General features: G+C 43.1%; 3 protein-coding genes, 1 long non-coding RNA gene, 1 other non-coding gene and 1 pseudogene across 14 annotated transcripts; 3 read left to right on the top strand and 3 right to left on the bottom strand.

Annotated features, from left to right (window-relative positions):
• Positions 1–20106: 20106 nt before the first annotated feature.
• Slc25a43 (solute carrier family 25, member 43) lies at positions 20107–53844 on the top strand. 8 transcript variants are annotated; one of them, NR_075096.1, is made up of 6 exons: positions 20169–20555; positions 28670–28911; positions 34305–34477; positions 38221–38231; positions 52019–52153; positions 53539–53844. NR_075096.1 is itself a non-coding variant. In NM_001085497.2 (5 exons), the coding sequence occupies exons 1-5, from the start codon at positions 20281–20283 to the stop codon at positions 53737–53739; spliced, it is 1026 nt and encodes a 341-aa protein (NP_001078966.1). In that variant the 5' UTR covers positions 20169–20280; the 3' UTR covers positions 53740–53844. The 8 variants fall into 8 exon arrangements, 5 of the variants coding, with proteins under 5 accessions (XP_006541441.1, XP_006541442.1, XP_006541444.1 ...); XR_391662.4 differs by lacking the exons at positions 38221–38231; positions 52019–52153; positions 53539–53844 and adding exons at positions 35392–35536; positions 36042–36376 and having other exon boundaries at positions 20108–20555; NM_001085497.2 differs by lacking the exon at positions 38221–38231.
• Gm23613 lies at positions 53156–53257 on the top strand. Its single transcript, XR_003953176.1, has one exon. It is a non-coding gene; the product is annotated as a small nucleolar RNA SNORA36 family (small nucleolar RNA).
• Positions 53845–72133: 18289 nt separating the features above from the next.
• On the top strand, positions 72134–75345 carry Slc25a5 (solute carrier family 25 (mitochondrial carrier, adenine nucleotide translocator), member 5). Its single transcript, NM_007451.4, has 4 exons — positions 72134–72378; positions 73380–73866; positions 74273–74413; positions 74924–75345. Exons 1-4 carry the CDS (start codon positions 72268–72270, stop codon positions 75079–75081), a joined length of 897 nt encoding a protein of 298 aa, NP_031477.1. The 5' UTR covers positions 72134–72267; the 3' UTR covers positions 75082–75345.
• Positions 75346–91304: 15959 nt separating this feature from the next.
• Mdrl (mitochondrial dynamic related lncRNA) lies at positions 91305–93737 on the bottom strand. Its single transcript, NR_131979.1, has 2 exons — positions 93263–93737; positions 91305–91867 (listed from the first exon to the last, which is right to left on the bottom strand). It is a non-coding gene; the product is annotated as a mitochondrial dynamic related lncRNA (long non-coding RNA).
• Positions 93738–103697: 9960 nt separating this feature from the next.
• On the bottom strand, positions 103698–140840 carry C330007P06Rik (RIKEN cDNA C330007P06 gene). 2 transcript variants are annotated; one of them, XM_006541410.4, is made up of 7 exons: positions 140546–140840; positions 140161–140278; positions 133389–133430; positions 130820–130958; positions 129867–129956; positions 129176–129268; positions 103698–104779 (listed from the first exon to the last, which is right to left on the bottom strand). In XM_006541410.4, the coding sequence occupies exons 1-7, from the start codon at positions 140667–140669 to the stop codon at positions 104687–104689; spliced, it is 699 nt and encodes a 232-aa protein (XP_006541473.1). In that variant the 5' UTR covers positions 140670–140840; the 3' UTR covers positions 103698–104686. The 2 variants fall into 2 exon arrangements, with proteins under 2 accessions (XP_006541473.1, NP_084227.1); NM_029951.1 differs by lacking the exon at positions 103698–104779 and adding an exon at positions 125080–127699 and having other exon boundaries at positions 140546–140783.
• Positions 115528–115888, bottom strand: Gm14541 (predicted gene 14541; annotated as a pseudogene). Its single transcript, NR_165298.1, has one exon. The product of NR_165298.1 is annotated as a predicted gene 14541 (transcript).
• Positions 140841–144179: the final 3339 nt, after the last annotated feature.

Genomic DNA, 144179 nt, shown 5'->3' on the forward strand with positions numbered 1-144179 from the left:
TATATATTTTAAAATGTTAGCTAAAATATCACAGTGCTGAAACACTGAATACATGTGCTTCCTACTACTTAAGTTCAACCTCCAAGACCCACATGGTGAAAGGAGGGAACCGACTCCCACAAATTGTCTTCTGGACCGTCATATGTGCACTACGGCACATGAGCACACACACACACACACACAGAGAGAGAGAGAGAGAGAGAGAGAGAGAGAGAGAGAGAGAGAGAGAGAGAGAGAGAGAGAGGAGAGAGAGAGAGAGAGAGAGAGAGAGAGAGAGAATAAGGAAGAGTATAATTAGAATTAATTGTATTAGCAGGGATATGCCAAGCATCTAAGTATCTAAGTTTGTTACTGTGAGTTTTTCAGAATCATAGTAGTATGAGAGGTGAGACTGGGGAGAATTGTAGAACAGAGCAGGAGATGCAATGCTGCTCTGTATTAACAGCTCTAGGTATTCTCATCATGGATGTCCTACTGCCCCATAGACACAAGTCTATCTTGTACTGCTGAACTATTGTTTCTAAGGGGGTTGCTTGCTTTTATATGTCCACTTCAATTAAGGAAATTTTAGATACAGCACTCTAACTTCCTATTTAGCAATTTCTTTAATAATAAACATTAATGCATGATATACCAGATATTTGGAAAATATGAATTACCAGAAGGTTAATAACATCATTCACACTAATTCATGTATCTTAGGAAAGGCCATGCATATTTATCAACTGATTAGGATTATACAATCAAAAGAATAAAGAGTACTTCATTGGAGAGTATAAAATAAATAAATAAGTACAATATTTTCATTAGTGTTATCAATGTTCCTTTGAGCCTCTTTGGATGCTAGATATGTATGCATAAGTTTAATGTTCTTAGCATTTAAGAGTTTTAGCTCATTGAAAGTATTTTCTAATCTATTATGTGGGCCAGGAGGTAAAACTAGTGCTAGATCTCATGCTAAGGATGTGTCAGGCCTAAGTTCAGTTCTCCATCTTCAGCACCAAAACTTTTAAAACACGTGTGCGTTTGGAAACCCCCCCTGTGATGTTTACAATGTTATCTGGAGAAAAGGATCCATAACTCCTTTCAAACCCTGTTTGAAAAGACTAGTCTCCAGATTCCTGTGAGACATGAAATTTCATAAAAGTCCATAGAAGGGAAGGTTTAACCAAAGAAAAACACACCAATTCTTAGCTCAGGAGTGATAAAAACTATTAGAACAACTCACAGTCTGAATCTATTTTACCACCTTTATTCAAACTGTGAGCTAAAAATAGCTTTCATATATGTAGTAGTCACAATGGTTTTCTAGAGCAACAGAACTTATAGTATCAATATTCCTCTATATATAGAAAGGGGATTTATTAGAATGACTTACAGGCTATGGTCCAGCTAATTTAACAATGGCTGCCTATAAACAGGTCCAAGAATTCGGTAATGGCTTAGTCCACGACGCCAGATGTCTCAGCTGAACTTCAGTATATGCCAGAATTCTGAAGTAGGTCCTCGTACCAGTGAAGGAATGGACTTGTCAAGAAGAGTAAGAAAGCAGGCAGAGGACAAGTTTCCTTCTTCCATGTCCTTTATATAGGTTGCCAGCAGAAGATATGGTCCATATTAAAGGTGGGTCTTCCCACCTCAAATAATCTGGATTAAAGATGGATCTTCCCACTTCAGTGATATCAACTAGAAGTGTGTCTTCCCACTTCAAAAGATTTAATTAAGAAAAACTTCCTCACAGGTGTACCCAATCATTTGGGTTTTAGTTAATTTCATATGTAGTTAAATTGACAATCAAGAATAGCCATCACAGTATATTTAATGACTCAGGGGAAAATAAAAAAATAAAAGACAGACGTTTTATGGCTCATAAACAGCATAAGAAATTCAAACATAATGTCCATATATAAATAAAGTTTTATTAGACCACAGCCTCATTCCACAGGGGCTGCACAGGTCTGTACCAGTTGGGATCCTAGAGCTGAAATGAGAAGTGGACACATGTCCTCATTAACCCAGAAGCAATCCCTCAGTGATAACCACTTAAAATGGAAATTTAGTTTCATCCAAAGTAGTCTCACTGGGGAAACAAACTACTTTTTTTTTTCATCTTTTATTTATTTATTTATTTATTTATTTATATTCTGGATTTTATTCTCCCAATCCACCCTCCGACTGTTCCACATCCCATACCTCCTCCCTGTCACCTGTGTCCACAAGGATGTCCCCACCCCCACCCCACCTGACCTCTAAACTTCCTGGGGCCTCCAGTCTCTTTAGGATTAGGTGCATCATCTCTGAATGAACACGGACCCAGAAGTCCTCTACTGTATGTGTGTTGGGGGGGCTCATACCAGCTGGTGTATGCTGTTTGTTTGGTGATCCAGTGTTTGAGAGATCTTGGGGGTCCAGATTAATTGAGACTGCTGGTCCTCCTACAGGTCACCCTACTCCTCAGCTTCTTTCAGCCTTCCCTAATTCAGCTACAGGGGTCAGCTCCTTCTGTCCATTGGTTGGGTGCAAATATCTGCATCTGACTCAGCTGCTTGTTGAGTCTTTCAAAGGGCAGTCATGCTAGGTCCCTTTTTGTGAGCACTCCATAGCCTCAGTAATAGTCTCTGGCTTTGGGACCTCCCCTTAAGCTGGATCCACTTTGGGTCTGTTGCTGGACCTTCTTTTCCTCAGGCTCCTCTCCATTTCCATCCTGCAGTTCTTTTAGACAGGAACAAAAGTCAGAGTTCTGACTGCGGGATGGCAACCCCATCCCTCATTTGATGCCCTGTCTTTCTACTGGGGGTGGACTCTATAAGTTAGTTCCTTCTCCCTACTGTAGGGCATTTCATCTAAGGTCCCTCCCTTTGAGTCCTGGGATTCTCTCACCTACCAAGTCTCTGGTGAATTCTGGAGGGTCCCCCCAACCTTCTATGTCCCAAGGTGGCCTGTTTCCATTCTTTCTGCTGGCCCTCAGGGCTTCAGTCCTTTTCCCTCACCCAATACCAGATCTGGTACCCCTCTCCCCCCCACACTCCCCCATGGGTCACGATGGACATATGGAAGTCAGAAAACATCTTTAAAGAGTATTTCTCTTTTCACCATGAAGGTACCAGGGATACAACTTAGCTCATTAGGCTTGGCAGCAGGCAACTTTACCCACTGAGCCATCTCACTGACCTATAGCATGGTTTCTGACCCTGGTTGCAAATTAAACTAGGATTTAAACTAAAGAACTGTGTGATCCCTGCTGAGAAATAACACAGATAATAGAGCAGAAAGAAGCTATCATAGGAATGGAAAAATAGCATCAAACTGTTTATGCTCTTCATTTTTATTTATTTGTTTATATACTTTCTTATATACTATGCAGGAAGACTAGGCTGGCCTCAAACTCATGATCCTCCTGACTCACTCAAACTGCCAGGTGGTGGGAGGTATACGTTACCACACCTAGCTGTATTTAGACTCTTCACAACACACACACATACACACCGCAAATATATGACACTGAACTAATGAAAACTTTTGAAATGAATCATTGCCAGTACACAATAATGAATAATAAAAGAAGTCATGTCATAAAGTTATCTACATCTTTATTGAATTGTGATATATTTGCTTCTTTGGGTTGTTTCTATTTGTTATTATTGTTTGTTTGTTTGTTTGTTTGTTTGTTCTTTTGATATGCTAGGTATTTAGCCCATACCAGAAAGACACCTTACCAGTGAAATACATCCCCAGGCCTGTTTTGAGATAAGGTCTCCCTAAGTAACCCAGGCTGACCTTGAACTAGTTATCATCCTGCATTTGCTTCCCAAGTGCTGGGTATACAGTCGTGTGCCCTGTGCAGCTTGAATATTGGCTTCTTTCGGAAGTACTAAAGGGCATGCACTTGAAGTCCTCTGTTATAGCCTCCTCTGATCTCATGGCACTCTGTCCCACTATCTTTCTACCATATGTTCCTCTACCCAGTGACATCCGCTTGCTGTTTTGATACTTTACAAAACAGAAGGTAGTATTTATTTAAATTTTTTGATCTTTTTCAATATTTTTATTGACTCTGAGAATTTCACATTATGCACCCCAGTCACACTCATTTTCCAGTCTACCTGCCACCCTTGTAACCTCTCCACTCCCTCCAAAAATAAAAAATATAGCTAACAAAAATTTAACTTGTTTTCTATGAAATTTTTATGCCCAATGTGTTTATGATTTTTCCACCTCTTTGGATATAGTTAAATAAAATGTGTTCACTTTAACTGCCATCCTACAATATGAATTTAGCATGGTTCCCATTTCTCTTCTACTGATATTGTTCATTAGGGTTATATACATCCATTTTCCAGTATAAACAATTCTACCATGAACAATCTTATGCACTGTCTTTACTCAGATATGAAAAATACCTTTATCATATTTTCCAAGAAGTATGATTTCCATTTTCTTTTATTTTGAAACTGAGTCCCTGTCATTTAAGCTAACCCAGAATTTACAGTCTAGCCTGAAATTCATGATCCTTCTGCCTCTGCCTCCATGGTGCTGAAATTAAAGGCATGTGCCACCATACACCACCTTAGAAGTAGTTCTTGTGGGTCTAAGAAGATATAAGTTCATCTTTATTATATGCCAACAAGTTCTCCTCCAAGACAGTTGTGTAAATATATGCTCTAACAGGGAACAGTTCCCTTTTCCCCCAAAGTACTTACAGATAACAAGCATTATCCAGATTTAAATTTTACCAATCTCATGGCTATGAAGTAGTCATTATTATTTAATTTTGCATTTTCCAGATTATAAGTTATATTAAGTGTTTCCATATTCTCTTGTCCCTTCAGATTTCCTCTTCTGTGAACAGCTTGCCCACAGCCCTTGACAATTTTCCTCTTAAAGCACTTGTTAGTTTTTAATTGATGTACGCTTTTTACATATTCTGAATACTAATCATCATCATTTATATTCATGTATTCATTCTCGTGGCAAGTAAGTATTTCATTAGTATATGCTATGTGCTGGACATTATTTGAGAAGCAAAGAATATGGCAGCCAGAAAAACAAAGCTTCCACTCTCAAGGGATGATTTCTAATGAAGAGACAGACAATAAATAAAAGAGCAAATAGGTTATAGACAGTCGGTATAATAAGTACTAGGGAGACAAAGAAGGGGAAGAAAGTGGTGTTATTATCAACAGGCTGTTCAAAGAAGGATTCTCTATCCAAAGTGACACTTGGATAGAGACACCAATGAATTGAAGGAGAAAGTCAAATACATACTTATATAAAGAATATTCTATTCAAGGGAAGATCAGGAGCTAAAGGTTTTGAATTTGGGATGTAACTCAATGGTATATAGTGTTGCCTGGAATGCACAAAGACCTTGGTCCCATCCACAGCACCACAAAAAGAAAGTTGTAAGTAGCAGCCAGCATTCTGCTCTTTTTCTAGTCTCTATCTTGATTTCCTCACGTAATGGTTTCTTTTCATATACACAAAAGTTTAAACTTTCTAATGTTATATAATATATCAAGATCTTATTTTATCAATTTATATTTTATGAAATTCCTAACTACACAGGGTCATAGCGATGTTTCCTTATGATTTTTATGTTTGTGTTTTCCAAAGTTTGTAAATACTTGTCCTATTTATGTAAAAAAAAAATCACTAGGAGGGGCCTGTCAGCTAGCTCAGTTAGTAAAGGCACATGCCGCCAAGGCTAATGACATCAGTTTGATCTCTGGAACCTACATAGTAGAAGGAGAGAAATGGACTCCTACAAGTTATCTTCTGACCTTTACATGTATGCTATAGCATGTTTGACTACACACAGACACCCAAGCAAACAGAAATACATGAAAACATGACTAATATTGTTAAATCACATTGAGCTTGTTTATGTAAATGGTTTGTAATTGAGATGTAATTTTTGGTTTCCTTGTGAACATTTATTAAATGTTCCAGTAACATTTATTAAATGATCCTTTATTTCTACACTACTCATGCATCATGTTCCAATTTACATGTAGATGTGTTTCTGGGTTCTATATGTTTTGCAGTTCTATTTTATTCTGTACTGTCTTAATTGCTAAAACATATAGAAAGTACTGAATCTGGCAGGCCACATTGTTGTTTTCATGCTGTCTTGACTATCCTTGGTCCTACTTGGAACATCAAGTGCAATTGCATCAAAGGTCTAAATGCATACAGAGAGTTTGATACCATTGCATTAGTAAGCATTCTCTAAACATGAACAAATTTTACACCTGCATTAACTGAGATTTTCATTTCATATTCTTACAATTTGAATATGAAGACATCCCTCGCAAGTTCATGTTTTGAACAGCTGATCTCCAGAATGTGGGGCAACTTTGAAGACATTGAAGACTTTAGGAGGTGGAATCTGGCTAATAGAAATTGGTGACTGGGGAAGACAGAAGTTACACCTGTGTCTGATTCCAACCCAGTTTCTCTGGTTCTTGCCTGCTGCAATGTAAACACGCCACTATCTTACACTCTGGTCACCATGAAGCTCCTCTTGTTCCTCATGATGGATGGAAATCCATCTGAAACCATGAGGGAAAATAACCTTTCCTCCCTTAAGTTGATTCCAGTGGGCACTTTGTCACCAAAATGAGAAAAATAACAAATATAAATATCTTTCAGAGAGCAAATTTATTGTTTCACACCTTCACATCTTTTTCTGATTATTCTTGGATATCTTTCAGGTTTTGCTACTACTCTAGACTCAAGTTGTGCAGTACTGATTATTTTATATTATTAGGTATCCTCAAGCCTTGTTAACGAGTCCTCTTTTTTTCAATAGTTAATATATGTTCTCTTGTATTTTTATGTAAACAATACATCATTTGTCATTTAAATTGATCCTTACATTTTATTTATATTCTCTTCTTTTTATAATTTTTATTACCGCCCCCCCCCCATAGTACAAGATTGAAAAAGGGTGACCCTAGCTAAGACTACTAGCAATAGGGAATATGGAATCTGAACCGGCCATTTATAATCGAGCAAGACTTCCGATGGAGGAATGGGGACACCAACACAAGCCACAAAACCTTAGATCCACACACAAATTTTCCTGCCTATAAGATGTGCAGAGATAAAGATGGAGCAGAAATGGAAGGAATGGCCAGCCAATGACTGGACCAACTTGTTAATCATACCATGAGAGAGTGCTAACCCTTGACACTATTAATGATATCTGCTATGCTTGCAAATATGAGCCTAGCATAACATCATCTGAGAGGCTTCACCCAACAGTGGGTGGAAATAGATGCAGAGACCCACAACCAAACTTTAGATGGTGCTTGGGGAATCTTGTGGAAGAGGGGAAGGATTGGAGGAGTCAGAAGGTCAAGGGCACCACAAGAAAACCTACAGAATCAACTACCCTGGGCCCATAGGGGCTCATAGAGACTGAAGTATCAACCAGAGAGCATGCATGGGACTGACCTACCTAGTCCTCCTACACATATGTGACGGATGTGTAGGTAGTCTTCATGTGGAAGCCCTAACAGTGGGAGCAGGGGTTGTCTCTGAGTTTGCTGCCTGCCTTTGGATCCCTTTCCCCTAACTGGACTGCCTAGTTTCTCTATCTGTTTCCTCGACAGATCTGCCTAGTCCTACTGCAACCTGATATGCCAAGGTGGGTTGATATCCACGGGAGACCTCCCCCTCTCTGAGAAGAGAAGTGGGGATAGGAGGAGCAGAAGTGAAAAGGAGGGACTGAGAAGAGGGAGGAAAAACTGCAATCAGAATGTAAAGTAAGCCGGGCTTGGTGGTGCACGCCTTTAATCCCAGCACTTGGGAGGCAGAGGCAGGTGGATTTCTGAGTTTGAGGCCAGCCTGGCCTACAGAGTGAGTTCCAGGACGGCCAGAGCTATACAGAGAAACCCTGTCTCGAAAAAAAACAAAAACAAAAGAACAAAACAAAAAAAAAACAGAATGTAAAGTAAATTAATTAATGAGAAAAAAGAAAATTGCTTAAGTAAATTATAGAAAGTCCACATGAAGGTACTATTATGTTGTGGAAGAATATTAATTTGCTTGAAATAGTTAAAATGAAGGCTTCAAAATACATGTAAAATATGATTCTGTCTTGGAATAAGTGTATAAATACAATTGTAAATGTAATTGTAGATACATAAGTATATTAAAATCTTAATGTTTCTCTCTGGGTGATAGAAATTATAGAAAAAAATTTTATTTACTATAGTATTTTATGTTTTAGTAAGTTTTCTGCATTTGACCTATAGTTACTTTTGTAATTAGAAAAAAATGTTTAAAAGATCAGATATGACAAACAAAGAAGGACTTTTGGTACAAAAATAGGTATTATGTTGACATTCCCTATTAAAAAATAAGGGAAACTTAAAGAAAAAGAAAAAGAAAAGAGGCGCTGGGGGGTTGAAGAGATTGCTCAGTGGTTAAGAGCATGAACTGCTTACTCTTCCAGAAAAACCTGAGTTCAATTCCCAGCACACACGCGAGGCAGCTCATGACCACTTGTGTGTAACTCTGGCTCTAAAGGATCTGATATTCTCTTCTGGCCTCTGAAAATACCTGTACTCATTTCTACATGCATTTCTACACCTACACACACACACACACACACACACACACACACACACTTAAAAATGAAAAAGATCTTTTAAATTTTATTTTCTTTTTTTTTTGGAATTATATATTATTTTCCCCTTCCCTTTCTCCCTCCAAACCCTCCAAATATTCTTCCTTATTCTCTTTTAAATTCATGGCCTCGTTTTTCATTAAAGGGGTGCTAGTTTGAGTTCCTTTGTTCTATTATCCTAGTTGATTAAGATTTTTTTGGTACTTTTCTTTTTTTAATATTTTTAATATTTTTATTACATATTTTCCTCAATCACATTTCCAATGCTATCCCAAAAGTCCCCCATACCCTCCCCCCCACTTCCCTACCCACCCATTCCCATTGTTTTGGCCCTGGCGTTCCCCTGTACTGGGGCATATACAGTTTGCGTGTCCAATGGGCCTCTCTTTCCAGTGATGGCCAACTAGGCCATCTTTTGATACATATGCAGCTAGAGTCAAGAGCTCCGGGGTACTGGTTAGTTCATAATGTTGTTCCACCTATAGGGTTGCAGATCCCTTTAGCTCCTTGGGTACTTTCTCTAGCTCCTCCATTGGGAGCCCTGTGATCCATCCATTAGCTGACTGTGAGCATCCACTTCTGTGTTTGCTAGGCCCTGGCCTAGTCTCACAAGGGACGGCTACATCTGGGTCCTTTCGATAAAATCTTGTTAGTGGATGCAATGGTGTCAGCGTTTGGAAGCTGATTATGGGGTGGATCCCTGGATATGGCGGTCTCTAGATGGTCCATCCTTTCGTCTCAGCTCCAAACTTTGTCTTTGTAACTCCTTCCATGGGTGTTTTGTTCCCACTTCTAAGGAGGGGCATAGTGTCCACACTTCAGTCTTCATCCTTCTTGAGTTTCATGTGTTTAGCAAATTATATCTTATATCTTGGGTATCCTAGGTTTTGGGCTAATATCCACTTATCAGTGAGTACATATTGTGTGAGTTCCTTTGTGAATGTGTTACCTCACTCAAGATGATGCCCTCCAGGTCCATCCATTTGGCTAGGAATTTCATAAATTCATTCTTTTTAATAGCTGAGTAGTACTCCATTGTGTAAATGTACCACATTTTCTGTATCCATTCCTCTGTTGAGGGGCATCTGGGTTCTTTCCAGCTTCTGGCTATTATAAATAAGGCTGCTATGAACATAGTGGAGCATGTGTCCTTCTTACCGGTTAGGACATCTTCTGGATATATGCCCAGGAGAGGTATTGCTGGATCCTCTGGTAGTACTATGTCCAATTTTCTGAGGAACCGCCAGACTAATTTCCAGAGTGGTTGTACAAGCCTGCAATCCCACCAACAATGGAGGAGTGTTCCTCTTTCTCCACATCCTCGCCAGCATCTGCTGTCACCTGAATTTTTGATCTTAGCCATTCTGACTGGTGTGAGGTGGAATCTCAGGGTTGTTTTGATTTGCATTTCCCTGATGATTAAGGATGCTGAACATTTTTTCAGGTGCTTCTCTGCCATTTGGTATTCCTCAGGTGAGAATTCTTTGTTCAGTTCTGAGCACCATTTTTTTAATGGGGTTATTTGATTTTCTGAAGTCCACCTTCTTGAGTTCTTTATATATATTGGATATTCGTCCCCTATCTGATTTAGGATAGGTAAAGATCCTTTCCCAATCTGTTGGTGGTCTTTTTGTCTTATTGACGGTGTCTTTTGCCTTACAGAAGCTTTGCAGTTTCATGAGGTCCCATTTGTCAATTCTCGATCTTACAGCACAAGCCATTGCTGTTCTATTCAGGAATTTTTCCCCTGTGCCCATATCTTCAAGGCTTTTCCCCACTTTCTCCTCTATAAGTTTCAGTGTCTCTGGTTTTATGTGAAGTTCCTTGATCCACTTAGATTTGACCTTAGTACAAGGAGATAGGTATGGATCGATTCGCATTCTTTTACATGATATCAACCAGTTGTGCCAGCACCATTTGTTGAAAATACTGTCTTTCTTCCACTGGATGGTTTTAGCTCCCTTGTCAAAGATCAAGTGACCATAGGTGTGTGGATTCACTTCTGGGTCTTCAATTCTATTCCATTGGTCTACTTGTCTGTCTCTATACCAGTACCATGCAGTTTTTATCACAATTGCTCTGTAGTAAAGCTTTAGGTCAGGCATGGTGATTCCACCAGAGGTTCTTTTATCCTTGAGAAGAGTTTTTGCTATCCTAGGTTTTTTGTTATTCCAGATGAATTTGCAGATTGCTCTTTCTAATTCGTTGAAGAATTGAGTTGGAATTTTGATGGGGATTGCATTGAATCTGTAGATTGCTTTTGGCAAGATAGCCATTTTTACAATGTTGATCCTGCCAATCCATGAGCATGGGAGATCTTTCCATCTTCTGAGATCTTCTTTAATTTCTTTCTTCAGAGACTTGAAGTTTTTATCATACAGATCTTTTACTTCCTTAGTTAGAGTCATGCCAAGATATTTTATATTATTTGTGACTATTGAGAAGGGTGTTGTTTCCCTAATTTCTTTCTCAGCCTGTTTATTCTTTTTGTAGAGAAAGGCCATTCATTGACTTGTTTGAGTTAATTTTATCTTTTTTCCATTTTTTATTAGGTATTTAGCTCATTTACATTTCCAATGCTATACCAAAAGTCCCCCATACCCACCCACCCCCACTCCCCTACCCACCCACTCCCCCTTTTTGGCCCTGGCGTTCCCCTGTACTGGGGCATATAAAGTTTGTGTGTCCAATGGGCCTCTCTTTGCAGTGATGGCCGACTAGGCCATCTTTTGATACATATGCAGCTAGAGTCAAGAGCTCCGGGGTACTGGTTAGTTCATAATGTTGTTCCACCTATAGGATGATGCCCGAGTTAATTTTATATCCAGCTACTTCACCGAAGCTGTTTATCAGGTTTAGGAGTTCTCTGGTGGAATTTTTAGGGTCACTTATATATACTATCATATCATCTGCAAAAAGTGATATTTTGACTTCCTCTTTTCCAATTTGTATCCCCTTGATATCCTTTTGTTGTCGAATTGCTCTGGCTAATACTTCAAGTACAATGTTGAAGAGGTAGGGAGAAAGTGGGCAGCCTTGTCTAGTCCCTGATTTTAATGGGATTGCTTCATTCATTAAAGACACCTTAGTAAAGCTCAAAGCACACATTGCACCTCACACAATAATAGTGGGAGACCTCAACACACCACTTTCATCAATAGACAGATTGTGGAAACAGAAACTAAACAGGGACACAGTGAAACTAACAGAAGTTATGAAACAAATGGACTTAGCATATATCTACAGAACATTTTATCCTAAAACAAAAGGATATACCTTCTTCTCAGCACCTCACAGGACCTTCTCCAAAATTGACCATATAATTGGTCATAAAACAGGCCTCAACAGATACAAAAATATTGAAATTGTCCCATGCATCCTATCAGACCACCATGGACTAAGGCTGATCTTCAATAACAACATAAATAATGGAAAGCCAACTTTCACGTGGAAACTGAATAACACTCTTCTCAATGATACCTTGGTCAAGGAAGGAATAAAGAAAGAAATTAAAGACTTTTTAGAGTTGAATGAAAATGAAGCCACAACATACCCAAACCTATGGGACACAATGAAAGCATTTCTAAGAGGGAAACTCATAGCTCTGAGTGCCTCCAAGAAGAAACTGGAGAGAGCACAAACTAACAGCTTGACAACACATCTAAAAGCTCTAGAAAAAAAGGAAGAAAATTCACCCAAGAGGAGTAGACGGCAGGAAATAATCAAACTCAGGGGTGAAATCAACCAAGTGGAAACAAGAAGAACTATTCAAAGAATTAACCAAACGAGGAGTTGGTTCTTTGAGAAAATCAACAAGATAGATAAACCCTTAGCTAGACTCACTAGAGGGCACAGGGACAAAATCCTAATTAACAAAATCAGAAATGAAAAGGGAGACATAACAACAGATCCTGAAGAAATCCAAAACACCATCAGATCCTTCTACAAAAGGCTATACTCAACAAAACTGGAAAACCTGGACGAAATGGACAAATTTCTGGACAGATACCAGGTACCAAAGTTAAATCAGGATCAAGTTAATGATCTAAACAGTCACATATCCCCTAAGGAAATAGAAGCAGTTATTAATAGTCTCCCAGCCAAAAAAAGCCCAGGACCAGACGGGTTTAGTGCAGAGTTCTATCAGACCTTCAAAGAAGATCTAATTCCAGTTCTGCACAAACTATTTCACAAGATAGAAGTAGAAGGTACTCTACCCAACTCATTTTATGAAGCCACAATTACTCTGATACCTAAACCACAGAAAGATCCAACAAAGATAGAGAACTTCAGACCAATTTCTCTTATGAATATCGATGCAAAAATACTCAATAAAATTCTTGCTAACCGAATCCAAGAACACATTTAAGCAATCATCCATCCTGACCAAGTAGGTTTTATTCCAGGGATGCAGGGATGGTTTAATATACGAAAATCCATCAATGTAATCCATTATATAAACAAACTCAAAGACAAAAACCACATGATCATCTTGTTAGATGCAGAAAAAGCATTTGACAAGATCCAACACCCATTCATGATAAAAGTCTTGGAAAGATCAGGAATTCAAGGCCCATACCTAAACATGATAAAAGCAATCTACAGCAAACCAGTAGCCAACATCAAAGTAAATGGAGAGAACCTAGTTGATTAAGTTAATAGTGCTTTTTTTTATTACTAAGACAAATTCAATTCGTAAATATTTTATTTTGGAATTCTCCATGTATGTTCATGGCAGAGAACAATCTGTAATTTTCTTTTTTCATAGTAGCTTTATGATACATCAAGGTTGTTCTAGCCTTATGAGTTGGGTAAATTTATTTATTTATTTATTTATCTATTGGTTTTTTGAGACAGGGTTTCTCTGTGTAGTCCTGGCTGTCCTGGAGATCGCTCTGAAGACCAGGCTAGCCTCAAACTCAGAAATCTGCCTGCCTCTGCCTCCCAAGTGCTGGGATTAAAGGCATGCACCACCATGCCCAACTGAGTTAGGTAAATATTTAACTGAACAGTACATAAACTATCACAATTATTCTCTGATAATTTCATAGAATTCAACTATAGGACCAATGATCTAGAGATAATAGTGGCTTGCTTATTTGTCAATCTACTGGCTGATGTACTTTATTTTTTACTTACATTTATTAATTGGAGGGAGCACATATAGGTGTAGGTCAGGAAACAACTCAAGGAAGTCTATTCCCTTATTCCATCCTGGGGATCAAACTCTGGTCAACAGGCTTGGTGGCAAGTGCCTTTGCCTGCTGAGCCATCTCACCAGCTCTATTGGTTGATGTATTTGGGAGCATGGCAGCAAGAAGGAAAGCATGTTGCCAGAGCAGTATCTGAGAGCTCACATCTTGAGACACAACCATGAGGCAGAGGGAGCTAACTGAGAATGGAAAAACCTGCCCTGAGTAATACACCTCCTCCAATGAGGCCACACCTCCTCATCCTTCCCAAAGAGTTTCACCACCAGGGAAACCAAATATTCAAATATATGAGCCTAAGGTGGGGGGCATCCTCATTCAAAGCACCACTGAGGGTAGTGTAAGACTTGACCTCCCCCCAGAGAGTCAAGAGCATAAATAGGATCTGGTGCCCATGGAGACAAACTAGATGAATGACAATGATGGTTAATCTTGATTGTCAACTTGACAGGATCTAGAATCAACTAAGAGAAATGCTTCTGGGTATTTATTTATTTATTTATTTATTTATTGGTTTTTCGAGACAGGGTTTCTCTGTGTAGTCCTGGCTGTCCTGGAACTCACTCTGTAGACCAGGCTGGCCTCGAACTCAGAAATCTGCCTGCCTCTGCCTCCCGAGTGCTGGGATTAAAGGCATGCACCTTTAATATTAAAATATAATAAAAGTAATATAAAAAATTAGAAAAGGTTAACCAAGGGAGGAATCTCAACAGTTTAGAGAAAGGCCATCAAGGAAGAGACACATCAAAGGCTGACTTTCCTTCTTGGTCATTGGGAGTCAATTTTGAGGGGTAACTGAATGCCCCTTATAAAAAACAAGAACAATTCATTAAAGAAACAAGGAAAGAAGCAAGGAAGCAAAGAAAGAAACAAAGGAATAGAGTGTACTAAAAGCTAGGCAGGGGAGCTAAAAGAGGAGAGCTTAGTAGAGTGAGTGGGGGTTTTATAGACTGTGGACAGGCAAGACCTCCAAAAAGAGATGATATTTAACCTGAGTTCTGAAAGAAAACAAGAAAGAACAGTCTCTGCAAACATGAGTGGTCAAAACACTCCCAGAAAATCTGGCCTCCATGGTCACTGCATTCATGTACACAGAGTCACATAGAAATACTCATATAATACATAATTAAAACAAAAAGTAATTTTTAAAAATTTAATAATATCTATTGGTTGTCTATTCATCTGTCTATGCCGTGCACCACGATACAGAGGACAACTTTTGAGAGTTGGTTCTCTCCTTCCACTGTATGGCTTCCAAAAATCAAATCCAGGCCATCAGTCTTGACTGGCAGATGCCTTTATCCACTAAACCATCTCACCTCCCCAAAAATCTTTAAAAGAAAAAGAAAGCAATTTAGAGGAGAAAGTGTTTTAGGTTATTGTCGCTCACAGATGGAAAGTCACAGAAACAGAAGCTAGAGGGACCTGATTGATTGGTCAAGCCCAGAATCAGGAACAGAGAACAAAGAAGGTCTGCAGTGGCCAGCTCACTCTCTGCTGCTCATTCAGACCATTCTCTCATGAAAAGGATTGTCTTCTCGCTGTGATTAAACCAATTAAAACCTCTCCCACACATACCCAAAGACCAACCTAATCTAGACAATTCCACTCGAGAGTGTCTTCCTAGGTGATCCTAAATTGTGTCAAGTGAATAGAAATAGCTAGCACACATGTTTATAAAAGATTGTGTGTTGTTTTATTCAGAACTTTAGGGAGAACTGTTCGATATTTAAAAATTAATCAGCTCACCCAAAGCAAGACAATGTTACAGAAAACATTGCATCTGATGGGAATGCCTCAAAGAAAACAGGTGGAGAGATTTTCTTTTTTTTCAATTCCTGCCCATGGCACAAGAAAAGCAGAATGGCAAATAGTTCACAAAGACCCGGAGTTGAAATTCTCTTATTGTCTAGAGTACAGGTTTTCTTCTCCACAGACAACCTGATTATAAGGATGATTTACTTTAAAAGATCATTTCAGAGTACTGATTTTAGGTCTATTTAAAGGGAAAGTTTCTATTTAAAGGGAAAGTTTCTATTTAAAGGGAAAGAAGGGAGGGAGAGGAAAGGGCAGGCATAGAGGGAGAGGGGGAGTGGGGATAACAAAGAAAACAACCCCACATAAGTGGATGTGTGAGCACAAAAACAAGGGAAGACACACATACACATGAGGCAGGGGGGGATGCAGGCACCCATGCACACGAGTATGTATGTATGTATGTAGGTATGTATGTATGTGCTCACACATGAATATCTCCTCAGAGCACACATCAGAGAACTTCAGTTTCCTTGATATACTTCAGTTCCATTTGTCTTAGTACAAGAGCTCTATACTACTTTTGAAATTTATGAAATAAAATTCCACAAAAGTAAAGAAGGAAAGCAAAGGGTACTGGAGAGGTAGCTCAGTGGTTAAGAGCACTGACTGCTCTTCCAGAGGTCCTGAGTTCAATTCCCAGCAACCACATGGTGGCTCACAACCATCTGTAATGGGATCTGATGCCCTCTTCTGGCAAGTAGGTGAACACACAGATATAGCACTCATTTACATCCAATAAATAAATAAATAAATAAATAAAATTTTAAAGATTTATTTATTGTTATACATAAGTACACTGAAGCTGACTTCAGACACACCAGAAGAGAGCGTGAGATTGCATTACGGGTGGTTGCTGGGATTTGAACTCAGAACCTTCAGTAGAGCAGTCGGTGCTCTTTCCTGCTGAGCCATCTCTCCAGCCCTAAGTATTTAAAAAAAATGAAAGTGAAAGTAAGGGAACATGGATCAATCAGTGTTAGGCCAAACAGCGAGATCAGCAATCATCCAAGGACTACTAGGTAGCCAAGAGAATGTGCTGAGGAAAGATTGCTTTCGTGAGAAGAGAAACCGAAAGATGACAGTTGGAGCAAGTAAGGTGGCGGGGGCTGCCTCCTGGCTGGTGTCAGCTGGCTACCTATCTATTTCCTGCCACAATATTACTTCTGCAACTTTTTACTGACTGCCTCTCTTCTTGTTCTGTATGTGCTTTGAGCACAATACCTCAGTTTCACATGCTGTACACTCCCCGAGATATGCGGGGCTCAAGGATCACTGGAGAGTTTTCTTTTCTCTTCTTTAAGTAGGTACCCCAAAAAAGGCAAATAAAGTTAGAGTCTACACATCGCAATTCAAACGCCAGACGTCATCGGGAATTGACTTAAGTCTCAAGTTGACATACTCACCAGAAGAGTGTTTGCTTAGCATGTGTGAGACCCTGGGCTCCATGCCCAGGACATGACAAGTATCACATACCCAGTGCTTAACAGATGAGCAAGACTTGGGCTCGGGAAAATGTGAGCACATCTCGTGAGCCCATTATCATGAAAACACAGAAGGTATCAAATACATACTTTACTGCTAGTCATTTTACTGCTCAATGTTAACTTCAGAAGAAAAAAAAATACCAAAAACGCATTTGAGGTTAAAATAGACTTCATTATCTTTCTTGGCCTAGAACTTCCTAGACTTAAATTGGTTCCGTGCCTGGCTCATTTGAACATCTTACTTGTGCAAAAAAACAAACAAACAAACAAACAAACAAAAAAGGCAGAGAATACAGTTCCAAGAAGGTATATTTGAAATTCCCATACAAGCTGCCTTGAAACAAAATCAAACTGAACTAGGGACATAGCTCAATGGTAGAGCACTTGCCTAGTGTGCTCAATGCTCAACTCCACATCTCCAAAGGAAAATGGTTTTGTGTTTTGAGTTGATTCAATTGAACCAACCCTCTGTACAACCCGACAGGCATCAGCAGCTGCACTCCCAGGGCGATGTTTTCCTGACAGAGCTTTAAGGCCGGCCCAGTTGTGCTAACAAAAGTGCTTAGGGCAGAGTGGTACCTGAAGGTTTCCTTACCACGGTCCAAAATTCCAATTCATGCCTTTGAAAATCCTACATCTATCGCTTCTCGGCCTTTTGGCTAAGATCAAGTGTACAAAATCCTACATCTGCAGAGTTATAAAGTTACATGCTGCCACTTTCCACAGCTAGAAAATTCCCTTACCGCTAGACACAGTAACTCACAGGACAAGACAAATAAGCCTATTCCCCAGCTGCCAAGAGCAGAGCAAGGCTTCCCTAATGCAAATAAGTGCTCCCAGCGGAAACCCTGCCCCGCCCAGTGCTTAACTGATGTGCAAGACTAGCTGCGGAAAATAAGAGCCCATCTTGTCAGCACCTTATCAAGAAAAAGCAGAAGGCATCAAATACGTGCTTTGCTGCTAGTTGCTTTAATGTTCCGTGTATCTGCCTAGAAAAAGAAAATACTCAGGTTGAAATAGACCTTGTCTTTCTTAGCCTAGAGCTTCCAAGGTTTAAAATGGTTCCTGTTTTAAAAATGGCTTCTTTGTCTCTGTGTTGGGAACACTCAAAAATCCTCTTTTGGATTATTTTGAAATCTACAATAAATTATTGCAAATGTTTAAAGTGATGGGTATGCTAATTACCTTGATTTGTTCACTCTATATTGTATCTATGTAACAGAAGCCCCAAGGATTAGAATTTCCCCCTGGGAAAATCTATGCTGGGGTGAAGATAAGCCACTCACAGGAGCCCTGGTACCAGAGGATAAACTGGTCTCTCACGAGTAAAGACTTGTCTCTCTGGCTTCTAATAGCTTGGACTCAGTGTTAAATTTACATATGCATTATTTCCAGCCTGTTGCTTCACCTTTTATAAATCATAACACTAACATGGGCAAAGCAGAGAGGATTCAGAATTTTTGTCTGCTCAGTTCTGGCCAAAATAAAATAAACCCTTCACTTATTTTGGTGCATATGTGTGCAAAGAGGGGAAGGGTGGAGACCGAGCTTGTACATGCCTGTACATACAGAGGCCAGAGGTTAAGATCAAGTGTCTACCTTGATCATTATCTCCACTCTTTTTCAATGGATTGGTTTTACTTATTTATTCTAAATTTAAAATTAGCATGCACAGTAGTTGGTTTCATTCTGTCATTTTCTCTTTCCAGTCTTCTCCCCCATCCCTCTGACACTGCCAGCTTAATTTCTGAGGCAAGTTCTCTTACCAAACCTGGAGTTCACTATTTCAGAAAGACATGGACCACTGTGCCCAACTATTACATGGATGCTAGAGGTCCTCTTGCTTGCCTATCAAGCACATTACCTACTGAGCCATCTCCCCCATTTTTTCAGTAGTGAGATGAGCCACCAAGAACCTGAAATTGCTGGGACATGTGTTCTGATATCATATTGTATCCCATGAAAATGTACAATTAGTGTGTGCCAGATTGGATGGATGTGCTTAGCTTGAAAAGGTTCCATTAGCAACATGAGAATCAATATAGAAAATAAGATGCAAATTTGGGATGTCTTATGCTAACAGTGCGTTTGCTAGCTGTCTCTTTCCTTGTAATTATCATTGTTGAGCCCTTTAAAAAAAACAGAAATAAAATTGGAAAGTTGTTAATATTTTTAAATCCTTCTTAGATTCTGGCAAAGCCACAGTTATCACCTTTTTACCTATATTGTCCTAACCCTTACCTAACAGAATCACTGAATGTATGTACTACTGCCACTATGCAATCCTTGGGTGTGGCCCTTATTAGGTCTAACATTGACCTACATAGGAACCCCGATTCTGCGAGGTAGTGAACACTCAGGCTTGAGCAAGTGTCTCCGTGTCTTAGTTTCCTCTTCTCTACGGCAGCAGCTAGTCATACCCTCATAAGCACCACATACAGACTGGTTACTTCTTCCAGCCACTATTCATTTCATCTTTATAAATTAAATTTTCATTTATTAAATTTTCATTTAATCCTCGAAAGTACCATCTTCATAGTACAGGTGAAGCAACTGGGACACAAAGTGAGCAATCGACTTCCCTACCCTCCTATGACATGTCATCTGCAGAGCTAAGGATTCTAAGGCAGGTAAGGTTCCAAAGCCTTAAGCACACCTATAGTCTCTGAAAAGGAGGCTCTAACAAGTTGTCTACTAGGTAGCAGCAGGTTGTTATTCAAGGTCTGTCTTTTCTGCACTCTGGATTTAAAATAAAAGAAGCCTATGGAAGAGAAGATAGACAGGCGAAGGGGGATGACATAGAATGTGAAAAGGGACCCAGAAGAAGCAAAGTACCTAAGGGAATACCTAAGAAAAACGTGATGCTGGCTAGGCCCAGAAAGAACAGGAAATGGAAGCCTCGGTCTTGCCTATTGCATTGCAAACACACACTAACTGAGCATGCCTCAGATACCTGAGAGAGTCGCCTTTGATCCCACCCTATCCCTGAGGCGCTGCTCGGGTGTGAGCCTGACTTCCCCAGTTCATCTCCCAAGTCCGCCCCACGCCGGGCGGGGCCTGGCCGGACTGCTCTAACTGCCCCCGCGAGCCCAGGGCACCAGCCACGAGGTGGCCGGCACGGGCCTGGGTCAGGATGGCTACGTGGAGACGGGATGGCCGGTTAACCGGCAGCCAGCGGCTCCTGTGTGCGGGGCTGGCCGGGGCGTTCAGCCTCAGCCTCACCGCGCCCCTGGAGCTTGCCACTGTGCTGGCCCAAGTCGGCAAGGTGCAAAGCCACTCCCTGGGGCTGTGGGCCACCGGACGCCGGGTGTGGCTGTCCGAGGGGCCAAGGGCCCTGTGGAAAGGGAATGGCGTGGCCTGCCTGCGCCTCTTCCCCTGCAGCATGGTACAGCTGGCCGCCTACCGAAAGTAAGAGCCCGGTGGGAGGGGTCGGGAGATCGGACTGGAATGGCAAAGCTGCCACCCTGATGAATCCTAAGAAGTCTCAGTTTCCCTTCCTCTGTAAAACCGGATGGGAGTCGGGTGGGGGTGGAGGCTGGCCTTGGGAGGGGGCTACAAGGCCATATGTGTGGCCCCTAGGGTACAGTAGCAGTTTTTCACATGCTCTTGAGATTCTTGCCCTGTGAACTGCAGTTTTGTGACCTCTTGAGTCTTTCTGGGAGGAGGCAGAATTAGCAAATGATATCTGGGGGTAAAGAAACAAAAAGGCTTCCCATGGCGATAAGGTCTATCCATTCCCAACGTCTAGTAACTTGAAAATGTTTGCTTTTCTGGCTTAGGAGAGAACGCTCTCTTTTTTTTGTTTGTTTTTTTTGTTTGTTTGTTTGTTTGTTTCTTGAGACAGGGTTTCTCTGTATAGCTCTGGCTATCCTGAAACTCACTCTGTAGACCAGGCTGGCCTCGAACTCAGAAATCCGCCTGCCTCTGCCTCCGGAGTGCTGGGATTAAAGGCGTGCGCCACCACGCCCGGCAGGAGAGAACACTCTTGATGGTGTGTAAAAAGTGAGACCAGTGTCCTAAGGAGTAAGTGGGTAGTACAGGAAGAAGGACCAGTCTCTTGCCTCAAAAAGAGTTCTGTCCACCATCCCCATCTCCAATCTCAGCCTAACTTGGCTTTAGGATCCAACAGGGTCTGCAGCATCCTTTCTCCAGCAGGGACTTGTCTCCTCAGCCTAATGTTTCCCCCACTCCCAGCTGCCATCCTGCGGCGGCGGTTTCTCACCTTCTCCCACATCAACCACTGCTGCGAGAATAAGAGCTAAAGATGCAAGGGAGTGACCTTAAAAAGAGCTCAAGGATGTTTGCATGGGAGCTAGAAAGGAAGCCTAAAAAAGGAAGTCAGTGATGACGGCTCTGAGGGGAGGGTCTGTTTCCCTATTGGGGACGATGGTCTGTAAGTTCCTCATTCGCTAGGCACAGGGCCAGCTCTAAAGACTGGCCTTAGCTCTGAATTAGACATGCAGCCTACAGGCAGGAGGTGGTCAAGACACTTTTTGTTTTGTTTTTACTTTGTTCCCAGGGCTGGAAGTAAAACCCCAGGCCTTGGAGCAGCTAGTGATGTGCTTTATTTCTTTTTTTTTTTTGGGGGGGGGGGGCGGGTTGAGACAGGGTTTCTCTGTGTAGCCCTGGCTGTCCTGGAACTCACTCTGTAGACCAGGCTGGCCTCGAACTCAGAAATCCTCCTGCCTGCCTCTGCCTCCCCAGTGCTGGGATTAAAGGCATGCGCCACCACGCCCAGCATAGTGTGCTTTATTTCCCACCATATATTCCCATCCCAGTAAACACAGTCCAGCCTTGGGAGAGTCAAGCGCTTAGTTGAAAGACCAGGGCTGGGAGGCTTGCCCGGCAATTGATGCTCTGAATGGAACCATCCTTACCTGTATAGTGTTCCCCAGTCAGCATTGTGTGTGGCTTCTGCTGTTTTCCCCCAGCAACATCTGGCCTGCAGTCTTGACTTTTTTTTTTTTTTTTTTTTTTTTTTTTTTTTTTGATTGGTTGGGTTTTCGAGACAGGGTTTCTCTGTATAGTCCTGGCTGTCCTGGAACTCACTCTGTAGATCAGGCTGGCCTCGAACTCTGAAACCCACCTGCCTCTGCCTCCCGACTGCTGGGATTAAAGGTGTGTGCCACCATGCCCAGCCAGTCTTGACTTTTAATGATTCAATTTTCCCTATTTCCCTCTCTTCTCCACAAAGTGGTAGGGAAATCTTCCCTTGGATAAAAGAGAATGTGTATGAAGGAGCAGGGGGAGGGAACAGATTTGCAAAGTCTGATTCTAATGGCATGGCTTTTCTTTTAACCATCTTTTTTAAAAAGAGAGAGAGAGATTTATTTATTATTTTATGTGAGTTCACTGTTGCTGCTTCAGACACACCTAAAGAGGGCATCAGATCCCATTACAGATGGTTGTGAGCCACCATGTGGTTGCTTGGAATTGAACTCAGGTCCTCTGGAAGAGCAGTCAGTGCTCTTAACCACTGAGCCATCTATCCAGCCCCCCTTTTAACCATCTTATATATTTACATCATTTGGCTTTCACAACTTCTGGGTCCTGCCTAGAACAATCATAGGACACAGGACAGGAAGCACTATGTCCGTATCTACTGATAGAGAACTGAGCTCACACTGGGACGCCTCAAATCAGTGACAGTATTACCACTTGGCCTTCTGATTCCAAACCTTGTACAGTTTGTAACACATCATGCCATCTTCCCTTCTGCATTCACTTGACATTAGTTAGGACACAGAAGTAACCACCATGGACATGAAGTTGGAGAAAATGCAAGAACGAAAGAAGTCGTGGTAGTGCACACCTTTAGCACGTGGGAGGCAGAGGCAGGCGGATTTCTGAGTTCCAGGACAGCCAGGGCTACACAGAGAAACCCTGTCTCAAAAAAAAAAAAAAAGAAAGAAAGAAAGAAAGAAGTATGGACCCCTACACAGTTTATAACATACTAGGTTTTGTTTCATTTTGTTTGTTTAAAAAAAAAAAAAGACCAGTATGTCTCTATCCACACACATAAAGGTAGTGTGTGATTGTTATGAATCAAATGCTATGGAAACGGACACCAGGTGAGGGATGAGATTATGGGAAGGCTTCACAGAGGAGAAGAAAATATCTGAGTTTGGCCTTGGGGGATTAAGTAGGAGTCTGATAGGCAAAGATGAGGCGTTGCAGGGAATGTCAGCACAGGCAAAGAAGAGGAAAGGCGTGCAGCACAGCCAGCTGGAAAAGCAGGTTGGAATAAGATCCTGAAAATCAGACTTGGTATGCGAGGATGGCGGTGGGAAATATTTATGCAAGGTGGGGGGAGTGCCGGGGTTTAAAAAATCAAGGGCGGAGGGTGATTGTCTCATGGTGGTAGGGTAGGATGGGAAAGGAGAAAGACTGTGGGTGGTAGCAGTAGCTAGAAGCCTGCCGCACCATGCAGCAGCTGCGAGGATCTAGGATAAGTTGGTGACAGAAGAGCAAAGAATCACATAGACTGGGTTTGCTGACTTGATTTCTTGACAGATGGTTTTCTTTCTGAAAACTGAAGAGAAACCATTCCAGGGAAAGACGAGGTATAGTAAGAAAGGTTGATTAGTCGTGAAGGCATCTGCCCTACATAAAGATGACAATCATGGGTAATCAGTATATCCATTCATTTGTCCTCTGTCCTGACCACGAAGTTGCAAAACAGGTGACTGGGAATCACAGCACACTGTCTGATTGGAACAAAACATGCAGCGTAATCAGTGACTGGAGTGGATGAAAAAAAAAATTTGTCTATAATTACAATGACTGAGCTCAAGCTTAAAAACAGATCCTGTGGCTCCTTAGTCCAGGGCTCTGCCTACTACCACACAGCTAAAATCTCTGCTTGATTGGATGGACAATGAAAGGAGATGGCTGGTTAGTAGTGGGTGCTATGCTTCCGTCACAAGCAAAGAAGAGCTGATACAATGGGTGGCTTTCTAATGCATCAAAAAGAAGGCCCTCCTCCAACTTTATTGCACAACTGCTCGTTTGTCTGAATATGCCTTGGTTTGGGTCCCTGCAGTTATGAATTGCTCAGAGCCACCACCATATCCTTATTACATAAACCAGTCATGAGCTTGGGTTGGGCTATGTTGGCTGCTAGCTTGTGTTAGCAATTACAAGTACTGATCACATATATCCAGGGGTGTGTGTAGAATCTGAGCTAGCTGACAGGAAGGGGTTCCTGCAGATCACTAGTGCATTCAGCCTCCCTGGAGAAAAAAAAAGCATCTGTGCCCCAGATACAGGCAAGAATTTTAAGATATAGGAACCATAGTGATGCCATTGGTAGCCTAACGAGGTTATCTATCTCGACTGTTTATTTTAATGTGTATGAGTGTTTGCCTGCATGTACTTATGTGTACATTCCTAGTACCCACGGAGGTCAGAATAGTGCACCAGGTCCCCTGAAACTGGAGTTACAGATGATTGTGAATTGCCATGTGGGTGGTAGGAAGCAAACCTTGGTCCTCTGGAAGAGCAGATAGTGCTCTTAACCACTGAGCCATCCATCTCTCCAGCCCCTTGACTTTGCTATTCTAAGGGAAGATTGGTGGTTAAGAGGCTAGGAAGAAAGAACTTCCTTCAATTCTTTCTTTTCATTTTCTACATTTGATAAGACCACTTCATATAACAAGCCAACATAATAAGATAGTTCAAGGACTTTAGTAAGCCAAGGGCCTGTTTCCCCCTAGATGCCTCTATCAGTCATTTCCTTGTCAGGACTACTGAGCTCTCTCCTATGTGATCTGAGCTGAGAACTGGCACATTATGGTAGGCCAACAAATGGACAATAAATTAACCTATGTCCTAGAATGGTGGAGTGATTTAGGGAATGAGAATAGGATCATGAAAAAGAATGGTGCTTTTGCGTTCCCAACTCCAAGTAGATTTTTTGGGGCTTGCTGCAGACAATATGACGATCATTTCTACTTCCTGTGTCTCCTGTCCCTCCAACTTGACTGGCCAGGGGATAAAAAGCAGTAAGCCAGCATTAACACAGAGGTCAGTGACCCATTGGTGAATGCCAGCTTTAATTGTCTGTGTATCATTTCCCTTCGACGCTGGGAGCATAGCCAGGAGTCCAATTGAGATGCACCAATAACCCCTTGAAGGAGATGTTCCGAATGAATTCCCTTTGCCTTAGGAGCAGAAACAGTACCCTGGAATCCCTCAGCTGGTTTCACTTGAATGCCCACTCATTAGTCATCAGGCCAGCTGTCACCTGAACACTGGGAAAGCTACCCCTTCCACTGGAAGTTTGAAAGCCAAAGAACTGGGAATGCTTTCAATTTGAAAAAGATAAAACTATTCTTTTAGCCCAACTCTGTCATTTATTTTTATTGCAACCCCTCAGTACCTTCTCCCTGAACCGTTCCATGGCAGAAAGAACGATTTTTCCTGGTTTCCCAGCCTCTTCACTAAGGAAAGAACTTGCTTTTTTTGTGGCCTGAAAGGGTGTGCTTGTAGAAGTACCCCTATAAATATTTCTTCTGGGGTAAGCACTCATAATTTGGGATGCCCTGCTTCTCAAAAGGCTTATAACCAGAGTGGTTTTTGGTTTGCATTTGTAAAACTCCATGCAAAGTAATTTTAAGTAAATTGTAAACCTGAGAAATACAAAGCATAGTTTGTCAAACACTCATATGCCTACCACCCACACTTCACGTACTATTTTTAGACGGTCTCTCTTTATAAACTAGGTTAGCCTTGAACGTTTCCTGTAGCCCAGACTGGTCTCAAACTCAAGTTTCTCCTTTCTTAATCTCCCAAGTGCTGGCCCACAACACCAATTCCAAAATATCTTTGTTGATGTGTGGGTGTGTGGGTGTGTTTGGCTGGGTTTTCTTTTTGGGTTTTTTGGCAGCGCTGGGCATCAAACCCAGGGCCTTGAGCATGCTAAGTTAGCATGCCACCACTAAACTCCATCCTCCACCCCCTTATTTCATTTTTGAGTTTGAGTCTGGGCCAAGCAGGGTTCAAATTACTGAACGCAAGTGATTCTTCTGCCAGAGCCTCCCTAGAAGCCATGACTTGACAAGCCCAGCTTCCACATATCTCTCATAAATATACTAAAGCCTGGATGAAGGTAGAATCCTCTTCATGTTTGCTCTCGGTCCTAGTCCCTCTCCCCTTTCATGGGTCTGCTTGTATACTCCTCCTAAGGACCTGTTTATGTTACACAATACTTATGGCTTATTGTTTATGGTTGCCATATACTACAGATCACTCTGCAGTTTGGTTTAGTCATTCATCAGTATGCTTTCACGGCTTATTTCTTGTGTTTCTATGATTTGTCTAAGCTCATTCATTTTAACCATATGGGATCCACTGCATGGCAATGCTGTCATCTATCCATCCCCTTACATTTTGACATTTAATTGTTGGAGTTTTTCATTCTTTTTTATTTATTTATTTATTTATTTATTTATTTATTTATTATACATAAGTACACTGTAGTTGTCTTCAGACACACCAGAAGAGGGCATCAGATCTCATTATGGATGGTTGTGAGCCACCATGTGGTTGCTGGGATTTGAACTCAGGACCTTTGGAAGAGCAGTCAGTGCTCTTACCCACTGAGCCATCTCTCCAGCCCCTGGAGTTTTTCATTCTTATAAGAAATGTCTGTAGTGTGTCTCCATGTGGAGAGCTGTAAGAATTCCTCTAAGCTGTGAGCCAGGAAATGGAATTACAGAGTTAAGACCTGTGCTTCTCCAACTTTACTAGATACCACAAAGTAAAGGGTGAGGGTTATCAGTTTCCACACCTTCCCCCCATCATTTGCTACAATGCCAGTCTACTGAGTGAGAAGTAGATACCTTTTCACTGTTTTTGTTTGTTGCTTTTCTGATAACTGGCAAAACAACAACTTCAATTATAATTATCATTATAAAGGAAACTAATTCTTTAGACTAAATTTAACAGAATATACAGAGTATATTTGAGCAAAACCAAACCAAAGTCCAATCAGATATCTCCCAGAGCCAAGGAGTTTCCAAGAACTCCAACCCACCACATGACAATTAGAGAGCATTTCTAGGAAAACAAAAAGCAAGGTATAGAAAACAATGTAAAGGGTGGCAGTTTGGTCATCCAACCAGCCAACTTATTATAGGTTAGCTAGTTAATCATTATAGCCTAATCAGCTAGCTGGATGTAGGGTCTTCTGCAGCTAGCCAAAGTCCAGTGGCTACAATTAAAGTTGATACTGGCTTGGTCCATTAGGCTCAAAACAATTTCTGGAATGCTGGACTTCGGATGTAGATCAGTAACAGAAATGTATACCTAATGTGTAGAGCACTCTGCCTTCCATTCCCAGTGCTGGAGGAGAAGTGAAATTTCTGTTTTCATTCAATTCAGGAAATTCTGTTCATTATTAGTGTTAAGAGGATAGACAGATTGCATTCCGGTATAGCAACTGCCAGGTGCTTTTGTTCATTTACAGCCCCCCCCCCCCCCGGCAAGTTAGATTCTTCAGATAAAAAGTAGAAAACTGCTGGAGATGAAGTGGAAAGAATTTGGAGAAGATACAGATCGGCAGCTGGACTTCCTTATAGTTAGCTAGCATTCTATGATGGTGGAATTTCAATTTACTACCCAGTAATTCCAGTATAATTCTATATTTTTCTTGTTGTATGGTGGTTTACATAAGAATGACCCCCATAGGCCAGACAGTGGTGGTGCATGCCTTTAATCCCAGCACTCGGGAGGCAGAGGCAGGCGAATTTCTGAGTTCGAGGCCAGCCTGGTCTACAGAGAGTTCCAGGACAGCTTGGGCTACACAGAGAAACCCTGTCTCAAAAAAAAAAAAAAAAAAAAAACCAACAACAAAAAATGACCCCCATAGACTCAAATGTTTGAATGCTTGGTCCATGGAGAGTGGCATTATTAGGATATGTGATTCATTGTTGAAATGGGTATGGGCAGGGCTAGAGAGATGGCTCAGTGGTTAAGAGCACTGACTCCTCTTCCAGAGGTCCTGAGTTCAATTCCCAGCAACCAAATGGTGGCTCACAAACATCTGTGATGGAGTCTGATGCCCTCTTCTGGTGTGTCTGAAGACAGCTACAGTGTACTCATGTACATAAACAATTCTTTAAAAAGGAAGAAGTGGGTGTGGTCTTGTTGGAGGAAGTACAATCACTCTGGGGGTCAGCTTTGAAGTCTCATTTGTTCAAACTATGCCCAATATGACTCACAGTCGCTTCTGTCTGCATATTAAGATGTACAACTGTCAGCAGCTCATGTGTGTGCCTGGATGCTGGCATGCTCCCTGTCCTAATGATAATAAACTAAACCTCTGACCCTACAAGCCGAGCTCAATGAAATGTTCGCCTTTATTAGTTGCCATAGTCGTGGTACCTCTTCACAGCAATAAAACCCTAAGTAAGACACATTGTAAAGGACTTCCAAATGCTCGGAAATATTTGAAGCTCTATAGAGCATGCTAGCCCAGTTCAGACCTTGCATCTGAGCTTTCTCTGTTTCCCCACCACCAGGTTCGTTGTGCTATTCATGGATGACCTGGGCCGTATTTCCCAGTGGAGTTCCATTGTGACTGGAAGTCTCGCAGGCATGGTTTCCACGATTGTCACATACCCTACAGACCTCATCAAAACCCGATTGATGGTGCAGAACGTGCTGGAACCATCATACAGGGGGCTAATCCATGCTTTTTCTACTATTTATCAACAAGAAGGGTTCCTGGCCCTTTATCGAGGGGTATCCCTCACTGTTTTAGGTAAGGTGAAATTCAACACCCAAGAAAAGGCTGTTCCTTGACACGTGTGAAGGTAGTTCAAGCCTCTATCTTCTGTGTACTAAAATTGCAGGCACATATCACCCTACCACAATTTTAGAGGCCTAAAGAATGCAGGTCAAGGGGCTGGAGAGATGGCTCAGTGGTTAAGAGCACTGACTGCTCTTCCAAAGGTCCTGAGTTCAATTCCCAGAAACCACATGGTGGCTCACAACCATCTGTAATGAGATCTGATGCCCTCTTCTGGTGTGTCTGAAGACAGCCACAGTGTACTCATATACATAAACTAAATAAATCTTTAAAAAAAAAAAAGAATGCAGGTCAAGCAATACAAGTGACTCAGAAAAGCCTGCATTCCAAGCCACCCTCAAAACTGCCCAGCCGACAGGAGACCTCAGTGTGTGTATCCATGATTTAGCACGACAGGATCTCAATGGTATTTGTAGCCTTTGACCGAGCTACATATATACAAGGCCTCTGTTTGCCAAATCCAGAAGGATGGATTGAGTCCATCTATGCAGTACTAAATGAGATTTGTCAGACTGCCCTATGGAGAGCTGACTTCTAGGGTAACTGTCCCCTGGCTATCTTCACATCTCTCCTGCAGATCTTTCTTATCCAATATACTTGGCCCTTGTTAGGTCGTCTGATACTGTCAGCTTGGTTCTGTTTGTTCCTCAGGCTCCTCCCTCAGCTTTTTTTTTTACCCTCTATGTTGGCTTTCTTTTTTGTTGGTGTTTATGTTTGTTTGTTTGTTTGTTTGAGAAAGGACCTCGCTCTGTAGCACTGGCTGGCCTGGAATTTGCTCTGTAGACCAGGCTGGACTCAAACCTGAAGTGATCCTCCTACGTCCACCTCCTTTGTACTAAGATTGCAAGCACACATCACCATACCCAGCGTTCTACATTGGCTTTCTTGCCCTGCATCCTCTCTCTAGGAGAGCCCATCTTGTAGCTTCAACAAGCATGAGTGTACTTTAACTCCTAATATGTTTAATAATAATGCTAATATTTTAGGGGTGCTCACTGGGTACTAAGTACTTTTCCAGAAGCTATGACTATAATTTCTCATTTAAAATTTTATCTTTATTTTTTAGGTTTTAATATAGTATTTTTATTAATTCTTTGAGAATTTTATATGATGTATTTTGATCATATTCATCCCCAACCATCCCCTAACTCCTTCAAGATCCACCCCCCCTTACTTCCCTACCCCCTCTCAGCTTCATGTCCTCTTTGTTACTCACCCAACCCAGTCCACTTGGTGCTGCATACACACCTATGGGTATAGGGCTATCCCGCAGCTCATGGTCAACCTACCAGAGTCACACTCTTGAAGAAGTATTAAAAATTATTTTTATTGCTTTTAAATTATATGTATATATCTATACCTGTGTGTGAAGGTATGTGCTCAGGAATGTGAGTGCCCACCAAACCCAGAAGAGGGCAATGGGTGGGTGTTCTCATATGGGTGCTGAGAACCAAACTCGTGTCCTCTATAAGAACACAGCACACTCTTAACTGCTGAGCTGTCTCTCCAGCCCTCTTTAAAAAAAAAAAGATGTATTTATTTATTATATGTAAGTACACTGTAGCTGTCTTCAGACACCCCAGACGAGGGCATCAGATCTCATTACAGATGTTGTGAGCCACCATGTGGTTGCTGGGATTTGAACTCAGACCTTCGGAAGAGCAGTCAGTGCCCTTAACCACTGAGCCATCTCTCCAGCCCCAGCCCTCTTATTTTTAATTGATATATGGTTATACATATTTATGGGCTATCATTTGATATTTTTTAAAGATTTATTTATTTTATATAAGTATACTGTAGCTGTCTTCAGACGCACCATAGAGGGCATCAGATCCCATTACAGATGATAGTGAGCCACCATGTAGTTTCTGGGAATTGAACTCAGGACCTCCAGAAGAGCAATCAGTGCTCTTAACCACTGAGCCATCTCTCCAGCCCCTCATTTGATATTTTGATACACGCATATATTCCATAATAATCAATTCCAAGTCAGAGCACTTAGCATATCCATCACCCCAAATATTTATGGCTTCTTTGTGGTGAGTTCCCCCATTCTATCAAGAATATCTTTTCTAGCTACTCTGAAATGTACAATACATTGTTCTTAACTATAGGCACCATGTATGGCAATAAAACTCCACAACTTATCTTCATATCTAACATTTTACTGTTTGTTTTATTTTCTGAGACAAGGTCTCATTAAGTAACCTAGCTGGCCTGGAACTTGCTATTTAGTCCAGACTGCCCCTTAACTCTTGATTGTCCTGCCTCAGTTTCTTGAGTGCTAGAATTACAGAGATGTGCCACCTTGCCAAGGCTGTCCGACTTACTCTTCTTTTGTTTTATTTTTTATTTTATTTATTATTATTTGGAGGGAGGTTCTGATGTTGTTTGGTATTTTTTGTTTTTCTTCTGTTTGTTTGTTTGTTTGTTTGTTTTGTTTTGTTTTGTCTTAGGGACACAGAGTCCCACTATTACAGTCTTGACTGCTCTGGAACATGCTCTATAGACGAAGCTGATCCCTAAAACTCAAAAATCTGCTTGCCTCGGCCTCGGTCTTGGCCTCTGCCCTCTGCCCTCTGCCCTCTGCTTCTGGCTCTGGCCTCTCGCCTCTGCCTCCTGCCTCCTGTTTCTGTCTCTGTCTCTGCCTTCTGCCTTCCGCCTTCCGCCTTCCGCCTTCCGCCTTCCGCCTTCCGCCTTCTGCCCTAGCTCATCCCCATCATCTTCCCTACTGACTCTAGGGACTCAGCCTCTCCTGCAGGCTCATGTTCCTATCTGTGGCCCTATGCCTGGTGTGCCTTGTATACTGCTGCCAGACTAGGATAATCTTCCCAAATGCTCTGCCTTCATTTCACTACAACCCTCCAAAAGCTAAGGGAGAAAGCCAGAATTTCCATGGCATTCCAGATCACTTAGAGCTGACCCCTGCAGGTCTGCCCTACCTCATCCTATCCTGTACTATGCCTCTCCTTGCTCTCATGTTCAAGCCATACAAAAATGTGTGTGCTTCTTAGAGATACATGCTCATTGTATTTGCCTGGACTTCCTTTCCACTCTCTTAGTGTCTGATACACTCCTACCCTTAGCTCAAGACCCACTTCAAAAGTTCTGTGTTCTAAGCCACGTGTTATGATACATGCATATAATGGAATCCCAGTACTCTAGAGGTTGAGGCAGGAGCATCATGAGATCCAAGCTAATCCTGGCTACATAATTTTCCTGTCTCAAATAACTATACACAAGCTAGGTCTGTAATCTCCCCTTAGGTTCAGGAGATGGAGGCAGAAGTGAAAGTTCAAGGCCCATCTGGGCTACAGAGTTCAAACCAACCCAGGCAATTTACTGAGGCCTGTGTGAAAAGTTTAAAAGGTGAGGGGGGTATGGGTGTTTTATATATATATATATAGTGTTCGATATGAAAATCTCCAGAAAGTAGTCGGCTCTGAGCTGTCGTCCTAGCACCTGGCATAGTACCCAACTCATAGTAAAATATTCCTAAATTCCTATTTAGAGACAACGTCTAATGAAATGTACTGTAGGCTGGGTTTGAGCTTACTATGTAGACCAGGCTAGCCTTGAACTGGTCATCCTCTCTCAGCCTCTCTAGTGCTGGGATTATAGACATGAACTACCATGCCTAGCTTCCCCAAATGTTTTTGAATGAAAATAGGAAGTTGGTGAGTCTTTTCAAATATATGTTTATTAAATATAATAATGTCTAAGGATAAACAATACCCTACTTATATTCTGCTTCTTCTTCTTTTTTTTTTTTTTTTTTTTTTGATGAACTACATCCCCAGCTCTATCCCGTCTATTAGATCTCTTTGTGTATTTTTAAATTTTTATGTATAGGGGTATTTTGCCTGCATTCATATCCATGTATAGTATGTGTGCAGTGTCCGTGGGAGCTGGAAAAAGGGTGTCAGAGCCTCTGAAACTGGAGTTACAGATAGTCCTGGGCCACAGCCTACATGCTGAGCATTGAACCTGTATTGTCTGTAAGAGTGGCCAGTGTTCTGAAGCACAAAGCCATTTTTCTAGCCCAGAGCTCATGTTTTGAGAGGCAAATTTAGCCTATGTGTAAACTTAAGATGATTCTGAAAACTTCTGGAGATGTGTGAGAGTGTCAGCTAATGCATTATTTGTTCACCATCTTAGATGTGTATGATGCTAACTGGACCTTATGCCATCTAAGCCAGGTCAGGTAGCACAGTTATCACACAATGTCCTTTCCTAGCTTCCAATACTGGATCAAGTGCTCTATGGGAGTGATTTATTTTTATCTTTATTTTTATTTTCTTTGTAAAAGAGAGCGTGTGTGTGTGTGTGTGTGTGTGTGTGTGTGTGTGTGTGTGTGTGTACATGAGTACCTGGGCCCATGGGGGCTAGAAGATAGTGTCAGACTCCCTAGAGCTGGACTTACCGGTGGTTGTGAGCCACCTGCTCCTCTACAAAAACAGTAGGTGCTCTTAAGAGCCATCTCTTCGGTATCATGGAAATGGCTTTTCTCCCTCCCATGTTTCTTTTCATTTTTCTCCTTTTTTGTGTTTCAAACACACAGTAAAGTTCTTAGAATTATAAATTATAAATAGCCGGGCGTGGTGACGCACGCCTTTAATCCCAGCACTCGGGAGGCAGAGGCAGGCGGATCTCTGAGTTTAAGGCCAGCCTGGTCTACAGAGTGAGTTCCAGGACAGCCAGGGCTACACAGAGAAACCCTGTCTCGAAAAACAAAATAAAAAATAAAAAATAAATAAATTATAAATAACCACACACTCAATAATACATCCATTTATATTCTTACTTTATCACATATCTATACATCTTTCAGAGCCATTCATAAATCCATCCTTTTCTTTGGTGATTTCAATACAAGTTATAAATACCAATATACCCCCAAACCCGTCAACATCTGTATCACAAACCCAAGTTCAGCATCTAGTTAGGGTTTATTTTCTTCTGCGTGACGCAGTGTCTCATGTACTCAAGTAGCCCTGGCTGGCCAAAAACCTTGCTATGTAGGTAAGGATGAACTTGAACTATTACTACTCCTCCTGCTTCTGCCACCCAGATGATGGAATTATTGGTGTGTGTCACCACAACTAGCTCTCCAGATCTGTTTACAATTCTTTTAGGTACCATTTATTTACAGTAAACTGTACAACCTGGAGTGACCAGCTCTTACATCTTGACCTAATGGTGCTGTCACACCAGCCCCCTTTTGCTAGTTACACAGCCCCAGACCCCCTCCTATTGCCCTTGTGTATTCCCCAGAGGCATTTTTTTATTTTGGTCCAGACAGTGGTTCCCCAAGACAGCAACCTCTCACTGTACTTGATTCGCAGGTGCTGTTCCCTTCTCTGCTGGCTCCCTTCTAGTTTACATGAACCTGGAAAAAGTCTGGAATGGACCCCGGGACCGCTTTTCTCACCTGCAGAACTTTGCCAATGTCTGTGTGGCTGCTGCTGTGAGCCAGACCCTCTCCTTTCCCTTTGACACTGTGAAGAGAAAGATGCAGGTGCGGAGCATTGGGGAGGGGTGGGGGAAGGGTGCAGTGGGAGGCAGATTACCTTAAAGCACAGTAACCACAAAGAACATTTTGACTCCACCTCCTCATCCTCCCTTACAGCCCCACCACTGAAGAAAGACATTTTTCTACAGAGCTCAGGATTGCTCATGCAAATACTATGCGAACCACTTCTGCTAACCTCTAGGCTACTAGCTTAAGCCAATGCCTAGACCTCTTTTTTAATGTATCCGTCTTCTAGAAAGCTTCCAGATAAGGCTCCCTTTTCTTTCCTGGCCCCTGGTTACATCACTTAATGGTTCTTCTTCCTACGTCACCAGAAAAGGAGGACACCGCAAAATGTAACCTGTTAACTTGCCTTCTTGATGCCACCACAGGGAAGACATAGTACTCTTTCTTGTCACTGTGCCTTTTCTGACTAAAATAAACCAAGAACCATTCAACAAGAGGCCTAAGAAAGAAACTGCATTTCAAAAGGGTGCAACTGGCCATGCACTGCCCTAACAATTGCTAGGGAAACATGTTCACTATAGAGCACAAAGGCAAAACAGAAAGAAAGAGGCTGCAAATTGAAGAATTAGCTTAGCCTGCATTCTTATCAACAAAACCAATCTGATCAGTCGATGATATAACAAGAGGGCGTTACAGCCACATGTGGGTAATCAGAATCCAAGCAAGATCCACTGTTTTGCCATCTTCCCCTAACCCTGCTCACTCGGTTGCTTGCCTACGTCCTTGGCCTCTCTGATATGACTGACATGTTCCTGAAGCTCTGCAGAAATGAATTTGAGGTCATTTGCATGCCACTTGGAATGAGTAGTCCCACTTGTTGGTTTCTCCACATGACTCTGACTTGTTTCTCTAGTTTCTCAATGCCACTCCTCACTTCCTGTTTCCCTGGTCAGTGCCAAAAAACGTGAAGGGACTTGACTCCCCAATGTTATCTTCAGACAAGATGATACTCCACTCTGCCACTCCGATCCACAAAACATCCCATCTGTCTGGGTTTCTTCTCTTCTGCCCTTGTCCAGATGAACCATTGCCACACTGGTATGACTATAGTGCAAATCACAATGAACATAACTTCTGATTTAAAAAATAATGCACATATTAAAACATGGTTTAAAGGGTTGATTTCACATTATGTATGCTTGGTCACAATAAAACAAAGTAATGTACATGTGGTTGTAGAAATTTGAGGAAATACAGCAAAGTAGGGAAAAAAGGAAAATAGCTTAATTCTTCTAATAGTTACTAGTTTTTTTCTGTGCATGTTCATACACACACACATATACTGGCATTATTTTTTAGAAATTGTGTTTGGACTACAAATAAAAGTTGGTAGCTTACTGTTTTTACTTATCACATAGCAGATTCAGCTCCAGGCCATTAACTGTTTAGTTATCAAGTGCTATTTTGCCCTATGAACATCTTAGAAATAGTTAAAATTTCTCAGTTTCTAAGTAATGGGGCTATTTCTAATTCTTAAGTATAACAACACTGTAATGAAACCTCTTGTGTTTTTCACATTATATTCCTAGAAATTTTCTTGCAGGCCACAAGACCTGAAGGAGTATTGAGGACTAAGCCCAAGGACATGTGTGAGTTAGACTAGGATTCTACTACCACTGAGCTACACCCCCTGCCACTGCATATTTTTCTGTGTGCCAAGATCTCCTTAAACTACCAGGACTGGCCTTGATCTCCCCACATAATCCAGGAAAGGCTTCAAACTGAAGAGCTTCCCGCCTCAGTCTCCAGGGAGCTGGGATTTTCAGCATGAGCTACCGTGCCCAGCTCACGTCCTCTCTGTTGCTCATGTGGTTTTTGTTTGTTTTGACATTTATTTATGTATTTATGTATTTATTTATAGATTGTATTTGTATCAGTGCTCTGTCTGCATATACCCCTGTATGACAGAAGAGGGCATCAGACTCTATTATAGATAGTTTTGAGTCATCTCTCCACCTCCTTGTTTCTTTGTTTTAAAGACACGGTTTCTCTGTGTAGCCCCTGGCTGTCCTAGAACTCACTCTGTAGACCAGGCTGGTCTCAAACTCAGAGATCTTCCTGCTTCTGTCTGCCAAGGGTTGGGATTAAAGGCATACGCCACCATGCTGACTCAATGAAATTTACACGAGGCAGAGGTGGGTGGATTTCCATGATTTTGAGAATAGCCTGGTCTACAGAGTGAGTTCTAGGACAACCAGGGGCTATACAGAGAAACCCTGTCTCAAAAAAAAAAAAACAGAGAGAGAGAGAGAGAGAGAATACCTTCTCTCTCTCTCTCTCTCTCTCTCTCTTGCTCCCAGGGACATCCCCAGCATTTTCTTGCCTCTTTTGAGTCTGTCCTAGCTTAGGTAAAGTTTGGTGAGCTCTGGATCTACCTAAAATCGAACCTTGAGGCCTGGGGGTGGGGCTAGTCATCAGAGAGGGTTTCAGGCTGTTCTGTGATATCTAGATGTGAAGCTGAGAGATTTTGGTCTTCTCCATAAATCTTCAGCTTTACTTTCTTTTTCTGGTTGCTAAAACAATGGCTTTCTCTAGGAGACTCTAGCCAACACTACATTCTGCACTAGAATATCACCTTACCATAGCAATCTGCCACCAACCAGGGTAAGAAACACTGAGAGTGAGAATTTGAGTGCAGTCCTACTCATTTTCCCTTTGTGTGGGAACCTTCTAGCTAATGTATATATACTGTGTCAAGAAGCTGCAGTCAAGGCTGCGTATGGTGTCACTTGCCTGTGATCTCAGTGACAGAGGCAAGAAGGTCACAACTTCAAGGTCACCATCATCTACATAGCCAGTTTGAGATTAGCCTCAAGAAAACAAAAACAGAGAAAACAGCTTTCAAATAAATGCAAAGTCATAGTGGTTGTTTTTAAAAACACAAAATAAATGTACTGTAAAATAGGATTAGCATCTAATTATGACTAACATCATAAATGTCATCTGAAGATATAGTAAGCCAACTAATATGACGCAGCCAAAATTTTATTCTTCATGGGTTAGTAAATATAACAATTTGTCCATAATACATATTTTTAAAATTAACACCCAGGACAGAACCACAGGCCTTCAAATGCAAACATGGCATTACCTTCTCTGTCCACTAGGTGTCACTGCAGTAAACACATAGTCTCTGGCCATGGAAAGCTATGAACCAGCAACTTAGTGAGTTACTAACCTCACAGGCCCAGCTCAGAATCGCTTTCAGTTAGGAAGATAAGGGGGCAGAAGCAACAGGAAACGCCTAAAGTTTTTTTTTTTCCTGTAAAGCACATAATGCAATATTCATCAAGAAGAGAAAGCCATAAGAACCACACACTTCCACTGGATCAGGCAGGTTTCCGCACTTCATTTGTCACAAGGGCACCAAGCTGCTGTGACCTGAACACAGTTAATGGTAACATTTGCATTCCATTGGTTTTCTCCATGGCACTGCCCACCATGAAGCAAATCAACAGCAGGTGTCTGGTGGATAGCCAACTGAACAGGGAGTTTTTCCCAGCACCCACAGTGGCTGACGCCTTTGTCTGAGTGCCTGTCTTCATGGGCTTTTATCCAGACATTCGGACATACAATCTGTCTGTCTAATACCACGGCAGGTTGGAACTCTTCTGAACATTAATGACAATAATCAGAAGTCTTGTTTAGCCACCTGAGCCCTTCCTTCACCAGGCTTACATGCATTTTATCCTGCTTTTCTTTTGCTTGCTTGGCCCTGCTAGAGGATGGAGAGGTAAATAATTTATGCATGCGCATGTTTTGAGAGAATGTTTCTCGGGGAGAAGGGTCAGTTGTATGTGGAATGAAATGCCTCTACCTTGTGTGCTTTCACGGACCCTAATGCCACCCTGCCTGAAATCTCCTTTTCCACGTGTCTGTACATTTTAACTCCAGCTCCTCTGGATACAGCCTGGCCCTTCTATCTGCATCTCCACCTGGCTAAGACCCTGGGCCAGAAGATGCTGGCAGCACTAAGTGTATTAAAGAAACAATAGGCTGGGCATAGTGGCATAACCTTTAGGGAGGCAGAGGCAGGTGGATTTTTGTGAGTTTGAAGGTAACCTTGTCTACATAGCAAGTTCAAAGCCAGTCAGACCTACACAGTGAGCTACTGTCTCAAAGGGGTGGGGAGGGTGAAGAAAAGGAAAGGATTTAATACAAGAAAGTATAAGATGGAAGAAATGTTGACAACAAATATTTTATGTGATTAATCTATAAGCCCTATTAAGAACCAAAGAATTATGGGGGGGGGGGGAACTATAATAGTTCCATAGGCAGGTGTATGTGAAAGAGAAGGAGAGGCAGGCTGGGAACACTTTGCTGGGAGTCTGGGGAACAGCTTCGAACATGGGACCTGGAGTCTGGTAGGCCTTATGAAAGAATCAGGAAGGAGGTCCACGAACCCTCCCTCCACTCTGTTGCTCCTATTAGTTATCTCCATTTCACCAAATACAAACCCATGTGCCGTCCTGTTGATTTATACCCCAGTGGACTTTGCCCCCACCACAACTCACAGGGTAAGCAGGATTAGGCCAAGTCAGCATTTGAACTGAAAGTGCATAAAATGAAGGACAAAGGTGGTATCCAAGTGGCACAGCTCAGTGAGCAGAACACACATGGTCAGTGAATAAACAGAGGCCCCAGCCTGCTCAAATAGCCTCCACTCGGACCGCAATGGATACCACCTTGAGCAAGCTTTGCAGATACACAGTCACTTCATTAACCCACTCGGGGCTTCTAATGCTCCATCCTATGTCTTCACCCCCGCCTCCCTCCTCAGTCCTGAGCTCATGGTTCTCACAGCCTGCTGATTTGGACCGCTGAGTAGCACATCTTCACGATCACTTCCAACCCACTGTCTATCAAAGTTACCCATGTTCCCCTAAAACTGTCTTTCTAGACTTTTCCCTTTCTGGGCCATCAGTGTCCTAGATAGCCAAGCTAAGCATCCAGAAGTTAGGCTTGCCTCTGCCGTCCCTTCATCCAACCAACCCAAAGTTCATTTGCTTCTGCATTCATAAGTCTCCTACATGGGTCCTTTTTTTTTTTTTTATTGCCCTGACTCCCAGTCAAAGTCCTTATCAGCTCATAGTGCAGCACATACTGTTCTCTATGAGTGATTCTAAACGTGACTATTAGTACTGAGTGGGAAGATATAGTAGGCACCGGGCCAAGTGGATGTTCATTATGTCATCCAATCCTTACAACAATTCACAAAGTAAGCACTGTTGTTACTATATCTGCGTGTGAGTGCCTGTGTGTGTGTGTGTGTGTGTGTGTGTGTGTGTGTGTGTGTGTGTCACAGTGCACATACAGAAAGAAGTCAGACAACTTACGGGAGTCAGAGATCTCTGTCCGCCACGCAGGGCAGGTTCTGGAGCTTAAACTCAGATCGTCAAGTCTTGGCAGCAAGCACTTTTACCTGTTGAGCCATCTTGCCTATTGAGATGAGAAAACTGAGGCACTGTAGATTACAAGCCCATCTTTGAGCAACGGAACTGGGACAAAGGCCATGCATGCAGGTTTGCCTCCCGGATCAGAGCTCACTTCAGTCCATGGGTTTCTTGCAGAACAAATGTTCTTTTGCCCTGTCACTGTGGCTCCTCTATCACCTTTAGAGAATAAAGGCCGGCCCATTAGCTTGGCATGTTTCCCTCACCGACTTCACTGTGCGTGCTGTATAGAAGCCCTTTGTATAGGGAGTTGCAGAATCAAATGTCTGTAAGAATTCAGAAACAGCATGGACAGGAGAGCTAGGGAGACCCAGATAACGGGCACTCAGCCCCAAACAATAAGCCTTTAAATGCATTCTAAGCCATCGTGCCTTTTGAAAGCATTCTGGAGAACTAAACTCTCTGCTCACAGAATGTGATTAGCATTTAAATATGCGTAGCAGAAAAGAGTGAAGTGAGCTGGTGGAGGCTGCAGCTAAACTGCAAGAGTCTCCTCTCAGAAGGATGGTTGCCATTTAGAAATGCAAGCCCAGTTTTCAAGGGAGCCCCTAAATTTACATCCAGATTGTGATGTGAAATCTTTCTTTCTTTTTTTTTTTTTTTAAGGCTGCAAATAAAAAGTACTGTCTGGGCAAAGCACAACATGCCTTCTTTTGGCCTCTGTTCAATTGAAGCATCCAGTTGCAATAGTGAAGAAGTTCCCCTCCCCCAAGCCCTGAAGACCAAACGTATTTTATATTCTGGTCAACAGGCCTTTGTTCCTGCAGCTACCTCTCTCTGCCTAAGCATCACTTCTGTCTCTGTAAAGGTTCAACTGAACTTACGTTGGTAGTAGTATCTGTTGCTTTTGTTTGCTGGCTTTTCCCACCCATAAGGCACACATTTTCAGATAATGCATAAAGGCAGCTATTTAAGCCTTTGAGAACCACAATGCAGGCACTCTAGCCCACTGGAGAGGGAGTCCTGGGGAAGAAGAAACTAAATTAACTATAGGGTACCTTCTCTGAAAAGGTGGATGCTGTTTTTCACTGACTCCCTCTTCTACTCCCATGTCTATGGGCACAGTCGTTGTATTCCCAAAAGTTGTGGGTGAGTAACTCCTTTTAAAGGGTGCTGTTAGCCTCACCGTGGGTCCTCTCACTTTGACAATTTTCTTCCATAGCATTTTTTCCTCTTTTACCCTTTTTTATCTCAACATCATTGCTCTGCTGTCCCTTCCCTGCCAAAACTACCTCCTGGTAGCAGCTATCTTATTTTCCCAAGCAGAAATAGTCTCCTCAATGCCAGTGTCTTCGTTTGCTTAGTTTTGAGCATCCCTACTCTGGAACTCTGAAAACCAAAATACTCTAAAGTCAGAAACTTGGAGCATCCACATGATGGAAGATTCCACAACTGATCTCAAGTAAAGGACTGCAAACAAATACAGACACGCTGGAAAGACTGTCGATGGGGTGGGGGAGATGGTTATTACATACGCACAAGGGCTTCAGTTTGAATTCCTCAAACCTGTATAAAGCTAGGCATGACAGTAGTGTACTCTAAAATTCTAGCACTCCTCTTTTGAGATAGGGGACAGAATTAAAGGAATCCACAGAAACTCGTGGCCCAGATGGCCTCACCTGCACAGCAGTAAACAGAGATGCTATGTATCTAATAAGACAGAACTGAGGACCACATCTGAGATGTCCTCTAACCTCCACACATAAGACCCAGCACACATGTACCATCACACAGACACACACACACCATATACACATGCATATGAATATATGATAATAAAAATAAAAATTTAATAAAACAGCATAAAGTTACCTTCATGCTTTGTAAAATAAAATATATATGAAACATAAGTGAATTCCATGCTTTAAACTTTGCTCCCATTCAAAGATCTCTCTTTATATGTAAGTATTCCAAAATTAAGAAATATTCAAAATTTGAGGTACTTCTTATCCCAATCATTTTAGATAAAGGATACTCAACCTAGAAAGCTCTTTTCTTTTTTTAAAAGATTTATTTATTATTATAGATAAGTACACTGTTGCTGTCTTTAGACAGACCAGAAGAGGGCGTCAGATCTCATTATGGGTGGTTGTGAGCCACCATGTGATTGATGGGATTTGAACTCAGGACCTTCGGAAGAGCAGTCAGTGCTCTTAACTGCTGAGCCATCTCTCCAACCCTCTTTAAAAAAAAAGATTTATTTATTTATTTTATGTATGTGAGTACACCGTTGCTCTCCTCAGACACATCAGAAGAGGGCATTACAAATGGCTGTGAGCCACCATCTGGTTGCTGGGAATTGAACTCAGGACCTCTGGAAGAGCCGTCGGTGCTCTTAACTGCTGAGCCATCTCTCAGCCCCTAGAAAACTCTTTTATGCATGTCACAAGATCCCTTATATTATAAATGTGTTTCTTTTCTCTAAATTGCAAGCTCTTGGCCCATGGGAAGTATATGTTATATTTTTGTGTATCCCTAAAACATGTAGTCTCACATAACAGGCACTTGATACTTGTTTTAAAATGAATAATTTTGAAAACAAGTTTAGGAGCCCTCCCTTTGAGTACAGAGTTGAATCATGCCACTGAGTGAACCCTGAGTCTGTGCTCTTGTGTCTATACAAGCTGAAGGTAAGAACACCCAAGTCTGCCCTCTTCCCAGCACGCTGACCTAAAGAAAATTCTTCTTGTTTCCTAGTACTACTTTTGTGTACTGTTCTAAGAATACACTGTCTCCTACCATAACAATCCTGTCCTGTGCCACCCATGGCCAACAGCTGTCAACTGGCAAGATTGGCAAATGTGCTAAAAGGACAAGCTAGAACTAGGCACAATGTCAAAAGCTTATAATTCCAACATCCAGGAGGCTGAGACAGAAGGATCAAACTTTTCAGACCTGCCTGGGCTACAGAGCAAGTTCAAAGCTAGTCTGGGCAATTTAGTGGGGCCGTGTTTGAGGCAAACAAGAAAAGAGGAAAGGGAAAGAAAAACCTCCACACTGTTTCCATTTGTACTCTCTGCATTCCAACCTCTCATCACTGGGCATGGGTCTGGAGGCACCTGACAAATCACACCACCGTCCAGTTCATAGTCCTTCGGGGACTGCTTTCAGGAAATGGAGGAGTGTACATGACTGCTGTTCGTTACTGAAGCTTTTGTCAGAGCTAGACGCATGAAGATGTGTGCAAGAAGATAATGACGGGAAAAGCCTGCCTTAGATTAAGGAATTGTAACCATACCACCCTTTGTTGGTCAGATAATATAGATAAGGCAGATTCTTAACTCATCTAATCTTCTTTATCAACCTCCAAAATAGGTGCTATTAGGATTCTTTTTTTTTAAGATTTATTATTTATTATATGTAAGTACACTGTAGCTGTCTTCAGACACTCCAGAAGGGGGAGTCAGATCTCATTACAGATGGTTGTGAGCCACCATGTGGTTGCTGGGATTTGAACTCTGGACCTTCGGAAGAACAGTCGGGTGCTCTTACCTGCTGAGCCATCTCACCAGCCCAGGATTCTTATTTCTTATGGGTGGGAAAATGAGGCACAGAAAGGGGAAGCTACTTGCACAGAAGTCACACAGCTAGTATATGTTAAAGTCGGCTCCCTCCTTCCTCCGGGCTTTCCTTTATCCACCAGGAAGTACAGGGCTCCTTCCTAGATGCTAGGTAATTAGTTAACTTAGCCTTTTGTTCCTTTGCCTCTGCTGAGATGGCGGAAGCTGGGCCTTGAGAACTGGCAGCTCAATATTTCAGCGTGTGAACCGTTGAGAAAAATAACAATGTGCAAAGGCTCAGAAGCCTTCATCCATTCAAGTAAGCTAGGTGGCTTCTGAGCAATACAAGCGCATTTCTCATAGTTCTGGAGGCTGGGACGTTCAAGGTCAAGGCAAATTTGATATCTGGGGAATGCTCACTTTCTATTCCTAGATGGCATATTCTTTTTTTTTTTTTTTTTTTTTTTTTTTTTCTGAGACAGAGTTTCTCTGTATAGACTGGCTGTCCTGGAACTCACTCTGTAGACCAGGCTGGCTTCAAACTCGGAAATCCACCTGCCTCTAGATGGCACATTCTTGTTGTATCCTTCCGTCGTAGAAGCAGGGCAGCTCCTGACATGTCTGTTTGGACACTAATCCCATTCCTGAGGGCTCTGGCCTCGTGATCTTATTATCTTCCAAAGGCTCCACCTCCTGAAACATTACATGGGGTCAGGATTTCAACACAGAAAGTGGAAGGAAACACAAATGTTTGGACTTTAGTAAGCCTGGTTTTGGCCAGAAGCTGTTTACCTCAAATTAAAGCAGGAGAAAAAAAAATCTCACGAAAACTATAGTATCCCAGAGCTTGGAAGCAGCCTGTCATTGGAAGCCCCATTGGCAGCTTTAATGAGCTCTACTGTAAGAAGAAGTTGCCCAAGCAACCATTCCTCAGCCACGATCCTTTGGTTAGCTACAGACTTATCTGGCTGATCAGAGGACTGGAAAGAAAGTCCTTAGTGCCCGGGAAGGAACAGCACCAAGACTCCAGGAAAGTAAGGAAATTGTTGTCCCAGCCACTAGTAGAAGATGCTAGCCAAGTTTAATGGTTCTGCCTACTTTAGTCTCTCCTGGTTGGCACAGCATCTATACTTAGTGAGAAAAAGGATGGTTTCCTAAGAGACCACTCACCTGTCCGCACGTACAGTGTTAAGTGCTGAGCTCTCAGAGAGGTGAGGGAGACTGAGTCTGGCCTTTGTTGCAGTCTCCCTGATGTCTGGTCCCTTTGAGAACTCACTTCTGCCCAAGTCAGTGGCATGGCCTTAGCAGTAAAGGATGCTTTGTGAGAGCACGTGAATGTCTGGACATCCATTAGGCAAGATAGAGGCTTGGGGGGGGGGGGCAATTTTGTTATTAAAGTGAAGGGAAAGAAAAACTGCCCCCACCTTTGTTCTCTTAGAAAGTGTACAGTGCTCTAAACACTTTGGAGGATAGCAGTTGTTACTCAGGGAAACAAGACTGGCCCTAGAGTGCAGGCATGGAAGGGATAGGGAGGTACCTTCCCAGGTCCTTATGAAACTGAACTGAACACAGCTCACTGCCCTTTTCTCCTGACCTAAGCTGGCTTGTTCCTTTGACACAATAAAAACCTTGGAATCCAAATAGCCACCTGGTGCTAAGCTCTGTCTAAACACCAAGAGCAGGTAAGATAAGACCTCCCACCTCTGTCCCCCAAAAAGAGCAAGTGACGCTAAGGAAGAGGGAAGAAAGGTGTCAGAAAACATCTACTGTCATCGAGAAAGGTCAGCAGCTATCTGGGAAGCCTCTGCTATCTGAAGGCTATGGACACTGCCACTGACTAACTGCACTGCACCCTTGCAGCAGTTGGAGATGAAGCACCTATTTTCATCAACTTTCCCCCGTATAGTTGTCAGTTACTTAAGCTCATGGCTGTGTCCCCATGTGCAGATGAGCTCACAGGGGTGATGACATGGGCATTGAATCTGGCAGGGCCCTTAAATCTTGCTGGTGGACTGAGGCCACAGGCCCTCTCTACACCTCATCTCCCACATCTATACAGCGTGAAGCAGAGAACCACGCCTTCATGTACCTGTGCAAAAGACTGAATTAGGTTATTGAACATAGGCACATTGCAAAGGCTGCTCTCATTGTTCTTGGAGCACCTCTTCAGAATCTATGCATAGATAGCACAGGAGGCCTGATTAGAACTCTATAAAGCCAACCCAGGTGCATTTCTGTTTCCTGAACTTACTATCAAAACACAAATGAGCCAGGATAACAAAACCTTAGTAGCCCCTCCATCTTGATAGCTAATGATAAATAGTGATGGCAGATGAGGTCATTGTTCTTTTGTTGGGTTAGTTCAATAAGCATTTATTAGGCAGACCCAGCAGTGCAAGCCTGGAGTGGCTGAGGCAGGAGGCAGGAAGATGGTGAATTCAAGGCCTGCCTTGACAACAGAGTAAGTTCAGCCTGGGTAATTTAATGAGGCTCAGTCTCAATTTTTAAAACATTTTCTTATACTGTGGGTTTGTGTTTGTGTGTGTGCGTGTGTGTGTGTGCGTGTGTGTGCGCGCGTGCGTGTGTGAGAGAGAGACAGAGAGACAGAGACAGAGAGAGACAGAGAATGAGAATTCATGTGGTGGTCCAAGGACAACCCAGAGGCGTCAGTTCTCTCCTTCCACCACATAGGCTCTAGGCTGTCACCTGTCACCCTTGGCTGAATGTGCCCTTACTGGCTTGGCTACCTCACCAGGCCAAATTTTTAAAATAAAACAAAAAGGATCAGAGATACAGTTCAGTTGAAAAGTACTTGTCTGACATGAACATGGCCCTGAGTTCCATCCCCAGCACAGACATTTACTGAGAGGCTAGGAAGCACCAGTCCTGCATATACCTGTATGTCCTCAGCCTCCTGGAAACTGTCATCTTCTGCTTCTGAATTTGTATTCTTCATGTGTATTCTCCCTCCCAGTCAAGATTCTTCCTCACCGTCAGAGTTTGCTCTTAGAAAATTTAGCCATGGCTGCTGCTGTGTGAGTCTTCTCTGGTTCAAACCCCTGGGGCTCTGCACTCTGTAGTGTAGTCTACCTACACTTCCTCACAAGCTGGTCACCTGCATCTCAGTTGCTTTCTCCTGGAGACTCGCCTGTGCTCCTCCAGGCTTCCCCACTGATCTTCCCTGACCCACTAGTAGTGGACTGCTGGCCTCATGGGTTCCTCCTCACCCCAACCGAGACTATATATACTTTGTCTTTTATCTTAAAACTCTTACAATGAAACATGTTCTTTTCATGAGGTAATATATGCACACGAAATCCAAAAGGTGGCATAAACAGACACTGAAAACCAAGTGTCCTCACCCTTTGTGCCCTCCCCACCCAGTTCTCTCCCAGAGACAGCACTAAGGTTACCACTATCTTATGTATATCTTTCCATAGATGGCTTATGCAAAGGTCTCCATAAATGTGCAGGTGTGTTCTTTCTGGTTTTACATGGTTAGCGATATACGTGCATATTCTTCTACACCTTTCTTTTTCACTCTAACATTTGTCTAACAGGTGACACCCTATCCACCAGATGGAGCAGCCACATATTTTAATTATGACATAATATTCTCTAGCATTGGTGTCTTATTTCCTACTGGTGAACATTCAGACTTCTCTGCACTCTTTTGCTCTTATACTACCACTGCAGGAACAAAGATCCTTGCAATATATATTGTTCCATATATATGCAGATATAACTGCAGAATAAATTCCTTGAAGTAATAGTAATTTTTGACCAAAATAGTATAAGGTAGGCTGGATATAGTCATTTGGTGGAGTCCTTGTTTGACATCCATGAAGTTCTAGGTTCCACGATATAGTCATTTGGTGGAGTCCTTGTTTGACATCCATGAAGTTCTAGGTTCCACGATATAGTCATTTGGTGGAGTCCTTGTTTGACATCCATGAAGTTCTAGGTTCCACGCCTAGCACCTAATAAAGTGGATGAGGTGGTAAATGTCTGTAATCCCAGCAGTCAGGAAGTAGAAGCAGAAGAATCAGAAGTTCAAGGACACCCTCAACCACACAGTGAGTTCAAAGTCAGCTTGGATTTATATATATATATATATATATATATATATATATATATATATATATATATATAGTCATTTTGTAAATATTGTTTAACTATATCAGAAAGAATATTTAGTGAGTGCTACCTCTTCTGGAAGGCCTGGGAAGTTTAGCAGAGAAACATTCAAATGTTTGGCTTTGAAGTGTTTGTCCATCACTTTCATGTAAGTTTGTTCCTCCTTTTTCTGTACACTTTTGGGGAAAGACCCATGTCAAGACAGATGTAGTCAGTGGCCCTGTGGTATTTGCAGTCACAGTAGGATAGAGGCTAGGAAGAGAACACAAGGAGGAAATAATTATAGACAAGAGATCACATACTTATCAAGTGCCATGAACATGGTGACCCAAAAAAAGTGTTTCATAAGCTTAGTCCAGGTATCTGCTATTTCTTCTGAGTGTTATGAGAACTTGGCAAGACAGAGGAGACAGCAGAGTTCAAGTCCTAGAGGTAGGAAGGTACATGGAGTTGGAGCAGCTGCAAGGATTGCATAAGCTGGAAAGGGTCTTCACGGTCATTTCATTTCAGTCTCCATAGTAGACATGTGGGAAAACTAAGGTCTGAAGAAGTCAGTGAGTTAGTTACTCAAGGTTACACCAATAGTGACAGAGCCAGGCTTAGTTCTCCTGATTTCTTCTAGGTGATGTTACACTGCAGGATCCAGTGTGGTCCTTCTGAGGGCTGAGGATCTAAAGCTAGTGGCTACATTTTACTAGCCTAGAGAGTTGCCTGGCTTTGTGTAGAAGAAGCCTTATGTTCAGGCCGTTTTGATTAGCCACCTACTATGTCCTGTTTCTCTTTGCTAGTAAGATAGAGTTTAAGAACACAGCAATCTAGCATTCCAGTCTAGCAGGTTGGTTTAGTCTTCAGCATACTTGTCTCTCCTCCAAGTTTAGATAATTATAATAATGACCTTAATGATGGCAGTTTACTTATTTAGTGCTTGCTCTATATCAAGTACAGTTCTAAGCACTTGGCATGTACTAAATTATTTAATATGAACAGCAATCCTATAAGGCACATGTTTTTATTACTCCATTTTCCAGAAGGGGGGACTCAGACAGATGAAGGCATTTGCTGAAGGTCACAGGTGTGTTATTACAAGCTGTCTAGCTCCAGAGCCTGAAGCATGACATGAAAGTAGCAAGCCCTGTGGAGAGGTATAGTAAGGATGTAGATGAGGGAATGGATGGGACAGGAAAGCTGAGTGAAATCAAGAACTGGGCTATTTATTCAAACACAAAAGAGGACTTGCTTAGTATACTACAAGGTCCTGGATTCAATTTCCAGCACCAAAGACAAACATACCAAAGAATCAGCATGTGACCACATCTCAAGGACAAAGGCATCTTACAGTCCTATTCATCACAGTCCCTAAGATTATTAATGCCTCTGGTCACTTGCTTGCTCCTTTACATCTAGGCTACCAGCATCCTATTGGCTTCATGTTCCTTGTTCCCATGTTCGTTCTCCTTCCCTCTCCCTCCTCCTCTCCTTGTTCCTTCTTTCCTCTCTCTCCCTGCTGATGTGAGTTTTTCAGTATCGATGCACATCACAAGTCTGCACATGTGTGTGGAGGTCAGAGGTCAACATTGGGTGTTGACGCCATTGTTTTTTAGAGAGGATCTCTCAGTGAAACCTTGCACTAGGTCTGGCCACTGAGCAGTCGCTGCTTCGCCAGCTCTAGAATGAGCACTCATCATCAAGCCCATCTTTTTACCTGGGTGATGAGAATTGAAACCAGACATTCTTGCACAGCAGGCATCTGACTGACTATACTCTATCTCCAGCCCCTGTTTGTTCTTTTCTTTGAGACAGGGTCTCACACATTCCAGGCTGTCCTGGAACTTGATAATAGCCTAGAATGACCTTGAAGTTTTGATACTGCTGCCTTCACCTTCCCAGCGCTAGTATCAGCATACCAGTTGGTGCGGTGCTGGACATGGAACCCGGGGCTTTGTTAGAGTGCTAACAATCACTCATCCTTGTGGCTTTTATTGCTCCCATTCTGAAAAGCCATACCACTGGTCCCTCAGCTTATTCTCAAGCCCACAAACTCAATGATTCCTAAGTTACTGAAGATGGATGCATGGAAGGGCAGCTGGGGGCCACAGAAAGTTCACGGCCTTCAGTCTGTACTGCTCCTCAGTCTGCAGAGCGAGTCTTTAGAGCATCCTTTGCATATCCTTCATAATAGAGCTTTCAAATTTTACCAAACTCCTCACTGCATGCACACCCATTACCCCCACCCAAGGTGGATAACCTGGCTGGCTTTTTCCTGGGGAAAACAGAGTGATAAACAGACTCAACCTTTGGCTTCTTTGCATGATATCCCTCCTTGTTGGTGGTGTCCTGGGTGTCACACTTCAAGTTCCTCTCGGGCACCATTCCTCCTTAACAGATGAATAAATTCAAGACTTACCCATGTGAAAAACCATTTCTTCCTCCAATCCTAACTTTGCCTTTCAGAACTTTGCCCACTCTTATTCCCAGCTCAACACAGTCAGAGTAGCTTGTTTTGATGCAGAGTTCTAGGAGTGTGAACAGATATATAAATTTGTGTGACTGCCACCACACTCAGGACATAGAACCGTTCCACCAATCCCCAGACTCTCATGTACCATCCCTTTGCAATCAGAGCCTCCAGGACTACCACCACAATGGTAATACTTTGTGTGTTATCCATTCCTGGAGTTTTATCTTCTGAGAATAGCTCCCTCAGTGTAGTGACTCTAGAATTCACTCATGCTGTTGTATTCAGCAGTAGCTTATTATTTCTAGTTTTTAAAGATTTATGTTTAAATCTCTATTTAATTCTATGCATCTGTGTATGTCTGTGTGTGGATATGTACACAAGTGTGGGTACCTATCAAGATCAGAAGAGAGTATTGGATTCCCTGGAGCTGGAGTTACAGGCAGTTGTGAGCTATCTGTTGTATCTATCTGTTGCCAGTTGTAGGTGCTGGGAATTGAATTTAGTCCTCTGCAAGAGCAGCAAGTACTCTTAGCCACTGAGCAATCTCTCCAGCCCTGGTTTGTTCTTTCTTTCTTTTTTTATAGATTTTTTTTATTTTAAATTATGTGTATGTGGAGAGTGGGTACATGCACCTGTGTATGGGGGGGCTGCTTCATTCTCATAAGTACTGAGATTAAAGAGACAAGAAAGTTACTTTCAGGAATTGAGCATTTTGATGATGACAGTTTCCTCGGGTCGTACTGGGTGGTTATGAACTACCTGGATGAAGGAAAGGTGGCTGCAAGGATAAGAGTGAGGAATCCTGACGATGAGGGCCAGACTGACATTGGCATAGACTGTCCTTTTTGCATTCTCTTATTTGAAATATATATATATACACACATATACAAGTATCTTTGTTATATCCACTTCCCAGTCACTTCCTCCAACTTCCCTTGGCCCATCCCCACAGCATATCTCCTCTCTCCAATTTAATCTTTTTCCCCCTTTCCTCCCCCCCCCCCCCCCGCCAACTTCTTTAAAGTTTCCTAAGATAATAGTGAGTCTGGGCTAAACTGAACCACCAGGTGTCAGTCTCCAGTAAATGTAGAAGGGTGGCCAGAATGTCCATAGACAACCACGGGACAAGGACTGTGGAGCAGCCCGAGGTTCCTATGAGCACTTTTGGCTTACTGTGAAGCAGACAGGAATTGGCAGCCAGAAGAATGCCCCAATCACCCGGTTCTCAACCCTGTGACATTTGTGGTGTGGGAACATCATTCCCTACTTGGTGGTTTCCCAGAATACGAGAAAAGGGCATGAGAAAAGATTAAAACCTGGGACTGGAAAGATGGCTCAGTGGTTAAGAGCACTGACTGCTCTTCCTGGGTCCAGAAGACCCAGGTTCAATTCTCAGCAACCACATGGTGGCTCACAAGCATCTATATCTTCAGTTCTAAGCGGATCAGATGCTCTCACATACATGGTACACAGACATATATGAAGGCAAATCTTCCACATTAAAAATATTAAAATGAACAAGTCTCAAACAAAGGTTAAAGGCATAGGACTATGTATCAGGCCCATTGGGCATAGGCTAGGTTGGACTATAAGTATGAAATTGAGTCTACCTAAAATGCCTACTTTCTTTTAAGCAAAATACACCACAAATATGTGAATGAGGCACTATGGTTCTATAGCAAATGAATATGCATTCTAAATTAGTAGCTCACACCTGTAATCTCAGCATTCAAGAGACTGAAACAGAAGTATGGTGAAGTTCCAGCCAATCTGAGCTACATAAGCAAGACCCTATCTCCAAAAACATTCATTCTAAGACTGTGGAGGAAGATGAACTCTGAAGTTATGACTTTTTGCCACCATCTTGGCACAGAGCATCGAGAGTCCAGGCCTGAGACCCTGTTTTCTTGGTGTAAGGACATTTACTTCCCAGTTCTGAAGTCACTTTTCTGTACCTTCTATTTCCTGCCAGGCTCAAAGTCCTTATCTTCCCCACTATGGAGGAGTAGATGTCCACTTCTCAGGAGCAGCTGACTGCTTCCGGCAGATCGTGAAAACCCAAGGGGTACTGGGGCTCTGGAACGGACTGACGGCTAACTTACTAAAGGTGAGAAGGGTGGCCAGTTTCCTGCTTCTCTGCCTCTTCCAGTTCTTTCCCTTCCTTATTTTCTCAGTACAATTTGCATGAAAATGCCTCAATTAGCACTGATAGCCTCTCTGCATCAACCCTGATGAATGCAAGCGTTTAGAATCTGATACCACACCCTAGAAGAGCTGAGCATTTATTATCTACTGGAGGTTTCCTACCCCAGGACACTTGGACCCCTCCCTAAGGAGAATACAGCCCCCATCTAAAATTGTCTGCAGAACTATGAGTATAATATTACTATGTCATATACCCATAGACTTCTGTAACCAGAATTAAGAACAAGAATGCGTCTGGAGAGATAGCTCAGTGGTTAAGAGCATTGACTGCTCTTCCAGAGGTCCTGAGTTCAATTCCCAGTCAACCACATGGTGGCTCACAACCATCTGTAATGGGATCTGATGCCCTCTTCTGATGTGTCTGAAGATAGCTACAATGTACTCATATACATAAAATAAATGCTTTCCTTAAAAACAGAACAAGAGCCGGGCAGTGATGGCACACGCCTTTAATCCCAGCACTTGGGAGGCAGAGGCAGGCGGATTTCTAAATTCGAGGCCAGCCTGGTCTACAAAGTGAGTGCCAGGACAGCCAGGGCTACACAGAAAAACCCTGTCTTAAAAAAAAAACAAAAAACAAAAAAAACAAAAAAAAAACAAACAAAAAAAAAACAGAACAAGAACTCTGGATTAGCCTTGTACTAGCTCGTATATAAATATCCAATATCCAGTTAAGACCAATATATAGTGATGGGCAATGGCCGATCATCTACATGGACAGTAATGCTCACGCAGGGCATACCCTTCAGGGATTCTGAAGTCTTTCATCCCCTTCCACACTGGACCAGTTTTCCTTTTTCCATATTCTTTGATTCCAAAAGGAGTTAGCATGTAACACTGCCTCCCGGCTATCATCTTAATTTACTCTGGTGTAACTCCATTGCAGAAGTTCCTTCTCGTAAGAGTTTAACATATTGAGTTCAGTTGAGGGCAGCTTCCCTGTTCTGTTAATTAAACTTTGGGTCATTGAAACTGGCTAATGGGAAAAAAATAAAAATCAATGAAAAAGATTAAAATTTAAAATTTTAATTTCAAAAATTGTTTAACATGTAGGCTGCAGAAGTAGCTCAGGGATTGTGTTTGCTGTTCTTCCAGACCACCTGAGTTTAGTTCCCAGTACCCATGTTGAAAGACTCCCAAACACACAAAACTCCATCTCCTAGGAGTCTAATACCCTCTTCTGGTCCCCATGGGTCCCCACCCTCACACAGACGAACAGATGAATAAATAAAAGTACGTCTTTTCTTTTGAAGTATTTAACACAATTTTCATTTTCTGTTTTAACAGGTAGTTCCATATTTTGGAGTTATGTTTAGCATGTTTGAGTTCTGTAAGAGAATTTTTCTTTATCAAAATGGTTACACCCTGTCCCCACTGACCTATAAACTGACCCCAGGAGTGGACCAAAGTTTGAAGCCCCAGGAATTACGGGAGCTAAAGAAGTTCTTCAAACGCAGAAAACTGCACTCCAAAACACCACCTTGGTAAATAAAGCTGACTAGAACTACACTGGTAGAAGTGCAGCAATCATAGATGAATATGGTGACCTCTTAACTGTGCACATCAGGAGGAGGGAGAGGAAATGGGAGCACGGGACCGTACATCACCTCAGAACCCCAAACTTTCCCTGTGAATACCTGTGCTTTGAGAAGCTTCTCTGACACTGCCCCATCACAATGACATCCCAGCAGACGGTAAGAAAGCCTAGAGGTCGGGGCTGGTGAGATGGCTCAGTGGGTAAGAGCACCCGACTGCTCTTCCGAAGGTCAGGAGTTCAAATCCCACCAACCACATGGTGGCTCACAACCATCTGTAATGAGATCTGACTCCCCCTTCTGGAGTGTCTGAAGACAGCGACAGTGTACTTACATATAATAAATAAATAAATAAGTAAATATTAAAAAAAAAAAGAAAAGAAAAGAAAAGAAAGCCTAGAGGTAATCAAACATGCAGTATCCTGAGGAGAAGCACCATGCACAGGAACATAGCCACAACACTTCAAAGCATCCTGTAGCTGAGGTGGCAGAACAGAGAAATACCATGGCACAAGCCCAGTCACAGGAGTCCCGGTGGAGTAGGGCCGAGTTTCACTGTCTTTGACCTGTGACTTCCCCACACAGGCTAATTGAACTCATACCATTGCTGGCTTCTGAGAGCACAAACCACCACGGAGGTTAGGACTTAGCCAAACTTCCCAACGGAAACCTTTTTGTTCTTTCACATGATCTTGTTACAAAGTCCAGGCTGCCATCAGAGTCATGATACTCCCTCCAGCCTAGACTTCCAGCTGGCTGGGATTCCAAGTGCATTCTGCCACACTAGAACCCTAAGAACCCTCATTCTTTCTTGAAAACCCAAGCATCCCCAGCTTTTGTTTCAAGAAGGCACTTTCCTCCAGGATTTCTACCTCCAACCCATCACCCCCACCCGAGTCCTGGCTGTCCTGGAGATCACTGTGCAGATCAGGCTGCCTGCCTCTGCCTCCCAAGAGCTGGAATGGAAGGCATGCACCTACCACCGTCTGGCAGCCATGACTTCTTAATGATACACTGAGATCCCTCACTAAAGTCATGGACAGTTTCCGTGGCTTTAATTATCTGACTTTTTAACTTGCTCTGTAAGCCTGCCCTGAAAATAAATTATTTCATCATTTTCCTTTATTCTCACAAGATGTCCTAGTTGCCTAGAAAATATCAGAGAGAAGATAAGACACACATACTCCCCCAAAATGTCATGAAACTAAAATCCTTTAGGCTAATCACCCATTATACGGTTTCGGGTTTGTTTTTAGGGTTGTTGGTTTTTTGGGGTTTTTTATGTAATAAAACAGGATTCTATGTAAAATTTATATAACTTTTCAGATAGTACCAATCTATGCATTTTTAAAACATATTAGTATCTAACTAGGTGGGATGATGCCCAGCTGCAATCACAACCCTTGGGAGGCTAAGGCAGGAGGATCATGACTCCAAGGCCAGCCATACCTATATACGCAAGTTCAAGTTCTTCTTCATAGTGAATCTTGTCTCAGAAAACAATAAGTAAAGAAATAAATATATTTCTGACATGAATTTACATATATTTTTGTTTCCTTCCCTCTACCACATACATGAAAGTTTTCCGAATGTTAAAAGTATTTTTTTTTAACTTCTTTTCTAAAAGATAAAAAAATGGGGCTGTAGAGTTTGCTCAGCAGCCAAGAGCATTTATTGCTCTGCAGTGGAATGGAGTTCATTTGCCACCATCTGCATGGTAGCTTATACTCCAGTCCCGGGGAATCTAATACTCTTTCCTGCACTCCATAGGCACCAGGAAACACATGGTACATATACACACATGTAGACAAAACACACACACACACAAAGTAATTCAACAAATCTATTTTTCTTTAATTTTATTTAAGGAAAACAGTGTCATTTATTCCTAATCATAGTTATAAAACTATGGTTAAATTCTCAGACTTTTGTCTGGTTTAAATATGCAAAATAATTAATTTTTCCAACTCCTGTGACAGACTGTTTTATTTTGGGGGCAGGGGTTTCGAGACAGGGTTTCTCTGTATAGCCCTGGCTGTCCTGGAACTCACTCTGTAGACCAGGCTGGCCTTGAACTCAGAAATCCCCCTGCCTCTGCCTCCTGCCTCCTCTGTCTCTCTGCCTCTCTGCCTCTCTGCCTCTCTGCCTCTCTGCCTCTGCCTCTGCCTCTGCCTCTGCCTCTGCCTCTGCCTCTGCCTCTGCCTCTGCCTCTGCCTCTGCCTCTGCCTCTGCCTCTCTGCCTCTGCCTCTCTGCCTCTGCCTCTCTGCCTCTCTGCCTCTGCCTCTCTGCCTCTGCCTCTGCCTCTGCCTCTCTGCCTCTGCCTCTGCCTCTGCCTCTGCCTCTGCCTCTGCCTCTGCCTCTGCCTCTGCCTCTGCCTCTGCCTCTGCCTCTGCCTCTGCCTCTGCCTCTGCCTCTGCCTCTGCCTCTGCCTCTGCCTCTGCCTCTGCCTCTGCCTCTGCCTCCCGAGTGCTGGCATTAAAGGTGTGCTCCACCACGCCCGGCTGACAGACTGTTTTATATGGAATGAAATTACACACTTCTGAAGCCCAATCTGTTAATGTTTAGGGGGGAGGCAAATCCTGAATTCAGTCAGTACTCCATGTTTGTCAATTATTATTTCCTTTTAAGCAATAAAACAAAACTTCAGAAAGCACTGATACTGTAAACACATTTTCTGGCAAAAGTTAAAAATCTAGCCTCAGATTATATACATCTTAGTATTTCTTCTGTGCATCTTCCACAAACATAAAATAGGTGCTACATGGCACAGAGGTGTTTTCTGAGCTTTGGGTTGTTTTAGAGTTATTTTTAATTGTGTGTATGTGGGGATGAGGGCATGTGTATGTGAATGCAGGTGCCTGTGGAAGTCAGAAGCATCAGACCCCTTCCGATCTGGAGTTTCCGATGGATATAAACTGCTTGCCATGGTTGCTGGGGACCAGACTCTTCTAGATCCATGTGTGCTCTTCCTAATTAAGCCATCCCTCCAGTCTCACTGAGCTGTGATTTTTTTTAATAAATCAAAAATATGGCTCATTTTCCTGTCGTTTCAGAATGACTCCTTAAAATTCTAGGTTTGTTCTTAAAATGAACTGAGCACTGTTTTTATTTACTTAGATGCTCTGCCTTCCTAACTTCTGGCTACCAGCACACTCCACACAAGACTAAGAATTTCAGAACTATAAAGAAGTGTGGCATGATATCCATCCAGGAGTAAGTTAAGGGACAAAGCGTACCTATGAATGATCAGAATTACAAAGCAGACACAAAGAGTGACAGAGTAGTATCTCCTACTGACAAGACTGTCAAGGAGCTCAGTCTATGAGTGCTGAATAAGTGACTAAAATGCTCAGCACAGGAGATAGGCTAGTCATGAGTAGAGACTCTGAGTCTTGAATTAAGGTTTAGGATTTTTTGGTTTGTTTTGTTTTTTTTTTCCCTTCTCCCTCCAGCCCCATTCGCTCTGGCCCAACAATTTATTTATTTATTATATGTAAGTACACTGTAGCTGTTTTCAGACACATCAATAAGAGGGCATCAAATCTCATTACAGATGGTTGTGAGCCACCATGTGGTTGCTGGGATTTGAACTCAGGACTTCTGGAAGAGCAGTCGGTGCTCTTAACCACTGAGCTATCTCTCCAGCTCTTTCATTTTTGTTAACAGTGTTTCCTAGAATGCCATTCACTTTGTAACCCAGACCCTGACATCCTCCTGCCTGTCTCCCAGGTGCCAGAATCACAGGTGTGTTGATCTGTGCCTAGCTTTGAACTAAGTTATTTTTGTGGACTTATTTGATGGCCGTTTTATTTTCTTCTTTTGCGGGAGTTGTTTTCTGACAGGTTTTCACTCTGTAATCCATTCTGGCAGGGCTGAAACTGTATTCCAGAGTGGCCTCAAACCCATGGCAATCTTTCTGCCATTGCTGGAATTACAGGTATCAAGACATATGGCCTGCTAGGTTTTGGTACTTTAAGGTAGGGACCTCATTGTACAGCCGAGGCTGGCTTTGAACTCTTGCTCCCCCTTCCCTTAGATTCCAAAGTGCCAAAATTAGAGGTATGCCCCTCCATGCCTATCTCTGAACTGAGTTTTGAAGGAAGGACTGTAGTAGTTTGAAAGAGAAATGTCTCCTATTACATGCATAAACCTGAATACTTGGTTGCTGCTGTTAGTGTTGTTTGAATATTACAGAACTGTTAGGAGCACCCTTGTTGGAGGATGTGCACCACTGAGGGCAGAGTTTGGAAGTGTATAGGCTCACCCCACTTCCCCTCTCCTGTCTGCATGTGGTTGAAGATGTTACCTCTCCACTTCCTGATCCACCTGCCATGCCTTCTCTGACATTGTGCCTCCCCCAACCCTTTGGAATGATAAGCCAAAATAAACTCTCTTCTATACATTGCTTTTGGTCATGGTGTTTATCACAGAAACAGAAAAGTAATTAATACAAGGGCATAGGCAGTATCATAGAGATGGATACAAGCAAAGAGTGCTTGAAACAGAGATAGAAGACTGGCTTTGTGCACTTATTCAACAACTGCTCGGCACTGTCCATGCAGTGACATAAAAAGGCAAATGTGACTACTCCTGGAGATCCCATCCTAGTGAGCACAGAGGCAATAAACAACTATTTTTAAAAAGGGTAGTTTTGTGTTGTAATGTTAGCAGGAAAATCATCAGAGTGCATTAATTAAAGGCTTATGTGGGAGAAAGGTAAAATCTTTCCATTGGGGAGCCAGGGAAGGCCATTATGAGAGGTGACATTGAAGATAAGGCCTAAATGATGAGAATGAGCCAACCACAGAAAGCAGCAGAAAGAACATCTCCAGCAGTGGAAAAAGCCAAGTGCAACTGTGAACCTCCCTTGAGGAAATGCCTCCATGAGATCCAGCTGTAAGGCATTTTCTCAATTAGTGATCAAGGGGGGAGGGCCCAGCCCATTGTGGGTGGTGCCATCCCTGGGCTGGTAGTCTTGGGTTCTACAAGAAAGTAGGCTGAGCAAGCCAGGGGAAGCAAGGCAGTAAGTAACATCCCTCCATGGCCTCTGCATCAGCTCCTGCCTCTAGGATCCTGCCCTGTGTGAGTTCTTGTCCTGACTTCCTTCAATAATGAACAGTGATATGGAAGTTTAAGCCAAATAAGGCCCTTCCTCCCCAGCTTGCTTTTTGGTCATGGTGATTCATCACAGCATAGAAACCCTAAGATATTGCCCTTCTAAATGGTTGGAGTATAAATTCTAGGAACCATATTGGCTCACAGCTGCCAGTAACTCCAGCTCTAGAGGGATCAGACACTTCTAGCTTCCAATAGAATCTGCACCCACATGTACATACTCACAATCCTCCCACATAAACACACTAAAAAATAACAAGAGCCGGGTGTGGTGGTGCACGCCTTTAATCCCAGCACTTGGGAGGCAGAGGAAGGTGAATTTCTGAGTTCGAGGCCAGCCTGGTCTACAGAGTGAGTTCCAGGACAGCCAGGGCTACACAGAGAAACCCTATCTCGAAAAAAAAAAAAGAAAGAAAGAAAGAAAAAGAAAAACCAAACCACAAGAATAGGTGATGGAGAGATTTCTCAGTGGTTAAGAGCACTGGCTGATCTTCCACAGGACATAGGTTCAATTCTCAGCACCCACATGGTGGTTCAAAATTGTTTGTAACTCTATTCCCAAGGACCTCTTCTGGTCTCCTTCATCACTGCATGAGCCTGCTGTACAGTCATCCATGCAGGCAGAACACTCATGTGCAAAAGATATTATCTGTAAAAACAAAAATAACACTAAGACGTGTTTTGCAGACAAGATTTACTAAACAAATGAATCCAGGAAGTAAAAAGGGGACATTGGGGTTGGGATCTAATGCTTTCCCTTAATTTAACAAATCGAATTATGTTGCCATTTGCTGATATGGAAAAAATGAGGGAGGGTCAGAGATTTGCTAGAGAAGGAACTAAAAGTTCTATTGGTAGCACATTAAATTCAAAATGCCCAGAATAAATCAAAGTGAAAAAAAGTGATAGTTGGCTACAATCTAAAGTGTCCCTACAATTGCCCAATTTGTAGTAGATGGAATAATGACCCCCAAAGTATCCATAGCCTAATACCCAGGACCTTTTAATTAATTTAATTGGGGATTGATAGTTTTGGAACAGGGTCTTACTATTACAGCCCATAACAACCGTCCTGCCTCAGCTTCTCAGGTGCTATGATTACAGACATGAGGCACCATTCTTTGTGACAAAAGAGATTCTGAACAAGTGATTAAAGTTATAGTCATTGAGATGGAGAGATTATTCTGGTTTGTCTGGGTGTACCCAATCTAGTCACAAGAGTCATCAAATATTGGGGAGAGAGACTCAGAGCCTGAGGAGTAAGCTAGAAATGCAAGGACAGAAGAGACATGACAAGGACTGACTCTGAACACAACAGTGCTCAGAAGCCAAAGACTACGGATGGTTTCAAGAATCTAAGAATGACCCTCAGGTGACAGCCAGTAAGGAAACAAGAACCTCAGTCCTATAACCAAAAGGAGCTATGGTTAGTCAATAACTTGAATGAGCTACAAAATGGGTTTTCCCCTGGAGCCTCCAGAAATGAATGCATTGATTTCTACGTCAGAGTTGTGACTTATAGAATTGTAAAATAGTAAATCTTTATTGCTTACCCATGGTGCTTGTGGTAAGTCATTATAGTAGCAACAGGAAACTAAGAGAACCCTAAAGGTATTTATTTTAGAATAACAGGAACAGATCAGAAGTTTGGTGAAGAGTAATAGTGAAAGACAGGCAGGCTGTCATCAACAAACAAATGCATTTAAAACAGAGAAATGGGGATGGAGATGGGGCTCAGTGGTTAAAACCACTAGTTCTTTGAGGGAACCCAGGTTCAATCCCCAGCACAACCATCAGACAACACTCAGATTCCAGGAATCTGACCCCTTCTTCTAGCTTCTGCAGGCACCAGACATGCACATGGGGCACAGACACACATACAGGCAAAACACTCAAACACGTAAGACAATTCAATTGAAAAACTGAAAATAGAGGGATTGAACGAGACCACTAAAAGATGGGAAAGGAAGAAACTTCTAGAGTGAGAAAAGCAACAAGAAATGAAACTGAAGAGTCAGAAGCTAAAGATAAGATAGAAGATATTAAATGCTCGTGCCATACTGTGAGGGATATACAGTGAATGGTGCAGTAACTCTAAGGAAAAGAAAAGAAAACAGGAAGGAAGGAGGGAAAGAAGGAAGGAATAAAGGAAGGAAGGAAGGAAGGAAGGAAGGAAGGAAGGAAGGAAGGAAGGAAGGTAGGTGGGTGTTGTGGCCGGCCAGCGGCTCACATGTCTGGGTTCTAGTCTGGAAAGGCATCTTGGAATCTGGAAGAGAAGAGGGAGGTAGGCGGACGAGAGAAATATGAAACCAAGTCATTCTGATCAAGGTTCCATTTTAATGTCAGCAAACACGCTTTATAAAGAAGAGGGGAGGCCCCTCCCTGGCCAAGCAAAGTTCCTTTGAAGTAGATAGGTCGGTCAGCCTTTTAGTGGGAACTCTCAAAGATCGAAGATCACAGTTTGGTGTTAACTCCGGAAGATTCTTGGAAGAGAACCAGTTAGGCCTCAGGCAGGTTGGGCCTCAAGCAGGTAGTGGCACATCAAAGGAGCAGCACAGCAGGTGGCTCCGCTTAAGCAGTGGATGGTCACAGTCAGCCTTGCTAGGCTGGAAGGAGGTAACAGGAAGGAAGGAAGGAAGGAAGGAAGGAAGGAAGGAAGGAAGGAAGGAAGGAAGGAAGGAAGGAAGGCAGGCAGGCAGGCTGGTTGGGTATGCTCACATAAAAGAAGCAAAGAACAAAAATGGCTCAAATATTCATCAACTGACAATATGCCAAAAGAAATCAAGACAAAGGGAAGCATATACAGTGCATGGTTCCATTTACTCAAAAGCCTAGGGGACGTAAACTAATCTAAAGTGACAGTATGCTGAAAGCTGTTTGCTTCGATGGAAGGGTTACAGAGGGACACATGAAAATTTTGGTAATGGATTCATTCACTATGTTAACTGCCATCATTTCATTAGCGTACACATATGCAAACATATTGTCAAATTGTGCCCTTCAAATATGTAATAGGGTAATGGCCCAATCCTATAATCCCAGTATTTGGGAAACTGAGGCAGGAGAGTCAGGAGTGTGAGGCAAGCCCCAGCTACCTAGAAAGACCCTGTCTCAATCACCAAGGTTTGAAAGATGTAGCTTAGTGCTTGCCTTTCGTGAATAACTGCATAAATACCTTAGGCTTGAGCCCTCAAGCAAGAAAAGAATGTACAGTTCTATTGGATAGCAACAACACTGCAGTAAAATTTGCTTGTTTTGTTTGATTTGCTTTATCTGGAGCAGTCATTCATGGTTAAAATCCATCAGATGTTTTCTCAACCTTCCAGAAATCAAATCCTTCCAAGCACTGGGGTAGAAAGACAAATAGAAAGCAAGGGCTTCAAATGCTGATCTGAATTTAGGTTTGATTGGCTTTTCTGGGTGCTTACTAGAAATTCAAATCCTACTTGTGTGGTCTCATACATTATTGCCAACGGTAGCCGCCAGCGGCCACGGGTTACTGGGTTCCTGAAAGGAAAGCTGGGGATGGATGGGAAGGATGGCGAGAGAAATAACAAGCCAAGACAAAGTTCTCTGGTCAAGGCTCAATCCTTAATTGTAGGCTCTTGAACTTAAAGCAGGGGAGACCCATCCCCCACTTTGTCAGGATCTTGTTGCTTTGTCAGGATCTCAGAAAGCAAGCTTGGCTGCTCAGCAGGTAGCTTCTTGTATTGAAGCAGAGACAAAAAAAAATTTATATATATAATGTAAGGCTATTAGCTATTCCTAGAGGCAAAACTTTCCAATGATTACAAGCTCACTTCACTAGAAGCAAACCTTTACAATTATCAGGATGCAAAGGAAAAAACAACCTTCCAAATCCATAATAATTCTATATGGAGTAGGCAGGCCAGATTGTAATGCCTCTAGAAGTTCCACAGCCTCACTGACCTTTTATAAATCTTACGTTTGGACCTCATTTTGAACAACAGCTGGATAGATCTGTAATAGTGCTGATTTGGCTTAAAATGGTATAAAAGCAGATTGGGGAAAATAAACCCACCTCAGCCTCAGAACTGGCTGCGGTCATGCTACAGTGTTGTCTAATCATTTCTTTCTTTTCTATCTTCGATCCTACGCTGGAGAACCTATTGACTAACTGAGCTGGCTTGGTCATTAACTGCTGAGCCACCTCACCAGCCCTGCTTTCTCTCTTGGTATCTGACCAGGCTATCACATTATCTTTTCTCTGAAGTCAACCTCAAACCCAGACACAGACACACTTGTGTATGCACACACTTTACACTTTACCTAGCCTATGTGAGCATACTCAGTGTTTGTTGAGGAGAGCCAGAAGACAGTCACATTCGTCCAGATTCTTGCCACTTTACTAACTAGATCTTTACACACTGTCAGCACTAAGTCTGGCCTAGCAACATCCCTCATTGCTTCTCCTTAATAGGAGAACTATTAGTTATCAGGAAAAGGGTCAAGAATTTAGAAAACATGGACCATGAAAAAGTGTTTGCTGCCAAGCTGGATAACCTAACTTTAGTCCCTGAAACCTACATGGTAGAGAGATCAGACTCTGGCATGTTATCCTCTGAGCTCTACACACATCCTGGCACACACATGCCCATGTGCCAGAATGAATGAATGAATAAATACAGAAATGCAATTAAATCCTGAAAAGAAATTGTCAGATGTGTTGCTATCTACATGAGATATCCAGCAACTATTTAGATGGTTTATGTCTGTTGTCACAATGTCTCGCCTCTGACAGCAGTACTGCTCATATCTTTTATATAGCTGAGCATTGTCTTATACATATTCACAACTACATTTTCATATCTCCCTTTCATTCTTCGGTTCTATTTTGTGGTTGTTTAATTTGAAGGTGGGGGTGGAGGGTCTCCCAGCTCATGCTGGCCTGAAATTTAATATGTACTAAAGGCCAGCCTGAAACTGCAATCTTCCTGCCTCCAACTTCTGAATGCTGAGATTACCTGGTATGCTACCAATTCTTAGTAACTTTTTTCTTTTAAGAATTTATTTTAAGCCGGGCAGTGGTGGCGCACTTGGGAGGCAGAGGTAGGCGAATTTCTGAGTCTGAGGCCAGCCTGGTCTACACAGTGAGTTCCAGGACAACCACGACTTTACAGAGAAACACTGTCTTGAGAAAAAGAAAAAAGAAAAAAAAAGAATTTAAAAAGAATTTGTTAAAAAGAATTTATTTTAGTTGGGTGTGGTCATTCATGCCTTTAATCCCAGAACTCTGGAGGCAGAGGCAGGCAGATCACTGTGAGTTCAAGACCAGACTGGTCTACAAAGCAAGTTCCGGGACAGCCAGGACTATGACACAGAGAAACTAAAAGGAAGCAAAGAAGGAAGGAAGGAAGGAAGGAAGGAAGGAAGGAAGGAAGGAAGGAAGAAGGGAGAGAGGGAGGGAGGAAAGGAGGGACTATACAGAGAAACCCTATCTCAAAAAAAGAAAAAAATAAATTAGAGAGACAGACAGACAAACACACATGAGAGAGACAGAGAGAGAGAGACAGAGAGAGAGAGAGCGCACAGTGTGTGTCAGAGTGAATATGGCTACATCTGTGGCATGGTGAATGTGCAGAAGTCAGAGGATAAGTTGGTGGCATCTGTTCTTTTCAACCCCTACAACATCTTGGTTGCTCTTCTTTAGTTATTTGTGAGACAGAGTCTCAGTATGCAATCCCAGCTGGCTTCAGACTTACAACCCTACTGCCTCAGTCCAGAGTGCTATATACCCATGGGCCAGCCCTTGAAAAATTTTAACTTTCAGATTTATAAAAAAAAAAAGTTGCAAAATTAGTATAAGGGGGATGGGAGTATAGTATAGCACTTCCTAGCATGCATGAGGCCCTAAGCTCAATTCCCAAGTTTGCAAAAAGGATACATTTGAGAGTGGGTTGACATCCACAATACAAGGAATTCCTAATCCCAACAGAAAAAAAAAATAACCCAATTACAAAATGAACAATAGGGCTGGAGAGATGGCTCAGTGGTTAAGAGCACTGACTGCTCTTCCAAAGGTCCTGAGTTCAAATCCCAGCAACTATACGGTGGCTCACAACCATCTGTAATGAGATCTGACGCCCTCTTCTGGTGTGTGTGAGAGAGTGACAGTGTACTTAGATATAATAATAAATAAGTCTTTAGGCCAAAACAAGCAGGGCCAGAGCGAGCAGGGTCTACCGGAGTGGGCAACCTTCATTCCCAGCAACCACATGCAACCACATGAAGGCTCACAACCATCAGTACAACTGCAGTGTACTTATATACAATCAATCAATCAATCAATCAATCTTAAAAAAAAGTCTGGGCACCAAGTTTAAAACAAAACACACAAAGTGAGCAATGCCAGGCAGTGTTGGTACACACCTTTAATTCTAGCACTCAAGAGACAGAGGCAGGTAGCTCTCTGAGTCTGGTCTACAGAGTAAGTTCTAGACAGCCAGGGCAATACAGAGAAGCCCTGTTTTTTAAAAAGGAAAGGAAAGGAAAAGGAAGAGGGAGCAATTAGCCTGTACTTGGTTTTACTCAAAAGGCCAAGAAGCTAGAGCAAGAAGCCTAACCAGACATTTCCTAAAAGAAGATTTGCAAATTGGTCAATAATCATGGGGGAGGGGGGAGATGTTCTATATCACTAGTTATTAAGGTAGTGCAAACAAAACCACGGTGAGACAATAACTGCTCTTATCAGAAAGACAAAAGAGAATGTGCTCTGGTACAGAACTGGAGAAAAGAGAATTCTTGCATGTCGTTGGTAAGGATATAAATTAGTAATTCCGCCCTGGGAAACTTGGGTGATTCCTCAAAAGATAGGTGCATTATATAATGTAGCAATCTCACTAGTAGGTGTATATTCAAAAGAAATGCAATTTGACATGTTGAAGACACATCTTTCCCATGTTCATTTCAGTACTATTCATATTAATTCTAAAATTCACCAGAGAAAAACCAATTCCTACATTTGGGGCCAAATTTGAAACAAACTTTATTAAATATTAAATACTGACCAGCAGGTGGGCTTCGATCAGGATGACCGCCTGGAATTTCCAGGCTGAGTGACCCTGAGACACGTGTTGCAGGCACTTACATAGACAAAACCCATAAGCCACCATATCTTCCCATGAGGCTTTGTTATTTTCCAAGAACTACAACTCCCAGCATTCCAGGAAGTTACCTGATCCTTGGGCGGGTAAGGCTTACAGGTTAATTTCAGGTATTACAACAACAGTAACCCTTAAGCAGACACAGCCTGTATATCCATTGTCCTGAGAAGTAGACAAAGAAAATGTAGCACATACACACAATGGAATGTTGCTAGGGTATCCAAATGGTGAAATCCTGTCATTTGCAATAACCAAAAAATAAAATAAAATAAAATAAAATAAAATAAAATAAAATAAAATAAAAAGGCTAGAGATGTAGTTCCATATTAGAATGCTTAACTGGTATCTGCAGGGCCCCGAAGTCTAGCCCCAGTACTATATAAAAAAACAAAAAACTGGAGCTGCAAAGATTGTTTAGTAATTAGGGGATGTGCAGCTGTTACAGAGGAGTTAGGCTCAGCTCCCAGCACCTATAACTTCAATTCCAGGAAATCTGATGTCTTCTTATGAACTCTGTGGACACCTGCACACCCACACACATGTGTTGCACATAAACACACACGAGCACTCATACAATGAATGAATGAATGAATGAATGAATGAATGAATGAATGAATGAATAATTTTTTTAAGTCGGTCAGGTGTGGTGATACTTGTCTTTAATCCAGTACTCAGGAGGCAGAGGCAGGTTGATCTCTGTGAGTTCAGGTTAGCCTGATCTACATGATAACTACCAGGCCAGCAGTAATACATGATGAGACCCTGTGAAAGAAAGGAAGGGAGGGAGGGAGGGGGGGAGAGCAAGAGCGAGAGAGCACGAGAGAGAGAGAGAGAGAGAGAGAGAGAGAAGAGAAAAGAGAGAAAAGCGAGGGAAAGGAAAGAAGGGAGGGAGGGAGGGAGGGAGGAAAAGGAAAACTATAAAACCCACACGCTTCAAATAAAATTCCCTAGTGTGCATGAAGCCCAGGATTTGATCCCCAGCACAGAAAGAAGCCATGCAACCTTGCTTTAGCAACCTTGCTTTAGCTGTTGTTTCAGTGGAGCAGTAACTGTGCTCTCACAGGCTATGCCTTACCATTGACAGTCTCAGGATGGTCGTTTCTAAACTCAGTCACTGATACAATCAGCTAGGAAAGAAATACTGTAGCACGTCAGCAACATGTATCAAAGGGTTCCCCTACCTAGCGGGATAGCATTTGAAATGTATATAAAGAAAAAAGGAAAGAAAGAAAAGAAACAAAAGAGAAAAAAAATAACTTTATGTCCACTTCCCTTCTTCTCGTTATTTTGTTGTGTTTTCTGAGAGAGAAAGAACATAAAGGTGGGTTGGTAGGGAGGCAGGTATGATCTGGGATTAAGTTAAGGGAGAGGAAAGAATGTGATCAAAATATATTGTATGAAAAAATAAATAAATAAAATATTTTCCATTAAAAAAAAAAAGAGTTCCCTTTAGGATTAACAAGGCTGGATTCAGCCGGGCATGGTGGCGCATGCCTTTAATCCCAGCACTCTGGAGGCAGAGGCAGGCGGATTTCTGAGTTCGAGACCAGCCTGGTCTACCAAGTGAGTTCCAGGACAGCCAGGGCTATACAGAGAAACCCTGTCTCAAAAAAACAAACAAACAAAAAAAAACCAAAACCAAACCAAACCAAAACAAACAAAAAAAAAACAAGGCTGGATTCAGAGTGGCTCCTTAGGAAGATGTCAATTCAGCCCTATTTGCTGATGATAGCCCTCCGGACTTAACTCTGAGGAGCCCACCAGAAAGTGCCCACCAGAAAGTTCCTACATCTGATAAACACTTGCAACAAAGATTCAGGACACAAAGTCAATAAACAAAAGCTGTTAGCTTTGGGAGCACTAGAGTTTAGTGGGTGTGGCAACCCACCTGCACCTTGTAAGAGGCAGAGACAGGAGAATCTGACAGGAGAATCTCTAGAGCAAACTGGTCAGCTAGACTAGCCATGTCATGGAGCTCTGGGTTCAAGTAAGAGACCCTGTATTACATGCATGTGCACATACATGCTCCCGTCACACATACATGTGTACACACACACTACGGAAGGAAGGAAGGAAGGAAGTTAGTTAGTTTGCAATTACTTTTCTATATAGTAATAGCAAACTTCCTAAGAATTCAGGAGGCAAGAGATCCCACTAGCAATAGCTTTGAAAATATAAAGATAGTTCATTGGGTAAATTGTTTTCCAAACAAGCATAAGGACTAGAATTGGGATGCCCATAACTCACACAAATGTTGTACTCAGGAAACAGACACAGGAGGCCTAAGCAGACTAGCCAAGTCAGAGAGCTCTTGGTTCATGTGAGACCCTGCCTCAATATAAAAGACTAAAATCAACCAAGAAATAGACCCAACAGCAATCTCTGGCTTCCTTTGCCAATGTGCAGAGGGCATGTGTGAACCTAGGAATAAATGGAACCAAGGAGGAGAAAACTACTATAATCAAACTTTTTTGATGCCAAAGGCATTTTTTAAAGGGCTTAGAAGAGAGAAAGACACCCCCTCCCAAGGCTGCAGATCACCATGATTAACGCTGTAAAGGCAGCTATATCACAAAACCAACCTACACATTCAAAGCAATTGCTATAAAGATCCATGTGGCCTTTCTTCCAAGAAATAGGAAAAAAAATCTAAAATTCATATGGGTGTCCAAACGATTCCAAGTGCCTAAAGCAACCCTGAGTAGAAAAATAGATGCTGGAGGGATCACAGTGCCCGATTTCAAGCTGGAGATCCACTGTAAAAATAAATAAATAAATAAATAAATAAATCCATAGATAAATAAATAAAAATTCAAAAGCCACCATGTACTGGCACAAAAACAGGCACATAAACAATGGAATAAAATAGAGGATCCCAAAATAAACCCACACAGCTCCAACCAAGTGATTTTTTTTTTTGAGACAGGGTTTCTCTGTGTAGCCTTGGCTGTCCTGGAACTCACTCTGTAGACCAGGCTGGCCTCGAACTCAGAAATCTGCGAGTGCTGGGATTAAAGGCGTGCGCCACCACGCCCGGCTCCAAGTGATTTTTTAAAATGCAGGCCTCAAAAACTTACCTTGAGGCAAGACAGTCTCTTTCAACATATAATCTAAGAGAACTGGATATCCACATGAAGAAAAAATGGAATTAGATTCACTGTTCTCATCTGTACGGAAAGCAATTCAAAATGAAGCAAAGACATTATATTATGTAAGACCTGCAATTATAAATCCGCTAGAGGAAAACACCTCAAGATGTAGGCACAGGCAAGAACTTTCTGAAAAGGACCCCAATGGCTAAGAAACAGAATCCAGAATTCACACAAAAGACTCTGCAGGAAGTTAAAGGGCTTCTTCACAGCAAAGGAATCAATGTACAGAGTGAACAGACAGGCAGCCCACAGAACGGGAGCAAAAGTCTGCCAGCTATGTGTCTGACAATGAAATTTTATTATGCTTTAAAGAAGAACAAAATTGGAGTTGGGGATTTAGCTCAGTGGTAGAGGCTTGCCTAGCAAGCGCAAGGCCCTGGGTTCAGTCCTCAGCTCTGGAAAAAGAGAAGAAGGAGGAGGAGGAGGAGGAGGAGGAGGAAGAGGAGGAGGAAGAAGAAGAAGAAGAAGAAGAAGAAGAAGAAGAAGAAGAAGAAGAAGAAGAAGAAGAAGAAGAAGAAGAAGAAGACTATGTTATTTGCAGGAAAACAAATGTACTCTGAGGCCATCTTGTTAAGTGGAATAAGGCAGACTCAGAAAGATGAATGTTGCAGCTTTTTCTCATATGTAGAATCTGGGTTTAAATGTGTCTGTGTGTGTGTACATAAATGGCACAAATGTATAAAGGAAGATGGTAAAGGAAGATGGTAGGAACCAGTGAAAGGGAGTAATGAGGGGTAGATATGAGCAACCTATATGACAGACATGTGTAAAGAGGTGATGATGGAACTCATTATTACTATGCTATTAGTATCAAATAAAAACCTAGGGGCTGGGATTGTAGCTCCGCACTAGAGCACAGGTCTCACATGCAAGTAGTAGACATACTGGCTCAAATAAGGTAGTTCACAGAAACTTCTAAGGAAAAGGAGAATGTGCCTTGGAACCCCTATATGGAATGTGTCCATGATTTTGTATTGTTAAGTAGCTTGGAGCTAACAAGTAACAAACTCTACCCTTAGAAGGGCCTGAAACCCTCGAGGAAGCTGTAAGTGGACAGATATAGAGGTAGGAGAGGGCAAGTGACTGTGCTGGCTAGTCTTATGTCAACTTGACACAAGCTGGCGTCATCTGAGAAGGAAAGCTCAGTTGAGAAAATGCCTTCACCAGGCTGACCCTTGGGTAACCCTGTGGTGCACTTTCTTGTTTGATGATTGATATGAGTAGGCCCGGCTCATTGTGGGTGGGGCCACCACTGGGCTGGTGGGCATGCTACAAGAAAACATGCTGAGCAAGCCATTGGGAGCAAGCCAGTAAGCAGTTCTCCTCCAAAGCCTCTGCAACACCTGCCTCTAGGTTTCCTATCTGAGTTCTTGCTTACAGCTTGGACTACATGCTGTAAGATGAAATAAGCCTGGGCTGCGGAGATGGCTCAGCGGTTAAGAGCACTGACTGCTCTTCCAGAGGTCCTGAGTTCAAATCCCAGCAACCACATGGTGGCTCACAACCATCTGTAATGAGATCTGATGCCCTCTTCTGGTGTGTTGAAGACAGCTACAGTATATTTACATATCACAAGTAAACCTTAAAAAAAGAGATGAAATAAGCCCTCTCTCCTGAAGTTGTTTTGGGTCACGGTGTTTTATCACAGAAATCAAAGAAGCCCTAACTAAAACATCTACTATGTCTTAAGCATGGACAGGTACACTGGCATTTCACCTTTGGGAATTTTGAAGGTTGGACACCTATGGGTCAGATGCAGCTAAGTTTTCAACTGACGCCTTTATTTCTATAAAATAAACACTGGTTGTTTAGAAAGCAGTTTGGTGATCACATTATCTGCTTCTGTCCTGAACATGAGGGAGGATTCCTGATCTTCAGGTCGTTTGTAGCAAATATTTACTCGGCTCAGCATTAAGGGGCTCAGGGAACACAGGTCCATTGCCACTACCGTGGGAGTTCAGCAATCTAACAATCGAAGAGCACTTTACTTGGTGTCTGGAGTCAACTGCCAACTGCAATGTTAACCTTTTCAGCCTCTTATCCTTCTGGGTGTGCTCTGTATTTGGCTTCCAATTAAAATGATTTCCTCACCTTGAGTCTGTCCTTTGGACTTTCCAAGGCCAATTCCCTGAAAGATCTTTGTTAAGCTATTTGCAAACCAGTCTGGGGTATGCTGCCAGGATCGCACCCTGCTGGTAGGTACCTCAGTCTGGGGTATGCTGCCGGGATCGCATCCTGCTGGTAGGTACCTCAGTTTTCTCTGGCTCTGAAGACATTGTTCAAAGCAGTGTCAGGTCTAGGTAGTGAAGTTCACAGAACTTGACACAGAACCCCTCAGCCACCAAGATAAATGAATTTCATGTATAATGTGATGTTTTAAAAACTCAAAACCAATGCAAAAATCCTTGGATTGTTAATGTTAAGAACTTGACAGACAGGGATCCCATCCTGTACTAGTATGACCTTGGTTCATGTACCTCACTGTAATTCCAGTCCTGGTTCTACAATTAATTTTCGTTACAAAAATGGGTGAGTGAACTGCAGACCTTAAGTGTGTTTGAATGAAATCGATTAACATACCATTAGATATTTATCTCGATTCCTTAAGTTTGGGGAGGTTTTGTCTGTCTGAATCGTCTTCACCCTAGGCCTGGGTTGGTTTTTCTTGTTTTTTGTTTGTTTGTTTGTTTGTTTGTTTGTTTGTTTTGCTTGTCTTGTCGTTTGGGCACTTATCTTCACCCTTCCTCGCTATTCCCTGACACTTCTTAGGGTCCAGGTCCCCCAGTTGTAGGTACTCCTTGCAGCCTTTTCTTACTCTGGCCTGATCAGGTGCCAAGGGCAAGCGAGGCTGACAGGGCGACCTCCCAGGCTCCTCCCGCGTGTCCCGAGCCACTCAGCAGCTCTGCCATTCCGCGCGCCAGTACTGGGCGCCCGCCTTGGCCCGCCCCTTACGCCGGCAGCTCACCGCCTGGCTGCCGCTATATAAGTCGGCCATTTGCTTTGCTCCGCCCCAGAGCCCGGGAGTCAAAGCCGGTTGTCAACCCAGCCCTGTCCCGCACTCGCCTGCCTCTTCTTTTTTTGCTTTCAACATGACAGATGCCGCTGTGTCCTTCGCCAAGGACTTCTTGGCCGGTGGAGTGGCCGCAGCCATCTCCAAGACAGCGGTAGCACCCATCGAGAGGGTCAAGCTGCTGCTGCAGGTACGTTCTGAGATCGAGGGGCCCAGGCAGGAAGTAAAGGATCTGCACAGAAAGGGGGTACCCTAGCGGAAAAGTGGGGCTCAGTCTTTAGATTTGGGGGCAAGGTGAAGGCCGGGCCTAGCCAGTGTCAGATCGAAAGGCAACCGGGAGGAAGGCGCCTTTAAGGACCTGGAGTTTGAGTGTCGCAAGTGGTCGGGACCAGAGGGACCAGAGGCGCTCAGGGCCATCCCCGGCACAGAGAACTAGGATGGGGTTGCCCGAGAGGCTCTGTCTAGCCCGGATTTAGAGGCAAGGGCAATAGGCCTGAAAGCAGGCGCTGGAAAACAGAGTACCTGGCCTGACCGAAAACCTCAAGGTCACGGCAAGGAGATTACAGCTTTGGGCAGGCCACGCGGACCGGTTCTGCGGCCACGCAGCCGGCGAACAACGCGGTGTGGGCTCGCCGGCCGGCAGGCCGGAAGTGGACGCCGGGAAGAGCATGTGCCGGCTACGTCCGCCCCCGCGCAGCCCCTCGCCAGCCTTCCTGCCGCGCGCTCGCCGCGCACTGCCTCTAGGGGGCGCTCGCGGGCGAGCGTTTAGTCGTCGTCACCGCCACCCCTCCCGACAGGAGTGGGGGTGGGGCGGAAAGGGAGCAGCTCCGGAGACTAGAGAAGTTGACTGGTCACCAAGGTGACCGTGTCCTATGCAGGTCCCACCCTAATGCTTCTGAACCTGATCTGGAAGGAATGACCTTTCTTCCTGGTCTAAAGGTCATAGGTACGCTTGAGGGTGCCTCACTCACAGAAGTCGAGACTTACTACTTCTGATGGTGCTGCTCAATTCTTAAACACTTCCCCTACGCCCCCCAGTAGTGTCAGCAGTTAGAATTGTCCAGCTCATGTGATTCTGAAAGCTAGATTTGGAGAAAGGGGAACGAACCTTAACGATTTTATGTGTGTGTTCTTCCCTTTCCCCTTCTCTGTGATTATAACTGTCCCTATTGCCTTCTTCCTATCCATCAGGTGCAGCATGCCAGCAAGCAAATCACGGCAGATAAGCAATACAAGGGCATCATAGACTGCGTGGTTCGTATCCCCAAGGAACAGGGAGTCCTGTCCTTCTGGCGTGGGAACCTGGCCAATGTCATCAGATACTTCCCCACCCAGGCTCTCAACTTTGCCTTCAAAGATAAATACAAGCAGATCTTTCTGGGTGGTGTGGACAAGAGGACCCAGTTCTGGCGCTACTTTGCAGGGAACCTGGCATCAGGTGGTGCCGCTGGGGCTACATCCTTGTGCTTTGTGTACCCTCTTGATTTTGCCCGTACCCGTCTAGCAGCTGATGTGGGCAAAGCTGGAGCTGAAAGGGAATTCAAAGGCCTTGGTGACTGCCTGGTTAAGATCTACAAATCTGATGGGATTAAGGGCCTGTACCAAGGCTTTAATGTGTCAGTACAGGGCATTATCATCTACCGAGCTGCCTACTTTGGTATCTATGACACTGCAAAGGGTAAGTTTGCTATTTGCTTAGAGGCTGTGGGAGATGTGGGTACTTATTTGCAGTTATAGGAACTCAACCTAGGGCCTTGTGCATGCTAATCTAGTGCTGAGCTGTATCCCCAAACCCCAGGTTCCTATTTTTTCCTCCTCTTTGGGACAGGGTCTCACTGTGTATCCCTGGCTAGCCTAGAACCCAGTATGTAGACCAGGCTACCCATTCATAGCCATCCACCTTAAGACAGGGTAGCAAGGTCTTGCACCAATATAACAGAAGCCCACCACTCATTTTGTTTTTAATTGCTGAAGGAAGCCAGATTCTTCAAGTGTGAAGCTTGTGGTAGATAAAATGTTAGTTGGTTATAGTAAATAGGTCAGCAAAACTACATTTTGATTTTTTTTAATCTCTTATTTTTCAGGAATGCTCCCAGATCCCAAGAATACTCACATCTTCATCAGCTGGATGATTGCACAGTCTGTCACTGCTGTCGCTGGCCTGACTTCCTATCCTTTTGACACGGTTCGCCGTCGTATGATGATGCAGTCTGGACGCAAAGGAAGTAAGTTCGGCTTGATCGTAAGATAAAAAGTCATGGGAGTGAGGCAAGTTATGGCCAAAAATGAGTGGGTGGCTGCCTTTAATAACTACAGTCTAGGGCTAGAGATACAGCTCGGTGGTAGAGCATTAGCCCACCGTACTCAAGGCCCTATATTCAATCTCCAGTGTCATTGAAATGCTGTAGGCTCTGAAGGGGTGATGGACAGCATCCATGTTGTCTGCACAAGTGCCTGTGAGCAAACAGCCCTTTAGATGCCTATGACATGGCTGTCCCTGTTCTCCAGTCAATGCCTGTGCTAATGTGTAAATGCTTGGGTTTAAAACTGCCATTAAGTGCTTAGAATAGCTCAGTAGTAGAGAGCTTAGCATACACAAGGCCTAAGGTTCCATCCTTAGCATGGGGGGAAAAGGGGGGAAAATACTTTTTAAAGGTGGGGCTCGGTTCTGTATTAGGATTTTGGAGGTGTTCACTGGCTTTTAGTCATCAACTACATGTCTTTATTCTTTGCAGCTGATATCATGTACACAGGCACGCTTGACTGCTGGCGGAAGATCGCGCGCGATGAAGGGAGCAAGGCTTTTTTCAAGGGCGCATGGTCCAACGTTCTCAGAGGCATGGGTGGCGCCTTTGTGCTTGTCTTGTATGATGAGATCAAGAAATACACATAATTATGTCCTAGGTGTTCTCCCCGAGAACAGGCATGTTGTATAATATACCATATCTTGAACATTCTGGACAGATTCTCTGGGCTTGTCTGTTTTATCAGTGGCAACTATTTACCAGTTGAAAAGTGGGAAGCAATAATATTCATCTGACCAGTTTTCTCTTAAAGCCATTTCCATAATGACAATAATGATGGGACTCAATTATATTTTTTATTTCAGTCACTCCTGATAATAAAAAATTGAAGAAATAAAAATACCCAAAACCAGTTTTGTTCGTTGTTTGTTTCCATATAAGAGTCTGCTTTGTGGGGGATGGGGTGGGGGAACAACACAGTTTCTCTGTATAACCCTGGCTGTCCTAGTAGAACTCAACTGTAGACCAGGCTGGCCTCTGCTGGGATCGAAGGTATGCACTGCCATTGTCTGGCTGAAAGAACTTTTAGAGCTAGTTATCAGCAATCAATTTTGCAAGAAATAACTTGGATATGTACCCCTCGATTCCCAGTTCATTAACAAAGTAGAATTTGGGATCAGTGTACCCAAAACTTTGGTCCATTGCCTATAGCCTGTCATAGCTGTATGAGCTCCCAGAAAGTCTCCTGTACCTGTTCCTTATTCCTGTGGTTAAAACAAGAACCACATGCCAAAGTTTCAAATGATACTTTCAAATGATATTAGGATATCACCCCATTTAAATGATTCTTTTAATATAAGGTAATTATAGTTCTCAGTTTTCATCCAATTGCCTTCTTCACCTGGCTCAAGCCAGTTTTTAATCTCAGTCAAAGCAGAGGATTAGGGCTGGCACCTTTCTATAGTGCTGAGATTGTAATGCTGTTCAAGATTATGGAGAGTGCTGGGTGCCAGCCACCTGGATCTTGCTTGTCATGCTCACAGCTTGTCAGTGAAGAATGTCCCTATTTCTATTGGATAAGCTTTTATTTGGGATCCACAGGGCAGCATTGCAAATTTAGAAGCTCTTCACTAGGGCTCAGATATCCGGTTGGTTTTATTAGTACCATGAAATTCATATGAAGAATAAAGTATCCTGCCAAGTGTCAATATGCATAGGAAGTAGGATGGGTGATCACACGCACAGATAAAGCTTGGGAACACATCCTGCTCACTGGAGTGTGTTAAGGCTGTTCATAGACAAACAGTGGGATCGATTGATGATGCCTGGGAGATGCTGTGTGCCGACTGGCCAAGCACCTGAGTAACAGGAAATCTTAGTTCAGAGCTCTGTATTGGCAAGGAGGTAACAGCATTCTCTCCTGCGAGAAATTTGCACTTGGGGTTGCTTTGCCTCAAGTCAGTGGTCGCTCTTTGTTCAGGCAAAAAAATAGAAAAGAGCATCATCTGAGCTGTTTCTGGAGAGAAGTTTTATCTATCTATCTATCTATTTATTTATTTAATGTATATGAGTACATTATCACTGTCGCTGTCTTCAAACACATCAGAAGAGGGTATCAGATCCCATTACAGATGGCTGTGAGCCACCATGTGGTTGCTGGGAATTGAACTCAGGACCCCTGGAGGAGCAGTCAGTGCTCTTAACCACTGAGCCATCTCTCCAGCCCCTGGAGGGAAGTATTTTTTTAAAGCAATGCTGTTCTGCTGTCACAGAGGCCTGGGCTAAAATCTGGACTCTGGGTTCAGCGAGTTTCTTAATTTCTCTAAGCTTCCCGTTTTCTTATGTATACCATGATGATACTGACTTTGCTTTGCAAAGGTGAAATATGTTTATGTCAACCAGGTGCCACAGAACATACATAATAAGCACTCCCTAAATGGTAGGTGAGACTTCTATGATCAGAAGTAGCTGGACTGTCATACTGTATGACCCTGGGCAAGTCAGTTACTTTCCAAGAACCTCCGTTACCTCACTGGTAAAATGGCAAGATAATGATGCTAGCTATATTTCTTTGGGGGTGTTATGAGAATAAAGAAGTCTGGTGAGAAGTAGGCATGATACATGGCTTCTAATCAACACCCCAAATGTGAGGTTTTATTTTGCTATTCAGCACTCATACTCTACAGGATTATTTATTAATAAATTCAAGCCCACCTTAAAAGAAAACTAGACATACCATATTGTGTAGCACTGATATAAAATAAACTTCAGCCCAGGCTTTTCAGTTACAGATTTTGTTCCTGAAAGGGAACAAGAGGCTCTCCACTTAGGGTTTCAAACACAATACAAGAGGACCCAAGCCCCTTTTATGGTTATTACAATAGATGTGTACTCACTGAGCTGCCAGCTATTAAAATAAACGTAGGACTGGGCACTGATGACCAGAAAGCAAGAAGTGGTACCTCCTGTCATTGGGTGGCTGACACAGATGAGGTGGGGGTTTCTGTTGTTGTTCTTGCTATTCTTGTTGTTCAATGATTTTTGAAATTTAATTTAAAGACAAAGTCATTTTAATCTCTCCAAGCTGTGCAGGATAGTGCTATAGAATTCATTACGTCCATTATGTTCATGCAAACGTTGATGGTACACAATCTTAGCAACACTCTAATTTATGCTGTTGTTTTGTTACTATTCAATGCATAACAGGATCTGTGGAGCCTGATTCCAGGTGAGAGAGCCAGAATACAGGTCAGCCTGTGCACAGCGCGCTTCCTATTCCAGAGGGCCTCTTCACTCAGTCTCTGGAAGCGGTGTGCTGCGGGTGCTCCAGACCGCCGGGGGAAAGAAACAAGGGGTGCCTTCCCAGAGGGACAGCTGTCGTGGAGGGTAAGTCATTTAAGCCATTATTTTTGTATTAAAAGAGATGCAGATGTGCTAGACTATGGGTTTATTAATTTGAAAGTATTTTTTTTAACCTAAACAGCAAAGTGAGTTCTTGTAAACAAGGACCATTGCTGGCATTCCCCCCGAGAGTCCTCGGGGCAGGTCCATTCAGTCTCCTCAGCTGTTTCGGATACTTTCAGAGGAAAAGAAAATCATTTTCAAAGTATTGATGTAATGTGCAATGGCTTTTCAAGCATCCATATTACTAGAGAGCATTCTATTTCTCCTTTGATATTTGTGGGTATGGATATTTGTAAGTTGTTGTTTTTTTTTTTTTTTTTTTTTTTTTTTTTTTTTTTTTAGTTTTTAATATAATGTCTGGACATTGTAATCAAAGCCAGGTCAGGTCGTAAAGAAAAGGTATAAAATGCACAGTAAATATCGCTGCATCTGCCTCTTCCGTTCCGGGCTCCCTCCTTAAAAGTCATCATTATTGGCGGTTTCTGATCTATCTATCCTCTTCAGATTTATGCTTATCGTTACAACAATAGCTGATTTATCGGAACCATATTCACCATATCCTCACCAGTTGAAGTTTTAAATGTCATGATACCCCCTTCCCTCCCCACCCCCCGGAGGAGATCGTCATTAAGCCAGAGCCAAGATTCACAGATTGTTGTCAGGGAAGAGGTAGCTTCCAGACTCTAAGCAAGGTTTATCGAGTGTGGCCCGAAATACTACCAATACTTTCCTTTGGGGTTTTAGCCATAATCACTGAACAACCAGGGGGCAAATCCCCAAACCATTTCTAACATCGGAGCCTTATTTTGTCACCCATGAAAGATTGAATCTGGGGAGAGGACAAACTCTAAAAAGTCCCTTCCAGTGGAGACATGCTCCAGCTCCAACATCTATTTATACTTTTACAGAAAATGCAGAAGCAACGAAAGGACTAGTGTTAGGTGATTTAATCCTCCCAGAACACATTTGAAAATACCTAACACAATTGTAACTGCATCGTTTCTGACTCAGACTGTGTGGGTGGGTTGGTGTTGGCAAGCAAAATTACAAATGTAAAGATTTACATCAATTTCAGGACCAAGAAGCAAAGGCACGAAATTACAGCTCAGGGTTGCAGGTCAGAGGTGATCCGATTTACTTCCAAATAATTAACATCTATCTTTTCAAAGCCTAGTCCTATTATGTGTAATGTGCACTTCTGTATGCAGGTTGAAATTTATTTAAACAACAAATACCGGATGCTGCAATTTGGGGATGCCTTGTGTTACACTCGAAATGTTTGGAGGTGCTTTCCTAACATTTTGGCCATTATTCGCTGTGTGTGCAGGTGACCAAGGTCAGAGGCATGGTGCCCCTCTTAGCCAACTGCTCAAAAGAGCCTTCGGTATCCCAGCAACAGATATAAACACTGTTCAAGTGACAGATTGGGTGCTTGCTTTCAGTGGACCCTTTCGGGGACAAAACTGAGTTGAATTAAAGGAGTCTATTAATTTGTGGTTTTCCCCATGACTGTCAACAGAGCGAGCAATGGAAGCTAGTCTTGAACCTCCATCCAGGGGTTGGAGAGGAGTCTATCCCCTTAGGCCATTTGCCTACCCAGGGAATACATTTACTACTTTGAGATTTAAAACCTGATAGCACTAAAAAGCATTTCGCTGCCTCTGTTTTTACTCCCAGAACGGACATTACCCAAAGCAAGGTCTCTTCTAAATAGCTCGTGAGAGGTTCCCAATTTCCAAGGGCCCCCATGTTCGGAAGTGAAAAGAGCTCTTCTGTCTGGGTGAGCGTCAATGGCTGGCTGCGGAGAAGGGAGACATGTTAGCCGCACAGGCAGAGGACGTGCTGCATCTTCCTCCTAGGCATCCCTTGCACGGGCCCCTCCCAAGCCTTAGAAGGGGACCCTGAATGCATTCATTTGTTCCCATGGTTTGGGAAACTTCATAAGCTTTTTTAAAACGGCCTCTCAAATTCCATAAGCTAATATTTCCATAAACCCTGGATCCACTCCTGCTGTGGAACTGGAGGAGATGAAGTGGTTTCCAGCCAGCACAGTATACCAGGGCAGTGGCAGATCTCAGCTTGGGACTTCCTTATTTCATGTTTTCTCCCAGAGCCGAACACACCACGCATAGACTTCCTGTTCAGGACGCTCACAGGCTTTAGGGCTTTGCAATTGCTACAGTGTTTCGCTTGATAGTCAACTTTTACCTAGCTGCTTTTTGTGCTGCAGTTTCTCTATCTGGAATACAAGAATAAAATAGAATCTATCTCAGGGGATTGATATGTAGAAAGTTCTTATAATAACGCTAGAGACCTATTCTGTGCACCTTTTTATTTTTGATGTCTTTGCTCATTTGTCTCTATCTATCTATCTATCTATCTATCTATCTATCTATCTATCTAGATATCTATGCTGAGAAGCAGAGCCAAGGTCTCACTTAGGCACATGCTACATAACTAAGCTGTATGGCCAAGCTTCCATACAATTTTAATACTATTTATTATAACAGCTAATTGTTTTATCAAGGTATTTCATTTTCTTTCTTTCTTTTTTTTTTTTTTTTTTTTTTTTTTTGGTTTTTCGAGACAGGGTTCCTCACTGGAACTCACTCTGTAGACCAGACTGGCCTCGAACTCAGAAATCTGCCTGCCTCTGACTCCCAAGTGCTGGGATTAAAGGTGTGCGCCACCACTCCTGGCAAGGTATTTCATTTTCATGTCACTGAAGAGAGGCTGGCATGAATGATATATTCTTGGTTTGCATATTTTACTTTTCCTGCAGTACTGGAGATACACTTAGGGTTTTGTGTACTCTAGGCAAGAATTCTTCTAAGCTATGCCCATAACCAAATCTGCACAGTTTTTTTGAAAGCAGTCTTTAGAAAATTCCATATGTACTGGCTAGAAAGTGAATCAGACAAAGGGTGTAAAGGAAGAAAATGACACTCCTGGAATGGACTGGACAACGGGCACATGTGGTTTTATTTTACAACACTGATTATGAAAGGGAGCAAAGGCCAAAATTATATCCGGCCTGCCTCCAGGCGGTCTGTACTGCTCAGCCAGCCAAGCCAGGCAGTCGCCAGGGCCCTAGTCGGTCACTCCCTTTGCTCCAGCAGTATTTCAAGGAATCTGTGAGGCTCTTGCCTGATTGCCCAATCCTGTGATTTCACTCCTCCCCAGAGAAAGAAACTGCTGAGAATAGACAAACCCCTGAGACCTTTAAAGGCAATAATCTCCTTTCACTTTTGCAAGTAAGTCCATGGTTCAGGAGTCCATTCATTGTAAAAACAAAACAAAACAAAACAAAACAAACAAACAAAACCAAAAACCAAAAACCAACCAAACAAACAAAAAAAACCCTGAGCTGTAAAGCTGTAAGGGAGTGTAGCTCACTGGGTAGAGTGCTTGCCCTGCCAGCCCAAGGCCAATGTTCAATGCATTGCAAAAAAAAAAAAAAATTAAATAACTTTTAAAAAGACTTTTCAGTAAGTAGCCTTACTGTAGATATGAAGGTCAGGGGGTAACAAGCACTTGAGCATATGGGTGAAAGCATCCTGTTTGCCAATTAGACAATTGGCCATAGAAATTATAATCCTACTTCAGCTCCATGTCTTTCTTGAGTCATGTCACATTCCATCTGTCTTTCCATCAGGAAAATTGGAAAGCAATTTTGTGCTTGCATGCATACGTGTGTGTGTGTGTGTGTGTGTGTGTGTGTGTGTGTGTGTGAAGGTAAATTTTATATTAGTAGATCAAATGATTGATTAGTTGGTTGGTTGGGACAAGGTCTTGCTAAGTACTCCAGGCTAATTCCGAACTGGCAATCTTTGTGATTCTCCTATCTCAGCCTTTCGAGTACTGGGTGGAATATAGGCATATCCCAGCATATTCAGCTTATTTCTTAAGTGGGGCTACAGTTCTTTCCAGAGTTTCTAGAACCAGACAGATTGAAGAGAATGTGCTTCTCGTGATGAAATAATTGCTACAACTACATACCAGGGATTCCTCTCAAGCTACAAAGATCAAGGCCCATTATTTTGACCTCTCCCATGTCAGGTATTGCACTAAGCACAGTTTACATGAATTCAGCTCACTGACCCTGCTACGTAGGTGGAATTATTTGCTCCATTTCACAGTTGATAAAACTGAGTTGTAGCAAGGTAAAGGAATGTGCTCAGCACTATCTGGCTTATCAGAAGAATTCTAGGAGAACTTCAAGGTGACCTGTCAGCCATGAGCCATAAAACTTATTGCAAAGTGAAGCCTGCAAGGCGTGATGGTAGGCCTGTAATTCTTGAATTTAAGAGACTGGTGGATCTTGAGTTCAAGGCCAGTCTAGGCTACCTATGGTGAGCCTGTCAAAATAAAATAACAATGAAAGCCACCAGATAGTTTTAGTATCCACCAACAAAGTCCTTTGGACAGATACCAAAAAGAAATTTGCATTATAAAAAGCACTGCTTACAGAGACCACTCTCAGCACGTGGGTGGTTTTCTATTTTAGCCAAAGTTAGGAATCATCAGTGCACAAAATACTCAAACCTAAAGCTCTGAATTTAAGCTTTATTTTATTCAAATTTTTTCAGCTCTTCCAAAATTGGCTTGCCTTTAAAAATTATTTCTTTGTGTGTGTGTGTGTGTGTGTGTGTGTGAGAGAGAGAGTGAGAGAGAGCAAGTCCCCAGGCTGGAACACACCCCCTGAGCCCTAGGCTTGCCTTTTAAATGAAGGGTCTAAGCCTATGCTGGTAAGGACCTCTTGCGGGATAGCAGCCTGCGGCTAGGGTGATTAACCTACTGGGTGAGGCCCCAGTTAACAAATACAAACCCAGGAGCAAATGACATTGGGAGCCCTTCACTTTTAGCCAGGGTGGCACTCAAAAAAAAAAATGTGGAGGCTTCGACTTTGGACTATTTGCTCTTGATTGTAGCTCTTCTTTTTTGAAACATGTATTTCTTTATCTTGTATGTGGGATGCCCGAATGCCACTGTGTACCCGCAGAAAGCAGGGAACAACTTGTAGGAGTCAGTCAGCAAGTATCCACAGAGCCATCTCATCAGCACCAGACTTTACCTTGGATGGAGAGATAGTACGTACTTAACCCTCTGTTCTGTGACTTGTGCACATGCTATGGGCCCATGCACAGGTCTTTAAGTTCGGCTCAAACCACACCTCCTCTCCAACTTGCCTATACTCCGCTAGCCACTAGAGTACTCCATTTCTGTCAGCTCCATAAGGGCAGGGATTTTATGTGTTTTCATTCACAGCTGTGTCCTCAGTGCCTGGGCAGAACAGTACATAGCAAGTAATAGATACTTAAGAAACATTTGTTCAGCTAATTATTTTAATTGTTTCATTGTATGGCAACTGAGTATCTCCTTGTTTGTCTCCATTAGGTGTTCTGTCTTGTTTTTCTTTATATTCCTAACACTGTACCCATATAGTAGATGTGAGCTTAGATGGATACAATAGGAGTTTGGTCAGAGGCACCGTTTCTTTTGCTTTGTTACATTTTGCAAGAGGCAAAATGAGAGGCTCATCTGAGAGGCAGGGGCATGAAACACTCCCCTCCCCGTACCTTGTGGACTCCAGATGACTCCACTTCAAATGCTTTTACCACTCTTTGAACATATGCTGGCCACTCCTTCATGAACTTCTAACACAGGGCCCTCCATATAGTACTTGATGGGCATCTGGCTGTGCTGGCTACAGTAATGAACACTGGCTATCACACAAGATGATTCAAGCCACTCCAAGAGGAGAGGAGCAATCACATTATTGGAGCACCTGAGGACACTGTCATTAGAGCTGTACCAACTGCACTTCCATGTGACTAACTAGGGCTTATTAGACCTGGCATGCCCCTAGGCCTGAGCCTAAAGTGCCCTACTCTTGAGCCCATTCAAAGAAGGCAGATGAAAACTTAAGAGGCTCCGACTGGCTTAAAAAGCCAGTGCACTCTGTTTCTCTTGTATGCTCTTTGCCATTTCTTCAGCTTTTGCTGTAGGGTGGACCTTCCTCTAATTGAATGTGGCTTCTCCTATTTAATTCCCCCCACAAAAAGTCTTAAAATACAGGTGCTGTAATCACCATTTCCCAGATTGGGAAACTGAGGCAGCCAGTAAGAAATAAATAAATATATATCCCTTGAACCACCTGCCCAGGGATGTCACCACCCACATTGGGCTAGGTCCTTCCACATCAATCATTAATTTTAAAAATGCCCCACAGGAGGCTGGGCAAGACACTCAACTCTCAGCACTTCCGTTTGTTCTCTTATAAAATGGCCTGGGAAACGCCACCTGTCTAGCGCTGTGGTGAGGATTAAAAGAGTTAGTATTTTACCCGAAGCCTGGTTAAAAACAAAACAAAAGAAAAACAAAACAAACAAACAAAACCCGAAGTGCTTCAGTGTCTGTTCGGTAGCCACCCATCTGTCTTTTTCAGATGGCGGGCCTTTGCCTGGGAAAGTTGGCCCGGCGCTTTCTGTATGGTGGCAGACACAATCGCCGTTCGGAGGGTGGCGAGGAGTTGAAGGAAACGCCCCTGCTCGCCACGCCTAAAACCAAGGACAAATAGGGGAGAAGGCTGGGAAAAGGCTGGGAACGCCCCGAGCGGAAATCGCAAATGCGATGGGCGTAATGGGGGCTGGAAGGCGCCTTGTGTCCGACTGGACAAAAGGGAAGCAGAGGAAGCGGCTGCGGCACAGCGTGGTGCACCCGTAGAAGCGCCGGCAGCGGAGTACCCGTCACTTCCGTCTCCCTTTGGCCACCCGGCCGATTTCTAGCCGCCCTTCCTGAAATTACCTACAGAGGGCGCGCTTTTTCACGCAGCCGGTTCACCACACAGGCTGCCTGCCAATGATTGCAGTCCGCCCCACCTCCTCCAAGAAGCCTTCCCAACACCGCTCCAGCCTATTCGCTTGCTGGCTTGAACCCTCAGAAACGTCATCAGCAGTACATAATATAGAATTTGGGCATGTGCTGGCTGGTCGGCTAAGTGTGTGGGATGTGTTAGGCAAGTCTTAGCTCCTTGACAATAGCATACCTAGTATTTCCTTCAATGGCATATGTTCAAAAAAATGTTTGACGGGCCTCGACTTGCTGTAGAAGTTCCTGAAGGAGACTTTCAGGGTCCCAATGACATAACGCCTTGAGATAGATGATAAGACTCTTCACTGACTAGATGGGGTCAGTGTAACCCACGTCAGAGCACAGTGGCTTGTGCAAAGCAAAGCCATGTGCCCGGGGGTGGGGGGGTGGGGGTGGTGGCATTCATTGATTTAAAAAAAGGAAAAAAGATTTCTCAGCCCCAGCTTTAACGTAGAACCCCTGATAAACATGACTCTTGTCCTCTGGAAGACAGCCCAGGGAAAATGACAACAGCACAAGATGGAGTCTCATGCACACTAAGTTGTGTGACCCGGGGCACATCATGTCCCTTCTCTGAACCTCATCTTCTGCCTCTGTATCTTCGAGTCTGTCATGGGAGGGGGTGCTGATCAAAGAACACAGTAGTCAGATCATTCTTTCACTCACCTGATGAGAATATATTCAGGAAATCATTTGAATTGTAATTTTTAAGTTGAAAGATGAAATAGAAACGGCTTTTGTGACAATCATGACTAAAACAGCCCTTTCTTTGTTAACTGGAAGAGCATCTACAAAGGTTTGCCACCTTTGGTTTGCCACTGTTGAAATCCATGAGAAACACTCAGTAAATGCTGCCTGGGTCTAAACAAAAGATCCATATATAGATGGGAGAGTTATGGATACAGAATACCAAATGTGTGCTAAATGCATTATTCTGACTCTTGAGTTCCCCAGGGAATTGTTCGATGACTTCAGAGAGGAGAAGGATGATTGTGGCCAGGGGTCAAGAGAGACCCCACCATGGAGGCAAGATTTGAGGTGGGCCCTGGTAATTTTGGCACAGGACCATGAAGAAGATAGTGGGAGAACTGAAGGCACAACAGGGGTTAGGGTGCAGAGGCGGGATGGTACAAAGGGAAATCACAAGTGCCACTAGACACAATCTCTAATTGTGTAAAAGACTGCCCTGCGTGGGCTCTCAGTATCTGTTTCTGTAATCAAGGAAAAGGGGAGGAAGGAAAGGAAGAAGGGAGGAGCATGTTATTTAGCTAATTGAAACCTAAACTTCCTACAAATGGGAGGAGTTGGGACAAATAGACCAGCAGAAACTGGAGGAACAGAGCTGTGGGAGCAAAAAATAGCCTCTCCCATGAGGTTAGATGCTCTAAAAGGGGAGACCAGAGACACGCCTGGTTTGTTCATCCCTATAATTTTAGCATAAAGAACAGTGACCAGCACCAGAGACAGGGAGAAGAAGGTAGAAGGCAGGGCTATTTGGTAAAAAGGTTAATGGAACAAAGACAAGAGGGTAGTGGGGGTGAATATGATTGAAATACATTACACTATGTATGAAAATTTCATAATGAAATCTGTTACTATGTATATAATTCATATGTGCTAATAATTTAAAAAAATTTTTTTGTTGTTTTTTAAAGACAGGGTTTCTCTGTGTAGCCCTGGCTGTCCTGGAACTCCCTCTGTAGACCAGGCTGGCAGCCTCCCAAGTGCTGGGATTAAAGGCATGCGCCACCACTGCCCGGCCACTAATAATAATAATAATAATAATAAAAAGACCAACCAGTAGCCAGCACACAGAGAAAGTTCCAGAAAAATTATCTGATGGAGGGAGTGTGGTAATGGTGGAAAAGGCAAAGAGTGTGGAGGGTTTAAGTCCTCATTCTTATTCATTGCCTGGGTGCCCTCCAGCAAGCTGCTTAGTGTCTCTAAGACTCATTTTCCTCTCTAAGACAGTAGACACCAGTTTTAGTTTGATTTCTCTCTCTCTGTATCTCTCTCTCTCTTAAAAGATTTGTTTATTTATGTATTTAATGTATATGAGCGCACTGTAGCTGTACAGATGGTCGTGAGCCTTCCTGTCGTTGTTGGGAATTGAATTTTGAGGACCTTCACTAGCTCCAGTTAAACGCCCCCCTCTCGCTCCAGTTGGCCCCACTCGCTCAGTCCCTGCTTGGTCTAGCCCAAAGACTTATATATTATTATACATAAGTACACTTGTAGCTGTTTCCAGACACCACAGAAGATGGCATCAGATCTCATTATGGATGGTTGTGAGCCACCATGTGGTTGCTGGGATTTGAACTCAGGACCTTCGGAAGAGCAGTCAGTGCTCTTACCTGCTGCTGAGCCATCTCACCAGCCCCTAGTTTGCTTTCTCTTGCTGTGTTAAAGACCATGATTAAAAACAGCTAGAGAGGAAAATGTTTATTTGGCTCATACATCCCTTTCACAGGCCATCTCTGAGGGCACCCAACGCAGAAACTCAAGCGTGACAGGAACCTGGAGGCAGAAATCTAAGCCCTGAGTATGAAGAAATGTTGCTTGTTGGCTTGCTCTCCATGGCTCTCTCTCAGCTTATTTTTTCATACAACACAGGCCCACCAGTCTAGGGGTGGGACTGTCCATAGAGGGCTGAGCCCTCCTGCCATCAATCAAGAAAACGTCCCCACCAACTTGCCCACAGGCCAATTTGCTGTGGGCATTTTCTCGATGGAGGTTCCTACTTTCCAGATGACTCCAGCTTATGTGAGTCAACAAAAACAACAAACACAACAAAAACACAAAAAGCACAACAGCCATTGTGATCACACCTTTTTTACTGGGGCACATTCCTGCGCAGTGCTTTGTACACAGCAGGCAGCCAGATAGTATGTATTTATTGTCTGACAGGTAGGTTGGGACTTGTAGGCAGTGCAAGCTTGACATGGAAGTAGAGAATCAGATGACGAACATGTGTATCTTATCATAAGAAATGGAAGTCCAGGGATAAGGTTGGTCCGACAGTCAGGGTATTTGCTCTAGGCTGAGATGGTGGCCATAGGATTAGCAAGAAAGGGATGGCAGGAAAGAGGGAATCTTTCCTCTCTTGTTTGGTTGGTTTTGTGTTTTTAAGACCATGACTGAAAATTAGGAAAGGGGCCAGAATGCTACCAGCACCTGCCAAGTGTGGTGTTGCACCAGAGTCAAGTGTTGAGTGCCAGCTACAACACCCTCGTCATGGACTAAAGAAACCGGAGACATTTGTAAGGTACTCCTGATCAGTGGGGGCAGAATGGCCAATCCCCAGGCTGCACTGCACGATTGTCAGCAAAGATGCTGGGTAATGTCAGACACTGCAGATATTTCCTCTCCCTTTCCTTAAAGAGTCAGGAAAGCATCGTCCACAAGGGGGCAGGTGATGGCTGGCCAAATCCAGTCTTAGCAGCAATTCATTTTTTTTGTTTTGTTTTGTTTTGTTTTGTTTTTAATGTTGAAATGTTCCTGAATATATTTTTCGATGATGTTTAAAAGACAATCTTCTCCCAGAAAGACTTGCTCTCTGAACAAGCACAAAAATGGATATTGAAGGCATCCTTCTCCCTGCACTATTAAAAGGGATGTAGATCACCGAGGCATTCAAATTGAGATGTGGTGATGAGCACTGGGGAAGCCCTGGCTGGGGTATGAGACCTGGATTATCAATGCATTATTAGTCTTCCTCCTGTCCATAGCACATGGCTGACCTGCTGTCTGCATCCCCTTAATAAGGCTAGAAGAGGTGGGGGGATGTTCAACAGAATCCAGGCTAAATTATTGTAGAAATACAGAAGAAATGGACTTTTGGGTTTCTCTGTGCAACCCTGGAACTCACCCTACAGACCAGGCTTGAACTCAAACTCACAGAGATCCATCTGCCTCAGCCTCCCCACTGCTGGGGTTAAAGGCATGCACCACCATTGCCTTTGAGAGTTAAGAGCACGGTTCTAGGTCCACAGTGATCTGAGTTCCACTGCCTGGGGCACACTGCTTAGCCTCCTGAGCCACAGTTTCTCATCAGTGAAATGGGGAAAGTAAAACCAGTGGTCACTTCAGAGGGTGCCTGGGAATTTTCAGTGAAACCATGCAGAAATGAGATCATGCCTGCCACACAGTCAGCACTTAGGACATGCTGGTGGGATTTTTGTTCCTGTTGGCAGTTATAATAAAGAAATGTGGTCCTGCCGAATAAGCCGAATGTAGAACAATTGGAAGGTACAAATGGCAGACGAGTAGGGGTTACCCAGAGATGGTGAAAGTGGAGGAGCAGAAGTTGGGAAAGCAGAAAAAGAGGAGTGTTCCAGGCAGAGGGAAAGCGGGGATGCTCAAAGGATGACAAGAGACTACTGGGCTGGCCCTGGTGACTATACTCTGTCAAGGACAGAGTCTGCTGTCATGGGGGTGAGCAGATTACCTGGCCAGCCAAGCCTAACACGGAACCAGCCAGGTTTTGCCGGGAGATTGTGTTGCTACTGTTCTCAACAATAAGGCGTCAGTGAAGGGATTGGAAAGAAAGAATGACTCTCCTCCTCTCTAGGCACAGTATTTATTCATTCAGTCAGTCATTGGTTGATGATATGTGTATGGGTGTTTTGCCTGTGTGTATGTCAGTGCAGCACATCCATGTAGGGCCCGTGAGGCCACAGAAGGATGTCCATTCACCCTGGGCCTGGAGTTGATTTAGTAACTGTCGGTGTTAGGAATTGTACTCGGATCCTCTGGAAAAGGCCAGCGCCTAACCAGCACAACTGCAAAATGCTCATTCCCAGGCCGTATGTCCCTGCAATTTCCTTTCTTTCCCCCAGGAATAATAAACGAAGGAAATTCTTTTTGTAGAGCTTATTGACTTACATTTTTGTGTATATACACTGTATGTGTATGTGTGTGTTCACATGTGTATGCAGGTGTATCTACATGTGCATGCTCATGTGGAGGCCAGAAGTCAACATTAGGTGTCTTCCCTTATCACTCTCCACTATAATTTTGTTCTGTTTGGTTTCGAGACAGGGTTTCTCTGTGTAGCCCTGGCTGTCCTGGAACTCACTATGTAAACCAGGCTGGCCTCGAACTCAGAAATCCACCTGCCTCTGCCTCCCAAGTGCTGGGATTAAAGGTGTGCGCCACCACTGCCCTGCCACTATAATTTTTGAGACTAGATCTCCCATGGAACCTGGAGCCCGCCATTTCAGTTTGGCCAGCAAGCCCCTGGGATCTGTCTATTACTAACCTACCCAGGACATGCCACTGTGCCTGGGCTTTTCTGTTGGTGCTAGGGATCCAAACACAGACCCACATGCTTGCACACCTTGCCTACTGCGGCCATCCTCATTGCTGGGGTTTTGTTGCTGGGTGCTGCGGTAGCTAGGTTTTTAACTTTTTTTTTTTTTTTTTTGAGACAGGGTTTCTCTGTGTAGCCCTGGCTGACCTGGAACTCACTCTGTAGACCAGGCTGGCCTCGAACTCAGAAATTCGCCTGCCTCTGCCTCCCAAGTGCTAGGATTAAAGTCGTGCGCCACCAGGCCCGGCTGGTTTTTAACTTTTACAATTAATTTATTTACTTTATGTGTATGGGTATTTTGTCTATGTGTATGTATGTATACTATGGGCATACCTGGTGCCCAGGCTGGTCATCAGATCCTTTGAAAATTGGGATTTAGAGTTACAGATGTTTGTGAATCACCTAATGCGTTCTCAGAACCACACCTGTGTCCTCTGAGAGAGTAACAAGTGATCTTAACCACTGAGCCATTTCTCCTTCCTTCTGTTTTTTTTTTTGAGATGGGGGTCTCACACTGTGGTAAGATAAGTTTACCTTTCCCTGTTAGCAATCCCAGTAGCTCCTTGACTTGGATCCCACAATGCTGGTCAAATAGATTAGCCCTGGGTATTTCTTGGTTACAGGTCTTGGTGGGAAACTTTGGCCTAAAAGAGCCCCGACCAAGAGATAATAGTAAAATTGTTTTATATTTAGCTTTGGGACATTATACGTGATTTTTTTGGCACTGCATTTCCTTTCCTAAATACGGTTGGTTTAGGATAATATTAAAATTCCTTTTATGGGAGCCAACAGAAGAGAGTGAGTAAATTAATGCCTTTCCAGTCGAGTGGTTATGAGCTTGTAAGCACAGTATGACTTTCGTTCCGGGCAACACTTACTGTTTGTCTTTCTGGGGCTCCCTTTTCCCTGTGCCAAACACAGCCAGCACACTCCACTGAGCATTTTTATAGCCTACACGAAATCTAAGGCATTTTCATGGACTTAGTCTAGTGTTGTACCAAGAACCCCTGCATAAAGTCAACTTCAGGCTACCCACTGTAACACTTGCCCTCTGTGGACTCTGTTGCCTCCTGAAGCCCACTAGAGACTAACTTCTTGTCTTCTCTGGACTGTGCAAATTCCTCTCAGCAGGTTTAGGCAAGAGCAAGCAGGTGGTGTTGACCTGAGATCACCTGACCAGAGCCTGTTGGGAAACAGTTCTCTATGCCAAGGGCAGGACGGGGCCAGGATGTGTGTACAAGGTGAATGGCTATTACCTGTGACGAAGCAAAAACAGCTCTTACCTCAAAGAGAATTAAGACTTTATGAGGGAACATGGCTTCAGGGTATTGCAAATACAAATGAAATAACCATGTTATGAAGGTTTTATAGTAGCAAAAGAAAAGTCATAATCTTTCAATACATTAGTGGAAACATCAGGCAGGTGTTTCCAGCAAACTGAGGCTAACCTCTGCTGTAGGCCTCATGGTATCAGATGGTATCCTTAGCCTTTGGCTTGGGAAAGCTAGTTGTCTGTCAGTACATTTCCAAAGTTTTCACATGGTAGTCACATGGAGATTAAGTCAGATAGACAATCGGGCAAAGAATGGCTTTGAAGGAGGCTAATGATAGTCCATGACATCTGTATCTGCAACATCCCAACTCCACAACCATGAACTTCTAATCAGTCCACCAGGCCTGTAGAATCTTTAACAGAGGGCGTTTTCCTTCTGAGACATTCATTTCATACCCTTTGCACAGGACAGGGTGAAGGGCAGGGTAAGAAACTCAAACCTCCAGCTCGTGAGATGCTTCAGTGGCTAAGATCACTTGCGATTAAACTTGACAACCTGTTTGATGCCCAGGACCTACAGGATGGAAGAAGAGAGCCAACTCCTAGAACATACAAGTCATGGCACATAAGCACTCACACAGACACACCCTCACCCTCACATAAACACATACAAAATAAAAATAAATAAGTGTAATAAAGGAAAGAAGCCCAAACTTGTGAGTGAAAAGACACCTCTTTTGCCTTAGGCAGCTTTCTTTCATTTCCTTCCTAAGATTTTGGAAAACGAAAAACACTTGAAAATAACTGTCTTGGCTAAAACCCAGCATTCTGGCTCAAGACAGGAAGAGAAACTGTCAATTCAGTCTATACCCTGTCTCCTCCCTTGCCAACACCCCAATACCATAACAATGCTTTTGGGAAGCTGAGGCAGAAGGACTCCCACTTGCTTAAGGTCAGCTTCGACTACATTGTGAGGTTTTTTTTTTTTTTTTTTTTTTTTGGTTTTTCGAGACAAGGTTTCTCTGTATATCCCTGGCTGTCCTGGAACTCACTCTGTAGACCAGGCTGGCCTCGAACTCAGAAATCCGCCTGCCTCTGCCTCCCGAGTGCTGGGATCAAAGGCGTGCGCCACCACGCCCGGCTCTACATTGTGAGTTTTAAACAAGCTGGGGATACAGTAAGTGCTTATTTAGGAATAAAAAGAAAGAAAAGGTAAGTTAAGATAGAAGAAAGGAAGACAGGAAGGAGGGAACGAAATAAACAAAACATCTAGCTTTCTTACATATTTACATAAGCATCTCTCCCTCATTTTCATTTATTTATTTGTGCGTGAAGCTGGGTATTAACATTTCGTCTAGGCTCTGCCCCACAGTTACCTGGCTGTTGCCAGGTATGCCTGACTCACTATAAAAGGGGCTGCTTGCTCCCTCCTCACTATCGTACCCTCCCTTCTCTGCCCCTTCTCTCCCCATTCCTCTCCCTGTCTCTCTCCACGTGTTCATGGCCGGCCTCTACTCCTCTTCCCCCCACCCCCCCTCTGTCTCTACTCCCTTCCCATGCCCTAAATAAACTCTATTCCATACTATACTCGTCATGTGATTGGTCCCTCAGTGGGGGAAGGGATGCCTCAGCATGGGCCCCCGCAGAGGCACCCTCTTCCCCAGCACCATACCGCGCCTCTACCAAACATCCCTGGCTTCCTTTTCTTTTTTTATAAAACACAACACTAGGAATCACTTATTCCTGCACGGGCAACATGTATAACCCTACAGTGCCAAAGTCCCAACGCATAACTGACTTGCAGGTACCAGGTCATCACTCTCCCTCCCAAGCTGGTACCCAACCTCTCACAGGCCATCTGTGTTACCTCCACATTCTGACAGCCCCTCCCTCCTCATTCCCCTTGGAGGCCATCCATGCATAAACAAACATGCAGCATTTTAGACCCGATGAAATCATCCTTACTCACGTTTATATTCAGGGCGACTAGCAGAGTGCAGAACCTATGTGTGCCTTTGAAACAGTCACTTGATTGACTAACCACAAAGGTGACCTAACTGTCTTGGAGAAGTGTCTGCATTCAGGGCTCAGGTTCAGTCAGGATTTCCCAAGACTAAAATTCACAGAATAAAATAAAACCACTCTGTCCTTGCTTAATATAAACAATTCATTCTCTTTCGGGATAGCGCTCAGAGTGCCCAGATGCGCGTGTTCTCTTCCCTACTCTGTACAGAGTATTAAGGCAGAGCTTAGGCCTGGCTCTTCCGTAGTTGATGATTCCCTAAGAGGACGGATGAAGAGACTGGGGTAACTCTCACCCACAGGGACTCCTTCCGCACAGTTGGAAATTAAAGCGCAGGAGTTTAGCCAGTGCTGTTATCTCAGGTTTCCTCAGCCCCTCCCAGGGCTAGCTTTCCCAGACAGCACTGCCTCCCCTTCTCGCTGCCCTCCTCCCCTCCCCCACCTTTCTCACTCCCCACCTCACCCCGCCCCCACACTACTATGGCAAGGCGGAAGGGCTGGCTTTCTGCACTTGATCCCTAGTAAAGAGCCCAAGGAAGAAAGGAGAAGGGAGGAGAGGCAGCTGCCTCTCAGCCTGCCCTATTCTGACTGGCTGATCAGCTCAAGGAGGCAGCAGAGCAGAATGGTATAGAAAAGAGACCAGAGTCGCCCCAGGCAGGAATTCTGACTCTACCGCTTACAAATGGTGTGCTGTAGGGCACGCCGCTTTGTTTCTTTGTGTTTCCATTTCTTTGACTGTAAAGCGTGGAGGACTGACAGCTGGACCCTTTTTAAAGAACCAAGCTAGGAACGCAATGAATGAGTCAAAAGACTGGGAAGCCTTTAAGAGTGCCCGGCATATAGTAAATGCAATATGTGTTGTTTTGTAAAGTGTAATCGTTTTATTAATTCTTTGAGACTCAGCCCCTAACTACTCACAGATTTACCTCCCACCTCGTTCCTACCTTCTTTCTTTCTCTCTCTCTCTCTTTTTTTTTTCAAGACAAGTGTTTCTCTGTGTAACAGCCCTGGCTATCCTGGAACTCGTTTTGTGGACTAGGCGCACCTCGAACTCAGAGAGATCTGATTGCCTCTGCCCCACAAGTGTGCCACTATATCCTATTAATTTTTAATACAATATTTGAATGATCTCAATATATAAAATGCAGTTTGATCACAATCACTCCCACTGCCTAATAATTCCTCCTGGATCCATCCCCACTGCCCCAGCCCCTGCCCACTTTCATGTTTTCCCTTTTTAAAAGGGACAAAAACAAAAAAAATTAAAAAAAAAAACCCACTGAGTTCAATTTGTATTGCCCATATACGAATGTGTGTGGGTTTTTTTTTTTTGTGTTTTTTTGTTTGTTTGTTTGGTTGGTTGGTTCTTGTTGCTTTTTCAGAGGCAGTGTCACATAATCCAGTTTGGCTTCAAACTTACTATAGAGCTGGAGATAACCTTGAACCTCTGATCCTTCCAGTTCCACCTCCCGAGGGTTGGACTGCAAGGCACTATTCCTGCTTTCTCTCTCTCTCTCTCTCTCTCCTCTCAACCATCTGTAATGAGATTTGATGCCCTCTTCTGTGGTTTCTGAAAACAGCTACAGTGTACTTATGTATAATAAATAAATCTTTTTTAAAAACATAATTATAGCCGGGCAGTGGTGGCGCATGCCTTTAATCCCAGCACTTGGGAGGAAGAGGCAGGCAAATTTCTGAGTTCGAGGCCAGCCTGATCTACAGAGTGAGTTCCAGGACAGCCAGGGCTACACAGAGAAACCCTGTCTTGAAAAAACAACAACAACAACAACAAAAAACATAATTATATTTTAAAAAAGACTGGTCCAGACTACATAGTGAGACTCTTGTCTCAAACAAAAAATATTAACGAGACTGGAAGTGATGGTGCATCCCCTTAAACCCAGCGTTTAAGAAGCAGAGATAGGTGGCTCTTTGTGGGTTTCTGGCCAGCCTGGTCTACATAGCAAGTTGCAGGCTAGCTAGGGCTATATCGTGAGATTTTTGTCTCAAAAGATTAATTCATGAAAATCCATTGTTTCAAAAAGGGTTCGGTGGTAAAACATATAAGCATGCATGAGTCCCCAAGGTTCCATTTTTAGCACTAGAAAGCAAAACGAAACAAACAAAATGATAAAATTTGTACTTTGCTACCGTTTTCCTTGGGCTGTTCTTACAGCCTGACTAAGCCCTTGGGGAGCTGAGAAAAACCCTCGGAGAGTTTCTCCAGTGGTGCCTTCAGGGAAGAGTTGTTCTGGCAGCTGAGCTGGGCTAAAAGCTCAGCATCCCCAAAGATGTATGTGCTGCTATGGCAGCAGGCCTGGGGAGACCTGGGAGGAGGGAGAAGCCACAAGACTGCCCAGCAAGACATCAACCCAGCATCCATTAGAACTCTTTCAGCCAGAATGGCACTGTGCAACGGGGACCCCAGAGGTTCCCTGTGCTCTTCAAATGTGGGGCTGCATTGCCACCCTGACCCCTCCTAGGCCTCTTATTTCTGCATCAGCCTTATATAGAGTATGCCTTCCAAGTGGCACAGCCTCAGAAGGGCATCCACAGTCAGCTCCTCTAGGTTAGGTGGCAGAGGGGTGAGTCTTTGAGAGAAACCAGAGACTATCAACTAGGAAGGCTTCAGAGCTTCTAGAGGGGTCCTTGACAGCCTTCCATTTCCCTTAGAGGTGCCCCCCAAACATACTGATGACCCTGATAGCACACAAGCACATTCCTTTGGCTTCAAGCTCAATCAGGGCTGGACCCAGCTGTACAGCAAGCAATTCAAGGGCATCTCACCTCTCACCCAGCTCAGATCTTGCCTACACAGGGTTTATTTTACTGTGGTTCTAGAGAAATGGCGGGGGGTGGGGGGGTGGGGGGTGGGTGGAGAGATAGTCCTAACAATCAGTATACACACGTGGACTCAGCAAACGTTTGTGGAGTGCCTGTTAAGAACAAAGTCCCATACCACATACTGAGGAAGGGGGAAGAGAATACAAGGATGAGTCAACTGTATCAGGGCCCTTTTGGACTTTGTCCTCTGACAGTGAAGTGCTCTCTAGCAATTCCTCTACCCCCCCTCTCTCTATGTGTAAGATGGCACATAAAGTAAAAAGTTGAGTTCAGTTCCCAGATCCCAGAATAAGAAAACTGATTCCTGAAAGTTATCTTCTGGCCTCTACATGCACACAGCGGCACTAGTGTATATGCACTCATGATGTGCATAAATCACACACACACACACACACACACACACACACATACACACACACACACAGAGAGAGAGAGAGAGAGAGAGAGAGAGAGAGAGAGAGAGAGAGAGAGAGACTTTAGGAGATGTCCCTTATACTATTTTAAATCATTCAATGTTGTATAAATTTAAACATACATGTGTATGTATGCACACACATCCATGCGCAACATCCACTGAGCACATACACTAAACTGGGTACTCCTAAGTGCTGTGGATACATACAAGAAAAGAGAGAGAGAGAAAATTTTAGCCCAATGAGAGGCAGAGAACTAGGAAGGCAATTGTGTATAGTACCACAGGGATGGCAAGCGAGGGAGAATGATTAATTGACAGGCGGGGATTGTCCTTAAGAGCCCAGAGCCTCTACCGCTGTAGAACATGGCTGCTGTGTGAGTGAATGGCGCCCCCTAGAGTTTCACACTGCAATTTATGCCCCACTCCCCAGGCTGGAAGATGAGCAAAACCTGGGAGGCACTGGAGAACCAAAGGTGGTCCAAACTGGCTGGAGTAACTACAGATGGAGTGTGGAAGCTGGAAACACATCATTATTTTGTAATGATGAAAGACAGGACTGGACAAGAACTGGTTCATTAGAAGCTAAGTCCAGGAAGGGATCAATGAAAAGCAAGATAGCTGCCCGATTTTAAAGGAATTCCTGCAAATTGCTTACTCTGTGCCAAGGGAGGAATGTAGTGAACAGTAGAGAAATTGTGCACTATTTTTTTAAAAAAAACAGCTTTATTTTTATTTTAAAGTATGTATGTATTTATGTACCATCTGACTGTGGGTTTGTGCATGTGAGTGTTGGTGGCCACAGAGGCCAAAGGTGTACCTGGAACTGGAGTTACTTAAACACAGTTGTAAGCCACCCACTGTAGGTACTGAGAACTGAAGCTGGCTCCTCTACAGGAGCAGTGCACACTTTTTCTTTCTTTTTCTTTTTTAACTGTGTGGCCATCTCTTCAGCCCCTACTACTCTTAAGTAGTGGTCAAAACTGACATCATTAGCTAGGCACGGTGGCTCACACCTGCAATTTCAACACTTTGGAGGCGGAGAAGAGGATTGCCTTGAGTTCAAGGTCAGCCTGAGTCACATACAGAGTGAGATCTGCTCTCAGGAAGAAGAAAAAAGAAACATTGGTATTACTGATGAAACAGATATAAAACAAATAAACATCAAACAAAGATGCACTGTTCCAACGTAGTCAGAAAGAGCCATGAGCTCAAAATGTTAGTGGGAGAGGAAACTATAATATTCAAAAGGAATTTTCTTTTTTAAAATAAAAGACCAAATATATGGATGCTGTCAATAGTTCTACATTAAGGAAAGTTAAAAAGAACAACTAAATTCAGTCTGACCCCAGCACGGGTCCTGTAATTGGAGGGGAAGTGTTCTAAAGAACACACTTGTATCAACTGAAGAAACTGCAATAAAGGCACTAAAGTAAAATAGTGTATGAGTTACATTTATGAAATTGATACTTACAGAACATTGGCTATGTAGAAGGAAATTTTTATTTTTCTGTTGTTTGTTTTGGTTTTTCAAGTCAGGGTGTCTCCGTGTAGTCCTGGCTGTCCTGGAACTCACTCTGTAGACCAGGCTGTCCCTGAACTCAGAGATCTGCCTGCCTCTACCTCTCAAGTGGTGGAATGAAAGGTGTGCGCCACCACCCAGCATTGGGTGTGTATGTGTTTGTGTGTAGTTTATATAAATATAACACACATTCATCAAACACATATACATTCCTATGTAAGTGTGTATGTTTGTGGGTTTAAATTTCTATCCCCACATCAGCAAAGTGTAAACGGAACATGTAAATTCACATGGCAAAGAAAATGTGTCTAAATATTAACAGCAAATGACTGTGGAAGAGATTATGAAGTGTTTCTTTTTTTAAAGACTTATTTATTATTATATGTAAGTACACTGTCCCTGTCTTCAGACACACCAGAAGAGGGCATCAGATCTCATTACGGATGGCTGTGAGCCACCATATGGTTGCTGGGATTTGAACTCAGGGCCCCTGGAAGAGCAGTCAGTGCTCTTACCCTCTGAGCCATCTCTCCAGCCCCCTATGAGGTGTTTCTTATGCTGTTTTAAGTCTTGCAATGGTTTGGAAGTTTGAATTTATTCATAAATACAAGATTTTAACAGTATGGCCAGACATAGGCTACAGAGAATCTGTAAATGGAGGGAATGGAGTAAAATGAAAATAACCTGGACATCATGGCAGACACAGGCAGACCTCTATGAGTTTGTGGCCGGCTTGGTATACAGAGTGAGCTCCCGGTTGGCCAGGGCTACACAGTGAGACTAGGTCTTTAAAAGGAAAAAAGAAAAGAAAAACTGAACTGGAGAAAAAGAAAGGAAAACAGCGGGGAGATCCTGGGGCTTTTTGCACACCATGGTCAGAATCTGAACTGAGGGTATAATCTGTAGTTCAAGGGAAGGGCGTCAGAGGATGAGCGAGGTCAGAGCAAATACATAGAGCATCACTGCCTGGGGCAGAGGGTGCATATTAATCACTCTCCAAACGCCTGTAGTGTTTGAGAAATATCATACTGGAGGACGTATAAATATCAGGAATGCACAATGGTTCCTTTCCAAAATATGTGCAAGAGAAGCACCACAGAAAACGAGTTGGGATAAAGTTCTGGGGACATTTGTGACAGCTGTGATAGGGCTGAGGCATTGCCAGAGTTTGAAGGGACAGGTGGAGGCCACAACTACAGTGAGCCCTCCTAGAAGCCTGGAAGGATTTGTAAGGTTTGAAATGCTTTCCCACAAAGTTAAATCATCAGATCTTTTTAAAAAAAGATTTATTTATTTATTTATTTATTTATTTATTTATTATATGTAAGTACACTGTAGCTGTCTTCTGGAGTGTAGACGCCCCAGAAGAGGGAGACAGGGGCTGGTGAGATGGCTCAGTGGGTAAGAGCACCCGACTGCTCTTCCGAAGGTCCAAAGTTCAAATCCCAGCAACCACATGGTGGCTCACAACCATCTGTAATGAGATCTGACACCCTCTTCTGGAGTGTCTGAAAACAGCTACAGTGTACTTACATATAGTAAAAATAAATAAATCTTAAAAAAAAAAAAGAGGGAGACAGATCTCATTATAGATAGTTGTGAGCCACCATGTGGTTGCTGGGATTTGAACTCAGGACCTTCGGAAGAGCAGTCAGTGCTCTTAACCACTGAGCCATCTCACAAGCCCAATCATTAGATCCTTTAAATATAGATTGATTTTATACTTATGTGCATGTTTGTATGTGTTTGTATGTCTATGCCACAGGTGTTCAGATGCCCGATGCACCCGACATGGGAATCAAACAGACCTTCTGATAGAACAGCATGCACTCTTAACCACTGAGCCATCTCTCTAGCCCCACAAGTACTTTTAATTTTGTTTTTAATTTTATTTTAAGCCAAGTGGTGGTGGTACACACCTTTAATCCCAACACTTGGGAGCAGAAGCAGGTAGTTCTCTGAGTTTGAAGCCAGTCTGATTTATAGAGTGAGTTCCAGGACAGCCAGGATTACACAGAGAAACAGTCACCCACACATGCACACACACACACATACACATATTTTGCGACATAATTTTGCCGAGTTGCCTAGGCAGGCCTCAAACTCATGATCCTCCTGCCTTAGCCTCCCCTAAATGCTGAGATCACAGATGTGAGCTACCACACCCGACTCTGTACAGTGATTTCACATCACTTTAATCATTATTATTTACAAGCATAAAGACAATGGGAATCCGGGTTCTAGACACTAAAATGCAGAGTCATGCCTTTCTGGAGACCTCATCTCAGGCCTCCACTCTTCCAGATGCCCTGGAAGCATTGGCAAAGGCATGTGCTAGAAGGCTGTGTGAATCCTGGGATGTGTGTGTTGGGCAGGTCTTGGCAGCCGGCGAACGGTTTCTGATTTCTATTGAGGTTTGAGCCTTTCCTTTCTGAGCATTATTGACCCTTTAATATCTGTGTCCTCACCCTGGTCACTTTCCATCCTGTGTATTACACAGAGGGATCACCACCCTCTCAGCTGCACAGGATGTTCTCAGGCTGATGCCAAGAGCGAATGGAGCCCGGTCAGCACTTCTGCCAGCCTCCCGAGACACGGGGTACAGCAGCATGCCTGGGGGCGGGGTGGGCAGTAGAGAAAGGATGAGAGAAAAATTATTGGCACCTGAACTTCCTGGTTATAGACCATCTGGTTCATAAAAACCTGTTTATGAGAGAGAGAGAGAGAGAGAGAGAGAGAGAGAGAGAGAGAGAGAGAGAGACAACACTAGTGAGTGTGTGGGAAGGTCCCCCTTCCTCCAAGTGTTAGCAGTAAAAAAAGGATTCTCCCCGTCCAGGAAGGCTCCCATGCAGGATTCTGCACTGTGCTCTGTTTTTTTTGCTAGAAAGAAATCCTACTGTCAGCCAGGTTTGGACTGGTTGATTCATTCAGTCACCAAGGGCTGACCTTTGTGCTGAGTGTGGTATAGGGTGGAGCTGGGGACTATACCAACAGAGACCTTTCAGCCTAGGTGCCAACAATGAACACTCATCTGCACAATAATATCAGAGAAAGACATGAAAACATGGACCCAAACTGCACGGGAGCACTCCCATCTGATCAGCTGCCCACAGGTTACCTAAGGAGAAAAGATTGGTATATATAGCCTTCAAGTTCATGCAAAGCTTACACACAGAGAATGGACAGAATGCTGGGTGGTTTTCCACTAGGAAACGTTAGGCCAATCCTGGCTCAGTCAGCAAGAGGCTCAACTACAGACCTAAAGGTTCATGGCTACCCACTCCTTCTGCTCAATGTAACCAAGGACTAAAGTGTAGATTTCAAAACATGGCTTGCACCTGTAATCCCAGTACTTGGGAAACTGAGACAGTAGTACTGTTGTGGATTCCAGGCTAGCTTGAGAGACAGTGAGACCCTGTTTCAACTAAACAAACAAACAAACAAACAAAAAAATCAGAACAGAAAGGTACCCTCCAAGGATTAACACGGAATCACCCCCAGAAGTAGGGTTCCAAGGCTCTGGGTAACACCTTAGAGACAGAATAAGAGGATTTGCACTGGCCCCACCCCATGGCCTATAGTCTTCAGTATTCCCAGACTCTCTGGAAAGCCTTCAGCTATCAATTACAGCCCAGCCTGGAGCATGGCCAAATGGACAAAGGGCTAAGCTACTGTGCTCTGGACTTCCTCCTACGTTTCTCTTCTTCTCTTTAGGCTTGAGTGCTTGCCAGATGTGCCTCCCAGAATCAGGGCAAGTGTGTTCCACCTAGTCAGAAAGGGACTGCCAACCCAGGGGAGGACCTCTGTTGCCAGTTGATTCTCAGCACACTCATACAAGGTGGAAGTGATGCTTTGGTGCCAGCTGGGTCAACTCTAGAATCTAAGCCATCCAAGGCAGTAGACTGGAGGGTCCTGAGTGAATGGTAAAGGGAAGTTGGAGGGAGGAGGTGTCATTAGGGATCTAGAATGGTACTTGGTCATGGAGGTGTGGTTTTTCCTCTTGGCCCATGACAACTGATTGCTACATTTTTTAGAAACCGTGTTAACCAGTTAAACACAGTTACTAAATCCACATGAGGGCTGAGGAGGTGTCTCATCAGGTAAGGAGCTAAAGGTGAGAATTTGAATCTTCGGAATCCATTTAAAAGGTTCGGTGGTTCACCTGTAAATTCCAGTCCACAGAAGGCAGAGGCAGTGAGTTTCTGGAACAAGTCGGCTGGCCTGACTAGATGAACCTGTGAGCTTAGCTTCAGTGAGAGAGTCTGCTTCAATGTATAAAGTATAGAAAGACTGAGGAAGACATCAGATGTCAACCACAGGCCTTCACAGACTGATTGATAGACGGACGGACGGACAGACAGACAGACACACATACACTCCCACAAATGCAAGCATGTATATAAGCATGCACATATACCATATACATAAGAAAAGAAGAAATATACATGGAATTCCTGGGGAAAGTATTTCAACAGCATGTTCAAGGTCCTGGACTCAATCTCTAGTATTGCCAAAATAGAAAAACAAAAGAGATACATAAAATTAAAATCCTATTAAAAACCAAGATGATTAATTTCTATAGCTCATCACTTCCTAATCATTTTACTACAGTGTATTATTACCCACGAGCCTGAAATGTAAACTGATGGGCAATTGCCTCTTTCCTGAACATTGCATTGAAAAGGTCAGCTTGAAATTAGGTATGGTAGCAAGATTTAAAGCTCACAATCTGTGAAAGCTATAAACTAGAATCTGCCTCAATGCTCTGCTGACTAAATCTAAGAAAGTAATGGGAGGAAACATTATTCAGACTAAACCAAAAGGTTTGCCATATGTTGTTACAGTATGAATAAACAAGAGAGAGAGAGAGAGAGAGGTGTGTGTGGGAACTAGCTCCTAGTGTTTGAAAATCCTTAGCCTATTTATCAAAGAAATTGCCTTCATTGTTGACAAATGACATTCTTCTATCTTTTCCAGTTCGCACATAAATGTAAGTATCAACCAATATTCACGGCAGAACTGTATTGATCTACTGCAACTACAGATAAATGAGTTGGCAAAAAAGAAAGCATTTTGTGAGAATCATATTAAAAAACATATAACAAATAGTATATGCCTATTATATGATATTTGTATAGTATACATCTGGTCTCTGGTCTAGGAACTCAATTTGTGATTAACTTTTTTTTTTTTTTTTTGTTTTTTTTTTTTGTTTTTTTGAGACAGGGTTTCTCTGTATAACCCTGGCTGTCCTGGAACTCACTCTGTAGACCAGGCTGGCCTCAAACTCAGAAATCTGCCTGCCTCTGCCTCCCCCCCCCCCCCCCCCCGAGTGCTGGGATTAAAGGCGTGCGTCACCATGGCCGGCTAATTTGTGATTAACTTATTGTACACACATACATACATAAATACATTTCCCCTAAGATTTATCTGTTAAACATTTAGCTGCACAGGCTGATCCCAAGGTTCAAAACCACTTTGGCATCAGAAATACAAAGGTCAAAGGTCCTAGAGGTACTTCAATTCAACCCTGACCAAAGTTAAGAGGACAGGCATGTGAGGAGAAAATGTGTGTGTGTGTGTGTCTGTCTCTCTGTCTGTCTATCTGTCTGTCTGTCTCTCTGTCCGTGTGTGGTAATTTTTTTTTTTTTGAGGGCTTTACTGTGTATGTAGTCTTGACCAGCCTGGAACTCATTATGTAGACCAGGCTAGCCTTGAACTCATAGGTGTGTGTATGTGTGTGTGTGTGTGTGTGTGTGTGTGTGTTTAAAGCAACCAATAAACATTTTTTAAATGTTCCTAGGCTGTAAAACGCAAGAAGGCAGAGACTTTGCTTTTTTTATTCCTTTGGCACCAAACACTTTAAGAGGAACTCTTTCCATTTTTTTCTTTTCTTTTCTTTTTGTGGTTTTTTGAGACAGGGTTTCTCTGTGTAGCCCTGGCTGTCCTGGAACTCACTCTGTAGACCAGGCTGGCCTCGAACTCAGAGATCCACCTGCCTCTGCCTCCCAAGTGCTGGGATTAAAGGCAAGTGCCAACACTGCCCGGCTCCATTTTTCTTGAAAACTAAATGAAATGCAATAGTTCTCCCAGTGAGCTGACTTTAACTTCATTACAATATCAACTAGAAATGGCCCTGATTGGAGAGCTGGCCCTATCCTGGTTAACCTAGAAAGTGCCAAGTCCCCAGGTCCCCTTGCTCTAAGTCAGTGAATGTATCCTAACAGTAGTACTTCATCTGCATCGGGTTTTGATGGTGCCTGATTGGTAGGCTCACTGATGAGCTTCCTGTGGCAACTGATGGGATCTCTGCTTCCTCTAAAGGCAAGACACCTGGCTAACAGAATGCCTTTCTGCCTTGACGCTGGATGGGACTAATCACTGTTCTAGCTGCTAGCTGGGGCCTATATGGACCAAAGAAAACAAATCAGGGAAGGATGCGGGCAAGGAAATCAGTGGGGGAAGCCCAGAAAAGTTCCATCCAAATGAGAGGCCAAGCATCAACCAGACTGCCTGACCACAAACTTCTGGCCTTTCCAGTATCGTTGGGAGACCTTGAACAAGCTGCTGTGCGTTTCTGAACTTCGGTCTGCTTACGCAGAATGTGATAAAGATTCCTGCTCCGGAAAGTCTCCACCCTCTAATACCACAACGACAGACTTACTGCTACCATCAGCACCTGCAACCTGAGAAGAGAAAGAGAATTATGATACCTACCCTATAGGATGGGCATTACTTGAGAGAGGAGTGTTTTGAATAACAGAATTTCACTTTAAGAGGAAGCAAAAGTGTATCTAAGCCACCCCTCTTGGTGAGGCTGAAAGGCTGCTGCAGCTTCTCAAAGTTGTAGATAAATTAATTCCCTGTTGGCCTATATGTCTTATGATCCAGCCCTCAGGCACACAGTGGCTTTTTTTTTCCTCCCAGATTTGTTTACCTTTCATCACGGGCCAGCGGGTTCTTGAATGTGTGTGTGCATGCATGTGTGTGCCTTTTAGGGCACATGTGGGGAACAGATGGCAACTTTTTGGAGTTGGTATTGAGGCAGGGTCTCTCTTGGTTCTCTGTACTGCTGAATATGCCACAGTAGCTGATCAGCCAGCATCTGGATAATTCTCCTGCCTCTGCCTTCAATCTCACGATAGGAATTGGGCTTTTGACATGGGTTTCAGGAATGAAAACTCAGGACATGAGGTGTGTGTGCCAAGCCCCACTACCCACTAAGCCACCCCTCTGACCCCACAGTGTGACTTTTTTTTCTCTTACGTTCTCACGTCCTTCTAGCATCCAGCTCCCCAGTATATGTACACACATACACATACATATACACACAAACTTCTCCCCATCCTCTGAACACACTGCCTCAAGACGGGCAAAGTATCTGGTAAACTCAAGGCCTCTCTGCTTTCAGAAAGTAGGCAAAAGGCTGCTAGGCCCCTCTACCCTTGCCACTTCCCAAGAAAAAGGCAGATTATGAGGCCCATGATTTTAGGAAGTTTCTGTCCCAGTTGAAACGTCGGCTCAAGCCAGTCTCAGCCTTCTTTGCACCTCTTTCTCTCTTCTTGTGCTTAGACTTGAAACCAGGGCTATCCTAAATCCTTCTTTTAATCATTTTTGTTTCGTATTGTTTTCTCTTTTGAGACAGGGTTTGTTTCTTGGCTGTCCTAGAACTAGCTCTATAGACCAGGCTGGCCTTGGCCTTGGAGATCCACCTGCCTGTATCCTGAGTGTTGGGGTCAAAGCTGTGCACTATCACCTCCTGGCCAACTTGGTGTATTGTTAAAAAGACGTAGTTTGCCTTATTAAAGTATGTATGCATGTCTGTGTATGTACATGTTGGGCGTTGCCCTTGGAGGCTGGAAGAGGATACTACATCTTCTAGACTTGTAGTTACAAGTGGTTAGGAGTCCTTTCATATGAATGCTGAGAACTGAACCCTAGTCTCTGCAAGAGCAGCAAATATACCTACTTTGTTGTTGGTTTTAGAGACAAGAGTTTCACTCTATATCCCAGACGGTCCTCAAATTTTGTATGTAGCTCATATTGGCTTCAGACTTAGTGATCTTTCTGCTTTAGCCTCTTGGGTGCTGATATTACAGGTGTGTGCCGCCAGCCACTCCATATGTTTTATGGTGTTGGGGAGAACACTTATAAAAGCGATAATGCAGGCATTGTTGGACCCTGGCTCTGCAGTGGAATAAGGAGCGGGGCCTCCTTAATGGCAGTTTCTCCCTCCTACTTGTTTGTTCAGGTTGCTCCCAGCTGCCTATAACTGTGAGTCTAAGTTCATGGCCTGACCTTCAAAGAGAGGCTGTCATGAAAACAGCATTTGCTATGTGTCAGCTACTGGGCCTAAAGGTCACGTCCACTTGAACCTGGTAGCCTGAATAGGCAGGACAGGCACCCAAACGATTCCTAAAATGATCAAGTGAATTCATCTGCAGAACAACCCTGTATCGGAAGTCAGGAGACTGGGGCTGAGAGAAGTTAATCAACTTGCAGAGGACTCAGTTAGGAAGAGCTGGGAACCAAATCCAGATCTCCGGGATTCTAAATCAAAAGGAGGTTGTTATGTGGCTCTTCAGACCCAGCAGACAAGATCCTGTAATATTAATGGTTCTTTATTCCCAGAGAGATACTACAGTCTTCATGGAGGAGGCCCCACATGCCAGCTCCTTTATCTCCTAGCACCGCCCCCCCCCCACGCACACCAGGCAGCTCGTTATATTCCAACAACAGAAATATAAAGCAATTTGCACAGTCATCCTGGAGTAATCAAATCTGTGACCACCCACCACCTCTGGGATATAGAGGAATTTCTCGGAAGTCCTGGTAGTATTAGAAGCTCCTTTCAGGCTTTTTCTGTAGCTGCTCTGCTCCTGTAGGACCTACTGACCTCTTGTGGGCAGAGTATAAATTCGCTGTGTTGGACAGTCTTGGGCTGGAACTCAGCCAACGGCCCTTTCACGCTAGAAGCTAGCTATCCCTAGTCAGACTGACTCAGCTCTGCTGGAATGGGTTAGTCTGTCAACTTTACTTCCATCTTGGTTTCCTCACCTCTAAACCAGGGATGGATGGAGACCCCAGCCCTACTTTAAAACATAGGAAGTCTGAATAAAGCTCAGTTGTTAGAGTGGCTGCCTAGCATGCATGAAGCCCTGGGCTGGATCCACAGTATTACATAAAACCAGTGTGGGTGTTCACACCTGTAATCCTAGCACTCTGGGGATGAAGGCAGGACAGTCTGGGGTTCAAGGTCATTCTTGGCTACGCTGCGAGTTTGAAAGTATCCTGGAATATACGACATCCTATATCAGAAAAAAAAAAAAAGGAAAAACAAAAAACAAACAAAGATGGCCTAGTCGGCCATCACTGGAAAGAGAGGCCCATTGGACACACATACTTTATATGCTCCAGTACAGGGGAACACCAGGGCCAAAAAAATGGGAATGGGTGTGTAGGGAAGTGGGGGTATGGGGGACTTTTGGGATAGCATTGGAAATGTAATTGAGGAAAATACGTAATAAAAAAATATTAAAAAAACAAACAAACAAAAAACCCAAAACAACTTTAACAGCAAAATCTGCTCTCAATCAATCAACCAATTAAGCAGCCAATGGAACAGACTGGGATTGGGGGTTTGGCTCACCACAGAACACTTTCCAGCATGCATAAGGCTCTGGGTTCTACCCTCAGTACAGAAAGGTTCCAGATGGAAGGAAAGGAAGGAGGGAAGAAGGAAGGGACAGAGCACGAGATAGCGAGAGAGCAAGACAGAGACTGACAGACAGACAGACAGACACACACACAGAGAGAAAGAGAGAGAGAGAGAGTGCTGGGGTGGCAAAACTGCTGTTCTATTTGAAAAGCAGTTGCAGAAGCTGCAGTGACTTAGAAAAGTGTCCCTTCATTCCAGACCATGTTATATCCGTCTGTAGAAATGGCCCCTGAGCAGGACATGCCTGTCCCAGAGCTCTGCCCTGCTCCAGTTCTTTCCACTGTTGAGGGAAATGAAGAGATCATATGCACAAGTTACAGGCAGAGTTCAGTAGCAAAGCACTTGCCTAGCAATTCAGAAACCCTGGGTTCCATCTCCTGCATAAAAAGAAGAGGGGGGAGGAGGAGGGCCAGAGCACAGTCTCACACACAGCTGGAGACAAAAACAGATTGCCTTAGAGTATTTGGGACCATGCAAGTCTGTCACAGGCCATAGACAGGATGTTTCTGCAGCACTAAATTGTGAGACAGGAGCATCTGTCTTCCGTCTCTCATCACAGCCCTTGTTCCCTCCCTCCCCCCTTCCTTCTCATTCATACTTCAATGACTCATTTATGCAACAAGCACTTACTTGAGTGATAAAGCGCACGCCAAACCCTGTACTGGGTTCTGGCATGAAACCGCTGGCTTCAAGGAATTCAAATTGAGAGGTACCAGGGAGGGAGTGCTAAGTTCACTAGATGTCTGTGAAGAGGAGGGACAGGGCAAGGGTCTAAATTAGCTTCTGAGAGTCTGGAAAGTTGGGAAAGGCATTCAAGGCTCTGTGGAGGAAGGAAAGTCAGCAGGGTTTAGGGTATTTTCCCAAAGCGGGAGGGCAGGTTCAAAGAAGGCCCTGGAATGACTTCAAGTAGTGAATTATAGCAGAATGGCAGGTGTGGTGAAGCCAGGTAGGTAAGGTAGGTTTGAGAGGGGTGGCAACAGATAGAAACCCTACTTCATTCTGAAGGCAGCAGGAAGCTACTGGAGACATTTTGAGCAGAGAACTGCCAGGATCCAGACTGCTTGCTTTAAAGCTGTGGTTCTCAACCTGTTTAATGCTGAAACCCTTTAATACAACTCCTCATATTGTGGCGACCCCAACTATAAAATCATTTTCATTGCTACTTCATAACCATAATTTTGCTACTGTTATGAATCATAATGGAAATACATGATATGCAGGATATTTGATATGTGGCCCTGTGAAAGGGTTGGTTGACCCAGAAGGGGCTGAGACCCATAGGTTGAGGACCACCTCTCTGGATGTGGCAGTGTAGCCGATGTGGTCTAGAAATACTGGCAGGGCAGAGGATTAAGGCAGGAGGAGGCTGCTGGCTCACATGGCTTTGAAACCTAACTAGGACATTAGGCAAGAAGAAATGCAGGAATCCGAGAGCCCTTAAAGAAGCAGAGCCACCAGGACAGGGTGGTTTGGGGAAGACGGTTATAAGAGGGAGGGATCATGCCAATGAAATCTGGTCTCTGGCTTGAGTAAGCGGGTACCAGGTAAGGTAGTAGCATTCACTGAAACAAAGAAGACATTCCGGGACAAGGGATAACGGAAGCTACTGTGGCTATGTGGGGTTGAAACACCTGTGGGTCAGTGGAGTGGAGATGACAAATAGTCACTTGAACATGAAAGTGTCTCACTCGGAAGCAGCAGCAAAACCTGAGCTGAAGATATATATCCATTTTGGCATCTTTCCTATGTGTTAATATCAAGGGGAGGGTAGCTGAGGCCACACCTATGAATGCAATCAATGGAAAGAGGGCAAAGAACAGAGCCTTGATGATCACAGGCAGTTAAGGACTAGAAAGTAAAGGGGGGGGTACTCCAAGTGTACCAACACTAGGGGAGGCTGAGACAGAAAGAAGCATTTGTAAATATAAGGTCAGTCTGGACTACATACTGAGACCACATTTCTGTCAACAAACAAAAAGGATAGTTAACCAGTAAAAAGGAGGAAATGGCAGAAGTGAGAAGGGGACTTTACTGAAAATCTATTCAAATTTGTACACCTAAGACAAATTTGACCCGTGAAAGGGTTGCCAGAAAGAGAGGAGTCAAGTGGTAAAGTCCGAGGAGAGGTGGGGGGACCTGTATCCGACATGGATGAATGTTGCCCCTGGGCTGCAGAAGGAGTTCACTGAGGAGCACGTGTCTTTCTTTTATTTATTTTTATTTTACCTGTCGCAATGTTTTGCCTACAAGCATGTCTGTGGACCAGGTGTATGCAGTACCAGAGGGGGCCAGAAGAGGGCGATAGATATCCTAAAACTGAATTGCAAATCGTTTATCCTTTATGTAGGGGCTTGAAAATCCCCACCCCAGGTCCTCTGCCGGAGCAGCAAGTGGTATTAACTACCGAGTCCTCTCTCCACCCCACCCCATCCCATCCCCATACAGACTCTCGGGTAATATCAGCCACAGGGGGTTTATCGGAGAGTTCTCAGGGGATTACCATGTGGGAAAGGATGCATAGAGACAGGCCTAAAGGAGCCAGGGGACTAGGGCCCAGGCTCCAGCTTTTGCGAAGCTCCGAAACTAGAAGACTGGGCTTCAGTCAGCCCGGTGGTTGTATACAGGCTACCGCGAGGAAACCGTGCCCTTGGGAAAGTGGTCCTCCTCAGCGGAGGCAGTCCCACAGGGGCCTGAGAGCGCAAGGCAGAGCTCTTAAGAGCAGCAAGGAAGCGCATCTCAGCATCCACCACAGGGAGGAAGAGAGTATTGTTGCACTGGTGTTGGTCTGAGGCGGAGGCATTCAGACTGTTAGACTGAATTCTGCTCTGAGAAAACAGAAAACAATCTTCCTGCTGAAAGGCTCAGGGTTGAGGGGCGCTGGCGGGAGGAGAATGGAATGGCTGCTTCAGGATACTGAAGGAGAGCTGACCAGGGACTCACAATGTGTTTGCCAAGGGGTATTGGTTTTTCTGTTGACTCTAGAGAATATATCATTCTAGCTGAATCAAACGGTTCAAATTCCTAGGCTCTCTTGTCTTGGGTCTCTCAGATTTCATTAGTTTGTACCAGGAAATGTCTATACTATTTCAAGGACAATTTATGGGTCTGTGTTTCTAAAAACCCCAAATCTTTACCTAAGGGATTTCCTGAACAAGAATTAAATTAACTATCACTATAGATTTTTCCTTGAGACAGGATCTCTCGTATTCTAGACTAGTTTCAAACTTGCTTTGTGTCTGACGAATGGCCTTGACCTTCTCATCCTCCTGCCTCCACCCCAGTGCGGGGATTACAGGCATGGGCCAGCAAGCATTCTTTATTTGCTGCTAGGGATCAACCCCAAGGCCTTGTGCCTGCTGGGCAAGCATGCTAGGAAGTGCGTCTCCTCTCCCTCTCCTATGACAGTTATTCTGATTACAATAATTACTGATGGTAAAGACAGCAACCTTGCTGATGGACAACAAAACCTGTGTACAGATTAAAACATTATAAACTGATTTAAAAACCTACCCCAGGCTTGACAATGAAGATAAACACTTGTCTACGAGGGATGAATAAACATTATAGGAGTCAGGATTAAACCTAATTGGTAGGCAGATACAATGCACAGGAAATGACAAAGGAACACTAATTATAAAGCTACAAAGAAAAAAAAAGCATTACTACGTGACAAAATAGAAAGTAGCAGGTGGCTCATTACCTATCAAAGTGACAACAGCCAGGTACGCTGTCTGTACAGGATTTATATACATGGTCATTCGAGACTTCACTGAGAAAATTCCTACTTATGGAGAAGTGGTTGTAATGAGAAATTCACTAGGATTGAAGCATGGCTAAGCATCCACATGTGTGCCTCATTTTTTCTTTATTGGGTATTTACATTTACATTTCCAATGCTATTCCAAAAGTCCCCCACATATTCCCCCACCCACCCAATCCCACTTCTTGGCCCTGTCGTTCCCCTGTACTGAGACAGATAAAGTTTGCACAACTAATGGGCCTCTCTTTCCACTGATGGCCGACTAGGCCATCTTTTGATTCATATGCAGCTAGAGACACGAGCTGGGGGGGGGTACTGGTTAGTTCATATTGTTGTTCCACCTATAGGGTTGCAGACCCCTTTAGCTCCTTGGTTACTTTCTCTAGCTCCTCCATTGTGGGCCCTGTGATCCATCCAATAGCTGACTGTGAGCATCCACTTCTGTGTTTGCTAGGCCCCGGCATAGTCTCACAAGAGACAGCTATATCAGGGTCCTTTCAGCAAAATCTTACTGGTGTATGCAATGGTGTCAGCGTTTGGTGGCTGATTATGGGATGGATCCCCGCGTATGGCAGTCTCTAGATGGTCCATCCTTTCGTCTCAGCTCTAAACTGTGTCTCTGTAACTCCTTCCATGGGTGTTTTGTTCCCAATTCTAAGAAGGGGCAAAGTGTCCAGTGTGCCTCATTCTTAAAGCCTACGTGTTACCCACGGGGAGCTATGAACAAGTAGCAACAACTTTTACTTTTTTTACTGTGCGTAGGTGTTTTGCCCGCACTTAGTGTGTGCACCACATGCATACCCCACTCTAATTCAGGCAGTCTGGCCTGCAAGTGTCCATGCTCTAAGCCATCATGTTCTGTATCAGTACGCCAAGGGACTCGGCTAGTCACTACCAATGGCACAGTGAACAAGATAGATATGGTCAATAAACAATTCCATCATGGCATAATGAGTTCTAGGACAGAGGGCCAGGAGGCTGTGCCTAGGCTCCCCTAAGCACCTCTGGGCTGGCTTCAAGAGAAGAAGCCAACAATTTACAGGAATTTATTTCTTGGGCACTAGATAGATCAAAGAAGCCAAACAGGGCCTGGCATGCTGTTGCACACATGCAATCCCAATCCTAAGGATGTTGGGGCAGGGAGATTATCTGTCTGAGGTCAGTCTGAGTACACAGACACACCAGTCTGGCCTACTTGAGAATCCATGCCCCCCCACCCGTGTGTGTGTGTGTGTGTGTGTGTGCGCGTGTGTGTGTGTCTCCACTAAACAGAAGTAAAATTCCTATTGCAAGGTAGACCTAGTTAGCTCCCACTATTGAGTCCTGGAAACCAAAGATCTATGAGTCTCTCACAGGAATGCAGCAGGAGGAAACAAGGGGTCATACAGTTTATGTGAGTCTGGCTGCCAATGCAGGAGGTATCAGAAATCAGACCCACAACTCTGTCTCCTCTTCCTGGAGAGAGTGTAAGCTCTCTAGGGGCAAGATTGAGGCCTGAAGCATTCTTCCTTTTATTGTTTTTGAATGTGTTGTTTGTCATATTAGTTACACTTACTTATGGAGGACTGCTGTATTTCAATACATGTTCTCAAATATGTAATGATCAAATCAAGGTAATTAGCACTGCCATCTCTTCAATTACTATACCCCCATGCTGGGAACATCTTTAACATCTTTAAACGCTACTCTCAACCTGCATCTTTCTCTATCATACAGATAGCTCAGCATCTGTCTGGCAGAGTCCTTGAGTTCAGAGGAGGAGGGAAGCACATCGCAGTGTGCCATGGGGAGGAAGAGGGAATTATTGCACTGATGTTGGTTAACAATCAGTGAGTGTATGTTTCACTCATTGAGCATCTACTGTGTTAGCAGCTAACTCTCCTTGGTTCTACCCCTCCACACCCCCACTCATCCCTATTTTTGCTGAACTCTGAGCTGAGAGCCAGGTAATAAATCACATGAGAAAAAAATATGCTTGGGCTTATAGGAAGAAAAAAAGAGAGAGAAAGCAAAAATAGGGACGTGATGAAATTTTAGATACAGTGGTCACCAAAGTCCTCAGAGAAAAAAATGATATTTTTGCAAAGACAGTGAAGACGTGAAGGGCGTGAGGGAAGAGGCTATGCCTGAGGGAATGGGTGAGGGAAAAGTGTTCCCGGAACTGCAATTGCAAAGGCCTCTCAAGGCAGGAATGTGCTTATTTGTTTGAAAGCCAGGGAGACCCCTGGGGCTGTAAAGGCCTGAGCAGGAGGAACTGTGGTCAGAAGGAAGTAGAGATTGTATCTGGTGCCTGGGAGCAGAGGAACCAAACCGGTTCCACGAGAAAAGGTGACAGAAAGCCTATTGATAATTCACAACCTTTCTGCTCCATCCTATAATACCCACCCCACCCTCAAACTGTGGCTTCTTCCGGGAAAGGCAAGGTGGTCCTTGAGCTTCCAGGAATTCTCCTATCTGCACTTCCCATAAGCATGCTGGGATTACAGATAACCATGCTGTAATCTCCAGTTCTGGGAACTTGAACTCAGGTCCTTACACTTTTTAGACCATGGAGCCATTTCCCTAGTTCTCCTACTGAGATTCTGATTGGGATAGTATTGTATCTAGAAATCAGTTTATAGAGGATACATTATAGTTATTATACTTTACAACCTATGAACACAGTATATCACTCCATTTACTTTGGTTCTAATTTTATTTTGTTTTGTTTTTGTTTTTTCGAGACAGGGTTTCTCTGTGTAGCCCTGGCTGGCTTGGAACTCACTGTAGACCAGGCTGGCCTCGAACTCAGAAATCCGCCTGCCTCTGCCTTCAAGTGCTGGGATTAAAGACGTGCACCACCACTGCTCAGCTCTAATTTTCTTCTATGACTGTCAGAGTTCTGACATCAATTATACTATTTTTTAAAATATTATTTATTTATTATTTATATGAATACACTGTAGCTGTCTTCAGACATACACCAGAAAAGGGCATTGCTGGGATTTGAACTCAAGACCTTCGGAAGAGCAGTCAGAGCTCTTAACCGCTGATCCATCTTTCCAGCCCCAACTATACTATTTTATGATAGAAATTCAGAGAAGTCATGATAGAACAATGCTATACTCTGGTTACCCACAAATCACTGTGTGTGTGTGTGTGTGTGCATGAGAGAGAGAGAGAGAGAGAGAGAGAGAGAGAGAGAGAGAGAGAGAGAGAGAGAGAGAGAGAGAGAACGAACCTGAGGGTGTCACTGTTTTCCAGGCTAATCTTAACTCCTTAGGTCAAGCAATCCTCCAGCCTTAGCTTCTTGAGTTCTGGAATAATAGATGTGTACCACCATACTTACTTGAGACCACTGTCTTTTTTCTTTTTCTTTTGGTTTTGTAAAACAGGCTCTTGTTATATAGCTCTGGCTGGCTTTGAACTCCTGATTTTCATGCTTCCACCTCCCAGGTGCTAGGATTACAGATGTTGCACCACCATGCCAGGCTGAGACCATCACTTTTATTGTCTTAATGTGTATCTGTATCTCTTCTTTCGTCTTCTTTCCTTCCTCTCCTTTTACATGCATATACACAGAGATATGTAGGATACTAAAGATATCACTCTACATACTATTTTGTAAACGGCTCTTTTCTGTCAACAGTCTTTAGAGTCTGCTGATATCATTCAGGTGCTAGAATGCTTGCCTAAGATGACTGAAACCCTGATTTGAATCCCCAGTACTGTATATAGCCAGGCATAGTGGCACATCCAGGGCTACATAGTGAGTTCAAGACCAACCTCAGATGTGAGACCTTGTGTCAATAACATTATAACATCTATGATTTCAATAAATGACATGTCTGTTTTTTCTAAATGACCTTAAAAGATTCTGTTATTTCCCCTAGCTTGAGAGCACCCATCAGTCTTACTTCCCCTCTACATACCAGTCCACCCCTCCTTTATAGCAAAAATATTAATTTTTTTCTTTTTTTTGAAAGGTTCTATATTTTATTACTGGACAAACATCCTAATTTAAGACACGAAAAGTCTCCAGGTTTAAATGTTGAAATCCATCTGGTAGGACTGATTGATGACAATTCAGTATAAATCCTCAGTCTTGCCATTGTGTGAATCCTTACAGACCCAGCTTCGTTCTCCTCCAGTGTCTTCTCTTAAGAGTTGTACCTGATTTTGTTGCCAATTTTCATCCGGATCCACTGAGGAATAGGGCGATTTTGCTTTTGTTTCTTGGCCAGGAATCGCTTGGTTTGGAAAGTCTTGTGAGAAGACATGGCGAGAAGCCGAATCAGGAGGAGTGCGCACGATGGCGGAGGAGAGGAGAAGAGAAAGAAAGCTATTTTTTTTCTATAACAACACTGCTACTCTACTTTGCCTTTCTCTCTTGAACTCATTTCTGTCATGTGCTTGCTGACACTGCTCCATTCCAATTGCTCTTGTCCAGGTCACCAACCTTTTGCTTGTTTCTAAATGCACGTGGCATTTCCAAGCCCTTGTTATATTTACATGTGGCATCTGGCAGACGATCGTTTCCGCTTCCTTTGACTCGGGCTGGCCTTTTGCCCATTTGCCTCTTCCTGCTCTGCTGAGTGTAGACGACAATGCCATTTCCCAGGCTCCTTTCTTTTCTGACTTCCTGATGTGTTTGGCTGGTGGAAATTATTGGCAGGAGATTGGAGAAAAGGCAGAAGCCAGGGTATTTCCCTTCCTTTCTTTCCATTATGAATGTTGTCTCCAACAGTGATTGTTCCGCCTCTGTGGTTTCCACTGGATAGTTGGACCCCTCCATGGGCCCACTTCCTACTGGACTGGTGTTTCTGTTGTATTTAGTAGTCCCTGATCATCCATACTCCAACTTTAGCCTCAGCTTCTTAGTCTTCAATTCTCTAGGATCTATTCTTTCTTTCTCTCTCTCTCTCTCTCCCTCTCTCTCTTTCCAGCCCTGCTTGCTCTGGCCCAAAGATTTATTATTATATGTAAATACACTGTAGCTGCCTTCAGACACACCAGAAGAGGGCATCAGATCTCATTACAGATGGTTGTGACCCACCATGTAGTTGCTGGGATTTGAACTCAGGACCTCTAGAAGAGCAGTCAGTGATCTTAACCACTGAGCCATCTCTCCAGCCCTCTAGGATTTCTTTGCCAGGTATATTTATCTTTAGCAACCTCATCCTGTCTCGTGGCTTTAATTAGCATCCTTATTTTATGTGCATGCGTGTTTGCCTGCATATGTGTGTATGTGACAAAGATCACTGGGGGCATGTTCTTGCCCTAGCCCCTTCCTGTTACTGTTTCCTGGCTCTGCTCTTCCACGTCCTTTCCTGATGTTCTACCTCAGTTCAGGCCCGGAAACCACAGAGGCTAATTATCAGCCTGTATGGAACCCCTGAAGCTACAGGCCACAGTAAGATGGCCTTAAAATAGTTTCTCTCAGGCTTTAGGTCACGGTGACAAACGGCTGACGAATGCAACATCCAACTGCTTAGCTGACATCTCCACTTAGAGAGCCAATAAGCAATTCAGAAGCATGTCCAGTACATAGAACTTCTGGGCTGCAAGATGGCTCAGTAGGAAAAGGCTCTGCAAGCCTTGAACCTACACAGTGAAAGGAAAGAAATGACTGCACAAAAATTGTCCTTTGACCTCCACATACACACAATGACACCCCTCACCGCACCCTCACTGAGAGAGAAATATAAGACAGCTTTTAAAAACAGAAAATGGCACCTATTCACCCAGTTATTCTAGCCATACTTCAAGGGGGCTATGCTTGCTTCGTCCCTCCCTCACTCCCTACACCTCATCCAGCAGCTAGCCTCGGTAGCATCCCCCTACCAAGCCACCTAACAAACGTGTTTACTTTCCTTCCTCCAATTTTTCCTTTACTCTTATCTCATGTTGGGTTGTCAAAATGGTCTCCTAACTGGTGTCCCTGCCTCCGTTCTTGCTTCCCTCCAAGGCATTCCCCACATTGTAGCTATTGCCTTAAAGCGTGGATCGGGGCTACAGAGATTGCTCAGCACTCAGCACCTATCATTCTTCCAGAGACAAGTTTGATTCCCCAGCAGCCCCAAGGGGTAGCTTAAACTACCTACAACTCCAATCCAGGGAATCCAACGCCTTTGGCCTCCACGAGCACCTGCAGACATGTGTGTATACCCCCATAAACACACACACACACACACACACACACACACAATTAAAATAAATAAAAAAAGAAAACATGAATCAGGGGACCTAGGGGCATAGTTCAGTAGTAGAATGCTTGCGTAGAATGTGCAAGGCCCTAGGATCAAACCCTAGCACTGTCATTTTGAAAGTTTTTTTTTAATTTCTTTTATTTTTGTGATTAGAGCATGAGCAGGACGAGGAGTAAGCCATAGACATGCTAAGGTGCACAAAGAAAAGCCCACAAGGCCTCCACCCCACACAGGCACCTACAGCTGAGAAATGCCGAGTAGGGGAACGGTCTTCCCCAGAGAAGCACACAGCAACCGCTTACTCAATACCAAGCGGTCGGCCCTGACAACGTGCAAAGTTTGAACATAAAATGAAAGGCATACCCAGGCGTGGTGGCGCACGCCTCTGATCCCAGCACTCGGGAGGTAGAGGCAGGCGGATTTCTGAGTTCAAGGCCAGCCTGGTCTACAGAGTGAGTTCTAGGACAGCCAGGGCTACACAGAGAAACCCTGTCTCGAAAAACAAACAAACAAACAAACAAAAAAATGAAAGGCATAAATCGTATGGTGTGACACCTTGGCTTTAGACTTTCTAACAGCTTCCTAGTGCATCCTCATTCCAGTCTAGAGGGCCTTCTGCAGCCTGGCTTCTGCTCATGCCTTTAACCTCACTTCCTGTTCCAGCACTTACTCGGTCACACTTGCTGTCCGTTTGGCTTCTGCAATGCAAGCTTCTTCCCTTCTGTACTTTGCGATGCCATCAGCTGAACACTTCCCCTTGACCTTTATATGTTGGACCATTCAGCCTTTTCGGATACCACATGGCTCAGAACAGCCCCTTCTCTGAGCCCACCTCTCTATGGCCCAGAGTTCTCTATTATGCCATCACACTATTTGTTCAAAATCTTTTTTTGTTTGTTTGTTTGTTTTTCGAGACAGGGTTTCTCTGTGTAGCCCTGGCTGTCCTGGAACTCACTCTGTAGACCAGGCTGGCCTTGAACTCAGAAACCCACCTGCCTCTGCCTCCCAAGTACTGGGATTAAAGGTGTGTGCCACTACGCCCAGCTTTGTTCAAAATCTTATGTGTGTATGTGTGAGTGCAGGCAAGTACACATGGAGCTCAGGGGACAGCTTTGCCTGTTGATCCTGGTCTTCCGCCCTGACACAGGGTTTCTTGTTCGCTGATGCATAAGCCAGACTGGCTAGCCTCAAGCTTCCTGGGATTGTCCTGTCTGCCTCCCATCTCATCATAGATACGCTGCTACTGCATCAGGCTTTTACATGACTTCTGAGGATATGAACCCACTTGAATGTTAAGTACTCTGCTTACTAAGTCATCGGACCAGCTTCCTATCACATTATTTTAACTACATTTTTCTTCTCTCTCTCTCTCTTTCTTTCTTTATTATATGTAAATACACTGTAGCTGTCTTCAGACACACCAGAAGAGGGCGTCAGATCTCATTACAGATGGTTGTGAGCCACTGACCTTTGGAAAAGCAGTCAGTGCTCATAATCGCTGAGCCATCTCACCAGCCCCCCTAAATTTTTCTTTATTTCTTTCAAGAAAATTATTATTCATGTGTGTGTTTACACAACTGTGGAGGTCACACATGTGGAGGTCAGAGGACAGTTTTCAGTACCCTCTACCCAACAGGGGTCCCGGGAATTGAACAAAAATTGGCCAGTTTGGCAAGCCCTTAAACTCACATTTTCATGGTTGGGAGTTCCTGTCACTTTGCTTTTAAAATGGGACTTTCTTCACCACTATGTCCTCTGCTCCAACAGCACACAGCACACACACCAAGAGCTCAATGACTGAAAGGTAGTGGACTAGTCTTAAACGAGAAGACAGACAGGCATCTTTCCCCCTGAAGACTGCAAAGCCAGGAGGACAGAAGCATCTGAGTATATTCCTTTACTCTCTTAGTGCTTTGGAGATGGAAGTCATCTGCCAGAGGGGTTGCGTGCAGGGAAAAAATCAGAAGATTGGAAGTAAAGGGCCCTAATTTAATCTGATTGAGCTGAACACCTGACTGTCTGTGGTGTGATCTTATCTGACACAAGAGCCATACATTCATGGCCTCAGCCTCCATTCATTTACAAGATATAGCCATTCAACTCTCAGGATATAAGATCACAGAAGGCAGACTGTATGACTGATTCTAAATTGAGAGTTTGTAGGATGCATGCTGTGACATAGTCCAGATTCAGAAAAACAGAAAAGACAAATACCACATATTCTCTTTCATATGTGGAACCTACCTTTGATATATATGGGTATAGGTCATGAAACTAGAAAAGGGACCGTTGGAGGGGAAAAGGTTTTGAGGAAGTGGGCAGTGTAACAGAATACATGTGACATAAAAGCAAAAGGGACAGCTGGGAGTGGGGTGGCACAGGAGGAGCAGGGCAACGGAAAAGAAATGGGGAATCTCTACAAAAACAAATTATGGAGACTTTTTTAAGAAACACAAACAAAAAGCCAGGTGTGATGGTGCAAGCCTGTAATCCCAACCCTTGGAGGTGGTGACAGGCAGAGCAGGGCTTTCAAGGTCTCTCCCTGGCTAGCCAATGACTTGGACGTCAGCCAGGGCTCCATGATTTAAAAAACGAAAACAGAAACAGAATTGGGCTGGAGGGGTGGCTCATTGGCAAGGATCACATGCTGCTCCTGCAGAGGACCTTGGTTCCATTCCCAGCACCCTTATGATGGCTCACAGCTATCTGGGGACCCAACACCCTCTTCTAGCCTCCTTGGGCACCAGGCATGCATGTGGTGCATATGCATATTTGCAAGCAAAACACTTTCACATATGTCTCTGTGTGTACACACACACACACATAAACTTAGAAAATTAGAAAAAACTTAATTTTACAAAAGAGAAAAAAGGTTACATTTATAACAGCACCAGAAAAAAATTTAGTAGCCAAGTATACATTTTAAATTATCTACAGGATCTGTACATGAAAAATTATAAAACACTAATGAAAAGAACTAAATACCTAAAATACCTAAATAAATGTCAATTCTCCTTAAAATGATTTTTTTAGGTCAAATCTGCTAACTCAGCAAGGTAACTTTATTCTCTTAACTATATGCAAAATATCTCATTTTCTTTCTCTATTTATGTATGTATGTATGTATGTATGTATGTATGTATGTATGTATGTTTTTCAAGACAGGGTTTCTCTGTATAGCCCTGGCTGTCCTGGAACTCACTTTGTAGACCAGGCTGGCCTCGAACTCAGAAATCCGCCTGCCTCTGTCTCCCAAGTGCTGGGATCAAAGGCGTTCGCCACCACCCCTGGCTAAGATATCTTATTTTCAAGACTGATTCTACAATAAAGAAGCTAGGTTAGCTCTTTAGAAATCTCTTTTTATCTGTGTCATCCTACCAAGCTAGTCTACCTTTTTCTTGAGCCCCTCCAAACCCAAGAGGTCTCTTTTGCCCTCTTGCCTAGAACACTGTTTCATTTGCATCCTGCCAGCTGCTTCTCTGTGGCTCCTGCAAGTCCAAAGAGAAAGGCGCTCTTACCTGGAGGACGTCCTTCCGTGAAGCTCTTGCGAGCCAAAGTAGAGTTGAAAAACACTAAAATGATCTTTAGATTTTACAAAATCCCTCAAATCCTAGAAAGAATACTGAACCTATCAACAAGCTGATTTTAAAATATTGGAAAAGACAAAAATTCAGAATAGTCAAATAACTCCAAAACAAAACAAGGTTGGAAGAATCATGACCCAGCAGTAAAACTAACCATAAAGTTACAATCACCAAATCAAGGCATTCTATATAGCCAGGCAGAGTGGCACATGCTTAGGGTTATGGTTACTTGGAAAGCTGAGGCAGGAGGATCACATGAGCCCCTAAGTTCATAGCCAGCCTGGGAAACTTAACAAAACTAAACAGACAAAACTAACAAAGAGCTGGAGGGTAATGCTCAATGGCAGAGTGTACTGTGTCAATTGAGACTCATGATTAAAAAGGAAAAAGGAAAAGTTCTGTGTGGGTAAAATGACAATGGATGTACAATAAGCTGACTCTGCTTTTTTTTTTTTGAGATACAGTCTTGTTTATATAGCCCCTGGTTGGCCTACAACTTGCTATGTAACCAGGCTGGCCTCTGACTCCCAGGGATACAAAGTGCCCTTGCTTTTCTGAGTGCTGAAATTCAAGGTATGTGCCACCACACCCAGACATGAACTGATTTTTGACAAAGCTATACAAGAATAGATGAAGGAAAAATAGTCTTGTCACTAATTAGGTATCAAAACAACTAGACATCTGTGTGTTAAAAGTAAACTGACCCAAAATTTATGTATAATACAGGAACTACTTCAAAACAGACTACAAGTGTAAATGTCAAAAGAAAACTTCTTGGAGTACAGAGGGTATTTATAAATGAGTGAAGAGAGGCACTACAGATGCTGGGGAGATGGCTCAGTGGCAAGTGAGCAGTGGCTCACTTGCTCTTGCTGAGGACCCATGTTCAGTTGCCAGCACCTATACAGACGAGGCTCACAATCATCTGAAACCCTAGTTCCAGGGTTCCAATGCCCTCTTTTGGCTTCCACAGGCACCCCCATGCAAGTAGCCACACATGCACACATACACACAAATAAGGGTAAAGAGAAATCATTTGTAAAAAAAAAAATGAAAACACAAACCAGACCAGGAGAGATTGTACATCATACGTCTATATGGACTTAGAGGCAGACGATACAAAGATCTCTTAATAATCATTTTTTTAAAAAAGCTACTACCTCCAAAAAGGAGGTTTATAAATGGGTAGAAGAGTTAAATACAGACTTTATAGGAGATACACAGATGAAATTTTAACATATAAATATATGTAGTAAAAAGCAAACAAACAGCTGGGCAGTGGTGGCGCACGCCTTTAATTCCAGCACTCGGGAGGCAGAGGCAGGCGGATTTCTGAGTTCGAGGCCAGCCCGGTCTAGAGTGAGTTCCAGGACAGCCAGGGCTACACAGAGAAACCGTCTCAAAAAACCAAACCAATCCAAAACAAAACCAACCCCCCCACCCCGGTCTTGGATAAATAAACAGTTCTCTAAAGGTATATGAAAGGCCATATGAAAAGACAGTTGACATCACCCATCATCAAAGAAATGCAGTAAAATACAATGAAATTTCAATAAGGGCATAGAGAAATTTGACCCTTTGCATACAGTTTGTGATTGTAAAAGATTGTGAAACAGTACAACAGCCAAGGAACACAGAATGGAACCTCCTGGAAAAATTACAAGTAGGCAGGCCCGGTAAGGGGAGTCTGCAATCCTTGTTAGGCAAATAAATAAATAAATAAATAAATAAATAAATAAATAAATAAAAAAGCAGGGTCTGCCTGGGCTACAGAGTTGGCCCAAGGCTAGCCTGGAAAATCTAGCAAGACCCTGTCTCAAAATTTAAGCCCCAAGGACACATTTCAGTGATAGAGTACTTAGATAGCATGTGGAGGACCCAAGATTCAATGCCCACTACAAAAACAAACCCCAAAACTCTAGAGACATCTTACTTCTGAACTTATCCAAATAAACTGAATCTAAGATGTCAGAAATACTAGGAAATACATATATATATAAAATTTGGTTTTTTTTTTGTTTTTTTTTTGTTTTTTTTCGAGACAGGGTTTCTCTGTGTAGTCCTAGCTGTCTTGGAACTCACTTTGTAGACTAGGCTGGCCTCAAACTCAGAAATCTGCCTGCCTCTGCTTCCCAAGTGCTGGGATTAAAGGCATGTGCCACCACTGCCCGGCGGAAATATATTTTTGCATGCCCATGTTCACTGCAACATTATCCTAATAGTCGACTGACAACAAATGAATAAAAAAAGTGTGGTACATGTGCTAGGGAATTATTACTCACCTTAAAAGGGAAGGCGTTTTATCACACACATGAATAAACACCAAGGACTCGTACCGTGTGAAGTAAGCCCATCACAAAAAGAAAAGTGCTATACTGCTTCCATTCACATTCATTATCTAAAGGAGACAAACTCATAAAAGCAGAAAGAACAGCAGCAGTTACCAGGCATTCAGAGACACAAAGAAAGGAGTGGTCAATGTATGCATGGTTTCAGATTTAGAAGATGGAAAGTTCTACAGATGTGTGTCACAAGGATGCAAATGAATACTACTGAACTGAGTAATTAAAAATGGGTTCGAGGGTCAGGCATGGTGGCACATGGCTTTAATCCTAGGAGGCTGGTGGGTCTCTGAGTTTGAGGCCATTCTAGTCTACATAGTAAGTTTCAGGACAACCAGAGCTCCATAGTGAGACCCCATCTCACACAAATAACAATAATAATAATAATAGAGAAACTGGACAGTAGCCCAAGTCTATAGTAGCAGCAGGCAGGAGGGTTCAAAGTCATTGCTGGGGAATATAGCTCAGTGGTAGAGCTTGACCAGCAGATACTAGATACTACATTCAATTTTTGCTAGCAGAAAAAAAACCCAAAAACAAACAAAAAACCCTCTAAAAATCCCACAGTCATTAGGTCTAGGGTGCATTGAAAATACCTTCTGGAGCTGGAGAGATGGCTCAGTGGTTAAGAGCACTGACTGCTCTTCTGGAGGTCCTGAGTTCAATCCCCAGCAACCATATGGTGGCTCACAACCATCCATAATGAGATCTGATGCTCTCTTCTGGTGTGTCTTTATTATTATGTGTCCTTACATATAATAAATAAATAAATCTTTTTTTTTTTTAAAAAAAGAAAGAAAATACTTTCCTGTTTCCAAAAACTAAAGATAGGAGCTAGAGAGATTGTTTAGTGTTAAAAGCACATTTGCTTTCCATTCCCAGTACCCACCCATAGCTCCAATTCCAGGGATCTCAATGCCTTCTTCTGACCTTTGTAGGCACCAGGCACATGTGCAACACACATACATATATGCAGGCAAAATGCTCATTCACATAAAATACTTAAAAGATCCTAAAAACACCCCATTAAAACTAAAACCCACTAAGTATGGAATCCCAGCATTCAGGAGGTAGAGACAGAAGATCTGGAATTCACCGTCAAACTCAGGCAGGCAGAGAATCTGAAGTCAGCCTGGGCACTGTGAGATTCCATTTCAAAAAACTAAAATGAAAATTAAGAGCCAGTAGCTACACGGGACCCCACCTCAAAACAAAAATATGCCTAAGATAATAACCTTTAAAAAAAACTGTAATAAAAGTAGTATGTTCAACATCATCTGTCATTAGGAATTGAAATGAAAGTCAGTTGATACCTATAAGAAACACACAAATCAGGAGACTAAGGAAATATGGTTCACAGCAATATGAATCTTAAAATGATCAAAACAAGCTAGTTTAGTTCATTCCATTCTGTTATTTATTTTATTTCATTTTGAAGAGAGTTTTGCTTGGTATGACACTCAGAACTATTCATACATGTCAGCACCCCCAACAAAACAGGTTAGCTTTTAAAAAGCCTTTTAATTTTTCTTAAGTGATAGTTACAATGCCAAATGTCACCAACTATTAGAGTAAGAATATTTTATAACATTTTCATAATTTTCTCACAGCTGATCACTTGCAGACTTATGACTTTCCCAAATGTCAATATGGCTCTTTTTATTAATATTAAAACACATTTGCTAAAAAAAAATCACTGGAAGTTAATAAAGAATAGAGAAAGTACATCTTGTTCTAATAACTTCTGGTAGAAAGTAAAATATAATGAGAAGTATGTACTTACTTGCTACTAATGACGTAATATTTCATTATTGTTAGAAGCAGTAAAATGTGTAACTTGTGTCAGATATTCAAATGGTTAGAGCGAGTTATTTCATAAAATATGTACAAGCATAACTACAGAATTGCTTTAGGGAGTTCTCTAGCTTAATATTTTTACATTGCAATTCAGTGGTTTTTTTTTTTTTTTTCAAAATGAAATTATGTTCTAATCGAATGATACAAAATTCCATAGAAGCAGCAGTTCAGCATAGGAAAGAGCTTGAGTTTTCAAGTCAGTCTTCTGGCTTTACCAAAGGCTAGTGGATCTTGGGAAAGGAAAATTCCGAGTTTCCGAGTGCTTTGTAAAACAGTGATGGCAACAGTTAACTTATCTCCTAGGAGGTGCTAAGCGTGAGCTCATACCTCTAAAGTGCTTTCTCCAACCAAGTACTCAATGGAGACTAATGAGTATTAATGTTACTGTTACGACAATTATGTTTCATTATTATTAGCAAAATAATCACCCCTCAAATCGAAAGTCACACCTAAAAAGGTCTAAAAGGATGGGAGCTTGTGAGACTAGAAACAGCTACAGGCTGTGGCCAGAGAATAGAAGCCTGAATTTCTATGGTGGTCTGTGTATATCCAAGCTGTACACATAAGAATTTGGGGATAAAGTGGCGGAAAGGTAGAGGTCATTGCCTGGACATATTTGACCATTCACAAATGTTAATTTTAATTCTGTCTCACAACTAGGACAGAAAATGAGGTGAAGACTTAGCTATAGGAAGACCCTGCTGTCTACAGAATAACTGGGAAGGTGGTAACATAGCCCCATTCTTCCAATTCCCAGGATCGCTAACCCACATCAGTCCAGTCATTGCTAGCTCAACTGTACCTCTCCTCTAAGTGGCTTTCCCCCGCAGAAACAGAAATCAGAAAAAAGGCGAAGAAAACTATTTCCTGGCAACACCTCACCAACAAGCCTTGAGTATTTAAAAAGTGCAATCCATCATAGATAGCACGAGGAAGACAACACATTCAGTGTCTCCTTGGGCCTTGCAAGACAGGCAAACAGAGAACTATATGGAAGAATCACATGGATGCTGACATAATTGAAGGAGAATGACACATTTCAGACGCTCTTCAGCAAAGAGCAAACATAAAACAAGATGCCCAACAACAGATAAGCTCCTCTCACTATGCCCCCTTCTGTGTACTCATAGAGTATTCTCCCAGCTGACTGACTAACTCCTTTGGGTTACTTAGCAAGGCCATATTTAAATCCGACCTGAGCCATCCTAGCCCTGCATCTGTGATCTGGCTTTCCTGTTTGTTTGTTTTTTGTTTTGGTGCTGGGGCTGTCCTCACACATGCCTAGCATGCATTCCACTACTGAGCTACACCCCCAGCCACATGGCTTTTCCTTCTTTTATTCTGAAGTCTGACATAGCATGGTTCACCTAGAATTCTAAGATTTTGAGTAAGGAAGTATTTCTGCAGGTTTGGTGTTTCTAACTGATCTCTACTGATAGGAGAAAGATTCAAACCATAGACCATAGTCAATTCTAAGAACAGTTCAAAGATCAGAGACAGTGTTTCTTAAAAGGATCTACCTGGCTGTATTTTAAACTTAATTTTGGTCACCTTCCTCTCATACCATATTTAAAAAAAAAAACAACAAAAAAAACCTTTAAAAACTGCAATAACTTTGAAGAAGAAAAGACATCTATGTCAGACACTAGAGAAAGTCAAATGCTTACTAGTACTAGCTACATTGCAAAAGAAGTATACGTCAAAAGAAAAGAGGACTGCTACAGAAGCCAGGTGTGGTGGTGTGGTCCTGGAACTTCAGCAGAGAGAGAGAGAGAGAGAGAGAGAGAGAGAGAGAGAGACTAAGACAGGAGAGGAGGCTCACAAAGTTCAAGGCCATACTCTGGTATGTAACAAGACCTGATCTCAAAGACAAGAAAGACAGAAAACATATATACAGAGATTTTACAAACAATCTACCTCCTAGAAAGCAAGTGAAATGGAGTCAAGGACTTCAATGGAAGAAAAGAAAAAGTGTCAGAAAACCAATAGGATGGTCAGAAAACCCTTCTGGGAGAAACAGAAACGAAAACACATCTTGAAGCTACTCTTCCTCATCTAACTGCTGCCTCCAGTCTGAACCCAGAAAGATCTTGATTATTTGAACTGATTGTCGATCAGGGTCCCCTTCATTTTTGCTTTCTTGGCTTCCAATTCAGCCTGGAAAGAAAAAAAAGTAGGCCCTGATATATCACAATCACATGACACTCTTAACATTTCTTGTTTACTCTAACTGTTCACGCTCCCTTCCTGCTCAGTGTACATGCCAAAAATGGTTTTAGAATCCTTACTCATCAACTTAAAGCCTGGCTCCTAAAACCTAGATTTAAAATCCTATGTGTATGCGTGTAGGGCATGAGTCTAGAAAGAAGGTCATGAAGGGGGAAAAGGACTAATGGAATACATGTGATGAGAAAGCAAAAGAGGAAGCAGAGTGTGTCCTGTAATCACAGGACTAGGGCGCTGGCGGCAGGAGGATCAAGAGTTCAAAGCCAGCTTTGGCAACATAGCAAGTCTGAAGTCAGCCTGGACAAATCCTGTCTTCAAAAGAAAGAGAGGGAGGAAGGGAGGAAGGAGGAAGGGGGAGGGGAAGGAGGGAGGAAGGGAGGGAGAGAAAGATCAAACAAAATAAAGCAGAGGAGACAATGTGGAAGAAGGAGACCAACCAGAGTGGGCAAGGAGTCCGGGAAGGAGGAGGGAAAGAATGAGAACAAAGATAATGAGACATAATTACAAAACTGCCATAATGAAACCTGTTACTTTATATGCTAGTATAAAAAATTAAAAAGACATTTATATAGAATTTGATTAAGCACCAATGCAGTATGTCTGAGATTAATGAAATAAGCAATTATTATTATCTAAAAAAAATGTTATCCAAAAAAAATCAAATAAATTAGTAATGGACAGGAGTGGGAGAGAGATAAGAGGGAATGGGTAAGGGCAGTCAGAATGTAGACTACATCAGCAGGCAGAGGAGGCCCATGCCTTTCATCCCAGCACTTGGGAGGCAGAGGCAGGTTGATTTCTGAGTTCGAGGCCAGCCTGGTCAACAGAGTGAGTTCCAGGACAGCCAGGGCTATACAGAGAAATTCTGTCTCGAAAAACCAAAACCAAACCAAACCAAACCAAAAAACCAGAATGTAGACTTTATATACATACATACATACATACCTGAAATTATCAGAGAACAAATTCAATTAAGCATTAAAAAAGCAAAACAATGGAGGTCCCAACCTACATAGAGGTGCTGAGCTCTAAGTTAATCCCCTGGATAAGGCAGAAAACTAGCAGGGCTTTAAAAGCAGTGATAGCAGCTCCAATTCAGGTATACCGAGGTAGCACAACTGGACACCATCACACTGGAGAGCACTAAAAACCTGGCTCCTATCTCCTGACTTTAGAGCACAAGCAGCAGAGTAAAACAGTATCCCAGTTAGGCCCATCAAATCAGATTTCTAATTCAGGCTTTGGGCTCCAGCCACTATTGTAGAGCAGAGTTTACAAACACAGTCAGCCCGGGGTGAGAACGCTGGCAGCCAACTATACTAGAAATTCACAACAGCTCCTGCAAATCATTCAAAGTACGAAACCCAAGGCAGGTAGACCTGGGCCCTTCCTCCCCACGCCACTTACCAACTCCTGCAGCCTCCTCTTGCTCATGCCTTTGCGCTCCAGCTGCTTTTCAATCACTTTGGCATTCTGCGCGTAAGAGTCAGCAACTTCCCTCTGTAGGAAACAAGGCAGACCGATGCACTTCTCAGGGACCACAACAAAGACCTCAGTAGGTATTTATACTACTCAAGTGCACGACTGTAACTCCTCATCTTCTCTACGACCCAGGAAAGTTCAGGTTTCCATGGGGATCATTTGCTAAGAACCCTCAGTGAAAACCACTTGACTGAAATAGCAGAAAAGCAACTGCTGGTATTAAGGACGTACTCAAACCATTAGAGCCAGGCTGGGAGGGACTGAAAACTATTCAGTGCGCTATCTCATTGATTTTTTATTTGTTTTGAAGATAGAATCTTGCTATGGAGATCCTGAATTTGAGACCCTCCTGCCTAAGCCTCCAGAGTACTGGAATTATAGTCCTGAATCCAGTTCAGTGGCTTTAAAATTAAAAAGTGATGAGAGGATCCAGGTTCCTTGTTCTCATTTTATAGCTGTTCCTCCCATTCAGGGAGACAGGCACTAGCTCAATAGCATAGAGCTGCTTAATAGCAGAGCAGAGTGTGAAAACTAGGTTGCCAACTGTTCTGCTCGCTCTGCACAGGCTCTTGCTCCCCTCCCCCATTTCAATTTTCCTGAAAGCAGAAACACTTACAGCCTCTATCTCCTCTTCTTCTTCATCAATGGTAGACACAGTAACAGAGCTGAACTTGCCCATGTCTTTAGTCCTTTTGGTCATCATAACCTAGAACAGTAGGAAGAGGCATCAAGCTAAGTTCACCGCAGAAGGATCCATGAGCCACGTACACAAGTACTTTATGTGCATGTCTGCCTACAGAAAGGGCATGGGAATACCTGCCTCTTGGGGACAGGCTGACTATCTACATGGTAGTGTTATGAAGTATTTGCTATTGAGGTTTTTGGCTCTTTTTTTTTTTTTTGATTTCCAAGACAGTTTCTCTGTGTAGTCCTGGCTGGCCTGGCCTGGGACACACTCTGTAGACCAGGCTGGTGTGAAAATCAAAGATCTGCCTGCCTCTATCTCTGGAGTGCTAGGATTAAAGGCATGAGCCACTGCCACCACCACCACCATCACCACCATCATGTAAAAGGTGGCTGAAGAGACAGCCATGGATGCTAGGAACCAAACTTAAATATTTTTAGTTGTGAGCCTAGCCTTTAATGGCTGAGCCATCTCTCCAGCCCACTATTAACGGTTTTAAAACGTATATTTAAAAACCAGTCTAATTCATTGAGGATTTAGTTGTTCCCAATCTAAAAAGAAAAGAAAAACTGAAAAGGAAAATAAAAATTCTACAATGTCTAAGGTTACGAAACTACTATATGTAAAGCAAATAATAAATGCCACAGTCCTATAACATCTACTTGTACAGGACAATGGCAACTTCTTCATAAATATTTCATCAACAAATGCAAGTTTCTCAGGTATTATACCGTATTTTAAAAAGTCGGGGAGGCAGGCATTGCTACAGGTCAGTGATGCTTGCCTGACATGCAAAAGTCCTGGACTCGATCCCCAGCACTAAGTAAATTTGGGGCTAAATGTGTTGCCATCTTAAGCCATCTGTGTCCTTTGATGATAATTACCTTCTTAGGAGGCTCTTGTTTCTGAGTATATATATTGGTTTTCCCAAAGCCTTGGCCAAATTTCACTACTGCTCCATCCACAATGAAGGTCACAGGAGCATTCTTCGGCTGGGATTGGTAGAAGAGCGGCAGTCCACACCTGCAAATGGCAGAGTGAATCTCTGGGAGGCCTCTAATTCTCCATCCTTAACGCTTGCAAAAGTAGACTCAGATTCTGAGAAGAGTTTGGTTTGTGGCATAAAATGTTCAATTTTCCCCAAAAGAACTTGATAAGAATTAATTAGGGTGCATGTTGAAATTTCTGATCAGATTCCTAGGTCTCAACCAGAATATTCTGGTTTGGCAAATGCAGGGATGAGTGAGGCCAGAGACTCGGCTATTTTCATCTGCATCACATGTATATACTGACATTAAACAAAGTTTGGGAAATGCTAGCTAATGCTGCTATTGGCCTTATAGTAAAAAACTGCTACCATTCTTCCCAGGCGCTTTAACACTGGTTCGGGCATTCTGTCCCCTTTGCTATTTCATTTTACAGCATCAAGAGAAATGGACAGGTATCACTGCAGTGTTTGGCAAATCAAATCTTGTACAAGTACCACTTTCTCTGGCTGACCATTATGCTTTCTGAGCTAAAAAGTAGACCTATAAGATATGATAAAAATTAGCTTCATCCATCCATTGAGTAGTGTGGCTAGCTACTCAAATGCCTTCCTGTCTTCAACTTATTTTCCTCTGCCTCATTCAGTGCTCCTGCTCTGAGTCTTCTAAGAGCCAACACACAATTATCCTTACACCAAGATTAAACTCAACTGCTAGGCATAGTGGCTGGCCTTTAATACTAGTACTCAGGAGGCGTCGGGTGGTGGTGGCGCACACCTTTAATCCCAGCACTTGGGAGGCAGACGGATTTCTGAGTTCGAGGCCAGCCTGGTCTACAAAGTGAGTTCCAGGACAGTCAGCAGGGCTATACAGAGAAACCCTGTCTTGAACCCCCCCAAAAAACCACCCCACAAAACTAGTACTCAGGAGGCATTGGCAGGTGGATTTCTGTGAGCTCAAGGCCAGCCTGGTCTTCATAGTAAGTTCTAAGACAGCCTGAACTACCCCTACTCAAAACAACAACAACAACTGAAATCACTGAGAGTCTTACTACTAATAGCCTAAAACTGTAAATTTTGTTTTAAAAAACATCCTTTAAGATTCTTAGCTTTAGGGTCTACATATTACATTGTATACATGAACCTGGAACTAAATTACATTGTCCATTTTCCATTATGACCCAGCCAATTCTACTTCATACATACATATATATCTCCCACAATAAGACCTATCTAGAATACTCAGAGCAATGTTACTGGCAATAGCTAAAACTAGAAGTAACTCAAATTCATAAACAAACTGATACCATAGAATACTCAAAAATAAAGAGTACTGTGAATAAGTAAATGAACTGATAGGATGGGATACTCAGCACTAAAGAGAAACAAATAATCTCATAGCAATTTTGATCAATCCCTAAAACACCAAACAGAAAAACTAGGTATAGAGGCCAGTGAGAGGCTGAGTAGTTAAAGGAGCCTATTGCCAATCCTGACAACCTGAGTTTGATCCCCAACACCCACATGGAAAAGGTGAGAACTGTCTGCAAGTTGGCTTTAGATCCCCACATGTATGGAAGGAAGGAAGGAAGGAAGGAAGGAAGGAAGGAAGGAAGGAAGGAAGGAAGGAAGGAAGGCAGGCAGGCAGGCAGGCAGGCAGGCAGGCAGGCAGGCAGGCAGGCAGGCAGGCAGGGAGGGCAGGCCGGCATGCAGAAAGGTAGGCAGGCCAGCAGAGAGTGGGAGAAGGAGAGGGAAACAGGAACAGGAAACAGGAAAGAGAAAGACAGACTAGGTATAAAAGGCATGCATTTGTATGTAATAGAGAATTTACTATAGATTTTCCTAAAACATTAGGAAAGGCAAGAGCACAGGGATACAAAGCAGCAACTACCAGGGAAGGGTAAACGGAGGAGACAGGCTGCAAAGGACATGTGGACTGCTGGAAATGGCTTCTATCACGATGGTGGTGGCACTATTTAACTGGAGTTTTTCTGTCAAAACCCATCAAATTGAATACTTAAATGGGTAAATTTTATTGCAGACATATTTAATCTTACTCTCTCGAATTGTTTGCTTTTAAGCCCAGAGTGAGTTCCAGGACTGCCAGGGCTATACAAAGAAACCCTGTCTGGAAAGAAAAGAAAGAAGTCACCTCACGTTTCTGCCTGCCGTGGGGGTTCACGCCTAGAGTCCCAGTAGTTGGGAGGCAAATGATTGATCAGAAGCTCCAGCCTAGCCTGAACTGCATATCAAGACCCTGCCCCCAAAGAACAAAAAAAAGCTGTCATTGTTCTCACTTTTATAATCAGCTGGTCAGGGATGGGATTTAACTAGCATCTTTGGGAAACAAATTAGCATTTGGTTTGAAGGCCTTTGAGATTATCGATGCAAAAAGAGAGACTTCTTTTTCTAACACATCATGCTTCGACTTACCTAGGACCAGCAAGCCCCACACTGCTGTTACTTACTTTGCACACTTCTTCCTGTACTGACGTTCAATGCCCTCAGGCCTGCACAGAAAATGGATGTTAACAGGAAAAGTTAAGAGTGTATCTCACTACTGATTCACCCCCTAGCTGATTTCTTCTGCTTATTCATCACTTACCAGAATTCATGCCAAAAGCTCAGACGCTCTTCATTGTGTAGATCTACTGGCTGGCTAAGCATTTATTAAACAGATAACTCTAGCATGCATTCCTTCTTTCCCAAACAGGTACTGAGCAACTAATGGGGTCAGGTACCATGCTAACTGAGCAGACAAAAGAGTGACAATATAAACAGTCACAAGAGTGACTAGACTTATAGTAGCAACAATATTAACTATAGTATAACAGCAACCAGTCATATAATCAGTATATAATCTATGGGTCCTGAATCTATGGATTCTACCAACCATGGGTAAAAAAAAAAAAAGACAAAGGTTGTGTCAGAGGCTGGGGAGGGGACTCAATGACTAAGAGTGCTTGCTCTGCTAGAACAAGGACCAAAGGTAAAAGCCTCAGCAGCCACATAAAAAGTCAGGCATGGCTATATATACTGTAACCCCAGGGATATGGGGATCAAGGTAGGCTGATCCTGAGAGATCACTGGCCAGCCAGCCTAGTTGAAATGGCAAAGCTCTAGTTCAGCGAGATACTGTCTTCAGGGAATACACTGCAGACTGACAGAGGAAGACACCCCAACATTCAGCTCTAGACTATACATGTGCACATACGTGCATGTATTCATGTGCGTGCCACACACACACACACACACACACACACACACACACACACACACACCCATTAATACACACATTTTCACTAACATAGCTAGATACATCTCAGAAGCAAAGAAAACAGAACCTCCCAGTTTGCATTTCTTGGTTTTAAACTGAAGCTATACATTTTAGCCCCAGTATGACAGACATTTGTTTGTTTGTTTGTTTGTTTGTTTGTTTTGGTGAACCATTAGCTTATATATTTTCAGTCACGTTTTTCTTTTACATTAAGAAGACTTGCACTATTAATGGGCTTCACAAGTATTTCTTTCTTAGTTTGTGATCTGTCTTCGATTCTTGTTTTGTTTTGAGCATGTGGAAATTTGAGATTTTTTTTCCCTATAGTCAATACAGAGTCAATGTCTCTCTTGCCCTTGCCCTCTGCCATGTACGTTATAACAAAGCTAGGACTGTCTCAATCTGAATTCCTATCTGAAATAAAAACTTCCAACCTCATATTCTAAAATCTGCTCCCATTAGTTTCTTCTCCCAAATCACTATGGAAAACGAGGCAGAAGTGGCTTCCCTTTACAGAGTCAATTCCAGATTCTCTGCCATGGCTTACCAGCCACCACGGAAGAACATAACTGGCTTCTGCGGCAACTTCTACATTGTCTCCCTTTTATACACACTGGCCAAATCAGTCTTCCTTCTGTCTCGGTCCTTTGAAAAGAACATGTGCTTTCCGGCAGGCAACCGTTTGCACACATTCCTCCCTCTGCCTAGAATGTTTTGCTCACCGCGCTGCTGTGGCTGCTCTCTTCATCTACTTTGATGCTACTGCATACATAACTTAATCAGAGGCCTTTCCCTGACCACTTTCACTAAGCAGTTCTCACGTGACTTTCTCTACCAAATCTTTGTTTCATTCATATGGCTTCTAATAATCATCAGTCCTTGATTTTTCTATGCAATCTTCATCATCCATTCCCCTTAGAAGAGACAGAGTCTGCCTTATCCCGCGCCAGGGCTGAGCGAAGCACTACATATAGGGCTGGAGAGAGGGCTCAGCAGTTAGTTAAAAGCACTGGCTGCTCTTCCAGACGATCTAGGTTTAATTCCCAGAACCCACATGGTAGTTAACAACTATCTGTAACTCCAGTTCCAGGTGTCCAGTGCCTTCTTGTCTCTCAGGTACAAGGTGCACATGTGGTAAACAAATATACATGCAGACAAAATACCACAGATATAAAATTTAAAATGCTAGACATACAGAAGATTTATAATAAACACTGAATGAATTTGGAAGAATTTACCTTCTATAAGAAAACTAAACTTATATTTCAAGGAAGCTTTTTCTGAGTTAAGATCTTATTGAAGTCCCCTAGGAAGATCTGGAGTTTGCCTATGCAGCCCAGGATGACCTTAAACTCAAGCAATCCTCCACAGCTTCAGACTTCCATATACTAGGATGACAGTCTTAAGCCATCACATCTGGCTAATGATATCAAGTTCTTAAATGGAGGAATCTGTAATGGCACCAGAGGTGGTATTCATATTTGAGGGAGTCACAGAAACTTCATGAAGAGGTGATGCTCCTGCCAGAGTCCTGATAGAAAATGGGACTTCCCCCCAGAGCTCGTGTCTCTAGCTGCATATGTAGCAGAAGATGGCCTAGTCGGCCATCATTGGGAAGAGAGATCCCTTGGTCTTGTAAACTTTATATGCCCCAGTACAGGGGAATGCCAGGGCCAAGAAGTGGGAGTGAATGGGTAGAGGAGCAGGGTGGGGGGAGGGTATAGGGGACTTTCAGGATAGCATTTGAAATGTAAATAAGGAAAATATCTAATAAAAAATTGAAAAAAAAAAAAGAAAATGGAATTTCATCCAAAGGAAATACTTTATATATGCATAGTATTCATGGGATTACTATGTACAAAGAATTAGTCTAATGTCATCAGGACCTCAAACTCCAGGGTTTTGTACCAACAGTATAGACATAAAAAGGTTATTCTAAAATAAATAAATAAATAAATAAATAAAAGGTTATTCTATGAACAATTATATGCCAACAAACTAGACAATTTAGAAGTTACAGAATGAAAAAGAAAGGCATAAGTGGGTGTGGTGGCATTTGCCTCTAAGGCCAGCTCATAGGAGGCTGAAGCAGAAGGGTCCGGCTGAAGGCCAGCTTGGGCTGCACAGTGAAATCCTGTCTCAAAGAACAAAAACAAAAACAAAAGAGACACAGTAAGAACAGACTAGAACCCTGCTTTGGCCAACAAAAGGGCACAGCGTGTCCTTGGAAAAGCTGCTCAGTACTAGAGCATGAACTATGTCAAAGGGGAGAACACTTGCTTGTTGGTCAGTGCTAAGAACTCTGAAAGCTTGGCCAAAAGTTCCTGGCGTAGGAACTGCCAATAAATAAGACACTACTTGCCACTAAGTAAGGCTAGGTCTAAGGCTGATTTGCCCTAAAGGGAAGTCTGATTGGATTTCAGCATTTCTACTTCAACCTAGGGTCACCCAGTAGTTTTCTTGACTAGCCAAATGATACAGGAAACTGAAGCGTAGTTGTATGAAATTACTTTCTGTACTAACAGAATAATACATATTAATATATAATACTGTATTAGGGTTCTCTAGAGTCACAGAACTTATGGGATGTCTCTTTATATTGAGGGAATTTATTGTGATGACTTACAATCTGCAGTCCAACTAACCCAACAATGGGCAGCTATGAATGGGAACTCCAAGAATCTAGTAGTTGCTTAGTCCCATGAGGCTAGTTGTTTCAGCTGGTCTTCTGTAGAAGTAGGTTCTAACAGATGTGCTGGCAAGTAAATGCAAGCAGTTGAAGAAGGGGTGAATCTTCCTTCTTCCAATGTCCTTATGTAGGTCTCTAATAGCAGGTATGGACCATATTAAAGATTTGTACCACCATGCCTAGATCTGGGACTTGCTTTGCCTCAGGCTGACCTTGAACTCAGATATCTCCTTGCCTCAGTTTCCCAGGATTAAAGGCCTGTACTACTTTGCCTGGACCTAACCTCTTCATGGCCACTATGGCTCAAGATCTCCACGTCAAGATCTGGGTCAAAAGTCTGTGTCTTCCAACCTCAAGATCTGGATCACATGTGAACCCTCCAATTCTGGATTGTAGTTCATTCTACGTATAATCAAATTGACAACCAGGAATAGCCATTACAAATACTATTAAAATAGAGAACTTTTAAAAAATATATGTGCTTATTACAATGATCCTAAAAATAGTTGATGATTTTCAAAAGCAGTAGTCTAGATAATGGGGGGGGGAGATAAAAACCTAGGACAAAATGACACATGTAATGTGAGCACTTGGGAAGTATAAGCAGGAGGTCAGGACACTTCCACTAAGTATCCCACTCAAGGCTCTGTGCTACATGAAAGACTGTCAAAGCAAAACTAAACAAAACAACAACAGAAAGTTAAAATAAGAGGGCAGGGACTGGAGAGATGGCTCGGAGGTTAAGAGCATTGGCTGCATTTCCAGAGGTCCCAAGTTCAATTCCCAGCAACCACATGGCAACCCACAACCATCTGCAACTCCAGGTCCAAGGGATTCCTGTTCTGGCCTCGATGGGCACAAGGCACACAGATGGTATACAAACATATATGCAGGCAAAAAATCTTATACAGAAAATCAACTTTCTAAAAATTAAAAGGCACAGAAAAAAAGCCACATGATGACACGGGCAGATAATGGCAGATGCATGGATAAGCCAAGGAGCACTAAGGATAGCAGGGGGAGAAGAAATTTCAGAAAAAAGAGAGGTAGTTCAGAGAACAAAGCATCTAACACCAATTTCCATGACCCAAGTTCTATCCCTGGGAAGAAAACTACCAAAAGCTGTCCTCTGACCTCCACAGGCAGGCTATGGCAGCCCCATCATGTCTTATCCCTACCCCCGCCCCCCCCCCCCCACACACACAAAAGTTAAAAGAAATAAACAAAAACCTGCCAGGCCTGATGGCACATGGTTTTAATCCCAGAATTTAGGAAGCAAAGGCAGGCAGACCTCAATGAGCTCCAGGACAGCCTGGTCTACATAGTAAGACCTCCCCCATCTCTCCACTCCCCGGGAGGTGATAGGTAGTAGGAAGGAGTAAGACAGCAAAAACAGGAGCTGGGTGTGGTGGCAGAGGCCTACAGAGTGAGCTCCAGGACAGCCAGGGCTACACAGACCCTGTCTCAAAAAACCAAAAAAAAAAAAAAAAAAAAAAGACAGCAAGAACATAGCTCTGCTGACAATTTTCAGACTTCAGCCTCCAAATCTGAGCCTGTTCATTTTTTGTTTGTTTGTTACTTAATGCTACCCAGGTTGTGTTATTTTACTATAGCAGATTTAGCATGTTAATATACCAGTGTATTCAAGTGACTAAGACAGTGCTCAGCATATAAAGGAGCTCAGAAAATGAAGTATTGGCTAAAGAAATGAGTGGCCTTTATTCCTGAGAATGAGAAGATGGCATCAGATCCCCTAGACCTGGAGTTAGAGATGGTTGTGAGCCACCATGTAAATGCTGGAAACTGAACCTAGGACCTCTGGAAGAGCAGCCAGTGCTGTTAACTGCAGAGCCATCTCTCCAACCCTTCTTTCCTTTCTTATTCTCTGCATTATTAGGTTCTCCTGGTTCTGTCCCAATTTTTTTGTCTACTTTGTAAATCTTCACTCCTTTCTCTTTCTCATCTGTTTTATCTTGTATGTATGAAAAGGGTCTATATATATATATATATATATATATATATATATATATATATATATATATATATAAACGTTTAATCCTCCTGCCCTATCTCCCTAGAGCTGGGATTACAAGGGTACAAGGGTATATTATATTACCATTCCAGCTATATGTAGTATCAGTGATTGCAAATACTGTACCAACTGAGCTATAGCCTTATACTTTGCTCTACATTCATTTTATGTAACTTTGAATTACCATATACATCAAGGATTCCTCAACTTGGAAACATATACATCTAACTATGTTACTCCCTCCTTACAAAATGGAAATAAGGGGCTGGAGAGATGGCTCGGTGAGGTGACTAAGAGTATATTGTTTTTTTAGAAGACCCAAGTTTGGTTCCCAGGGTCTTTAGGTGGTTGACAAGTACCACCAGGAACTTCAGCTCCAGGGGAATCAAACATCTTCTCTTCACCTCTACAGGCACCTGCACTCACAGGAACATATCAAAACACACACACACAAGGAAATAGCTTTTCATTGCCTTCAGATAAAGCATTTCACTCTCCTCACCACAGTACTTATGAAGCCTTTTCTATAAAACAGTAAGCCATGCTCTGGCCACAGAAGACTACTGAAATGTCCCATAGACATATTTGATGCTCATAATGCTTCCAGATTCCCTCTACCTGGACTGTTTCCGCATCGTCTTCCAAGAACTAGTGAAGTCTTCGTTCAAGCCAAGCACAAACACCACTATCGTTCAGATCTTTTCCTGACCACAACACATGTAAAATAAATAACCTTCTCCCACCTGTTTTCCCATAGCCTTTGTTCACAGCACCAGCATTTCTTTCTATCATAAGAAGAAGCCTGTTTCCAAACTGATTTCTTTTAAAAGGACTGTGCCTTATTCACAGATTTGGTACCTAGCTCAGTACCTGACACATGACAGTCATAAGGCTGCAGATGTAACTGTAGGAGAGTGCCCACTAAACAAGAGTAAGGCCCTTGTTCCATCCCCAGCCCTGGAAATAATATTGATAACAACAGCAGAAGTTACAGGTTGTACTAACTCATTCAAGCCTGTAACTGGAACATCATAGCCATCAAATGCCAAGAGAGGCACATTTCAGTACCATTTCAACAAAGTACAATAAAGAATTTGTTGAATTAAAATAAGTTAGGAGATTAGCACAAACGTCAAAGTATCAGGCCTAACTGTATGAGCTGCTTAACACTAGCATAGGGTAATTTACATTCCTCGTAAAGAGACCGCAACCCAACAGTGAACTAGAGCATTAAGCCCTTACCTCCGAAGATAAGTAGTCTCCTCATCTTCTGTGTTACAAAACTTGTGAGCATGTTTGGCAGCATCGATCACGCGAGACCGGTCCCGGGGCCTCATGGGCAATTTCTCTAACTGGCAATCTGAAGGAATGGAGAAAAATTTCCTCGCTTAGTCACTAAAAAAAAAATACCCTGAACTTAAGAGTGGTAATGCACTCCTGGAAGGAGAATTACCAACAAGTTCGGGGACAATCTAGGCTACATAATGAGTTCAAGATCGAGCTACTTTGTGAGATCTTGTCTCAAAGGAGAAAAGGAAAAGGGGGGGGGGGGGCGGGGAGAAAGATTGAAAAAGAAAGAAAAAAGAAGCCCGATGTTTCCTTGCAGCCGCCACTTCCCGCCACTCACCCAGCACCAGGACCATCTGGCCACATAAACAGTAGTAGACATGGAGGGGCTTCTCGCCATCATCATATTCCTCGCGGTCCCGGGTGTCTGAGCAGACCACCGACCGCGACACGACTTTCGGCATAGCTCCGGCAGAGCAGCCAGAAAACTCCCAGAAAATGAAGAGTCGCGCCGAGATGGCGTCACAGACACTCGCGCCAGACCGTTTCTCCACTTGATCACGTGTTGACACCGGATTGATTAACTTCCGGAACGTCCCATCCCGCTAAATTGCAGGGAGAGGCGGGGGAGGGTGCTGAGTTGACAGAAGCTCAGTCAGCTGAGACAGCTTTAGATATCGACACCTTCCGTGTTATTTGAAATACTTTTATTTCTATACAGTCGTCAATATTGTTTTGATTTATTGGCGCCTCCGGAGCGCGCGCCCCCCTCCGCGTCCCCTCCCCTTCCCACGCTTGTATGTGACTTTCAGGATTCTGTTGCTTCCACTTAGTGGACCTCAAAACAAGCAACTCAGGTCTTCAGGCTTAGCGGCAAACTTTTACATACTGAGAGCCGGCTCTCTTGTTCATGAATATTTATGAGTATATGTAAAACTCGACATAATAAAGGACTGACTATACATTATAATATAACCTAGATCTTAGATATACTGGTAAATATTTTGGTTTTACGGGCTGTATTCAGAACCTAATGAAGTAGAAGCTTTTTTTTTTTTTTTTTTTTTTTCTGATGTAGTGGGGATTAAATATAGGGTGTTGTAAATACTTGACAGGCCTTCTATCACTGAGCTATATCCTCCAGTCCCGTTGCTTCTTTGTTTCTTAAATTGTGTTTTTTAAGCTTTTTTTATGCACATTGGTGTTTTGCCCGCATATACGTCTGTATGAGGGTGCCAAATCCCTTGGAACTGAAGTCACTGCCAGCTGCCATATGTGTGCTGGGAATTGAACCAGGGTCCTCTGGAAAAGCAACCAGTGCTCTTAACCACTGAGCCACCGCTCCCGCCCCTAGTTTAGCACCTCTAGTTTATTTATTTTAAGGTTTATATATCTTTACTTTATGTGTACTAGTGCTTTGCCCGAATATATGTCTGTGCACCTCATTTGTGCCTTGTTTCTGCAGAGGCCAGAAGGCGGCTTTGGATCTGGCATTACAGATGGTTGTAAGCTGCCATGACTCCAATGAGTACAATAGAACCCAAGTACTCTGGAACAGCAGCCAGCACTCTTTTTTTTTAAACTTTGTTTTCTGTTTATTATTTTACATACCCATCTTAACAAATCAAGTGTGACTTCTATAATGCTAAAATATTAATATCACAATATCAGAAAATAAAAAATGAAATATTAACTTTAAATGCTCTAGGAATGCAAGAGATTATGACTAAGGAGCAGACAATATATCTAGGTGTCAGAGCTCAATAGCTGAAGGAATAAACAATAAACACTAAGTGCTATCCAAGCAGAAATGAATCCCAGTGTTCAGGGGACAAAGGCACATCAGGTTTTCATAAAGCATATGATGGGACTGGTCTAGTTTCAAATGATTACAATATAGCAGCCAGCACTCTTAACTGCTTTATCTCTCCACCTGTTTTGTTGGGGGTGTTGTTGTTGTTGTTGTAGATTTTATTTATTTATTATAGATAAGTACCCTGTAGCTATCTTCAGACACACCAGAAAAGGGCATCAGATCTCATTACAGATGGTTGTGAGCCACCATTTGAACTCATGATCTCTGGAAGAGTAGTCAGTGCTCTTAACCACTGAGCTATCACTCTGTAGACCAGGCTAGCCTCAAACTCAGAAATCTGCCTGCCTCTGCCTCCCAAGTGCTGGGATCAAAGGCCTGCGCCACCACGCCCGGCTCCAATGGTAATCTTTTATTTTAAAGAAAGATCTCGGAGAAAACCACAGGAGCCAGTGACTAGAGAAACACAAGATGTATCCCAACTGAAATTTAAAGCAGTTTACCAGACCTTCAATGGAGTTGTATTATTTAAAATATAAAAGTCTTCTTTTTACATTTATTGGGTGTGGGAGGCTGGAGAGATGGCTCAGTGGTTGGTTGGGAGCACTGACTGCTACTCCAGATGACCTGGGTTTGATTCCCAGAACCTGCATGGTGGTTCATAACCATCAATAACTCCAGTTTCAGGAAATTCAACACCCTCTTATGGCTTCCACAAACACCAGGCATGCTCATGGTGCAGAGGTATAAATGCAGGAAAAACAATAGTGCACACAACAACAAAATTTTAACTTTATTGACAAACATTTTGTTTAATTATATAGATTTCATTGTGACATTTTCATACATGTACTTAATGTGTTTTGGTCATATTCATCCTCATTACTGTATCTTGTCCCCCTCCTGCTTCCACTGATCTTCTCTCTCTTCCCAGAGTTGCTTCCAGTGGTGTGCATTAGGGGTTAATTACAAGAGCATAAGAGTATGGGCAAGTTACCACTGAAGAAAGGCTCTCTCTCTCTCTCTCTCTCTCTCTCTCTCTCTCTCTCTCTCTCTCTCCCTCCCTCCTTCCCTCCCTCCCTCCTTCCCTCTCAGCAACCATTAACTGCCTACAGCTCCACAAGAAAGGATGAGGTCTCATGAGTCCCTTCCCCCTTCATGACAGAATGGTTAAGGGTCTAAATCATGACCAGAAAAGTGTTCTAATCTCCTCCAACCCTTCCTTCAGCTCTTATAGTCTTACCCTCTCTTTTGGGCATGTTTCCTCCACATTAAATTGGATGGCTTAGACGGTCCATTTAGGACTGAGCCTCCAACATTAAGACTCTATTTTCAGCATTTCAACCAGGTATGAGTTTCTGCAGTAATCATTACCTACTGCAAAAAGAAGCTTTGCTGACCAAAGTTGACAGCAGCACTAATCTATGGGCATAAACATAAATATGTAGAAGGTAACTAGACAGGTGCCTTGGACCTATGACCTCTCCAGTCTTCTCTTGCAGGATATTTGATCACACTGCAAACCCTGAGATTTACTGAGAAACCCTATTTCTAGTTGTGGTGTGGCTCAGCTCTTCGCACACACCTTTAATCATCTGGCTAGAATACAGATACATGCTAAGTACACATCTGTAATCCCGAATAATGAAGTTAAAGTTAGTTTGTAGAAGGAAGCACTTATGTTTGAAAGTGACATCTAATTGAGTGGCAGACAAGTGACTAATGAGAGAAAGATTTGACAGAATAGGATATGCCCAACTCTCATGAAGAGAGGAAAGGGAAGCTTCTTAAGAGAGCAGTGCACAGAGGAAGAAGACAGCAGTAGTACCAGGACAGTTATAGAGAAACAATTTGAGAGAGAGAACAAGCTAGACACAGCGGAAAGCGGAAAGCAGAATGAGCCAGAGAATGAGAAGGAGCCAGGAGATTAGAACAGATTGCCAGAGTTAGTTTGAGGCCAAGCAAAGCAGTTCAGGAGAAGCTGACAGAAGCTAAGAGAGTGTGGAGAGAAGTTTGAGCCAGAACATCTGAGTTCAACCAGCTAGCCAGAGTACAGAAAAAAACAAGAAAGGCTGAGCTTAGTCAGCAGTAAATCTCAGAGGCTGAAAACAGTTCTAGGCCTAGATGAGGCTAGAAGCTTCCAGAACTAGGCCTAGGTTAG

Source organism: Mus musculus, chromosome X, assembly GCF_000001635.26.
Source record: "Mus musculus strain C57BL/6J chromosome X, GRCm38.p6 C57BL/6J".
Classification (NCBI taxonomy): domain Eukaryota; kingdom Metazoa; phylum Chordata; class Mammalia; order Rodentia; family Muridae; genus Mus; species Mus musculus.

Excerpts from the sequence above, each read along its gene's own strand:
- Slc25a43 (NM_001085497.2), top strand. The coding sequence starts at position 20,281 with ATGGCTACGTGGAGACGGGATGGCCGGTTAACCGGCAGCCAGCGGCTC. Across the intron at positions 20,556-28,669 it reads CAGCTGGCCGCCTACCGAAA|GTTCGTTGTGCTATTCATGG; the intron begins GTAAGAGCCCGG and ends CCCCACCACCAG. Across the intron at positions 28,912-34,304 it reads GGTATCCCTCACTGTTTTAG|GTGCTGTTCCCTTCTCTGCT; the intron begins GTAAGGTGAAAT and ends CTTGATTCGCAG.
- Slc25a5 (NM_007451.4), top strand. The coding sequence starts at position 72,268 with ATGACAGATGCCGCTGTGTCCTTCGCCAAGGACTTCTTGGCCGGTGGA. Across the intron at positions 73,867-74,272 it reads TATCTATGACACTGCAAAGG|GAATGCTCCCAGATCCCAAG; the intron begins GTAAGTTTGCTA and ends CTTATTTTTCAG. Across the intron at positions 74,414-74,923 it reads GCAGTCTGGACGCAAAGGAA|CTGATATCATGTACACAGGC; the intron begins GTAAGTTCGGCT and ends TATTCTTTGCAG.
- C330007P06Rik (XM_006541410.4), bottom strand. The coding sequence starts at position 140,669 with ATGCCGAAAGTCGTGTCGCGGTCGGTGGTCTGCTCAGACACCCGGGAC. Across the intron at positions 140,279-140,545 it reads CCAGATGGTCCTGGTGCTGG|ATTGCCAGTTAGAGAAATTG; the intron begins GTGAGTGGCGGG and ends CCATTCCTTCAG. Across the intron at positions 129,957-130,819 it reads AACAAGAGCCTCCTAAGAAG|GTTATGATGACCAAAAGGAC; the intron begins GTAATTATCATC and ends CTACTGTTCTAG.